Below are 144,179 nucleotides of genomic sequence, written 5' to 3'. Positions count from 1 at the left end.
CTTCTAGAATGGTGGAAAGGTAGGAGCTGAATGTATACATTCTGCTTCTAGAATGGTGGAAAGGTAGGAGCTGAATGTATACATTCCGCTTCTAGAATGGTGGAAAGGTAGGAGCTGAATGTATACATTCCGCTTCTAGAATGGTGGAAAGGTAGGAGCTGAATGTATACATTCTGCTTCTAGAATGGTGGAAAGGTAGGAGCTGAATGGATACATTCTGCTTCTAGAATGGTGGAAAGGTAGGAGCTGAATGTACACATTCTGCTTCTAGAATGGTGGAAAGGTAGGAGCTGAATGTATACATTCCGCTTCTAGAATGGTGGAAAGGTAGGAGCTGAATGTATACATTCCGCTTCTAGAATGGTGGAAAGGTAGGAGCTGAATGTATACATTCCGCTTCTAGAATGGTGGAAAGGTAGGAGCTGAATGTATACATTCCGCTTCTAGAATGGTGGAAAGGTAGGAGCTGAATGTATACATTCTGCTTCTAGAATGGTGGAAAGGTAGGAGCTGAATGTATACATTCTGCTTCTAGAATTGTGGAAAGGTAGGAGCTGAATGTATACATTCCGCTTCTAGAATGAACAAAGCTGTGGTTCTGTTCATGAAAAGAGCAAATTTGTTTTTTTTTAGGCTTAACTGCTAGTGGAATTTTTGTAAGGGGTGTGTTGGTGCCAATTTCGCCTCTTTCTACCGCTTTGACCAGGTGGTAGTGGCAAATTTGCCCCCATTTATTACGGAGGATCAAATCAGGAAAGTGCTGAGTCGTTTTGGTAAGTATGCTAGCGGTTTTTGTGTCAACAGGTACTCAGGCAGATGCCGTTAATCACATTGTTTCGTTCCGGAGGCCAAGTGTTTATGTTTCTGAATAACAATGAGCAACAGCTAAATGTGCATTTTAAAGTGAGGAATGGGGAGGGGCTCTATGCAGGGTTTGCCAGCACAGATGTTTTGAGTGTGGGGATTTGGGGCATAAGCATGCCCACATAAAGGCCGTAGAGAAGGTGAGGGCACAAGCTCCAGTGGGGGAAATCAAGGTCAACGTGCAGGGGGTAATGAGATGCAGACAGCAGAGGCTGGGCCTAGTCATGCCAGGGATGGTAGTGTAGATGAGGCTGGGCCTAGTCAGGCTAGAGATGGTGGGGTAGCGGAGGCTGGGCCTAGTCATGTTATGGATGGTGGGGTAGCTGAGGCTGGGCCTAGTCATGTTATGGATGGTGGTGTAGATGAGGCTGGGCCTAGTCATGTTATGGATGGTGGTGTAGATGAGGCTGGGTCTATTCATGCTATGGATGGTGGTGTAGATGAGGCTGGGTCTATTCATGCTATGGATGGTGGTGTAGATGAGGCTGGGTCTAGTCATGCTATGGATGGTGGTGTAGATGAGGATGGGTCTCGTCATGTTATGGATGGGGGGGTAGATGAGGCTGGGTCGATTCATGCTATGGATGGTGGTGTAGATGAGGCTGGGTCTAGTCAGGCTATGGATGGTGGTGTAGATGAGGCTGGGCCTAGTCATGCTATGGATGGTGGGGTAGCTGAGGCTGGGTCTAGTCATGCTATGGATGGTGGTGTAGATGAGGCTGGGTCTAGTCATGCTATGGATGGTGGGGTAGCTGAGGCTGGGTCTAGTCATGCTATGGATGGTGGTGTAGCTGAGGCTGGGTCTAGTCATGCTATAGATGGTGGGGTAGCTTAGGCTGGGTCTAGTCATGTTATGGATGGTGGGGTAGCTGAGGCTGGGTCTAGTCATGCTATGGAGGGTGGTGTAGATGAGTCTCTTCAGGTTATGGAGGGTGGTGTAGATGAGTCTAGTCATGCTATGGAGGGTGGTGTAGATGAGGAACCTTTGCCAGGTGCTGGGGGGGAGGCCCTGACCAGAGAGGAAGGGCAGGTGGTCAGGGTGGGAGATAGAGATGAGGAGGAAAGTGAGTCTGAGGAAGAGAATGAGGAGTTATTTTTTTCAGACTTCTCTTCAATGGGTCCGTTGAGGGAACGGACAAGATTCCTGAATGAGACCAAGGGGGAAAACGTTAATCTTGAGGCTTTTTTTCTAATCTGAGAAAGTTTGTAAAAACATTACAACATGCTATGAAAAATGAGGGGCATGGTGTCCTCTCACCCAGGAAACGGTTAAGGAAGTGGGTCACAACAGTGCGAAAGGGTTGAACTTAGATGAATAGTTCCTTTCTGGCAATTGGGCTTTTTGAGCTTTGCTATTGGTCTCTTTCTTTGCTGGCTTTTCTCCCACTTCTTATGGAGACTCTTTGGGAAGACTCACTCAATATAAATGGAGACTTCTTATGGAGACTCTTCAGGTAGACTCACTCAATATAAATGGAGACTTCTTATGGAGACTCTTCAGGTAGACTCACTCAATATAAATGGAGACTTCTTATGGAGACTCTTCAGGTAGACTCACTCAATATAAATGGAGACTTCTTATGGAGACTCTTCTGGTAGACTCACTCAATATAAATGGAGACTTCTTATGGAGACTCTTCAGGTAGACCCACTCAATATAAATGGAGACTTCTTATGGAGACTCTTCTGGTAGACTCACTCAATATAAATGGAGACTTCTTATGGAGACTCTTTGGGAAGACTCACTCAATATAAATGGAGACTTCTTATGGAGACTCTTCTGGTAGTCTCACTCAATATAAATGGAGACTTCTTATGGAGACTCTTCAGGTAGACCCACTCAATATAAATGGAGACTTCTTATGGAGACTCTTCTGGTAGACTCACTCAATATAAATGGAGACTTCTTATGGAGACTCTTCAGGTAGACCCACTCAATATAAATGGAGACTTCTTATGGAGACTCTTTGGGTAGACTCACTCAATATAAATGGAGACTTCTTATGGAGACTCTTTGGGAAGACTCACTCAATATAAATGGAGACTTCTTATGGAGACTCTTTGGGTAGACCCACTCAATATAAATGGAGACTTCTTATGGAGACTCTTTGGGTAGACTCACTCAATATAAATGGAGACTTCTTATGGAGACTCTTTGGGAAGACTCACTCAATATAAATGGAGACTTCTTATGGAGACTCTTTGGGTAGACTCACTCAATATAAATGGAGACTTCTTATGGAGACTCTTTGGGAAGACTCACTCAATATAAATGGAGACTTCTTATGGAGACTCTTTGGGTAGACCCACTCAATATAAATGGAGACTTCTTATGGAGACTCTTTGGGTAGACTCACTCAATATAAATGGAGACTTCTTATGGAGAGACTCTTTGGGAAGACTCACTCAATATAAATGGAGACTTCTTATGGAGACTCTTCGGGTAGACTCACTCAATATAAATGGAGACTTATGGAGACTCTTTGGGAAGACTCACTCAATATAAATGGAGACTTATGGAGACTCTTTGGGTAGACTCACTCAATATAAATGGAGACTTCTTATGGAGACTCTTCGGGTAGACTCACTCAATATAAATGGAGACTTCTTATGGAGACTCTTCGGGTAGACTCACTCAATATAAATGGAGACTTCTTATGGAGACTCTTCGTGTAGACTCACTCAGTATAAATGGAGACTTCTTATGGAGACTCTTCGGGTAGACTCACTCAGTATAAATGGAGACTTCTTATGGAGACTCTTCGGGTAGACCCGCTCAATATAAATGGAGACTTCTTATGGAGACTCTTCAGGTAGACTCACTCAATATAAATGGAGACTTCTTATGGAGACTCTTCGGGTAGACTCACTCAGAGTCTAGAGATGCGGGGAAGAGGAGTGTGTTGGGTGATTAAAACAAAACAAAAGTACAGGTGTTGTTTCTGCAGGAGATTCATAATGATGTGTTGAATGAAGTCGATTGGGGGCTCTGGTGGAAAGGGGCAAGTGTGTTGAGCCATGGGACAAATTTTAGTGCAGGGGTAGCAGTCCTTTTTGTACCGGGTCTGTCTGTAAAGATTTGGTAAGGTAGCTGAGGCTGGACCTAGTCATGCTACACACCTCCTCAAAGGAGGTGTGTAGGGGTCGGCTGCTTGTTGCAAAAGCAAAAAGTAACAACAAGGGTTTTGTCTTTATGAATCAAATTTGATTTGTCACATACACTTTCCACCTGGCTACCCATACCCCAGTCAACTGCACTGTACCCCCACAGCAACTCGCCCAAACCTTCCCCATTTCTCCTTCTCCCAAATCCAGTCAGCTGATATTCTGAAAGAGCTGCAAAATCTGGACCCCTACAAATCAGCTGGGCTAGACCATCTGGACCCTTCCTAAAATGATCTGCCGAAATTGTTGCAACCCCTATTACGAGCCTGTTCAACCTCTCTTTTGTGTTGTCTGAGATTCCCAAAGATTGGAAAGTAGCTGCGGTCATCCCCCTCTTCAAAGGGGGGGGGGGACTCTAGACCCAATCTGCTACAGACCTATATCTATCCTACCCTGCCTTTCTAAGGTCTTCGAAAGCCAAGTCAACAAACAGATTACCGACCACTTCGAATCCCACCTCACCTTCTCGGCTTAGCAATCTGGTTTCAGAGCTGGTCTTGGGTGCACCTCAGCCACGCTCAATGTCCTAAACGATATCTTAACCGCCATCGATAAGAAACATTACTGTGCAGCCGTATTCATTGACCTGGCCAAGGCTTTCAACTGTCAATCACCACATCCTCATCGGCAGACTCGATAGCCTTGGTTTCTCAAATGATTGCCTAGCCTGGTTCACCAACTACTTCCCTGATAGAGTTCAGTGTGTCAAATCGGAGGGCCTGTTGTCTGGGCCTCTGGCAGTCTCTATGGGGGTGCCACAGGGTTGAATTCTTGGGCTGACCCTCTTCTCTGTATACATCAATGATGCCGCTCTTGCTGCTGGTGAGTCTCTGATCCACCTCTAAGCAGATGACACCATTCTGTATACTTCTGGCCCTTCTTTGGACACTGTGTTAATAACAACCCTCCAGATGAGTTTCAATGCCATACAACTCTCCTTCAGTCATCTACAAGACCCTGCTCGGTAAAGTCCCCCCTTATCTCAGCTTGTTGGTTACCATAGCAGCACCCACCTGTAGCACGCGCTCCAGCAGGTATATCTCTCTGGTCACCCCCAAAACCAATTCTTCCTTTGGCCACCTCTCCTTCCAGTTCTCTGCCAATGACTGGAACGAACTACAAAAATCACTGAAACTGGAAACATTTATCTCCCTCACTAGATTTAAGCACCAGCTGTCAGAGCAACTCACAGATTACTGCACCTGTACATAGCCCATCTATAATTTAGCCCAAATAACTACCTCTTTCCCTACTGTATTTATTCATTTATTTATTTTGCTCCTTTGCACCACATTATTTTTATTTCTACTTTGCACATTCTTCCATTGCAAATCTACCATTCCAGTGTTTTACTTGCTATATTGTATTTACTTTGCCACCATGGCCTTTTTTTGCCTTTACCTCCCTTCTCACCTCATTTGCTCACATCGTATATAGACTTGTTTATACTGTATTATTGACTGTATGTTTGTTTTACTCCACGTGTAACTCTGTGTTGTTGTATGTGTTGAACTGCTTTGCTTTATCTTGGCCAGGTCGCAATATTAAATGAGAACTTGTTCTCAACTTGCCTACCTGGTTAAATAAAGGTGAAATAATTGAAATAAATAAATAAAATAATAGACACACATGGTTAGCAGATGTTAATGCGAGTGTAGTAAAATGCTTGTGCTCTAGTTCTGACCATGCAGTAATAACCAACAAGTAATCTAACCTAACATTTTCACAACAACTACCTTATTCACACAAGTGTAAAGGAATGAATACGAATATGTACATAAAAATATATGAATGAGCGATGGCCATATGGGATAGGCAAGATGCTGTAGATGGTATAGAGTACAGTATATACATATGAGATGAGTAATGTAGGGTATGTCAACATTATATAAAGTGGCATTGTTTAAAGTGGCTAGTGATACATTTATTACATACATGTTTAATTATTAAAGTGGCTAGAGATTGAGTCAGTATGTTGTCAGCAGCCACTCAATGTTAGTGATGGCTGTTTAACAGTCTGATGGCCTTGAGATAGAAGCTGTTTTTCAGTCTCTCGGTCCCCGCTTTGATGCACCTGCACTGACCTCACCTTCTGGATGATAGCGGGGTGAACAGGCAGTGGCTTGGGTGGTTGTTGTAAATGCGCCTAACACAAGGAGAGAGAGAGGGGTTCTATTTGAGAGTCTTAGACAGGAACTCTCACAGGTAGCGCCTGAGGAGACGCTGGTGGTCGGAGGGGACTGGAACTCTCACAGGTAGTGCCTGAGGAGACGCTGGTGGTCGGAGGGGACTGGAACTGTACATTTTACAAAAGACAGACATGGGGAAGAGCCTCATTCAGTGTCAGTGGGAGTGTTAAGGGACATCATTAATCAGTTCGACCTTGTGGATGTTTGGAGAACTAAACATCCCAACCCAAGACAGTATACATGGGTGAAGGTTTTTGGGGTTAGGGTGAGTGCAGCCCGACTTGTTCTGTTTTACATGTCCAGGAATCAGAGCAATAGGCAGTTGGGCGCTATCATTCTCCCGGTGGGGTTTTCGGATCACCACATAACAATGGCTCGGCTGTCTATTTCACCAGGGCCCCGGCAGGCATCCTATTGGACGTTCAATATAAAGCTCTTACAAGATGCCACTTTTTGCTCAGGTTTCCAGACCTGTTGGGAAAGGTGGGGGCAGCGGAGAGAGTTGTATCTGAGTCAATGATGGGATGTGGGGAAAGTCCAAATTTGGCTCTTCTGTAAACAGTATATACATCTCTCTACAGCCCTCTGCAACCTCTGCATTAAGGTAAGGAACATTAGGAGCCTGGGGGAGTTTGAAGGGGTGGTAGGTACAGCCCTCTGCAACCTCTGCATTAAGGTTAGGAACATTAGGAGCCTGGGGGAGTTTGAAGGGGTGGGAGGTACAGCCCTCTGCAACCTCTGCATTAAGGTAAGGAACATTAGGAGCCTGGGGGAGTTTGAGGGGGTGGGAGGTACAGCCCTCTACAACCTCTGCATTAAGGTTAGGAGCATTAGAAGCCTGGGGGAGTTTGAGGGGGTGGGAGGTAAAGCCCTCTACAACCTCTGCATTAAGGTAAGGAACATTAGGAGCCTGGGGGAGTTTGAGGGGGTGGGAGGTACAGCCCTCTACAACCTCTGCATTAAGGTTAGGAGCATTAGAAGCCTGGGGGAGTTTGAGGGGGTGGGAGGTAAAGCCCTCTACAACCTCTGCATTAAGGTTAGGAGCATTAGAAGCCTGGGGGAGTTTGAGGGGGTGGGAGGTAAAGCCCTCTACAACCTCTGCATTAAGGTAAGGAACATTAGGAGCCTGGGGGAGTTTGAAGGGGTGGGAGGTACAGCCCTCTGCAACCTCTGCATTAAGGTTAGGAGCATTAGAAGCCTAACAGGAGTGAAGGCACATCAGTGGCAGGTGGTATGTGGGGAGGAGAGTATGGTGGGTTTTAGATGGAGGGGGCTCTACAAACCCCCAGTACCAAAGAGGTCAGGGGACCTCCAGTGGAGGGTTCTTCATGGAGCCCTGGCCACTAACAGCTGGTTGGTACGGGTTGAACCGGGAGTCGGCATGGGTGTCCTTTCTGTGTAATGAAAGAAACTGTGATTCATGTGTTTTCTGTATGCACCAGGTTAATGCCTTTAATGTCTCTGTTGGAATGTCTGTGTGAGAGGTTGGGGGTGGTTTTTAATGTTGGGATGTTTATAATGGGATAGAGGTATTTGATTAATAAGGAGAAGGCCAAATGTGTTTTGTTGAATTTTCTGTTTGCTCAGGCGAAGTTGTCTATTTGTCTAACAAGGTGGAACAGGGTCAAAGGTGGGGGGATAACAGACCCTTTACTATTTAATGGGATGGTCTCTGCGCGCCTTAGGGTGGAATTTGAGTTCTATAGAATGATAAAGTGTGGAGATGTTTCAGGAGATATGGTGTGTTCGGGGGCTGTCTGTATATCTGGAGATGATGTTTGGGATAAATGGTTGTAGAAGTGGTGACGGTGGTGTGTTGTTTTGGGTATTGTGATGTTGGTTTGTACGTGGTAGATGGAAAGGTGAGCATGGTACATGTACAGGATATACTTTGGTGTTTTATTTTTAAAGGGGGAGGGGTTAAAGGAAATGTGAAAGTTTCAGAAAAAAAAGAGTCTCTCTCTCACTCGCTTTTCTCTCTTTCTCTCTCTTTTTATAGTGCTCTCTAATTATTCTCTCTCTCTTTTCTCTCTTTCTCTCTTTTTATAGTGCTCTCTAATTATTCTCTCTCGCTTTTCTCTCTTTCTCTCTTTTTATAGTGCTCTCTAATTATTCTCTCTCTCTTTTCTCTCTTTCCCTCTTTTTATAGTGCTCTCTAATTATTCTCTCTCTCTTTTCTCTCTTTCTCTCTTTTTATAGTGCTCTCTAATTATTCTCTCTCTCTTTTCTCTCTTTCTCTCTTTTTATAGTGCTCTCTAATTATTCTCTCTCTCTTTTCTCTTTTCTCTTTCTCTCTCTCCTCTCTCTCTTCTCTCTTTTCTCTCTTTATCTCTCTTTTTATAGTGCTCTCTAATTATTCTCTCTCTCTTTTCTCTTTCTCTCTCTCCTATCTCTCCTCTCTCTTTTCTCTCTTTCTCTCTCTTTTTATAGTGCTCTCTAATTATTCTCTCTCTTTTCTCTTTCTCTCTCTCCTCTCTCTCCTCTATTTTCTCTCTCTTTTCCCTCTCTCTTTTTATAGTGCTCTCTAATTATTCTCTCTCTCTTTTCTCTCTTTCTCTCTCTTTTTATAGTGCTCTCTAATTATTCTCTCTCTCTTTTCTTTTTCTCTCTCTCCTCTCTCTCCCTTCTCTCTCTTCTCTCTTTCTTTCCCTCTCTATAGTGCTCTCTAATTATTCTCTCTAACTTTTCTCTTTTTCTCTCTCCTCTCTCTCCCTTCTCTCTCTCCTCTCTCTCCCTTCTCTCTCCCTTCTCTCTTTCTCTCTCTCTCTATAGTGCTCTCTCTCTCTCTAGTTCTCTATCTCGTTGTCTGTCTAGCTATTTATTTTTTCCTTACGTTCTTTCTCTACTGAGGAGAGATGAATTAATTGTGTAATTGATGTCTAACCATCTTTTCTCTGTGACAATTAGGGACCCCCTGGTCTCCCAGGTCTGAAGGGTGACCCCGGCACCAAGGGTGAAAAGGTGAGCCTGCCTCAATTTCCCGTCCCAAAGCATTTATTGATTTGATTTCTCCGAATCGAGAAGGGGTTGGGAGTTTAACCTGTCGTGGGTTGGAGACGATGGCCTTGAGCGTGGCTGGGATTGGACCTCCACTCATCTGAACCCTTTAACCAGCTTCTCTAGAAAGGTCAAACTAAATATTTCGATAGAGCAATACGTTTAAATTCAAATTATTCGACACAACTTGTGTTTGGAACTAAAAGTGACTCCAATTACGCAGTAAACTAAAAGTGACATTTGGAGAAATCTGGAAGCCAGTTGGAATTGAATAGGGCCGTACCACATTGCCGGCTCCATTTGATGCAGAGCGTTAGATCTGCCAGTGAATTTAAAGTCAGTAATGAAGCGCAGGACACTGCTGTTATGGCCAGCCACAAATGTTGAGAGCAGGATTGGAAGGGATTGGTTTAGAAGGACACAAGCTCTTCATTTTCATTTGTGTGGCCATTTTCCATGTTTCAGATCAATGGGACTGAAGAGGGCTCTCATATTTTCCAGACATTGTTGTTGTGGATATTGTCCTCAGTTGCGTTTAGAGAAATTCTGGGCAAGTATTTTGTCAGACGGGGAAAAAAAAAGAGTAATTTATGTGAAAATGATTTCAGATGTGTAGAATGAGTGTTCCGATTTGGTATTTTACTTGATGGAATGGTAACAGCTATAGCAGGGTTGTACTGGTGCCAGGCATGGTATTGTTTTCAACGTGTTTTTACTGTGTCATGTGTCTCAATGGTCCCAGTCCTTACTACTCTTGTTTGTTTGTGTCCTACAGGGTCATCCAGGTCTGATCGGTCTGATTGGACCCCCTGGCGAGCAGGGAGAGAAGGGAGACAGAGGCCTGCCTGGACCCCAGGGTTCTCACGGAGGCAAGGGCGACGGTGTAAGTGATTAATGACCTCATCACCTTGCCATTCGTCAATCAGGAAACAAAATGCCATTGGTCTGATTGTCTCTATGTTAGGCTTGAAAAACAGAAGAATGCTGTTCTCCATCTATATGTCTCTATGTTAGTGTTGAAAAACAGCATAATGGGGGTCTCCATCTTTCTGTCTCTATGTTAGGGTCGAAAAACAGAATAATGGGGGTCTCCGTTTTTCTGTCTCTATGTTAGGGTCGAAAAACAGAATAATGGGGGTCTCCATCTATCTGTCTCTATGTTAGTGTTGAAAAACAGAATAATGGGGGTCTCCATCTATATGTCTCTATGTTAGTGTTGAAAAACAGAATAATGGGGGTCTCCATCTTTCTGTCTCTATGTTAGGGTCGAAAAACAGAATAATGGGGGTCTCCATCTATCTAGCTGTATTACTCATGAAAATACAAGCAACTTTTCAGGGCTCATGAAAACGTTGCAAAAGGTTGCTAATGTTTCCCTTGCAATCTACCACTCGTTATCTCACTGTAGTCCACTGTCATCCCACTGTCGTCTTACTGATGTCTGGTCTCTTCTCCCCAGGGTATCAGTGGAGCTTCAGGTCCTCTCGGTCCCCCGTTTTCTCTGTTTAATTTAGAGTATAGTCTCGTAGTTAACATGTCCACGTAATGATACAACATAGTCATCTCCTCTTTACTGATCACGCCATCTTCGTTGTCTCTTCCAGGGCCCTGGAGGTCCTAAAGGAGCTAAGGGTTCATCGGTAAGTTCTGTTCAACAACTCTTTTTTATCAACTGAGAGTACTGTGACATGGGTAATATGCTAATGCTATGCTAATTCTGGCCATTTTGTTTATCTAGACAAGGAAGCCGTTAACTGTGAATGCTGTTTGCTCATTTTGTAGGGATGCCATTGGAGTGTATATGGTATATTTGCAGGTAGTGTATTGCAGTGGTGAATTTGAATAGCACTGAGAACAAGACCTCATTGCGGTTATACCTAACATTAACAGACCTCATTGAGGTTACGCCTAACATTAACAGATCTCAGTGAGGTTATACCTAACATTAACAGGCCTCAGTGAGGTTACGCCTAACATTAACAGGCCTCATTGAGGTTACACCTAACATTAACAGACCTCATTGAGGTTATACCTAACATTAACAGGCCTCAGTGAGGTTAAAGCTAACATTAACAGACCTCATTGAGGTTACGCCTAACATTAACAGATCTCAGTGAGGTTACGCCTAACATTAACAGGCCTCAGTGAGGTTAAACCTGACATTAACAGACCTCATTGAGGTTACACCTAACATTAACAGACCTCATTGAGGTTACACCGAACATTAACAGACCTCAGTGAGGTTAAACCTGACATTAACAGACCTCAGTGAGGTTAAACCTGACATTAACAGACCTCAGTGAGGTTATACCGAACATTAACAGACCTCATTGAGGTTACACCTAACATTAACAGACCTCATTGAGGTTAAACCTGACATTAACAGACCTCAGTGAGGTTAAACCTGACATTAACAGACCTCAGTGAGGTTATACCGAACATTAACAGACCTCATTGAGGTTACACCGAACATTAACAGACCTCATTGAGGTTACACCTAACATTAACAGACCTCATTGAGGTTACACCTAACATTAACAGACCTCATTGAGGTTACACCGAACATTAACAGACCTCATTGAGGTTATACCTAACATTAACAGACCTCATTGAGGTTACACCTAACATTAACAGGCCTCATTGAGGAACTTTTGAGGTTTGTTTTTGCCAAACTTTATACAGAGAAATGTCAGGTCATTCTTTGACCTTTTTTAAGGTTTATTTTTCATTTATTTTTTAAAACTTGTATTTACTCAGGGAACCCATTGAGACCAAGGTCTCATTTACTCCCAACTATGAATAATTCAGATGTATCATAGTTAGACAGAAAGTCAGACAATTTTCTAAGAGCAATTGAGAGGGCCACAGGATGACGACAAACTCCCACTGACGTTAGTTGGGCATTATTACCCAAGGCCCAGATTTATGACTAGACATTCACAGAGGTGGTAATTCATGCAGTAACATTCACATTTTTCTTCATGAATATGGTGACACCCTCACCTCTGTCAGATCTGCAGTATTACACATTATATTCATTCAGACACACCAGTGTCTGCCACAGACTTGTTTAACCAAGTCTCAGTAATTATCAAAATGTCCGTTTTAGTTTGAGAAGTCAGAACTACAATAATATCCATTTTCTTAATCAAACTTCTGACATTTTACATGAATCAGTCCATGGCCACAGCTGTGGGATTTCAGATCAGACGGCGTCTCCAACACAAACATGCTATGATCAGTAGGTAACCCTCTATATGAAATAGCCATGGGGTTGTCTTGAAATGATACGGTATACTGTAAATACAAGATCACTTACACCTGTACCATTTGGTCTATGGCTGGAACGAGGACGTGGATGAATACGAGACGCAAGGAGGGTTACCTGTTTTGGCCAAGGACTGATATCATATCACTTAGTACCTTTTTAAATGTTTCCACTGGATGTTAGAAGATCTGTTGTTGCTAAACATATGAACATATTATTTTTTTATATCTGTCAGATGTCATAGAACAATTAAACGATTTAGTGACATTTTGTAGTTTTTAGTTTTCAGTTGTCGGTGGAACCTTAGAACGAGAGAGAACTAGAGATTCGGGTATTTTATTGTGTCATTGGGTTTTGTTCCACAGGCGGGTACTGGATAGATCCTAACCAGGGATGTTCAGGGGACTCGTTCTCTGTCCACTGTAACTTCACAGCTGGAGGAGAGACCTGCATCTTCCCAGATAAGAAGTTCAGTGGAGTGAGTGGCGTTTCATTTCCCCCAAGAGGACGACACACACACAAACACACACACACACACACACACACACACACACACACACACACACACACACACACACACACACACACACACACACACACACACACACACACACACACACACACACACACACACAGACACCTGCTCATGCTATGAAGTTAAGCATAGAGTCAAGCCATAGTCTTCTTCAATTCTAGATAATGTTCTGATAGGATCATTCGTACATGTACACATTACCTCAATTACCTCAACCAACCCGTGCCCCCGCACATTGACTCTGTACCGGTACCCCCTGTATATAGCCTCCACATTGACTCTGTACCGGTACCCCCTGTATATAGCCTCCACATTGACTCTGTACCGGTACCCCCTGTATATAGTCTCCACATTGACTCTGTACCGGTACCCCCTGTATATAGCCTCCACATTGACTCTGTACCGGTACCCCCTGTATATAGCCTCCACATTGACTCTGTACCGGTACCCCCCTGTATATAGCCTCCACATTGTACCGGTACACCCTGTATATAGCCTCCACATTGACTCTGTACCGGTACCCCCCTGTATATAGCCTCCACATTGTACCGGTACACCCTGTATATAGCCTCCACATTGACTCTGTACCGGTACCCCCTGTATATAGCCTCCACATTGACTCTGTACCGGTACCCCCCTGTATATAGCCTCCACATTGACTCTGTACCGGTACACCCTGTATATAGACTCCACATTGACTCTGTACCGGTACACCCTGTATATAGCCTCCACATTGACTCTCTACCGGTACCCCCTGTATATAGCCTCCACATTGACTCTGTACCGGTACCCCCTGTATATAGCCTCCACATTGACTCTGTACCGGTACCCCCTGTATATAGCCTCCACATTGTACCGGTACCCCCTGTATATAGCCTCCACATTGACTCTGTACCGGTACCCCCTGTATATAGCCTCCACATTGACTCTGTACCGGTACACCCTGTATATAGACTCCACATTGACTCTGTACCGGTACACCCTGTATATAGCCTCCACATTGACTCTCTACCGGTACCCCCTGTATATAGCCTCCACATTGACTCTGTACCGGTACCCCCTGTATATAGCCTCCACATTGACTCTGTACCGGTACCCCCTGTATATAGCCTCCACATTGACTCTGTACCGGTACCCCCTGTATATAGCCTCCACATTGACTCTGTACCGGTACCCCCTGTATATAGCCTCCACATTGACTCTGTACCGGTACCCCCTGTATATAGACTCCACATTGACTCTGTACCGGTACACCCTGTATATAGCCTCCACATTGACTCTGTACCGGTACACCCTGTATATAGCCTCCACATTGACTCTGTACCGGTACCCCCTGTATATAGCCTCCACATTGACTCTGTACCGGTACCCCCTGTATATAGCCTCCACATTGACTCTGTACCGGTACCCCCTGTATATAGCCTCCACATTGTACCGGTACACCCTGTATATAGCCTCCACATTGACTCTGTACCGGTACCCCCCTGTATATAGCCTCCACATTGTACCGGTACACCCTGTATATAGCCTCCACATTGACTCTGTACCGGTACCCCCCTGTATATAGCCTCCACATTGTACCGGTACACCCTGTATATAGCCTCCACATTGACTCTGTACCGGTACCCCCCTGTATATAGCCTCCACATTGACTCTGTACCGGTACCCCCTGTATATAGCCTCCACATTGACTCTGTACCGGTACCCCCTGTATATAGCCTCCACATTGACTCTGTACCGGTACCCCCTGTATATAGTCTCCACATTGACTCTGTACCGGTACCCCCTGTATATAGTCTCCACATTGACTCTGTACCGGTACCCCCTGTATATAGCCTCCACATTGACTCTGTACCGGTACCCCCTGTATATAGCCTCCACATTGACTCTGTACCGGTACCCCCTGTATATAGTCTCCACATTGACTCTGTACCGGTACCCCCTGTATTTAGCCTCGCTACTGTTATTTTACTGCTCTTTTATTATTTGTTACTTAAAACAAAAAAAATGCTCATCTATTTTTTACTTCACACATTTTTCTTCTTAACTTCTTAAAGCATTTTTGGTTCAGGGCTTGTAAGTAAAGCATTTCACTGTACGGTCTGTTGTATTCGATGCATGTGACAAATACAGTTTGATTTGATTCGTGCTAGTGAGGGTTATGGGACTGCGAGATTCATGTTTGGGGATGTTTGATGGGTTCACCGCTCGGTCATTTACATTAAAACCTAACCTGTTTTGGTGATAGGCAGTGTAGCCTAGTGGTTAGAGCATTAGACTAGTAACCAAAAGGTTGCAAGTTCAAATCCCCGAGTTGACAAGGTACAAAATCGTTCTGCCCCTGAACAGGCAGTTAACCCACTGTTCCTAGGCCGTCATTGAAAATAAGAATTTGTTCTTAACTGACTTGCCTAGTTAAATAAAGGTAAAAAAAAAAAATAGTGGATTTGACATTTACATTACAACCTAACTTGTTTTGGTGATAGTGGATTTGACATTTACATTAAAACCTAACTTGTTTTGGTGATAGTGAATCTGACATTTACATTAAAACCTAACTTGTTTTGGTGATAGTGGATTTGACATTTACATTAAAACCTAACTTGTTTTGGTGATTGTGAATTTGACATTTACATTAAAACCTAACTTGTTTTGGAGATAGCCTTGTGGATTTGACATTTACATTAAAACCTAACTTGTTTTGGTGATAGTGAATCTGACATTTACATTAAAACCTAACTTGTTTTGGTGATAGTGAATCTGACATTTACATTAAAACCTAACTTGTTTTGGAGATAGCCTTGTGGATTTGCCATTTACATTCATACTGTATCTCTGTGAAATGAAATGCAAAGTCATGAAGAAAAATGGATGCGTTGAACTAAAGGGTTGGAATTGACATTGGTAATTGTCAAGACAATCAATATAGACAAACTGTATGAGCAGATAAAAACTGATATACACATTTTTTTATTGAATTACTATACATACTGTAGTGATTGTCCTATATGTTAAGATCTGAGGGAAGGGGTATCTAGCTGTATATTACACAACTTTTGATGGAACAAAACTAAACCTAATTCCAGGAACCAAGTGTTCTTCTAAGTACCGAAGCGTTTCATTTGTTTGGCTCCGTAGGTCAGAATATCTTCATGGCCCAAAGAACTTCCAGGGTCGTGGTTCAGTGAATTTGAGCATGGTGCAATAGTAAGTACTTCCCTCAACTCAACATTTTCATCTTCCACTGTTCTCTTCTTAAAAGAAATGTCTCCTCTTCACAATACTAAACTAAAATTATTTATCAGGCTCCCACTTGGCCATCTCTCTGCCTTCTGTGTGTCAGTACAGAGGTTCTTCAGAAGTAGCATTTGAGATAGAAGACAGAGAGAGAGAGAGAGAAAATTGTCTCTGGAAGTGACCCCCACTTTTCTAGCCACCAAGGAATCCAGACCTCTCATATAAGACCTCTCACCAGCCCCCCCCCCCCCCCCATACAGTCTGGGATTGACGAAGGATGAGGAGGAAAATATGATTTTCTATTGCTTTGAGACTCAGTTTGGCCCATTGCCTGAGAGAGAGATCGTATAACTGACACTGACAGCATGTTGTTGAAGAAGAGTATCAGAGGGAACCTTTGATTCAGCAAACAAATGAAAAGAAGGGTGCTCAACAACAATGACAAAAAAAAATCTAAAAACTTCCAAAAGGACTAATTCGAGCCAGAAGTGGAGGAGGAAGGAGTCAGCTTGACTTCCTGTACAATGGAGTAAATTGAGTTAAAATAAAAAATAAAAAATGTATTTTATTTTTTTAGTGTTCCAACTCCTTTCTGCCTTGAATGAGTATTTTTGGAGAAAAAAATTGTTAGCCTTTCTCATGTTTTATAAGAACTCTTGGGATAAAACACTTCTAAGCAGTATATTATGTCCAATCCCATGTTTCATTTCTAACCTCTCAATCTATTTTCTGTTTTCTCTCACACCCTCCTCCAATGAACAGTTTTCATACGTTGACGCAGCCGGTAACACAGTAAGTGATGTTCAGATGACCTTCCTGAAACTACTGACTGCCTCTGCCAGGCAGAGCTTCACCTACAGCTGCCACCAGTCTGTGGTGTGGCACGACGAGACCACCGACAGCTACGACAAGGCGCTGCGATTCCTGGGATCCAACGATGAGGAGATGTCCTACGACAGTAACCCTTATGTCAGGGCCCTCGTAGACGGATGCGCGGTAAGGGCTGCCCATCGATACTGCCTGTCTGTAATAGTGATTGTTCAAGTACATTTGGGAAAGTCTCGCAAGTATGTAAAATGTTCCCATTGGTTGTTTTGTTGGACTTGTTTTATATCTCCAATGAGGTTGTGTCTGACGGCTGAAAGCACAATGTTTAATAGTTTTTTCCCCCCATTCTCTCTGTCCAGTCGAGGAAGGGCTACGGCAAGACTGTGATGGAGATTAATACTCCCAAGATCGATCAGGTTCCCATCATTGATGTCATGTTGAATGACTTTGGAGATGCCAGCCAGAAGTTTGGATTTGAAGTGGGTCCAGTCTGCTTCCTTGGCTAACTGCTTCCCTGGCTAACTGCTTCTCTGGCTAACTGCTTCCCTGGCTAACTGCTTCCCTGGCTAACTGCTTCCCTGGCTCACATTTAAAAAAACACTTGGCGGGGTCAGCAAAAAGGTCAAGACATTTTGGATATAAACAACCAGCCCCCCAACCCAGACCAGCAACCCAGCCCAGCAACCAAACCCCCCAACCCAGCCCCCTAAACCAGACCAGCAACCCAGCCCAGCAACCAAACCCCCAACCCAGACCAGCAACCAAACCCCCCAACCCAGACCAGCAACCAAACCCCCCAACCCAGCCCCCCAACCCAACCCAGACCAGCAACCCAGCCCCCCAACCCAGATCAGCAACCAAACCCCCCAACCCAGCCCCACCACCCAGACCAGCAACCAAGCCCAGCAACCAACCCCCCAACCCAGACCAGCAACCCAGCCCAGCAACCAAACCCCCCAACCCAGCCCCCCAACCCAGACCAGCAACCAAACCCCCTAACCCAGCCCCCCAACCCAGACCAGCAACCAAACCCCCCAACCCAGAACAGCAACCAAACTTACCTGTTTCCATACCACCTAACCCCAGTACCCAGCCCCCTCACCTGTTTCCATACCACCTAGCCTGGGTACCCAACCCCCTCACCTGTTTCCATACCACCTAACCCCAGTACCCCGCCCCCTAACCTGTTTCCATAGAATAAGAGTGAAGACATCAAAACTATGAAATTACACATATGGAATGATGTAGCAAACAAAAGAGTGTTAAACAAATCAAAATCTATTTTATATTTGAGATTCTACAAAGTGGCCACCCGTTGTCTTGATGGCAGCTTTGCACACTCTTGGCATTCTCTCAACCAGCTTCACCTGGAATGTTTTTCCAACAGTCTTGAAGGGAGTTCCCACATATGCTGAGCACTTGGCGGCTGCTTTTCTTTCACTCTGCAGTCCAACTCATCCCAAACCATCTCAATTGGGTTGAGGATATATGATTGTGCAAGTCAGGTCATCTGATGCAGCACTCCATCACTCTCCCTGGTCAAAGAGCCATTACACAGCCTGGAGTGTAATTTGGTGTGTGTTTTTTGGGTCATTGTCCTGTTGAAAATGTAATCATAGTCCCACTAAGTGCAAATCAGATGGGATGGCGTATCGCTGCAGAATGATGTGGTAGCCATGCTGGTTAAGTTTTCCTTGAATTCTAAAGAAATCACTGACAGTGTCACCAACAAAGCACCTCCACACATTCACACCTCCTCCTCCATGCTTCATGGTGGGAACCACACATGCGGATCACACATACGGAGATCATTCATTCACCTACTCTCAGTTTCATCGTAGCGCTTGATGGTTTTTGCGACTGCCCTTTTCTGGATTAGCTGACCTTCATGTCTTAAAGTAATGATGGACTGTCGTTTCTCTTTGCTTATTTGAGCTGTTCTTGCCATAATATGGACTTGGTCTTTTACCATATAGGACTATCTTCTGTATACCACCCCTACCTTGTCACAACACAATTGATTGGCTCAAACACATTAAGAAGGAAAGAAATTCCACAAATGAACTTTTAACAAGGCACACCTAATGACACTTGTTGAGAGAATGCCAAGAGTGTGCAAAGCTGTCATCAAGGCAAAGCGTGGCTTCTTTGAAGAATATAAAATATATTTAGATTTGTTTAACACTTTTTTGCTTACTACATGATTCCATATGTGTTATTTCATAGTTTTTATATCTTCACTATTTTTCTACAATGTAGAAATTAGTAGAAAATAAAGAAGAACCCTTAAATGAGTAGGTGTTCTACAACTTTTGACTGGTACTGTGTGTGTAAAGACAGACTGACAGAATTCAATAATTATGATATTTTGTCGATGAATATATCCTGTGTTAACTGTTACCAGTTAAGTTATATATAATGTATATATATACCATCCTAAGATGTATGTTATTTGCAGGTTTAAGTTTTGAGACCATAGGTAAATTGACTAAGACTCACCAGCTCACATATAGCAACATATTCCACTAATGTTCTGATACTGTGCTTGTATTAAGCAAACAATGCATTCGTTCTACTTTTTATTTAAGTCTATTTGCGGTTTTCATTTTGTTTTCATTTTGTTCTAATTTTTTCATCTTTAAAAAAAAAATGGGGGAGGGGGTCGTATACCTTAAAATGTTGTTGATAATCATTAAGATCCGAGGATGCTATCCCCTGAATATACCTTGGTTAAACATTTAAGTTGATATATTTTGGGGTTGGGAATTGAAGATAAATCCTTATGGGTTAGAGATCCTCTGTTCAGATCCTTCTGAGATGCAAGACCTTTAGCTGACCCATATTTTTAACTAAAATTAGAAAATGTTTTAATGTGCTTTTTATGGTCATTTAAATATTAAAACTGGATTTTAAACAACATTGAACGAAATTTCTCTATTGCTTGTTTTATGTTTTCTTTTCTAAAAGAGAGAGGACAGGAATGTGGCATCAATGTACGACCGAGCTACGATTTGTCACACCAGATAATGTAAATTTGTTTTTTCCATTATACTGAATGTTACAGGAAAAGGTACTGTTTGGTGTAGCACTGACAATATTTGATCATAAAATATCAGTTTCCAGGGGGTACGTTTGAATATAGGAAATTCTCGGTTCTTTAAATAAATGTAAAAAATTGCTCCATGAAGTAATCCAAAAATGTGAAGAGGCGACGGGATGCTGGCCTTCTAGGCAGAGTTACAAAGAAAAATCCATATCACAGACTGGCCAAAAAAAAGATAAAGATGGGCAAAAGAACATAGACACTGGACAGAGGAACTCTGCCTAGAAGGCCAGCATCCCGGAGTCGCTTCTTCACTGTAGACGTTGAGACTGGGGTTTTGCGCGTACTATTTAATGAACCTGCCGGTTGAGGACTTGTGAGGCATCTGTTTTCTCAAACTAGACACTCTAATGTACTTTTCCTCTTGCTCAGTTGTGCACCGGGGCCTCCCTCTCCTCTTTCTATTCTGGTTAGGGCCAGTTTGCGCTCTTCTGTGAAGGGAGTAGTACACCGCATTCTACCAGATCTTCAGTTTCTTGGCAATTTCTCGCATGGAATAGACTTAATCTTTCAGAACAATAATAGACTGAGGAGTTTTAGAAGAAAGATCTTTGTTTTGGGCCATTTTGAGCCTGTAATCAAACCCACAAATGCTGATGCTCCAGATACTCAACTAGTCTAAAGAAGGCCAGGTTTATGCTTCTTTAATCAGGACAACAGTTTTCAGCTGTTCTAACATCATTGCAAAAGGTTTTTCTAATGATCAATTAGCCTTTTAAAATGATAAACTTGGATTAGCTAACACAACGTGCCATTGGAACACAGGAGTGATGGTTACTGATAATGGGACTCTGTAAACCTATGTAGATATTCCATTAAAAATCAGCTATTTCCAGCTACGACAGTAATTTACAACATTAACAATGTCTACACTGTATTTCTGATCAATTTGATGTTATTTTAGTGGACAAAAAAAATGTGCTTTTCTCTCAAAAACAAGGATATTTCTAAGTGACCCCAAACTTTTGAACGGTAGTGTTGATGTATTTAATTGACTAGGCAAGTCAGTTAAGAACAAATTCTTATTTACAATGACAGCATACCCCGGCCAAACCCGGAAGACACTGGACAAATTGTGCGCCGCCCTATGTGACTCCCAATCACGGCCAGTTGTGATACAGCCTGGAATCAAACCAGGGTCTGTAGTGACGCCTCTGGCACTGAGATGCAATGCCTTAGACCGCTGCACCACTTGGGAGCTGTATTTAATTTGTTGCTGTGAATACAGGATATCTCGTAAGTGTCAGGATTTGGCCAGGGTTGTTCCGGGTTTTGGTCACTAGATGCCCCCATTGTGCTTTTTGACCTTATGTTTTTTCCCTTGTTCCCCATTATTATTTGCACCTGTGCCTCGTTTCCCCTGATTGTATTTAAACCCTTAGTTTCCCTCAGTTCTGTGCTCTGTGTTTGTATGTTAGCACCCAGCCCTAGTGTTCTGTGTATTCTTGTCGTTTCCGGTGGATGCTCTTGTGGAATTCTGTTTTTGTTTTTGAGTATCTCTTGAGGCTTTTTTGTGCTATTCCTACCACCTTTTGGATTTGCCATTTTTGTATTTAAGGACTTCTCCTTTTTACTTTATTAAATACACCGTCTTAAGTACTGCTGTGTCTGCCTCATCTTCTGGGTTCTGCTGACTATTCGTGGCTCAGTTGGTTAAGTGACTGTTTCTCACTCCGGAGACCCAGGTTCGTAACCGGGTCCTGACAGTAAGTATGTTAATCAGCCTTTCCAATATCTTCATTTGATCATCGAAGAAAATTGATGGACACAAGGATGCGACTCCACTTAGAAATTAACGTCTGGGTCGCACTTTTGTTCTCTTTCTGTGGTTTTCTGTAACAGTTCAAAGGACGTCTTTCTGTGGCTGCCTGTATGAGTTTTTAAAGGACGTCTTTCTGTGACTGCCTGTATGAGTTTTTAAAGGACGTCTTTCTGTGACTGCCTGTATGAGTTTTTAAAGGACGTGTTTCTGTAGCTGCCTGTATGAGTTTTTAAAGGACGTGCTTTCTGTAGCTGCCTGTATGAGTTTTTAAAGGACGTCTTTCTGTAGCTGCCTGTATGAGGTTTTAAAGGACGTCTTTCCGTGGCTGCCTGTATGAGGTTTTAAAGGACGTTTTTCTGTGACTGCCTGTATGAGGTTTTAAAGGACGTCTTTCCGTGGCTGCCTGTATGAGTTCAACAGGATTTGGATGCCATTTAAGTACAGAGAAGTACTTAAGAATTGGACACATTATTTTTAATATTGATTATATGATGAATAAGATATAGCTATCGTAAATGTTACATGTGGATAATCTAAATAGATTATTTTGACTGAAGAATTATAAGTAGACTGCACTATAATAAAATAGAAGCAATCATTCCAGTCGGATAACAAGTTTAGCTTGTTTAGTAGTAACTGCACTGTGTTTTCATAGCTAGTGGGCTCAGATTGTGTTTTTTTATTCAGACGACATCGTTCTGTGATTTTTTTCTGTCTCCCTGAATGAGTTAAAACCAATCGGATTTAAAAAACGGATGAAAACGTTTTCTCTTAAACTGGTTTCCTTTCTTCAACAATGGGCTTTTGGACATCAAACAACATTAAAGGCGCTGCATGGTCAATCCGACGTCTGCATTGGCCGTGCAGTATTTACGGTGATACGGCCTCTGCAGAAGTCAGGGCATTCATACTTCTTGCGCTTCCCAGAGCTGTTGTCAAGGTAGTGAGTTTGTGTTAATACAGGACCTTCCGCTGCTACCTAACGTCCACCAACCATGTCAATGTGGAGATGTACGAGGCCCTGTGCATTGTTTCAGATTTTGAGAGGTGTACGGTAATGTGATACGGAGCTAAATTTGGCTTCTGCGTGTGGATGCCGCAATGGCTTCACACCATCCATACGTTGCCTCCCACCACATTTTAGGATCGAGCATAAAATGTCTCTTAAGCCAATCATGGACAAAACTGATGGAGTGGAGATTTAACTCTCAAAAACAAAAACAAATTGACGACAAAATGATCTGACAACAAATTAATCTTTGTGATTTCTGTCATCGACTTAAAAACGACAGTCAGATGTATTTTTTCTCTCATAAAAATAGGAACAGAAAAAGTTTTTTACCACAAAGAGACTGGAGAATCACATAATTGAGAATCACATAACTGACAAGTCCTTCCAGAAGTAACAAAGGATTTCTTCTTCTTAGAGCTGTGTCTTTGTAGCCAGAACCAAAGGGAATGCACATCGAAGGGAGATACTAAAAACCAGGACGTGTTCTCTCTCTCTCTCCGCTCCATCGCGGAGAGTAAACTCTCTTCCATACCACTTATTTTATGAAAGAATGTGTTTGTCAGAAACATATGGGGTCTGCCAAGCATCTTGGCACACACAAAGCCCTGTAGTGAACAACAGACAGTGAAGCTGAAGCAATCTAACTTTTTTCAGAGCTTATAAAACCGAGTCTGAAGTTCTAAGAGGAACTAAAACGACAGATGGGACACTGTACTGAATGAGTCCCAGAACATAACGTATGACTGAAGAATAATATTGGTGTTTTCTCAGAGCCTATATATGGGATTCAAAATAAAAGTGTATTGGTTGCGTACACAGTTAACAGGTGTTATAGCGGTGCAGAGAAATGCTATGTTACTAGCTCCTAACAATGCAGTCAATTGTCAAAAAATTATCATGTAAAGAAAAATACAAAAAATAAAAGGCAAGAAATCAAGGACGGCAGGACAAATCCAATTAACCACCCCAAAACCCTGTAGCAGTATCAAACCGCCATCTATACATATGTACACTGGTGGAATTTACACAAGATAAACGAAGAACGATATGCACAGCGGTAGATATATTACAGTGAACTATGTTAAAAATCCAGAATATATTTTAATATACGGTGTTTATAAACCGTGTAACTAAATTACAATGTACAGTAGTAGAAATATTAGAATAATCTAGTTTGGGGATATAGTATTTAAATACACTGTTACATGGGAGCGATCCATGGATCAATGTGTCTTTAACATGGGACAGCGGTCTGATTGTAATAGAAGCTGTTCAACAGTCTGATGGTAATAGAAGCTGTTCAACAGTCTGATGGTAATAGAAGCTGTTCAACAGTATGATGGTAATAGAAGCTGTTCAACAGTCTGATGGTAATAGAAGCTGTCCAACAGTCTGATGGTGATAGAAGCTGTTCAACAGTCTGATGGTAATAGAAGCTGTTCAACAGTCTGATGGTAATAGAAGCTGTCCAACAGTCTGATGGTGATAGAAGCTGTTCAACAGTCTGATGGTAATAGAAGCTGTTCAACAGTCTGATGGTAATAGCAGCTGTTCAACAGACTGATGGTAATAGAAGCTGTTCAACAGTCTGATGGTAATAGAAGCTGTTCAACAGTCTGATGGTGATAGAAGCTGTTCAACAGTCTGATGGTGATAGAAGCTGTTCAACAGTCTGATGGTGATAGAAGCTGTTCAACAGTCTGATGGTGATAGAAGCTGTTCAACAGTCTGATGGTGATAGAAGCTGTTCAACAGTCTGATGGTGATAGAAGCTGTTCAACAGTCTGATGGTGATAGAAGCTGTTCAACAGTCTGATGGTGATAGAAGCTGTTCAACAGTCTGATGGTCTGGTGATAGAAGCTGTTCAACAGTCTGATGGTAATAGAAGCTGTTCAACAGTCTGATGGTGATAGAAGCTGTTCAACAGTCTGATGGTGATAGAAGCTGTTCAACAGTCTGATGGTAATAGAAGCTGTTCAACAGTCTGATGGTAATAGAAGCTGTTCAACAGTCTGATGGTGATAGAAGCTGTTCAACAGTCTGATGGTCTGGTGATAGAAGCTGTTCAACAGTCTGATGGTAATAGAAGCTGTTCAACAGTCTGATGGTGATAGAAGCTGTTCAACAGTCTGATGGTCTGGTAATAGAAGCTGTTCAACAGTCTGATGGTAATAGAAGCTGTTCAACAGTCTGATGGTGATAGAAGCTGTTCAACAGTCTGATGGTAATAGAAGCTGTTCAACAGTCTGATGGTAATAGAAGCTGTCCAACAGTCTGATGGTGATAGAAGCTGTTCAACAGTCTGATGGTAATTGAAGCTGTTCAACAGTCTGATGGTAATAGAAGCTGTTCAACAGTCTGATGGTAATAGAAGCTGTTCAACAGTCTGATGGTCTGGTAATAGAAGCTGTTCAACAGTCTGATGGTGATAGAAGCTGTTCAACAGTCAGACGGTAATAGAAGTTGTGTATGAATGATTTTAGCCACTCCTATAAAAATGATAGATTTTCAGATACTCAACAAGAAGGTCAGATTGAATTATTACTGAAACAGGACCCAAGTGGTAAATATAATGATCCAGAGCATTAAACAAATTGGAGATCCCTTACGCTTCAGTGTTTTGATGGAAATGTGTTGTAAAATGCAATTAATTAATGTTGAATATTATTCATACTAATCAGACAGGTTTTTATTACGACGCATTAGAGATAATAAAAGACAAGTACTGGAAACAATAGAACACTATGAAATATCTGTGAAACCAGGAATGGTTTAGCTGACTTTGAAAAGGCTTTTGATAACATACGACTGGAATTTATATATACTGTACATTTCTGGAATGTTTACATTTTGGAGAATCTCTTATAAAATGGGTTAAATTTCTGTATATTAACACTAGGTGTAAAATGGTAAATAACCACTACTTCTCAGAAAGTCAAGAGGAGTAAAACAAGGTTGTCCACTATTGGCATATCTATTTATTATGGTCATCGAAATGTTAGCTATTAAAATCAGATCCAACAATAATATCAAGGAGCTAGAAATCCAGGGCTGAAAAACAAAGGTGTCATTGTATACTGACTCATGTTTTCTTTTAAATCCACAATTAGGATCCCTTCACAGCCTCATAAAGGATCTAGATACTTTTCCTAACCTCTCTGGATTACAATCAAGTGATGATACGTGTACTATATTATGTATTGGATCACAGGAAAATATAGCTTTTACGTACATTACCGTGTAGTTTACCAATAAAATGGTCTAGCAGGGATGTGTACATACTCAGTATTAATATCCCGAAAGAAAGAAATGATCTCAGTGAAATATATTTTCTATAGAAAGTTAGCAAAAATAGATAAGATTTTGCTACCATGGAAAGTCAAATACCTGTCTATTTGTATTCATATCCCAGTTTACCTATTTGCTTATGGCCTTGCCTACACCTAGCGACCTGTTTTTCAATTATATGAGCAAAAAATATTACATTTGAATTGGAACGGCAAGGACAAAATTAAACGGGCCTATTTATATATTGGATATTATTTTGGAGGGCAGAAATAATTAAATATTGAAGCATTAGACCTCTCAATAAAGGCTTCGGTCATAGAAAGTGATACGTAAATCCAAACTGGTTCTCTAGCAGATTAGTAAGAAAGTCTCACCCCATGTTCAAGAATGGCCTTTTTCCCTTTTTTCAGATTACAACCTCTCACTTTTGGTTATTTGAAAATGAAATAATCTCCAAAATATTGCAATTTTTAAAACAAGCCATAGAAAGTTGTTTGCAATTTCAGGTTAATCCACCAGAAAAGAATGAACAAATAGCATAAGAAATATTATGGTTAAACTCAAATATACTAATTGATAAAAAAATAGACATTATTTTTTGAAAAATAATCTTTGTAAATCATATCATAAATAGGACTGGTGAAGTTATGTCACACATGCAACTCACCAAAAAATGTATGGAAATATCTGCTCTACCCAAATTTTCAACCAACTAATTGCAGCATTACCACAAAAACTGGAAGAGGCATGTGGAAGGGGGAATATGTCTGTCGGCCCTGCAATAAAGACCAAAATTGGTTAAATAGAAAAGTATACCAGTTTCATTTAAGGACCACAAAATGGAGAGCTGTGCCATATAGATTGCTAAAAAATGTGAAGAAATGTCCGATGTACCGATTCCACGGCACATGGTTTATGAACTGATACGCCAAATGACGCCGGACTCAAAACCTTGAATTCTTGCAACCAATAATGTTAAATACAGTTGAAGTCGGAAGTTGACATACACTTATGTTGGAGTCATTTAAACTTTTTCAACCACTCAACAAATTTCTTGTCAACAAACTATAGTTTTGGCAAGTCGGTTAGAACATCTAATTTTTTCCAACAATTGTTAACAGACAGATTATTTCACTTATAATTCACTGTATCACAATTCCAGTGGGTCAGAAGTTTACATACACTAACTTGACTGTGCTTTTAAACAGCTTGGAAAATTCCAGAAAATGATGTCATGGCTTTAGAAGCTTCTGATAGGCTAATTTACATCATTTGAGTCAATTGGAGGTGTACTTGTGGATGTATTTCAAGGAGTACCTTCAAACTCAGGGCCTCTTTGTTTGACATCATGGGAAAATAAAAGAAAATCAGCCAAGATGTCAGACAAAAAATATTGTAGACCTCCACAAGTCTGGTTCATCCTTGGGAGCAATTTCCAAATGCTTGAAGGTACTTCGTTCATCTGTACAAACAATAGTACGCAAGTATAAACACCATAGGACCACGCAGCTGTACTACCGCTCAGGAAGGAGACGCTTTCTGTCTCCTAGAGATGAACGGACTTTGGTGCGAAAAGTTCAAATCAATTCCAGGACAACAGCAAAGGACCTTGTGAAGGAGCTGGAGGAAACCGGTACAAAAGTGTCTATAGTAAAACGAGTCCTATATCGACATAACCCGAAAGGCCGCTCAGCAAGGAGGAAGCCACTGCTCCAAAACCGCCAGAAAAAAAGGCAGACTACAGTTTGCAACTGCACATGGGGACAAAGATCATATGTTTTGGAGAAACGTCCTCTGGTCTGATGAAACAAAAATAGAACTGTTTGGCCATAATGACCATTGTTATGTTTGGAGAAAAAAGGGGGAGGCTTGCAAACCATCTCAACAGTGAAGCATGAGGGTGGCAGCATCATGTTGTGGGGGTGCTTTGCTGCAGGAGGGACTGGTGCACTTCACAAAATAGATGGCATCATGAGGAAAGAAGATGCTGTGGATAAATTGAAGCAACATCTCAAGACATCAGTCAAGAAGTTAAAGCTTGGTCGCAAATGGGTCTTCCAAATGGACAATGACCCCAAGCATACTTCCAAAGTTGTGGCAAAATGGCTTATGGGCAACAGAGTCAAGGTATTGGAGTGGCCATCACAAAGCCCTGACCTCAATAGACAATTTGAGGGCAGAACTGAAAAAGCGTGTGCGAGCAAGGAGGCCTGCAAACCTGACTCAGTTTCACCAGTTCTGTCAGGAGGAATGAGCCAAAATTCACCCAACTTATTGTGGGAAGCTTGTGGAAGGCTACCCGAAAAGTTTGACCCAAGTTAAACAATTTAAAAGCAATGCTATCAAATACTAATTGAGTCTATGTAAACTTCTGACCTACTGAGAATGTGATGAATGAAATAAAAGCTGAAATAAATAATTCTAACTACTATTATTCTGACATTTCAGATTCTTAAAATAAAATGGTGACCTAAATGACCTAAAACAGGGAATTTTTACTCGGATTAAATGTCAGGAATTGTGAAAAACTGAGTTTAAATGTATTTGGCTTCGGTGTATGTAAACTTCTGACTTCAACTGTATATGGGGTATACAACCAACTCAGTTCTGCAGATTTTGCTGCAAAGAGACAGAATCATTAGATCATTTGTTTTTGTACTGTCCGTATTGTAGCTCGTTTTTGGTCACAGGTCCAGGAATGACTGAGGGATTGCAACATTTACCAGGAGCTAACTCAGTGTCTAGGAGTGGAAGGTAGGAATCAGGTGCAGAGAGCAGAGGGTTCACGGAGAAATGCACTTTATTCCGGCACAAAATGGTCATGCCCAAAAACACAGGGCGGAAAACACCGACCAACCCAAAACACAGAGCGGAAAACACCGACCAACCCAAAACACAGGGCGGAAAACACCGACCAAAACAAAACACAGGGCGGAAAACACCGACCAACCCAAAACACAGGGCGGAAAACACGGGAAAACACCGGAAAACACAACCCCAAAAAACACAGGGCGGAAAACACCGACCAACCCAAAAACCCAACCCAAAACACAGGGCGGAAAACACCGACCAACCCAAAACACAGGGCGGAAAACACCGACCAACCCAAAACACAGGGCGGAAAACACCGACCAACCCAAAACACAGGGCGGAAAACACCGACCAACCCAAAACACAGGGTAACACGGTCCGGAGCACAATAACACCTCCGATTCAAAACGTGAACACAAAATAATCCCGCACAAAGAAGTGCGGGTTTCACAAGCCAACGTAGGTAAGCAAATCAAGAAAACACAAATAGGAACAGGTGCAACTCATAAGACTAAACTAACAGAAGAGGGAAAAGGGATCGCTGGTGGCTAGTAGACTGGTGACGACGACCGGGAGGCCCCGGTGCACAACAGCAAGAGGACAACTACATTAGAGTGTCTAGTTTGAGAAACAGATGCCTCACAAGTCCTCAACTGGCAGCTTTATTAAAAATATAGTACAAAACACCAGTCTCAACGTCAACAGTGAAGAGGCGACTCCGGGATACTGGCCTTCTAGGCAGAGTTCCTCTGTCCGGTGTTCTATGTTCTTTTGCCCATCTTAATCTTTTAATTGTATTGGCCAGTCTGAGATATGGCTTTTTCTTTGCCACTTTTTCTTTGGGCAGGCTTGATACATAAATGCAATGGTTCATTGGCTCAGTCTAAAACTTTGCACATACACTGCTGCCATCTAGAGGCCAAAATCTAAATTGCTCCTGGACTGGAACAACACATTATCGCCTTTCTCTTGCATTTCAAATATGGTGGTACAAAAAAAATCATATTTTTTTTCTTTGTATTATCTTTTTCCAGATTTAATGTGTAATATTAACCTACATGTATTTAACATTTCCACAAACTTCAAAGTGTTTCCTTTCAAATTGTATCAAGAATATACATATCCTTACTTCAGGTCCTGAGCTACAGGCAGTAAGATTTTTGGGTGAAATTTGAAAAAAAGGGTTGGATCCTTAAGTTAATGCCTTTAAGCCAATCAGTTGTGTTGTGACAATGTAAAGGTGATATACAGAAGATAGCACTATTTGCTCAAAGACCAAGTCCATATTAGGGCAAGAACAGCTCAATTAAGCAAAGAGAAACGACAGACCGTCGTGACTTTAAGACTTGAAGATCAGTTATTCCGGAACATATCACAAAAACCATCAAGTGCTATGATGAAACTGGCTCTCATGAGGACCGCCACAGGAAAGGAAGATCCAGAGTTACCTCTGCTGCAGGGGATAAGTTCATTAGAGTTACCAGCCTCAGATTGCAGCCCAAATAAATGCTGCACAGAGTTCAAATAACGGACACATCTCAACATCAACTGTTCAGAGAACACTGCATGAATCAGGCCTTCATGGTCGAATTGCTGCAAAGAAACCACTAAGAAGAATAGACTTGCTTGGGCCAAGAAACATGAGCAATGGACATTAGACTGGTGGAAATCTGTCCTTTGCTCTGATGAGTCCATGTCTTTGTGAGATGCAGGTGAACAGCTGATCTCCGCATGTGTGGTTCCCACCGTGAAGCATGGAGAAGGAGGGTAAATGTGTGGGGGTGCTTTGCTGGTGATACTGTCAGTGATGTATTTCAAATTCAAGGAACACAACCAGTATAGCTACCACATCATTCTGCAGAAATACGCCATCCCATCATGTATGATGTGTATATATATATATTATTATGCAGACAATAACATTGGCGATAGCTACAATATCTGCAATAAATATACTGGAGCTAGGCATGAACATGGTCCCTGTCTTGTCATAGTTGGTGTGTTTATAAGTAGACTACAACTTCTACTGTAGTTCTCTATCAAATCAAATCAAATGTGATTTGTCACATGCTCCAGATACAACAGGTGTAGACATTACCATGAAATGTTTACTTATATGCCCTTAACCAACAATGCAGTTCAAGAAATAGACTTTAGAAAATATTTACCAAATAAACTAGAGTAAAACAAAAATCAAATCAAATCAAGAAAATTACATAACGAGGTTAAGTACAGGGGGAACCGGTACAGAGTCAATGTGCGGGGCTACAGGTTAGTCGAGGTCATTTGTAAAGTGACTATGTATAGATAATAAACAGCGAGTGGCAGCATTGTAAAAACAAAGGTGGGGGGGGTGTCAATGTACAGTGCCTTGCGAAAGTATTCGGCCCCCTTGAACTTTGCGACCTTTTGCCACATTTCAGGCTTCAAACATAAAGATATAAAACTGTATTTTTTTGTGAAGAATCAACAACAAGTGGGACACAATCATGAAGTGGAATGACATTTATTGGATATTTCAAACTTTTTTAACAAATCAAAAACTGAAAAATTGGGCGTGAGACTGTAAATAGTCCGGGTGGCCATTTGTTCAGCAGTCCTATGGGGATAGAAGCTGTTAAGGAGACGTTTGGTCCTAGACTTGGCGCTCCGTTACTGCTTGCCGTGCGGGAGCAGAGAGAACAGTCTATGACTTGGGTGACTGGAGGCTTTGACAATGTTTTGGCCCTTCCTCTGACACCGCCTAGTATATATGTCCTGGGTGTCAGGAAGCTTGGCCCCGGTGAAGTACTGGGCCGTACACACTACCCTCTGTAGCGCCTTATGGTCAGATTCTGATCCGTTGCCATACCAGGCGGTGATGCAACCGGTCAGGATGCTCTCGATGGTGCAGCTGTAACTTTTTGAGTATCTGGTGACCCATTCCAAATCTTTTCAATCTCCTGAAGGGGAAAAGGTGTTGTCGTGCCCTCTTCACGACTGTCTTGATGTGTTTGGACGATGATAGTTCGTTGGAGATGTGGACACCAAGGATCTTGAAACTCTCAACCTTACTCCACTTGGTGTGTTTCGACAATGATAGTTCGTTGGTGATGTGGACACCAAGGAACTTGAAACTCTCCACCTTACTCCACTTCTGTATTATGGTGGCTTAGTTGATTGTTAATGTTACTACCCTTAGAATGGAGATCTGAGAGCAGGAGGATAGTTATCTGAAATATGGTGTAAAAGGGAAGCACATGAGAATGTTTCAACTTTATTTTTCAACGGCCTTGGAACAGTGGGTTAACTGCCTGTTCAGGGGCAGAACTACAGATTTGTACCTTGTCAGCTCGGGGTTTGTGAACTTGCAACTCTTTCGGTTGCTAATCCAACACTCTAACCACTAGGCTGCTGCCCTGGTATTTTATATTATAATATGCTGCCCTGGTATTTTATATTATAATATTTCACCCCACATTATAAACTCAGAACTCATGATTGTGTCCCACTTGTTGTTGATTCTTCACAAAAAAAACAGTTTTATATCTTTATGTCTGAAGCCTGAAATGTGGCAAAAGGTCGCAAAGTTCAAGGGGGCCGAATACTTTTGCAAGGCACTGTATACAATGTACATGTATACAATAGAAGAAAATATACTATTAATACCTATAATAAATACCACAGTTCTACACAGGGAATTCTTGTTTATGGTGTGGTGTTCGTAGTCACTTCGCTAGATTATTGTTATGGACCTTTCTCTTGTCTTGAATTGCTGGAACGGTCTCAACAACACACTCAGGCAAGGTGATTAGGTGTCCTGTGCCTAGTTTTTTACTCATGTCAAACAAACTTTCCAAATAATCTGTAAGCCACCAAGCAGTATCTGTCTGTTTTATTTTACTTGGCATGTCAGTGAAGAACAAATTCTTATTTTCAATGACAGCCTAGGGACAGTGGGTTAACTGCCTTGTTCAGGGGCAGAACGACATGTTTTTACCTTGTGAGCTCAGTGTTTCAATCTTGAAACCTTCTGGTTACTAGTCCAACACTCTATCCACTAGGCTACCTGCCACCGCTGTAAGAGAATAACAAAACACTAATAGCCTTTCAATCGTTGTGTACGTTCTCTATTCCTACTGTAGCAGCACAAAGCAGAATATTACAGATATCAATCAATGAATCACATTTATTTATAAAGCACTTTTTACATCAGCAGATGTCACAAAGTGCTTATACAGAAACCCAGCCTAAAACCTTTAACAGCAAGCAATGCAGGTGTAGAAGCACAGTGGCTTCGAAAAACTCCCTAGAAAGGCAGGAACCTAAGAAGAAACCTAGAGAGGAACCAGGCTCTGAGGGATCGCCAGTCCTCTTCTGGCTGTGCTGATCCTAGATGACCAGCAGGGTCAAATAATAATCACAGTGGTTGTCGAGGGTGCAACAGGTCAGCACCTCATGAGTAAATGTCAGTTGACTTTTCATAGCCAAACATTTAGAGTGATCGAGACAGCAGGTTAGAGAGAGAGAGAATTAGAGGGTGCATACTCAAGTTTACACAGGACACCAGATAAGACAGGAGAATTACACCAGATAGGACAGAGTAACCCGAGCCCCCCGGCACATAGACTGTTGTAGCATAGAATACCGGAGGCTGAGACTACCTGTATTTCCTGGTGGTACAGATGCTGTTTTTTAATTTTACCTTTATTTAACCAGGCAAATCAGTTAAGAACAAATTCTTATTTTCAATGACGGCCTGGGAACAGTGGGTTAACTGCCTGTTCAGGGGCAGAACGACAGATTTGTACCTTGTCAGCTCGGGGGTTTGAACTCGCAACCTTCCGGTTACTAGTCCAACACTCTAACCACTAGGCTACCCTGCCGCTGTATCATCCTTTCCTACGTGGCCGAGCGATTGTGTCTTGCAGCTATCCTCACCATCAGGCGATGAATATCTCCTGAATATTAAGAGTACAGCAACTGCAATGAGAATACATAATGTTACTTAGCTTTTTTAGGGGGGGGGGGATGTCCTGCAGATCAATGTCCAGATAAAGTGTCTGTGGTGAAACAGTTGAATTTAAAAAGTTGTGGACAAACCTAAGACGCTGGTTTACTGGTTAAATACAGAGTTTTATTAAAACGTTATCAAGAGTAAAAAGCAAAAAAACAAGTTTGGGAGGTAGCCAAGTAGCAAACAAACAGTACAGCAGTATGGAGACAACGTGGAAGTGCTTTGCGACACCAGTCATGTGATCAGATGAAACACATGGCAGGCATGTTACAAGAACATCAGGAAATGTACACAAGGGTCTCTAAACTATAAGATATATTACAACAACATGAGACACGTTAGCTAGCTAGCTACAGCACACAGGTATAGTTACTCCAAGGCTAATATGAGAAATCTCACAGACACACGTTAGCTAGCTAGCTACAACACAGAGTTAAAGACCAATATGAGTCGTAAAGTCAGTCATTCCTTTACTCTTCGTCATCATCATCATCAAAACATTTACCCACTCTTGCTCCTAGTCCTATTGAGATGCACTGAGGCTAGTTAGCTAACATTAGCTAGCTAGCTATAACATTAGGCTACAGTATATTTTGGGTACAGCAAACACAGCTAGCTAGCTAACGTTACAGTAGCTAACCAGCTATAACATTAGGCTACAGTATATTTTGGGTATAGCAAACACAGCTAGCTCGCTATAACATTAGGCTACAGTATATTTTGTGTATAGCAAACACAGCTAGCTAGTTCAGCTTGGCCTGTAGTGGCACTAGCATGCCCTGTTATAGCAGAATCGATCATGAAATTATACTGAAATCAACTACACTCCGTCGTGTGAAAAGAGCTGAGCTATATTGCTAGCTAGCTGGCAACAGCGAAACAATTTACTCATTTTTCATTTGCCCTCCTGATCCAACTGGTCTAGGCTGCCGCTGGAGGTTCTGAAGAATGTCTCCAACACAACTCTATCCATATGTGGTTGAAACTTTGATGGTCTTTCTGGTTAGGTCAGGGTGTGACATGGGTTATGCATGTGTTTTTGCACTGTTTAGGGGTTTTGTAGGTTTATGGAGTTGTTTACCATCTAGGTGTTTATGCATGTCTATGGTTGCCTAGATTGGTCCTCAATTAGAGGCAGATGTTTATCGCTATCTCTGATTGGGAACTATATTTAGGCAGCCATCCTCTTTGGGTATTTTGTGGGTTATTGTCTATGTGATGTTGCATGTTTGCACACAGTATTGATAGCGGTCACGTTCGACTTATTATTTTGTTTAGTGTTAGTTGTGTTCTTTCATCTACATTAAAAGAATGTATTCACATCACGCTGTACTTTGGTCTCCTCACTACGACGATCGTGACAGTTAAGATACTAACAGCTTACAGACGGTAGGTAATTAAGGTCACAGTTATTAAAACTTAGGACACTAAAGAGGCCTTTCAACTGACAGTGAGAAACACCAAAAAAAAGATGCACAGGGTCCCTGAAAGCAGACCATGCGATTATCTGAGGACAGCACCCCGCATACAAACACATGAAAATAAAAACCAGGCAGGTGGCAACACAAAAGTCAGAAATAATTATATAATAAATGCCTTAACTTTGAAGATCTTCTTCTGTTGGCACTCCAAAATGTCCCAGAAACAGTGTCCTTTTGTTCGATAATGTCCCTCTTTACATCCCCAAAATGTCAATTTATTTGTTCATTTATTACGCCGGTTTCAACTCGCCCAACATGACTACAAAGTATCTAATAAGTTACCCGTAACTTGGTCCAAACATTTCAAACAACATTCCTAATCCAACCTAAGGTATCCTAAAATGTAAATAATCGATCAAATTTATGACAAAATATACTGTGTTCAATATGAAAACAAGATGAAGCGTGTTCCAGTTCACACGCACCAAACCGTAGAGTCCACTTGGTTTGACACAAAGAAAGAGCCCTACTTCCTCATTTCTCAAAAGAAAAACATCAACCAATTTCTAAAGACTGTTGACTTCTAGTGGAAGCAATAGGAACTGCAACCAGGTTCCTATTAAATAGGGCTTTCAATAGAAAACTAATGGGAAATACTATGACCTCAATTTTTATGCCCTGAATGGTTTGTCCTCGGGGTTTCACCTGCCATATCAGTTCTGTTATACTCACAGACATTATGTTAACAGTTTTAGAAACTTTTGTGTGTTTCCTATCCAAATCTACTAATTATATGCATATCCTAGTAGCAGGCAGTTTACTCTGGGCACACTTTTCATCCGGATGTGAAAATACTGCCCCCTATCCCTAAGAAGTTGAAAACATACGCAGCTGACAGTCAGAGGAAGTTTCTTCTTTTGCTGAGTTTATATATATCTCTTTTTTTGTTTTCTTGAAAAAGGCAGCTCCAAAATGTAGGTGTTTCAGCCTAGCTCAGTTTTTTTTACCTTTATTTAACCACCAGGCAGGCTAGTTGAGATCAACTCTCATTTACAACTGTGACCTGGCCAAGATAAAGGAAAGCAGTGCGACACAAACAGCACAGAGTTACACATGGAATTAACAAACATACAGTCAATAATACAATAGAAAAAGTCTATTTATAGTGTTTGAAATGAGGTAGGAGAAGGGAGGTAAGGCAATAAATAGGCCATAGAGGCGAAATAATTACAATATAGCAATTAAACACAGGAGTGACAGATGTGCAGAATATGAGTGTGCAAGTAGAGATACTGGGGTGCAAAGGAGCAAAATAAATAAAACAAGTAACAGTATGGGGATGAGGTATTTGGATGGGCTATTTACAGATGGGCTATGTACAGGTGCAAAGATATGTGATCTGCTCTGACAGCTAGTGCTTAAAGATAGTGAGGGAGTCTCCAGCTTCAGTGATTTTTCCAAATCGTTCCAGTCATTGGCAGCAGAGAACTGGATGGAAAGGCAGCCAAAGGAGGAATTGGCTTTGGGGGTGACCATTGAAATATACCTGCTGGAGCGCGTGCTATGGGTGGGTGCTGCTATGGTGACCAGTGAGCTGAGATAAGGCGGGGCTTTAGCTAGCAAAGACTTATAGATGACCTGGAGCCAGTGAGTTTGGCGACAAATATGAAGCGAGTGCCAGCCAACGAGAGCATACAGGTCGCAGTGGTGAGTAGAATATGGTGCTTTGGTGACAAAACGGATGGCACTGAAAGAATGCATCCAATTTGCTGAGTAGAGTGTTGGAGGCTATTTTTGTAAATGACATCGCCGAAGTCAAGGACCGGTAGGATAGTCAGTTTTACGAGGGTATGTTTGGCTGCCCACGGCCCATGTTCTGAATTCGATCGCAGCACAGTAAAAAAAAGGGAAAAATATAACAAATAGTTATATTGACTACATCTGTCCTAGCTCGCTCATTAATGTCTTAATCGAAATAACAGATTGCCTCTTATCCTCTTGTCGTCCCATTATGCCATAGTTTGTACATCTCAATTGTCATCGGAAACCACATTTGTTTAAGCAAGTCAGCCATACCAGATATGTTTTTTAAAAGGCAGGTTGAATTAACCGTTTCACTGCCAGACAAGGCTCCAATGATAGCCAGGTGTAGCAGTGGTAAGGTGTTGAGACTCTGCTGTTGGGGTTTATGTATCTATGTAAAACCAGCAGCGTTCAAGACATTTTTGGACTCACCTTGCTTATCTTCTTGATACTACCCATCCCGTATCCGGGATCGTGAATACAGCCTCAGGCTCATTACCATAACGCAACGTTAACGATTTCTGAAAATCGCAAATGAAATGAAACTAATATGCCTGCTCTCAAGCTTAGCCTTTTCTTAACAACACTGTCATCTCAAATTTTCAAAATATGCTTTTGAACCATAGCAAATCAAGCATTTGTGTAAGAGTATTGCTAGCTAGCTTAGCATTTAGCGTAGCATTTAGCATGCAACATTTTCACAAAAACCAGAAAACCAAATAAATGAAATCATTTACCTTTGAAGAACTTCGGATATTTTCAATGAGGAGACTCTCAGTTACATAGCAAATGTCCAGTTTTTCCTGAAAGAATCTTTGTGTAGGAGAAATCGCTCCATTTTGTACTTCACATTTGGCTACCGAAACAAACCGAAAATTCAGTCACCAAAACGTCAAACTTTTTCCAAATTAACTCCATAATATCGACCGAAACATGGCAAACGTTGTTTAGAATCAATCCTCAAGGTGTTTTTTCACATATCTCTTCATTGATATGCCTTTCGTGGAAGCCTGCTTTCGTCTCAGAATCCCATGGAAAAATAAAAGCAGCTAAAAATGACGCACCAGAGGACACCGGGCGGACACCTGGCAAATGTCGTCTCTTAATGTCAATCTTCCAATGATATGCCTACAAATACGTCACAATGCTGCAGACACCTTGGGGAAACGATAGATAAGGCAGGCTCATTCCTGTCGCATTGACAGCCATATAAGGAGACAATGAAAAACAGAGCCTCAAAAATACTGCTCATTTCCTGGTTGCAGTTTCGTCTTGGTTTTGCTTGTAGCTCCTGTTCTGGGGCACTCACAGACAATATCTTTGCAGTTCTGGAAACCTCGGAGTGTTTTCTTTCCAAAGCTATCAATTATATGCATAGTTGAGCATCTTTATGTGACCAAATATTGCGCTTAAAGGGGGCACGTCTTTTTATCCAAAAATGAAATAGCACCCCCATAGATTTAACAGGCTATCCAGTTTTATCCAGGCTGTAGCACAACCGTCCGTGATTGGGAGTCCCATGTGGCGACGCACAATTGGTCCAGCATTGTCCGGGTTTGGCCGGTGTAGGCCGTCATTGTAAATAAGAATTTGTTCTTAACTGACTTTCCAAGTTAAATAAAGGTTAAATAAATTATTTATTTTTTAAATGTAGGCCCTAACAGTTTGTGGGCACCGTTAGTCACAGTTATAGTGCGATTAATGTATTGTTTAGTGCTGTGTTGTGTAGTTGTAATGTCTACTTCCAACTGGCACTCTAAAACACCTAGATCCCCTTGTCACGCCCTGACCTTAGAGATCCTTTTTATGTCTCTATTTGTTTTGGTCAGGGTGTGATTTGGGGTGGGTATTCTATGTTCTACTATTTTGTATTTCTATGTTTTGGGTAGGGTTCTCAATCAGGGACAGCTGTCTATCGTTGTCTCTGATTGAGAACCATACTTTGGTACCCTTTTCCCCCACCTGTCTTTGTGGGAAGTTGACTTTGTTTATGGCACATAGCCTTTATCTTCACGGTTTGTTTTGTAGTGTTTATTGTTGTTCTAATAAAAAGAATATGTACGCTCACCACGCTGCGCCTTGGGCCTCTTCTTTCAACGGCCGTGACACCCCTGAACACAGCCCACTCTCCAGATCCCAATCACCTGAATTCTGATCACCTGTTCATACACCTGTATGTCATTATCACACACTATTTAGTTCAGTTCTTTGCACCCCATCATTGTGAGGTATTGTTTGCTTTTGTGACACACTTCTATTCGGAGCTCTGTTTTTCCCGTGATTTAATCCTCCCGTGTATGATAGTTTTTCCCTGCCTTCACTAACGACGACTTTTGCATATTCCCTGCATGTACTTTAGCCTATCGGATTTCCTGTTATCAACCTATTGCTTGATCTCCTGGACTACGTTACTAGCCTTTTCCCTGCCTGTACTGTGCCCCCAACCGATTGTGTTTTTTGATCTGCGTTGTTGCCGCTATACCATCTCTTGACCGAAAATAACTTCTAGAACTGCGATTACTCACCACGGACAAGCAGAATCCTTTTTCTTCTTTCTCAACTCTGACCCGAGGTGGAGGATATACGGCTCCCTTGGGAACTGGCCCCGACCCCAGTGAACTGCGTGAAGAGGAGGTGGAGAAAGAGAGGCCGGAGGGCAGGCTGCCTTCTGAGGAGTAGGAGGCGATCGAACAAACCCCCACTCCCCTCAATTTTGCTAGCAAACATTCTTTGGACAATAAAATGGATGAGTTATTCGGAAGATTAAACTACCAACGGGACATTTAAAAACTGTAACATCTTATGCTTCACGGAGTTCTGGCAGAACGATGACAATATCAACATACAGCTGGCTGGTTATACAATGCACCGGCAGGACAGAACAGCGGCGTCTGGTAAGACAAGGGGCGGCGGTCTATGTATTTTTGTAAACAACAGCTGGTGCACGATATTTAAGGAAGTCTCGAGCTGTTGCTCACCTGAGGTAGAGTTTCTCATGATAAACTTCAGACCACATTACCTACCGAGAGAGTTTATCTATATTCTTTGTAGCTGTTTACATACCACCACAGTCAGAGGCTGGCACTAAGACAGCATTATATGAGCTGTATTCTGCCATAAGCAAACAAAAAAACTCACCCAGAGGTGGCGCTCCTAGTAGCCAGGGACTTTTATGCAGGGAAACTTTTTGTAATGGATTTCTTCCATTGACGGTGAGGCGGACCAAAGCGCAGCGTGGTTATTTTGATTCATGTTTTAATAAATCACTTCACATGAACAAACTAACAAAAACAAGAAATGTGACAACCCCAAACAGTCCTATCGGGAGACTCCGGCAGCAGCGCCGGACAGGCGGGAGACTCCGGCAGCAGCGCCGGACAGGCGGGAGACTCCGGCAGCAGCGCCGGACAGGCGGGAGACTCCGGCAGCAGCGCCGGACAGGCGGGAGACTCCGGCAGCAGCGCCGGACAGGCGGGAGACTCCGGCAGCAAAGAGGAGACAGAGAGACAGCCTGGTGCGTGGAGCTGCCACAGGAACCACCAGGCTGGAGAGACCTTCAGGAGGCTTGGTGTTAGGAGGAGGCACCTGAAGGACCGGGCTGTGGGGGAGCACTGGAGCTCTGGTGCGCAGCCTTGGCACCACTACCCAGGCTGGACAACTACTCTAGCCCGGAACCTCCAGAGTGCAGGCACAGGTTGAACCGGACTGTGGGTAAGCACGGGAGATCTAGTGCTTACTACGCGCACCTCTCCCTTAGGCTCCACTTCCACATTTGCCCGGTACGAGCGGAGCGCAGGCAGAGGACGCACTGCACCCTCCCAGCGCCCCGGAGACACAGTGCGCAGAGCCGGCGCAGGATACCCTGGACCAAAACTGCGTACCGGCGACCAGACCCGCTGAGCAGGCACCATACGCCCTGGCTCGATGCCCGCACTCGCATGACACTCTCGGGGGGCTGCCCTATAGCGCACCGGGCTATGGACACGTACTGGCGACACCGTGCGCCTGACCAGTAACGCGCTGCTTATAATAAGCATGAGAAGTGAGCTCAGGTCTGCTACTTGGCTTAGCTCCACACCTCGTGTGCCCCCGCCCCAAATTTTTTTGGGGCTGCCTCTCGTACCTGTCGCACTGCCGTGCTGGCTTCGCCAACCTCATTCTCCTGTAACCTTTCTTGCACTGCTCCATCGAATCCCAGGCGGGCTCCGGCACTCTCCCTGGGTCGACCGCCCACCTGTCTATCTCCTCCCAAGTTGTGTAGTCCAGATTCTGCTCCCATGTCCCGAAATCCTGACCTCGCTGTTGCTGTTCCTGCTGCTGCTGCTGCCTCTGTACCTTCTCCTACTGCTGCTTTTGCTGCAGCTGCTGTTTACCACGCCGCTTGGTCCTGTTGTGGGGGGTGATTCTGTAATAGACTTCTTCCATTGACGGAGAGGCGGACCAAAGCGCAGCGTGGTTATTTTGATTCATGTTTTAATAAATCACTTCTCATGAACAAACTAACAAAAACAAGAAATGTGAAAACCCCCAAACAGTCCTATCTGGTGCAGACACAGAGACAGGAATAATCACCCACAAACACACAGTGAAACCCAGGCTACCTAAGTATGATTCTCAATCAGAGACAACTAATGACACCTGCCTCTGATTGAGAACCATACTAGGCCGAAACATAGAAATACCCAAATCATAGAAAAACAAACATAGACTGCCCACCCCAACTCACGCCCTGACCATACTAAATAAAGACAAAACAAAGGAAATAAAGGTCAGAACGTGACAATTTTACCATATCAGCATGTTAAATGTGCAACCAGAGGGAAAAGAACTATGGACCACCTTAACTTCACACATAGTGATGCATACAAAGCTCTCCCTCGCCCTCCATTTGGCAAATCTGACTATAATTCTATCCTCCTGATTCCTCCTTACATGCAAAAATTAAAGCAGGAAGCACCAGTGACAAGATCAATAAAAAAGTGGTCAGATGAAGCAGATGCTAAAATACAGAACTGTTTTGCACAGACTGGAATATGTTCCGGGATTCCTCCAATGGCATTGAGGAGTAAACCACATCTGCCATTGGCTTCATCAATAAGTACATTGATGATGTTGTCCCCACAGTGACCATACGTACATCCCCGCAGTGACTCTAAGCACATACCCCAACCAGAAGCCATGGATTATAGGCATCATCTGCACTGAGCTAAAGGCTAGAGATGGTGCTTTCAAGGAGCAGGACTCTAACACAGAAGCTTTAAAGGAATCCCGCTATGCCCTCTGACGAACCATCAAACAGGCACAGCATCAATACAGGACTAAGATCGAGTCATACTACACCGTCGTCTCTGACGCTCGTCGGATGTGGCAGAGCCTGCAAACCATTACAGATTACAAAGAGGAGCACAGCCGAGAGCTGCCCAGTGACACGAGCCTACCGGACGAGCTAAACTACTTCTATGCTCGCTTCGAGGCAAATAACACTGAAACATGCATGAGAGCACCAGCTGTACCGGAAGACTCTGTGTTCACGCTCTCTGCAGCCGATGTGAGTAAGACCTTTAGATGGGTCAACATTCACAAGGCCGCAGGCTCAGATGGATTATCAGGACGTGTACTGCAAGCATGCGCTGACCAAACTAGTAAGATCCTTCACTGACATTTTCTCCCTGTACAAGTCTGTAATACCAACATGTTTTAAGCAGACTGCCAGAGTGCCTGTGACCAAGAAAACTAAGGTAACCTGCCTAAAAGACTACCGACCTGTAGAACTCACGTCTGTAGCCATGAAGTGCTTTGAAAGGCTGATCATGGCTCAACACCATTATCCCAGAAACCCTAGACCCACTCAAATTTGCATACCGCCCCAACAGATCCACAGATGATGCAGTCTCTATTGCACTCCACAATGCCCTTTCCCACCTGGACAAAAGGGACACATACTGTATGTAGGAATGCTATTCATAGACTACAGCTCAGCGTTCAACACCATAGTGCCCTCAAATCTCATCAATTAAGCTAAGGATCCTGGGACTAAACACCTCCCTCTGCAACTGGATCCTGGACTTACTGACGGGCCGCCCCCAGTTGGTAAAGTTAGGTAACAACACATTCGCCATGCTGATCCTCAACACAAGGTCCCTTCAGGGGTGTGTGCTCAGCCCCCTCCTGTACTCCCTGTTCACTCATGACTACACGGCCAGGCACGACTCCAACACCATCATTAAATTTGCCGATGACACAACAGCCTGATCACCGACGACAACGGTTCAATCCCAGCTCTGGTAAACTGAGATGGAGAATCTCTGACAGCTTCAGTACAAAGAAAGATGAAAGGGAAATGAAAGAGAGAAAAAAAGCATCTGTCTGGTTGCCAGTTTTAAGTAAGGTCAGTGTTACCATACTAACCTAGCAGCGGAGTTTGCTATTCCTGAGGTACTTCATATTGATCATGTTCTTTTTTTTGTTTCTCTCTGATGTGTCACTGTACTTTACCTCAATGAGGTGTGTTAGAATTTTGGACATGTCCTGGTCGATGCTTCTAATTACCTCACTGTGTGTGTGTGTGTGTGTGTGTGTGTGTGTGTGTGTGTGTGTGTGTGTGTGTGTGTGTGTGTGTGTGTGTGTGTGTGTGTGTGTGTGTGTGTATAGGTGTTTGTGTATAGGTGTGTGTGTGCATACGCTTGCCAGGGTGTGTGTCTGAGGGGGATAGGTGCTGACAGCTGACACACGGACACAGTTCCACAGCTCAGAAGATCATCCCATCTCCTTATAACTCAGATGTTCCTACTGTATTCTCTGCCTTCATGCCTCTTCTTCACTAATGTCCTCTATTAAGTTCAACGTTGAGTAGCCCTTCTTTTCCTTTAGGTTAGCTAAGGACAGAAAGCAAAAGCTCAGTCAAGTAGTCAAGGTTTCAGAGACAGTACAGCCCTCTGTGATGAATTCAACTAAACATCCGTTATTCAGAACTGCAGATTCTACCCGGCTGATTAGAAGCATCTTCAGTGGTTGTCGTGGCAGCACGATCAAACAGAAAGGCTAAAAACAGTCCACCATGCTGTTTGTGGGTGTAACGTAGCTAGATGGTCATCAGGCGTGTGTTCTGTTGCACTTATCCTGACATTTCAAAGTTGTGAGGCATACTTCCACCATTTTGTTCTCACACGGTTGTTCAACCGCTTTAGGGCACATGTAACTACGGCGATTATAAAAGATTCAATGAAGATATTGACATTCTTCTGACGGGCATCCTCCTCCAACACAAACACCACATAAAGGACATGAAGTCCCGTTCCATCCCAGTCAGTGTTTGTCTTTCGGACTCCTTGGAATCGGACTTCAAGGGGAACTTTAAACAAGACGGGCAAGGTGATCAGAGAGGCAGGCGAAGTGATGCTGAACAAGCCCCGGGGCACACGCCAAGGTTGCACACGCCAAGGTTGCACACGCCAAGGTTACACACGCCAAGGTTTCCCCCTTTGCCCATCAGCAACCTGAGAGACTGTCAACACAGCCGCTCCACTGGGACCGCTAACAAAGCTTCCAGATGCCATCGCTTCAAAGCCACACTCTCATTTGAATAAGTTCAATCTGCCCTGCTGCTCCCCCCCCCCCACACACACACACTCATTATGTGAGGTAAAGCGTGTATCCACCATCATATCTGAGCCATATCTTGATGAATCACACTCAGGACAGACAACACGCTCCCTGACCTCCATATTAATGACTCCTAGCACATCTCCAGAGAGAGGGAGGGAGACCAGGGAAAAGGAGAGAACGAGGGAGCCAGTGCGCTCTTTGAAACTGCAGGTGAAGGACAAGTGTGGTGACTGTGCTTACAGTGACCAACCAAGGTTATAGCTATATGGAGAGAGGAGAACAGAGTATATAGATAGTGTACAGTAGAAACATGGAAGCAACAACAGCTGAGATAAATGAATGGGAGAACTGAGGAATTGTGAACACACCATAGAACTGTAAGGGCAGGAGAGGACAGAGTAATTAGTTTGAACTTGTTTTGAACTTGAGAGATAATTGTATATATTGATATTTAATTACAAATATCAGCATTGAATGCCACATTTCTTTTACACATGTTATATTATTCCATTTTCCATGATTCCTTTCTGTCTGCCAAGGAAAAGCAACTAATAGCTAGAATAATATTTTTGCAATATAATGTTTTTCTCAAAATAAGCATCTATTTTTGTTCTTTGGAGCCAAATTGCTAGTGCATGTGGCTATGTAAGAGCAGAGGGGATCTTAAAGGGTCTCAAGCCTGTTGCCGACCATGTCCGTCTCCGAACCGCTTGGAATTTATTCTATTAATGATTCATTCCATAAATTGGTGTGTTTAGATGGGTTGGCAATTACCAGTGAGTATGTGTGTGTTTGTGTGCGTGTGTGTGTGACTGTGTGTGTGTCTGTGTGTGTGTGTGTCTGTGTGTTTGTTTGTGTGCGTGTGTGTGTGAGAGAGAGAGAGAGAGAGAGAGAGAGAGAGACAGAAAGACAGACTTTTACAGACATTAGCGTACCACCTACTGTAGTATTTTTAAGTTATCATAGTCTATAGCTCAGAAATTTAAAAAATGGTCCTTTATGTGAAAATACATCATGATGACAACTAGGACAAATGTTAAAATGTCTGATCCCCCATCCACAAGCATGAAATAAATCACAGTGATATTACAGAAATTCACTTCTACACTCAGTTGACTGTCTTCTTGCTTAACCATAACGCACTAGATTGAGTCGTACAGGATCTTCACATTAAAACAGGCGTGTGGTAATCAGATGTGCAGTGACATCTTGCTAGCTACCTGAGGAATTAGACCGTCTTCATCAGGAGAACCACCCTGTAGACGGAGGACATATTTTAATACGATGACTTGCTGCTCAGACTTGTTGTTGCACTCATCCGGTGTTGGAAAAACTACCCAGTTGTCTTTTTTAATTTACATTTTTTTTAAATCTTTATTTAACTAGGCAAGTCAGTACCCAATCTTTATTTAACTAGGCAAGTCAGTACCCAATCTTTATTTAACTAGGCAAGTCAGTACCCAATCTTTATTTAACTAGGCAAGTCAGTACCCAATCTTTATTTAACTAGGCAAGTCAATACCCAATGTCATGCTTGAGTAAAAGTAAAGATACCTTATTAGAAAATTACTCAAGTAAAAGTGAGTCACCCAGTAAAATACCACTTGAGTAAAATTATGTAAATAATGTACAGTGGTGGAAAAGTACTCAATTGTCATACTGGAGTAAAAGTACAAATACATACATCACATTCCTGATATTAAGTACAACAGATGCAACACATGTTAGTTTTTTAAAATATATTTTTAGCGACTGTCAGGGGCACACTCCCACACACGAACGTGATTTACAAATGAAGTATTTGTGTTTAGTAAGTCGGCCAGATCAGAGGCAGTAGGAATGGACCATATTGCTGTCCCGCATCAGCATTCAAAATGTAACAAGTATTTTTGGTTGACAGGGAAAGTACATATTTCCATTAGGAATGTAGTGGGAAAAAAAGTAAAAGTTGTCAAAAAATATATGAATAGTAAAGTACAGATACCCCAAAAGACTAGTACTTTAAAGTATATTCACTTACACTGAAGACATCAAACCACTTTTTTAAAAACATTATGTTTTTTGTTTTTTAATGGTGAATAGAGCTAGCAGGCTCAAAGTGCAATAAAGTGAAGTATCTTAGATGGGGAAGAGACTTTCACAAATAACATGTGGTTCCCAAATGGAACCCTATTCCATGTAAAGTGTATACATTTTGCCAAGGGCTCATAGGTTCCATTTGGGACGTGTCTGCTGTTGTGTCTGTGCAGGAAGTGGTAGACAAAACAGTCAAAAAGAAGGTTGAGTAGTCGACGGTTCTCAGAATAGCTGCACATTTATTCAATAAAGCTAGTAGATATTTCACAATCGGAATGAATTGAAAACATGAAAAGGACTGCAAGGCTGTGAACGCCTCAGCAGTAAATAATAATAATAATAGTAATAATAATGTATTAAGTGATTTTCATTATTCAGAATCATCTCAAAGAAGTGTTGAATCAAAAGAAAAACCCAAAAGACAAAATATAAATTTAGTCAGGGCAACTGACACAAAAAACATAGCTGACGCTACAAGGGACAAGGACACCAAGGAGCACAGCTATACACCAAGGAGCACAGCTATACACCAAGGAGCACAGCTATACACCACGGAGCACAGCTATACACCACAGAGCACAGCTATACACCACAGAGCACAGCTATACACCAAGGAGCACAGCTATACACCAAGGAGCACAACTATACACCAAGGAGCACAGCGATCAACAGAAAGGACCTTTGCCTTCAGGTGGTCCAAGAGATTCCAGGACATGGGTGATGTGATGGTGTTTCTGCAATCACATCAGGATCTTGGCAGTGCTATTCTGGATGTACCGGAGCTTATGAAGACTCCTGCCAGAGATCCAGGTGAAGAGTGTGTTGTAGTAGTTCAGCATTGAGGAGATAAAGGCATGGTCAAGCTTCTCTGTATCAGACTGAGTGAGGGTGGGACACAGTTTGGCAATGTTCTTGAGGTGATAGAATTATGCTTTACACAGTTGTTTGATGTTGCTGTCCGGGAGGAATAGAACTTTACAGCCAGATTGGAAACTGAGGGGGAGAGAGGGATGTTCTGTCATGCAATAGTGAGGCGTGTTATTGTTAAGTGCTGGACCTGGTGGTGGGTACAAACAAGTAGGTCCTCGGTTTTACTGCTGTTCAGTTGAAGAACATTTTTGTTGCTTCATCCATGCCATCTCCTCACGGCAAGTGTTCAGACAGCCACATGCATCAAAGGGACTTGAGACCGTTATTTACCTACGGCTGGGTGGAATGAGATGGCTCAACCGAGGGGAAGCGTGTACTGGATGAATAGGATGGGTCCAGGAACAGATCCTTGTGGGACACCGCAGGTGATGTGGTGGGTCCGGAACCTGGACCCACCTGGTGACACATACTCAGCCTTAGAGGTAGGAATGGAATCAACTTAGAGCCGGTCCAGACAGTCCATTGGTAACCCGGAGGCGTTACAGGAGGATGGGGTGGTTGACAGCATCAAACACTGGACTCAAGTCCAGAAAGACAGGAGGAGACCAGCCGGAAACCTGACTGAAACTTTTAAAATAAATTGTTTAGATTGAGATGGTCCCAGGAACTGTACAGCAAACACTTTTTCCAACACCTTGGAGAGGAAGGCGGGGGTTGGATATTGGCCTGTAATTGACCAACACTTCTGGGTCTAGGGTGGGTTTCTTCAGAATGTTAAGATTAATTGGCCATTACAAAGTATGTGAGTGTAAACGGGCTAATCTGACATTTTAGTGACATGTTTAAGGTCTACTTTAAACCCTGTGTGGATGGTTGGCAGAAGTGTCTGGTCTCTCTCCTGCAGAAAAGGCTTTTTGTGAAGAGGAATTGACGTGCACACACAGAGGAACTTTGTACTAATTAAAAACACCACAGGTGCAGCTTATCACAGAAAGCTATGTTTGCATTGTGGTGTGTGTAGAGCATAGAGAGAAGAAGGGAAGGAGAGAGACAGCGAGAAAACAAAAGGAGGAAGAGTCAGTGTCCCTTACTAAGCTGTGGTGAAGGGCAGTCTCATTGGGGGACTTCCAGCAGTACTGTTTACAGTAGCCTAGATGGGTGTTATGGTACTGTTCAGTATCATAGTGTTGAGAGAGGGCTGGCCGGTGGACAATAGACATATGCCATAAGATAAGTAATGACACCTCATACGGCTCATATCCTTCTGCCATGTGTAACTGGACATTCAGCAAAACCCAGTCTGGTCGCCATTTTGGAGGAGATGTGAAGACTCGTCGCCATTTTGGAGGAGATGTGAAGACTCGTCGCCATTTTGGAGGAGATGTGAAGACTCGTCGCCATTTTGGAGGAGATGTGAAGACTCGTCGCCATTTTGGAGGAGATGTGAAGACTCGTCGCCATTTTGGAGGAGATGTGAAGTCTGGTCGCCATTTTGGAGGAGATGTGAAGACTCGTTGCCATTTTGGAGGAGATGTGAAGACTCGTCGCCATTTTGGAGGAGATGTGAAGACTCGTCGCCATTTTGGAGGAGATGTGAAGTCTGGTCGCCATTTTGAAGGAGATGTGGAGCCTGCCATGTGTGGTGTCCATCCAGGAGATGTGGAGCCTGCCATGTGTGGTGTCCATCCAGATGATGTGGAGCCTGCCATGTGTGGTGTCCATCCAGGAGATGTGGAGCCCCTGCCAGCTATGCCATTTCTTCCATCCACAGTCCAGAACAAATCACCACTTTAAAAGTCTAATATAAGCAGAGACAAGACTACAGCACTGGCAGCCAAAGACAGACAGAGAAAAGACAAAGAGAGACAAAGACAGAGGGAAATAAAATGTTTTTAGAAGAGTAAATAGTATTATATTGAAGAGAGTGGAGCAGAGCTAGTCTGGGATGATGAAGCTGGTGGTCTGTCATCAATATGTTTCAAGGATAGATGAACCTGGTGGTCTATCATCGATATGTTTCAAGGATAGATGAACCTGGTGGTCTATCATCGAAATGTTTCAAGGATAGATGAACCTGGTGGTCTGTCATCGATATGTTTCAAGGATAGATGAACCTGGTGGTCTATCATCGAAATGTTTCAAGGAGAGATGAACCTGGTGATCTGTCATCGATCAACTGATACCTAGTCAGTTGAATGCCTTCAACTGAGTCACAATCACAGTGCAGGTTTTTAACAAATTGTCTGTCTTGACCTTTTAATGTCTCCTGCTGTGCATGGTAAACCTCTCAAAGCACAAAGCAGTCTGTAATTAGTGGCTGGCTAGATACACATGCTCCCACGCTATAAGTCTGAAAGTACTTTTGTAGCAAGATGTTATATGTGAGCTATCAGTTGATGTTGCTGAGCAACCAAAGTCAGGGGAGAGGGGAGAGAGAAAGAGAGGGGAGAGAGAAAGAGAGTGGAGAGAGAGTGGAGAGAGAGATAGAGAGAGAAAGCAGAGAGGGAGTTGAGAGAGGGGAAAGAGGGTGGAGAGAGAAAGGGGAGCGGAGAGAGAGGGGAGCGGAGAGAGAGGGGAGTGGAGGAGAGAGAGAGGGGACAGGGAGAGAGAGGAGAGGGGGAGAGAGAGACGGGAGAGAGAGGGAGAGACCAAGTGGCTGAACTATGGTGTCGAACACCTGGCGTGCCCTGAAACTGCTGTCAGAGGACCAACTAAGGTCCCCCAGCCACATCATAATACACACAGTCACAAACTAACTGAGAGCCCAGCAGGAAAGTGTGGACACAGCACTCATGGGGATGCTTGAAAAAGCCTCTTCCACTTTCCCCAACCACAAATGGTTATCTCCACACTGCAACCACAGAAAATACTTTCACCCTGCCACCATACAGCAGGTGAATGCAAGTATTTCCCTGGACTGTGCCTTAAAACCAAATGTTTGGGGCCTCCCGAGTGGCGCAGCGCTGCACCGCAGTGCCTTAGGCGTCGCAGGCATCACCACAGATCTGGGTTCGATCCCGGGCTGTGTAGTAGCCCGGCCGCGACTGGAAGACCCATGAGGCGGTGCACAATTGGCCCAGCATTAATTTGGGTTAGGGCAGGGTTTGCCAGCCGGGATGTTGCATCGTTCTCTACCGACTCCTGTGGCGGGCCGGGTACATGCTTCCACAGTCTCCAGTTGGAGATGTTGTTACCTACCCTCACCACCTGGGGGCGGCCCGTCAGGAAGTCCAGTCTCCAGTTGGACGGTGTTTCCTACGACATATTGGAGTGGCTGGCTTCCGGGTTAAGTGAGCAGTGTGTCAAGAAGCAGTGCGGCTTGGCAGGGTCATGTTTCGGAGGAAGCATGGCTTTCGACGTTTGCCTCTCCCGAGTCCGTACGGGAGTTGCAGCGATGGGACAAGACTGTAACTACCAATTGGATATCACAAAATTGGGGAGAAAAAGGTGTAAAAATTACACAGAAATAAATAGCTATATATATGTGTGTGTGTTTACCTGGCCACCTACTCTACCCTGGACTTGAACAGCCTTTGCAACCAGGCCCACCTCAACAAGGCAGCAGTCCCCACCTTTTCCAGGACCCTGAAGGACATCACTCTGAAATGTAGCCCCAGCACCTCACACAGGAGCAACAGAGAAACTGACACCCCGCACCGACAGGCTAGACACCCTCCCAGAACTGTGGGACCACACCCCTGCACCAAGAGGATCCACACCAAGAGGACCTACACCCATAACACAGCACCACCAGCCACCCCCCTAGCCCCAAACCAGTCGACCACTCCCCAAACAAACCCTAGCCACACCCAGATCCTATGCCCCTTCTGACCCCACCGCCTGTCATTGTCATCGTCCCTGCAGCACAGACCTCAACATGACAACCACACATAAGCAACAGGCCCAACCCCCACGAATACACCCAGCCAAGCCCCATCCTGCGACCTAAGAGGAATGTAATCAGATGCTCAACATGCTCTGCTGACACCTACTGTGATGGTCTGGGCCTAAACCACACAAAAACAACACTAGACACTACGGAACACAAAGCTTTTACTATTTCATCCTAGAATATACAAGGTCTGAGGTCATCTGCCTTTGGCCTAAAGAGCAGGAACCCAGACTTTATCAAATAAATTGGAAATACAAACATTGTCATCCTACAAGAAACATAGTATAGAGGAGATGGTGGTCATTCACATAATTATTGTTATTAAGCGTAAAAAGGAGTTGGTGAACATGACTCACTCTGGTGTGTGTTCAACTGTGGAGAACACATTGCTAGAAAAACACAGTTGGGATTCAACCAAGGTGCTGTCTTTCAGATTGTGTGAGAAGAGGACAGAAGCAGAGAAACGGACACAGAGTGTGGTGTGCAGAATGAAAGTGGACATTTCCAGAAGGGAGAGATCAAGAGAAAGAGAGGATGAAAGAGAATCAAGAGAGAGAAAGGTGATAAGAAGGAAAATAAATGGATCTCTCTCTGTCATTTCCATCTGGTAACCCTAACCCTATACATCACTCAGTCTGGTAACCCTATACATCACTCAGTCTGGTAACCCTATACAACACTCAGTCTGGTACAACTCCTAGTAACCCATCACTCAGTCTGGTAACCCTATACATCACTCAGTCTCAGGTAACCCTATACATCACTCAGTCTGGTAACCCTATACATCACTCAGTCTGGTAACCCTATACATCACTCAGTCTGGTAACCCTATACATCACTCAGTCTGGTAACCCTATACATCACTCAGTCTCAGTCTGGTAACCCTCATACATCACTCAGTCTGGTAACCCTATACATCACTCAGTCTGGTAACCCTATACATCACTCAGTCTGGTAACCCTATACATCACTCAGTCTGGTAACCCTATACATCACTCAGTCTGGTAACCCTAACATCACTCAGTCTGGTAACCCTATACAACACTCAGTCTGGTAACCCTATACATACACTCAGTCTGGTAACCCTATACATCACTCAGTCTGGTAACCCTATACATCACTCAGTCTGGTAACCCTATACATCACTCAGTCTGGTAACCAGTCTATACAACACTCAGTCTGGTAACCCTATACATCACAGTCTGGTAACCCTATACATCACTCAGTCTGGTAACCCTATACATCACTCAGTCTGGTAACCCTATACAACCAGTCTGGTAACCCTATACATCACTCAGTCTGGTAACCCTATACATCACTCAGTCTAGTAACCCTATAATCCCTCATACATCACTCAGTCTGGTAACCCACTATACATCACTCAGTCTGGTAACCCTATACATCACTCAGTCTGGTAACCCTATACCCTATATCACTCAGTCTGGTAACCCTATACATCACTCAGTCTGGTAACCCTATACATCACTCAGTCTGGTAACCCTATATCACATGGTAACTCAGTCTCTGGTAACCCTATACATCACTCAGTCTGGTAACCCTATACATCACTCAGTCTGGTAACCCTATACATCACTCAGTCTGGTAACCCTATACATCACTCAGTCTGGTAACCCTATACATCACTCAGTCTGGTAACCCTATACATCACTCAGTCTGGTAACCCTATACATCACTCAGTCTGGTAACCCTCATACATCACTCAGTCTGGTAACCCTATACATCACTCAGTCAGTAACCCTATACATCACTCAGTCTGGTAACCCTATACATCACTCAGTCTGGTAACCCTATACATCACTCAGTCTGGTAACCCTATACATCACTCAGTCTGGTAACCCTATACATCACTCAGTCTGGTAACCCTATACATCACTCAGTCTGGTAACCCTATCACTCAGTCTGGTAACCCTATACATCACTCAGTCTGGTAACCCTATACATCACTCAGTCTGGTAACCCTATACAACCAGTCTAACCCTATACATCACTCAGTCTGGTAACCCTATACATCACTCAGTCTGGTAACCCTATACATCACTCAGTCTGGTAACCCTATACATCACTCAGTCTGGTAACCAGTCTGGTAACCCTATACATCACTCAGTCTGGTAACCCTATACATCACTCAGTCTGGTAACCCTATACATCACTCAGTCTGGTAACTCAGTCTGGTAACCCTATACATCACTCAGTCTGGTAACCCTATACATCACTCAGTCTGGTAACCCTATACATCACTCAGTCTGGTAACCCTATAACACTCAGTCTGGTAACTATACAACACTCAGTCACTCAGGTAACCCTAACCCTAACCCTATACATCACTCAGTCTGGTAACCCTATACATCACTCAGTCTGGTAACCCTATACATCACTCAGTCTGGTAACCCTATACATCACTCAGTCTGGTAACCCTATACATCACTCAGTCTGGTAACCCTAACCCTATACATCACTCAGTCTGGTAACCCTATACATCACTCAGTCTGGTAACCCTATACATCACTCAGTCTGGTAACCCTATACAACACTCAGTCTAACCCTAACCCTATACATCACTCAGTCTAGTAACCCTATACATCACTCAGTCTGGTAACCCTATACATCACTCAGTCTGGTAACCCTATACATCACTCAGTCTAGTAACCCTATACATCACTCAGTCTGGTAACCCTAACATCCTCATAACATACATCACTCAGTCTGGTAACCCTATATCACTCACATCACTCAGTCTGTAACCCTATACAACTCAGTCTATAACATCACTCAGTCTGGTAACCCTATACATCACTCAGTCTGGTAACCCTATACATCACTCAGTCTGGTAACCCTATACATCACTCAGTCTGGTAACATCACTCATATCACTCAGTCTGGTAACCCTAACCCTATACATCACTCAGTCTGGTAACCCTATACATCACTCAGTCTGGTAACCCTATACATCACTCAGTCAGTCACTCAGGTAATCACCCTGGTAACCCTATACATCACTCAGTCTGGTAACCTGGTAACCCTATACATCACTCAGTCTGGTAACCCTATACATCACTCAGTCTGGTAACCCTATACATCACTCAGTCTGGTAACCCTATACATCACTCAGTCTGGTAACCCTATACATCACTCAGTCATCTATACATCAGTCTGGTAACCCTATACATCACTCAGTCTGGTAACCAGTCTGGTATACATCACTCAGTCTGGTAACCCTATACATCACTCAGTCTGGTAACCCTATACATCACTCAGTCTGGTAACCCTATACATCACTCAGTCTGGTAACCCTATACATCACTCAGTCTGGTAACAGTCCTATACATCACTCAGTCTGGTAACCCTATACATCACTCAGTCTGGTAACCCTATACATCACTCAGTCTGGTAACCCTATACATCACTCAGTCTGGTAACCCTATACATCACTCAGTCTGGGTAACCCTATACATCACTCAGTCTGGTAACCCTATACATCACTCAGTCTGGTAACCCTATACATCACTCAGTCTCAGGTAACCCTATACATCACTCAGTCTGGTAACCCTATACATCACTCAGTCTGGTAACCCTATACATCACTCAGTCTGGTAACCCTATACATCACTCAGTCTGGTAACCCTATACATCACTCAGTCTGGTAACCCTATACTCACTCAGTCCCTATACATCACTCAGTCTGTAACCCTATACATCACTCAGTCTGGTAACCCTATACATCACTCAGTCTGGTAACCCTATACATCACTCAGTCTGGTAACCCTATACAACACTCAGTCTGGTAACCCTATACATCACTCAGTCTGGTAACCCTATACATCACATCACATCAGTCTGGTAACCCTATACATCTGGTAACTACATCACTCAGTCTGGTAACCCTATACATCACTCAGTCTGGTAACCCTATACATCACTCAGTCTGGTAACCCTATACATCACTCAGTCTCAGGTAACCCTATACATCACTCAGTCTGGTAACCCTATACATCACTCAGTCTGGTAACCCTATACATCACTCAGTCTGGTAACCCTATACATCACTCAGTCTGGTAACCCTATACATCACTCAGTCTGGTAACCCTATACATCACTCAGTCTGGTAACCCTATACATCACTCAGTCTGGTAACCCTATACATCACTCAGTCTGGTAACCCTATACATCACTCAGTCTGGTAACCCTATACATCACTCAGTCTGGTAACCCTATACATCACTCAGTCTGGTAACCCTATACATCACTCAGTCTGGTAACCCTATACAACACTCAGTCTGGTAACCCTATACATCACTCAGTCTGGTAACCCTATACATCACTCAGTCTGGTAACCCTATACATCACTCAGTCTGGTAACCACTCAGTCTGGTAACCCTATACATCACTCAGTCTGGTAACCCTATACATCACTCAGTCTGGTAACCCTATACATCACTCAGTCTGGTAACCCTATACATCACTCAGTCTGGTAACCCTATACAACACTCAGTCTGGTAACCCTATACATCACTCAGTCTGGTAACCCTATCACTCAGTCTGGTAACCCACATCACTCAGTCTGGTAACATCACTCAGTCTGGTACATCACTCAGTCTGGTAACCCTATACATCACTCAGTCTAGTAACCCTATACATCACTCAGTCTAGTAACCCTATACATCACTCAGTCTGGTAACCCTATACAACACTCAGTCTGGTAACCCTATACATCACTCAGTCTGGTAACCCTATACAACACTCAGTCTGGTAACCCATCATCAGTCTGGTAACATCACTCAGTCTAGTAACCCTATACATCACTCAGTAACCCTATACATCACTCAGTCTAGTAACCCTATACATCACTCAGTCTGGTAACCCTATACATCACTCATAACCCATACAGTCTGGTAACCCTATACTCAGTCTGGTAACCCTATACATCACTCAGTCTGGTAACCCTATACATCACTCAGTCTGGTAACCCTATACATCACTCAGTCTGGTAACCCTATACATCACTCAGTCTAGTAACCCTATACATCACTCAGTCTGGTAACTATACATCCTCAGTCTGGTAACCCTATACATCACTCAGTCTGGTAACCCTATACAACACTCAGTCTGGTAACCCTATACATCACTCAGTCTGGTAACCCTATACATCACTCAGTCTGGTAACCCTATACATCACTCAGTCTAGTAACCCTATACATCACTCAGTCTGGTAACCCTATACATCACTCAGTCTGGTAACCCTATACATCACTCAGTCTGGTAACCCATCACTCAGTCTGGTAACCCTATACATCACTCAGTCTGGTAACCCTATACATCAGTCAGTCTACATCACTCAGTCTAACCCTATACATCACTCAGTCAGTCAGTCTGGTAACCCTATACATCACTCAGTCTGGTAACCCTATACATCACTCAGTCTGGTAACCCTATACATCACTCATCACTCAGTCTGGTAACCCTAACCCTATACATCTGTCTGGTAACCCTATACATCACTCAGTCTGGTAACCCTATACATCACTCAGTCTGGTAACCCTATACATCACTCAGTCTGGTAACCCTATACATCACATCACTCAGTCTGGTAACCCTATACATCACTCAGTCTGGTAACCCTATACATCACCAGTCTGGTAACCCTATACATCACTCAGTCTGGTAACCCTATACATCACTCAGTCTGGTAACTCAGTCTGGTAACCCTATACATCACTCAGTCTGGTAACCCTATACATCACTCAGTCTGGTAACCCTATACATCACTCAGTCTGGTAACCCTATACAACACTCAGTCTGGTAACCCTATACACATCACTGGTAACCCAGTCAGTCTGGTAACCCTATACATCACTCATCTATACATCACTCAGTCTGGTAACCCTATACATCACTCAGTCTAACCCTATACATCACCAGTCTGGTAACCCTATACAACACTCAGTCTGGTAACCTATACATCACTCAGTCTGGTAACCCTATACATCACTCAGTCTGGTAACCCTATACATCACTCAGTCTGGTAACCCTATACATCACTCAGTCTGGTAACCCTATACATCACTCAGTCTGGTAACCCTATACATCACTCAGTAACCCTATACATCACTCAGTCTGGTAACCCTATACATCACTCAGTCTGGTAACCCTATACATCACAACACTCAGTCTGGTAACCCTATACATCACTCAGTCTGGTATACATCACTCAGTCTGGTAACCCTAACCCTATACATCACTCAGTCTGGTAACCCTATACAACACTCAGTCTGGTAACCCTATACATCACTCAGTCTGGTAACCCTATACATCACTCAGTCTGGTAACCCTATACATCACTCAGTCTGGTAACCCTATACATCACTCAGTCTGGTAACCCTATACAACACTCAGTCTGGTAACCCTATACATCACTCAGTCTGGTAACCCTATACATCACTCAGTCTGGTAACCCTAACCCTATACATCACTCAGTCTGGTAACCCTATACATCACTCAGTCTGGTAACCCTATACATCACTCAGTCTGGTAACATCACTCAGTCTGGTAACATCACATCACTCAGTCTGGTAACCCTATACATCACTCAGTCTGGTAACCCTATACATCACTCAGTCTGGTAACCCTATACATCACTCAGTCTGGTAACCCTATACATCACTCAGTCTGGTAACCCTATACATCACTCAGTCTAGTAACCCTATACATCACTCAGTCTGGTAACCCATCAGTCTGGTAACCCTGGTAACCCTATACATCACTCAGTCTGGTAACCCTATACATCACTCAGTCTGGTAACCCTATACATCACCAGTCTGGTAACCCTATACATCACTCAGTCTGGTAACCTATACATCATCAGTCATCACTCAGTCTGGTAACCCTATACATCACTCAGTCTGGTAACCCTATACATCACTCAGTCTGGTAACCCTATACATCACTCAGTCTGGTAACCCTATACATCACTCAGTCTGGTAACCCTATACATCACTCAGTCTAGTAACCCTATACATCACTCAGTCTGGTAACCCTATACATCACTCAGTCTGGTAACCCTATACATCACTCAGTCTGGTAACCCTATACATCACTCAGTCTGGTAACCCTATACATCACTCAGTCTGGTAACCCTATACATCACTCAGTCTGGTAACCCTAACATCACTCAGTCTAGTAACCCATACATCACTCAGTCTGGTAACCCATAACCCTGGTAATACATCACTCAGTCTGGTAACCCTATACATCACTCAGTCTGGTAACCCCTATACATCACTCAGTCTGGTAACCCTATACATCACTCAGTCTGGTAACCCTATACATCACTCAGTCTGGTAACCCTATACAACACTCAGTCTGGTAACCCTATACATCACTCAGTCAGTCTCAGTCTGGTAACCCTATACATCACTCAGTCTGGTAACCCTATACAACACTCAGTCTGGTAACCCTATACATCACTCAGTCTGGTAACCCTATACATCACTCAGTCTGGTAACCCTATACATCACTCAGTCTGGTAACCCTATACATCACTCAGTCTGGTAACCCTATAACTCAGTCTATACATCACTCAGTCTGGTAACCCTATACATCACTCAGTCTGGTAACCCTATACAACCAGTCTATACATCACTCAGTCTGGTAACCCTATACATCACTCAGTCTGGTAACCCTATACATCACTCAGTCTGGTAACCCTATACAACTCAGTCTGGTAACCCTATACATCACTCAGTCTGGTAACCCTATACATCACTCAGTCTGGTAACCCTATACATCACTCAGTCTGGTAACCCTATACATCACTCAGTCTGGTAACCCTAACATCACTCAGTCTGGTAAATACAACACTCAGTCTGGTAACCCTATACATCACTCAGTCTGGTAACCCTATACATCACTCAGTCTGGTAACCCTATACATCACTCAGTCTGGTAACCCTATACAACACTCAGTCTGGTAACCCTATACATCACTCAGTCTAGTAACCCTATACAACACTCAGTCTGGTAACCCTATACAACACATCACTATACATCACTCAGTCTGGTAACCCTATACATCACTCAGTCTGGTAACCCTATACATCACTCAGTCTGGTAACCCTATACATCACTCAGTCTGGTAACCCTAACCCTATACATCACTCAGTCTGGTAACCCTATACATCACTCAGTCTGGTAACCCTATACATCACTCAGTCTGGTAACCCTATACATCACTCAGTCTGGTAACCCTATACATCACTCAGTCTGGTAACCCTATACATCACTCAGTCTGTAACCCTAACCCTCAGTCTATACATCACTCAGTCTGGTAACCCTATACATCACTCAGTCTGGTAACCCTATACATCACTCAGTCTGGTAACCCTATACATCACTCAGTCTGGTAACCCTATACATCACTCAGTCTGGTAACCCTATACATCACTCAGTCTGGTAACCCTATACATCACTCAGTCTGGTAACCCTAACCCTATACATCACTCAGTCTGGTAACCCTATACATCACTCAGTCTGGTAACCCTAACCCTATACATCACTCAGTCTGGTAACCCTATACATCACTCAGTCTGGTAACCCTAACCTTATACATCCAGTCTGGTAACCCTATACATAAGTCTGGTAACCCTATACATCACTCAGTCTGGTAACCCTATACATCACTCAGTCTGGTAACCTATACATCACTCTACCCTAACCTACACATCACTCAGTCTGGTAACCCTATACATCACTCAGTCTGGTAACCCTATACATCACTCAGTCTGGTAACCCTATACAACACTCAGTCTGGTAACCCTATACAACACTCAGTCTAGTAACCCTAACCCTATACATCACTCAGTCTGGTAACCCTATACATCACTCAGTCTAGTAACCCTAACCCTATACATCACTCAGTCTGGTAACCCTAAACTGTGACATGAGGTCTAATCCTGTTATTGTAGATGAGGTTTAACCCTGGTATTGTAGATGAGGTCTATGATACTGTAGATGAGGTTTAACCCTGGTACTGTAGATGAGGTCTATGATACTGTAGATGAGGTTTAACCCTGGTATTGTAGATGAGGTCTATGATACTGTAGATGAGGTTTAACCCTGGTATTGTAGATGAGGTCTATGATACTGTAGATGAGGGTTAACCCTGGTATTGTAGATGAGGTCTATGATACTGTAGATGAGGGTTAACCCTGGTACTGTAGATGAGGTCTATGATACTGTAGATGAGGTTTAACCGGTAGGCACCAAGAAGTCATCACAATATCATTTCTGTCATTATACTGTCAATCCCACTTCTGGCAGCAATGCAGCAAATTTCACATTGTAAAAATTGTAATGCTAAGAAATGAGTATTTACCACGTCATATTTCATAGGTTTCGTGCATTCCCATATGGTGTATTACTGTACATCCCGTACAGTTTTTCATGCACCTTTATTCGTCAACAACTAAAGCGCATTTTATGTATAAATGTAAATATGTACAAGTGGTGTCTTGATCGGGTAATTAAAGCTCTAAATCCTATCCTTTCACAGTGGGAGGTGTGACTGTTGTCTGTTGTCTTTTCTCTCGGCACTGCGTGAGGAGTGTCAGGTCTTGGAACTGATCGATATCAACAAACATTTCTCTCCAACACACACAACACATGATGCCACATCTGTTGTGTGACTCCCATGCAGTCTCGTAGGTCTGCCTCGTCCCCTGGCAGAAACTTTTATCTATGGTGTCAGTTTTAATGAGACCGAGCATCACTTTCTGTATTGGCTTCACGCCAGAGTCCGCGGAGCTGTGGGTGGGAATGATCGTGGATCTATCCGTTTTCTTCTGTTGGAGCGCTCGGAACAGTGGCGGGCACAGCCTACACCGGCAGCGACGCTGACGCAGTCCCGCAATAAGCGAGAAAAGTGTAACTGCCTCAAAACAGACAGAATGCGTGTTCTGTTGAGTGTCCTGTACCCGGTGCTTTCAATCACGGTCTTCGGATTATATCCGTCAATGGTGAGTTTCCACTCCTAATTTCTTACAATTCAATGCGAGATCTCTGCATGTATCCGTGTCTTTGCTTCAGGATCTGCGATTTTGTGCCTAAATTCACCTTTATTAACATAGCCTCAAATGGAATGGGTCTCTTCAATTAGCCTATACACATTGCATGTTATGATATTTGTTTTCGTTTGGCGTTGCCTGCAATAACTGTATCTGAAAATATTCAAAATAATATGAACAATTCACAATATCAGTGAGGCAAGACAATTATTGTTTTTAGAGTGACTGAGAATATTGTAATAACTCGCATTTGATTCTCCTGAATATTCGGAGAGAACAGTAGACTCAGCAGCAGAATCAAGCAGTGGATCCCGTTCGGACGTTCAGCCTCGACACATGCACTGGAGACCGCAAACTTTAATGTCATGAAAATGCTTATTGCAGGATCCCACATAAATCTCACGAATTGATTGATGTTTTCATTATGTAGGCTACATCTTTAACGCAGTCAAAGACCACAACTTCTGTTTTTAGCTTTTCTTAAATTCCTCAACCGGCACTCCTAGTGTATCATCCCGTTCCCAGAGGATTTTGTCAGTGAACGAATACTGGCACTGACAAGTGGAGTCTATGGAAGCTGTGTTCATATTTTCTGTCGCATATAAACCTCTTCGGGGAAGTATTCAAGACTTGGAATTTAGGTGAACTAGTGACAGTTGGTTTTATCCCCTTCACGGATCGTCTCTGTTGAAACTATGAGCGAATAAGAAACTCAACTTGGTGCTGTCTGATTGAGGACGACTGGGCGGAGTGGTGTGGAACGCTGTCGAGCTTGTTCAAAACTCAGTGGTGCTGAAACCATTCAATCAACGACAAGGGGCGAAGGCGGTGTGCAGTCTCCTGCTTCTTGAGTTCGGTTTCATGTCGATTCCCGATCTCAGCTAATTGCTATTCTGATATCAATATGTTCACAAGGGCCAATTTCATTTTAGACTGAGACACATCTATGTATTACTCCAAACATATATGTATGTAATGTTGCCATTCCCATTACATAGCTTGTAATATTGATAACCTTATACAAGTTAACTTTTTTATTGGTTAATTAGGCTACTTGTGTAAGTTTTACTCAATCAAACCTTTTTCGGAAATATACCACCAGATATGGGCCTAGATATTAATTTTAAAAACTGTCACAATTTTCAGTACTTCGGTCAATTTACAGTACCTTGATCTATTTACAGTACTTTGATCAATTTACAGTACCTTGATCAATTTACAGTACCCTGGTCAATTTACAGTACCTTGATGAATTTACAGTATTTTGGTCAATTTACAGTACTTTGGTCAATTTACAGTACCTTGATCAATTTACAGTACTTTGGTCAATTTACAGTACCTTGATCAATTTACAGTACCTTGATCAATTTACAGTACCTTGATCAATTTACAGTACCTTGATCAATTTACAGTACTTTGGTCATTTTACAGTACCTTGATCAACTTACAGTACCTTGATCAATTTACAGTACCTTGATCAATTTACAGTACCTTGATAAATTTACAGTACCATGATCAATTTGCAGTACTTTGGTAATTTGATCACCACATTGTGACAGTCAGACCATTGTCAATCAAACCTCAAGCATCTTTAAACAACCCAGTGTAATTTGATGATCACCAACAGTCAGCTGTGTGAATAGATCCCTGAAGACAACACCGACAGAGAATGATATGTAAGCCCTACATGCAGTGAGCTCCAAAAGTATTGGGACAGTGACAAGTGTTGTTGTTGTTTTTGGCTCTGTACTCCAGAACTTTGGATTTGAAATGATACAATGACTATGAGGTTAAAGTGCTGACTGTCAGCTTTAATTTGATGGTATTTTCATCCATAGAGTGAACCTTTTAGAAATTACAGCACGTTTTGTACATAGACTCCCCATTTTAGGGGACCAAAAGTTGGAATGAATTCACTTATGTGTATTAAAGTAGTCAAAGGCGTAGTATTTGGTCCCATAGTCCTAGTACACAATGATTACATCAAGCTTGCGACTCTACACACTTGTTGGATGCATTTGCTGTTTGTTTTGCTTGTGTTTGAGATTATTTGGTGCCTAACAGAAATTAAGGGTAATTCAGGTATTGTGTCATTTTAGAGTCACTTTTATTGTGTAAATCACAATAGAATATGTTTCTAAACACGTCTACATTAATGTGGATGCTACCATGATTACGGATAATCCTGAATGAATCGAGAACAATGATGAGTGAGAAAGTTAGATGCACAAAAAAAAGATATTGTGGAGATGATATTTGTGCATCTGTGTCTTTCTCACTCATCATTGTTCACCATTCATTCAGGACTATACGTAACCATGGTAGCATTCACATGAATGTAGATGTGTTTAGAAACATAATATATTCTTATTTACAATAAAGGTGACACAATACATTATTTACCATTCATTTCTATTGGGCACAAAATTATTTGAAACATCACCAAAACAAACAGCAAATGCTTACAATAAGTCTGTAGAGTCAAAAGCTTGATGTAATTGTTGTGTTTTTAGGAAGGGGGGGGGGCTAACATATAGAGTTGTTTAAAGATGGTCATACCGTGGATCATTTGATTTTGAATTTTACATTTCATTTGATTCTTGTATTTTATAAAATATTGAATTTGGCCTTCACTACTATAGCCTACTAAGCTAAAGTATGGATGGTCATACCATGGATCATTTAGCTATTTGATTTTATTATTTGAAAAAATATTGAATTTGGCCTTCACTACGATAGATAGCTCATAGAAACACATTGAATAACACGGTCATAAATTGTAAGGGTTGCGGAACAGGTGGCAGTGAAGTCAGATGCAGGAGAGCAGAGAAAGGTAATAGTTAGAGCAGTTTAATTACCAAACCCACAGCAATACTGTCACACCCTGGTCTATATGTATTATGTTTATCTTCATTTATTGGGTCAGGCCAGGGTGTGACATGGGTTTATTTGTGGTGTGTTTCGTCTTGGGGTTGTGTGGGGTGTATAGCATAGTCTATGGCTGCCTGAGGCGGTTCTCAATCAGAGTCAGGTGATTATCGTTGTCTCTGATTGGGAACCATATTTAGGTAGCCATATTCTTTGAGTGTTTTCGTGGGTGATTGTTCCTGTCTCTGTGTTTAGTTTCACCAGACAGGCTGTATAGTTTCTTCACGTTTCCGTCTGTTGTTTTTGTTCATGTTCAGTTATTTCACGTCTAGTCTACTTTCATTTAATAAACATGAGTAACCATCACGCTGCATTTTGGTCCGCTCCTCCTTCAACAGAAGAAAGCCGTTACAAATACAAAAATAACCTACATGGGTACATAGCATACAAGCACTTACAAACAAACAATTCCACACAAGGACATGGGGGAAACAGAGGGTTAACTACACAATAATTAATGATGGAAATGGAAACCAGGTGTAAGAAAACAAGACAAAACAAATGGAAAGGGAAAAGTGGATTGAAGATGGCTGGAAGACCTGTGATGCCAACCGCCAAACACCGCCCGAACAAGGAGAGGAAACGACTACGGTGGCACCCCTCCAGCAGCGTGCCGACACCGGCCTCGGGGACAACCCGGAGGGCGAGGTGCAGGGCGATCCGGATGGTGACGGTGGAACTTCCGCAGCATTGAAGGGTCCAACATGTCCTCCACCAGATCCCAGCATCTCTCCTCTGGACCATACCCCTCCCAGTCCATGAGGTACTGAAAACCCCTCGCCCGACGTCTTGAATCCAGTATGGATCGAACGGAGTACGCCGGGGCCCCTCGATGTCCAGAGGAGGCGGAGGAACCTCCCGCACCTCAGACTCCTGGAGCGGTCCAGCCACCACCAACCTGAGGAGAGACACATAGAACGAGGGGTTAATACGGTAATCTGGGGGAAGTTGTAATCTGTAAGTCACCTCGTTCTGTCTCCTCAGGACTTTAAATCGTCCCACAAACCATGGACCCAGCTTCCGGCAGGGCAGGTGGAGGGGCAGGTTTCGGGTCGAGAGCCAGACCCGGTCCCCCGGTACGAACACCGGAGCCTCACTGCGGTGACTGTCTGCGCCGGCTTTCTGGCGCAGCATGGCACTCAGAAGGTGAACATGGACGGCGTCCCATGTTTCCTCTGTGCGCCGGAACGAGTCGTCCACCACAGGAGCCTCGGTCTGACTCTGATGCCAAGGAGCCAGAACCGGCTGATACCCCAGTACGCACTGGAAGGGGGAGAGGTTAGTGGAGGAGTGGCGGAGCGAGTTCTGGGCCATCTCTGCCCAGGGCACGAACGCCGCCCACTCCCCCGGCCGGTCCTGGCAATAAGACCTCAGAAACCTACCCACATCCTGTGCGCTCCTCGTCCCCTGCCGCAGGTGGAAAAGACGTTCACCCGCCGCTCTACCCTCGGGCGGGTGGTTGATGACTGCCCGGAAATGACGGGTGAACTCCTCAAAGTGGTCCAGCACCGCATCTCCTTCCACCCACATGGCGCTGGCCCACTCCAGGGCTTTCCCCGAGAGGCATAAGACGAGGGTGGACACCCTCTCACGGTCCGAACGAGCAGGGTGGACGGTTGCCAGGTATAAATCCAACTGCAGCAGGAAACCCTGGCAGCGGGCAGCCGTCACATCATCCGCGGGGGAGTCGAATCCCACTGGAACCGGGTGCAGGGGCAGTGAGTAGTGGAGGCCCCTGTTGTGCTGGGGGAGGCGATGGAGAAACTCCCATGCGGTCCATGATTTGGACAAAGCGGTCCATGGCTAAGCCGAGATGGTAGATCAAGGCCTCTTGCTCCAGGACACGCTCCTCGACCCCTATACCAGGGGCACCTGCTCCTGCTGACTCCATATGGGTGGTGTGGAATTCTGTAAGGGTTGCGGAACAGGTGGCAGTGAAGTCAGACGCAGGAGACCAGAGAAAGGTAATAGCCAGAGCAATTTAATTACCAAACCCACGGCAATACAAAAATAACCTACATGGGTACAAACCCCAATGCGCACCAGTAACATAACGTACAAGCACTTATGAACAAACAATTCAGCACAAGGACATGGGGAAACAGAGGGTTAACCTCTCTAGGGTAGGGGAGATGCTCAAATCCCACCAGGCCAACATCGTTGTATTAAACATTCTTGTAAATACATGTATCTTACATAATTTAAAAGATGAATGTCTTATTAGTATTGTCAGATTTCAAAAAGGTTTACTGCAAAAGCAAACCATGCGATTTTCTGAGGACAGCGCCCCACACACACACACATATTACTAGCATTTTCCAACCAAGCATTTGCGTCAAGAAAGTCAGAAATAACAATAAAATAAATCGCTTACCATTGAAGATCTTCCTCTGGTGTCAATGCCAAGTGTCCTGACTACACAGTGAATGTTTATTTTGTTTGATAAAATACATTTTTATAGCCGAACACGAAACATTTGTAAACCGGTTGCGTCATAATTTCCGTCTCATTCAACTTTGGACGAAGCGTTCGTGGTAATTACACACACTAAACAAATGTTTATCCAGTCATGGTTGGTTTCATTGCAATCCTCTGGTTGTTACTAACACAACCCGGGACATATTGACCGAAACAAACCGATTTCAAGACACGAATCAATGACCTCATTGTGCACCAATGGTAGGACTGGTCTATCGTTGATTGACTGTATTTTGGCCCAATGACCACTGGTCATCTTGAAATCTAGCTTGGAAGATAGCCAATGAGCTGAAGTAAACGGCAATATGTAATGGTTATACGTTCGAAGACCAGTATTTGTCATAAACTCTGGCGTAAAAGAGGTTCCTTCACTATTGCAAATCCTACTTGACGGAGCCACGAGTGTTACGCATAGCAGTACATATTGAACAGCATTTTCAACAAGTTTATATATTTCAATTATGGCGAATAAATCAGGAAAAGCTAAAACAAAGTCTAGGTTTACAGATTTAACCCAAATTATAGAGGAAATGGATCGAGACAGCGAGACAGAGTGTCTTCGGGATGAATCTTTCAGCGAAGCTAGTTTGACTAGTTTTGACTCCCAGGCAGAAATAATGGTTCTGCACGGCAAGGATGCCATGGTGGATTGGTAAGTTCTAATGCTCATGTCATTGTTTGAAATTAATATGAAATATTATTCATTTGAGATTTTTTTTTTTTTTTATTTTTTTTTCTAATTTTATTTGCATTAAATAAAAATATAATCTGTAATGAAACGTGTAAAGAACACATTGGCAATACTATGTGTGTGTGATAGATTTTTAAAATTCATTTGACGTGTGTGTGTGATAGATTTTTAAAATTCATTTTACATAAACTTCACCATAGTGATTATATTCCCTGTACTCTATATATCTCTGTTGATACAGGGTTCATATGTGAAAGTATTGTTACTGATTTTTTTTTTTTAAATTTTTTTTTTTTCACAGTGGCAGTGATTCTGATTATGAGCCGCCAATGCCTAGGTGTCCATCTCCCTCTGAAGCTGGTTCATCCAGCCGGACCCCCGCTGTCTCCGGCTCCACACCTACCTGGCCATCTAGAGATGTGAAGTCAGTGACAAAGAAGATGAGGTGGGGAAGAGAGAAACATGCAGACAGAGGGCCAGAGGGTCATTGGCACTCTGTGTTAGATGATGTGGAACCAAATCCACCAGTTTTTAGACCCAAAAGGCAGCCAGGACCTCCACTAGACGACTGCAAAGTACAGCCCCCTTCAACTTTTTCAACTGTTTTTCACCTCGTCAGTTGTTGATTCCCTGGTGTCGAACACCAATAAGTACGGGGCTAAGAAGCAGGCAGGAAAGAAAGAGGCATGGAAGACCATTTCCATGTCAGATATTTTCTGCTACTTTTCAATAGTCAGTTACATGGGACTGGTGAAGTTGAAAACTCTAAGGGACTACTGGAAAACAGCTCTCAATCAACTGCCTTTCCCCATGACTGTCATGTCTTGTAAAATGTTTCTGACGGGCGCTTCACATCAGTGACCCAGAAGTTGATGAAGGAGAATGACAAGAAGAGAGGCACACCAAGGTTTGATAGGCTCTGTAAAATAAAACCTCTCTACCCCGCATCGTTGATGCCTGCAAGACCTATTTTCAGCCCACCCAGACCGTCCATCGATGAGAGGATTTCAAAGACCAGAATCAGCCTCAAACCTGTAACAAACCAACCAATTGGGGTTACAATGATTCCAATTTTTTTGTTTATGAGGGGACAAACAGTTTTTATTGAGTTATGATTCCGTTTTGGAGTTATTGGATTTTCAACTGCTGGGGAAAGGCTACAAACTGTTGGTGGACAACTCTACACAAGCCCTACCCTGTTTACAGAGCTGAGGAAGCGGGAGGTGTCGGCTTGTGGCACCATTCGTACCAACAGTGTGGGATTTCCAAAGACCAAGGTGAACGACATGCCTAAGTGGGCTGAGCAAGGGACCATGCAATGGATCCGTGAAGATGGCCGGCTGTTTGTGAAGTGGATGGATACCAGAGAGGTGGTCATGTGCTCCAGTCTCCACAAGTCCTTCAGTGGAGATCACGTCGTCAGGCGTGTGAAGGACCGTGCCGGGGCATGGACCACAAAAAATGTCCCCATTCCAGCAGCTGTGAAGGACTACAACAAGAGCATGGGAGGTGTGGACCTGTAAGATGCGCTGATAGGATACTACAATGTTCTTCACAAGACCATGAAAAGAAAAATGTTTTGTATCATTTCATTGACATTGCTGTGGTGAATGCCTTCATCCTCCAGAAGGAAATGGCCAAGAGCTGTGGACAAACCCCCATCTCACAGCTATCCTTCAGGGAGCTGCTCATCCAGGAACTTGCTAGCTACAGCAAGTCCACTGCAGCACCTTCTATCCCCTCTACCTCTGTCCCTTCTGCTCCAACCAGTGGTGTTCATCTGCCCAGATTCATCTCTGCAGGCATGAATGTGCCTCAGGGCAAAAAGGGCACAGTAGGGAGACGTCATTGTGCCCTTTGACACAGGAAATGCCCCATCACCAGCACCACCTGTTCAGTAAGCCTCTGCTTTACAGCAGAAAGAGACTGCTATGGGCCATGGCACCAGCAGCACAATATTGCGTAGAGGACTGAGGGTCTTCACAATATTGTAAATAGAAAATGTGTAAATAGTTACCCTTGTTATTTGATTGTTTATTATTATTTATTTATTTAATATATTTTTTTCTTCATATATATATATATAGGATTTATATATATATATTTCCTTCAAATGTATATCGGCCACTTGGGTACATTACATTTTTTGGGGGGGTGTTAGAATAGGATTTATGTATTTTGTATATAGTTATTTCCTTCAAAATGTACCGATTCGGCCACTTGGGTACATTTGGGTACATTTATGTGTGGGACACCTGGGTGACTTTATGCTCAATGTCATGTTGCTCGCTCATTTTTTGAAGTTATGTCTAATCCTTTGCTCAGCTATTGTTGCCGTCCTATGTTCTTCATTCAAACCATCTTCATTCAAACCATCCCCAGCATCCTATCTGTATGTTTGGCTGTTCTTGGTCATTTGAAAGATGATGCAGCAACAATAAAAAACAGAAAACACATGTTTATTTCCTTGTATTTTCTTCTACCAGATCTATTGTGTTATATTCTCCTACAATTCAATTCACATTTCCACAAAATTCAGTGTTTCCTTTCAAATGATATCAAGAATATGCATATCCTTGCCTCTGGGCCTGAGCTACAGGCAGTTAGATTAGGGTATGTCTTCAGGCGGAAATTGAGAAGAAGGGGGGGGATGACCCCAAAGAGGTTAAAAACACAACAATTAATGATGGAAATGGAAAACAGGTGTGTAAGAAAACAAGACAAAACAAATGGAAAATGAAAAGTGGATCGAGGAGGTATAGTTTTATGGACACATATTGAACCCTTTTATTGTTTTGTTGTTCCATTTGTTTGTATGGGTTACCTTCAGATGAGCAAAACGGAGAACATCGTTGTGTGTGTGAGAGTCTCCTCTTTGACCAGAGTGATCATATTAGTTTTACAGGCCAAGTCGTTCGGAGGATATAGATGTTTTTGTGAGAAGACCGGGTTTTCGGGATGTCTCATGTTCTGACAAACACCATTGTAGCTTTGCCACCTTGCACCACAGAAGCAAAATGCTGACATGGAGGACGAGGTGTATTGAGACATTTATTTACATTCATGTATTGAGGTGTATTGAGACCGCTCATGGAATAAAACCAGATATCTCTTAAACTGGCGGATTTTGATGGGGATTTTTTATTAATAAGTTACTTAATAAATTGATGCACGGGTGTATTAACTCTTAGGATTTAATTTAACAACGTGAATTTGTCCCGATACTTTTGGTCCCCTAAAATGGAGGGACTATGTACAAAAATTGCTGTCATTTCTAAACGGTTCACCCGATATGGATGAAAATACCCTCAAATTAAAGCTGACAGTCTGCTCTTTAACCTCACAGTTGTATCATTTCAAATCTAAAGTGCTGGAGTACAGAGTCAAAACAACAACACATGTGGCACTGTCCCAATACTTTTGGAGATCACTGTACACTGAACATACAAAACATTAAGGACACCTGCTCTCTCCATGACATAGACTGACCAGGTGAAATGTATTATCCCTCATTGATGTCACTTGTTAAATCTTTTCAATCAGTGTAGATGAAGGGGAGGAGACAGGTTAAAGAAGGATTTTTAAGCCTTGAGACAATTGAGACATGGATGGTGTATGTGTGCCATTCAGAGGGTAAAGACAAAATATGCTTTTGAATGGGGTATGGTAGTTGGTGCAAGGTGTGCCGGTTTGCGTCAAGAACTGCAACACTGCTGAGTTTTCGCACTCAACAGTTTCCAGTGTGTATCAAGAATGGTCCACCACACAAAGGACATCCAACCAACTTGACAAAACTGTGGGGAGCATTGGGTTCAACATGACCCAGCATCCCTGTGGAACGCTTTTGACACCTTGCAGAGCCCTCGACAAATAGAGGGGTGCAACTCAATATAGTCACACACACACACACACACACACACACACACACACACACACACACACACACACACACACACACACACACACACACACACACACACACACACACACACACACACACACACACAGCGGTCAGTGTTAATTGATCTGTAAAATGTGAGAGAATACAGCTTATAGTATGTAGGGTTAAGGCTCAATGAGATGAAAATGGTACATTAAAGCCCTAGAAAAGATCAAACCATTGTGATTTGTCCCGTGAATGTATCTCTTGGTTTCGTCTATTATACCACATTGTGAGAAAAAAACATTATTTGATGTTGAATATGAATGTGAAACTCAAGGGACAGAGGGACAGAGACAATTGCCAACAGCTGGTGATATTTTCCACTATAAATTGATTCTCTTCAAATCCCTCGCAGCTATTTTCGCTAATGTGAAATATTAATCATTCAGTTCAGGAGATTTGGCAAATACTTTCGTTCAATATGAGATGACGAGACTGTCGAACAGAGGTCAGGACGTGAGAGACAAAAGTCCTTGACATGCAGATCTCTTTCTCTCTCTCTCTCTTTCTCTCATGTATCTCTCTGTCTCTCTCTCGCTCTGTCTCTCTCGCTCTGTCTCTCTCTCTCTCTCTCACTCTCTCTCTCTCTCTCTCTCTCTCTCTCTTTCTCTCATGTATCTCTCTCTCTCTGTCTCTCTCTCTTTCTCTCATGTATCTCTTTCTCTCATGTATCTCTGTCTCTCTCTCTTTCTCTCATGTATCTCTGTCTCCCTGTCTCTCTCTCTTTCTCTCATGTATCTCTCTCTCTCTCGCTCTGTCTCTCTCTCTCTCTCCATCTCTCTCTCTCCCTCCCCTATCTCTCTGTGAGTCAGCATGACTGCTTTACAATTCCTTGTGAATAAAAAAATCACAAGCCTAATGATGTGACAACAAAAACAAAACAACAACACTGACGTCAGTGCAAAAACAATTTGTTATAATACATGTTGGTTTTCACTGGATCCTTCTCTTCAAAGCTCCGGGTATTGGATCGGAAATAGACAAAATAGTGCATTATTTTGTTACAGTGGGCCCAGCAAACCAAAATTGGTTTTGTAAACATTCTCAGAACATTCGTTAGGTTGCAGCAAATGTTCTCATAACACAAAAACTATCAAGCCATGCTGATGATTATAGAATGTTTGCATAAAACATTCGCTTGATGTTGCAAGGCAGTTCCAAGAAAACATTTAATCTGTTCTTTAAAGGTTCCCAGAATGTTTCATTAGGTTGTGGGAACAGTCTGGTGAAAACATTATGGTGACATCACAAAAGATATGTTACCAAAAAACTTGCATACTGTAGCTCTAAATCTCGGACGATACGAAAGAGAGGTTGAACAGGCTGCCAAATAGGGGTTGCAACAATGGCGGCGGATAGTTTTAGAAAGAGAGGGTCCAGATTGTTTAGCCCAGCTGATTTGTACGGGTCCAGTTTTTGCAGCTCTTTCAGAACATCAGCTGTCTGGATTTGGGTGAAGGAGAAGCTGGAGAGGCTTGGGCGAGTAGCTGCACTGGGGGGATGTTGGCTGGGGTTGGAGTAGCCAGGAGGAAGGCATGGCCAGCCGTTGAGAAATGCTTATTGAAATTTTTCGAGTATCATAGATTTATCAGTGGTGACCGTGTTATCTAGCCTCAGTGCAATGGGCAGCTGGGAGGAGGTGCTCTTGTTCTCCATGGACTTTGCAGTGTCCCAAAACGTTTTGGAGTTAGAGCTACTGGATGCAAATCTCTGCTTGAAAAAGCTAGCCTTTGCTTTCCTGACTGACTGCGTGTATTGGTTCCTGACTTCCCTGAACAGTTGCATATCGTGGGGACTATTCAATGCTATTGCAGTCCGCCACAGATGTTTTTGTGCTGGTCAAGGGCAGTCAGGTCTGGAGTGAACCAAGGGCTGACGGGATGAGGTCAATATCCTTCCAGGATACCCGGGCCAGGTCGATTAGAAAGGCCTGCTCACAGAAGTGTTTTAGGGAGCGTTTGACAGTGATGAGGGGTGGTCGTTTGACTGCGGATACAGGCAATGAGGCAGTGATCGCTGAGATCCTGATTGAAAACAGCGGAGGTGTATTTGGAGGGCAAGTTGGTTAGGATAATGTCTATGAGGGTGCCTATGTTAACGGATATGGGGTTGTACCTGGTGGGTTCCTTGATGATTTGTGTGAGATTGAGGGCATCTAGCTCAAATTGTAGGACTGCCGGGGTGATAAGCATATCCCAGGTTAGGTCACCTAACAGAATGAACTCTGAAGCTAGATGGGGGGCGATCAATTCACAAATGTTGTCCAGGACACAGCTGGGAGCTGAGGGGGGTCGATAGCAGGCGGCAACAGTGAGAGACTTATTTCTGGAGAGGTTTTTTTTTTAAATTAGAAGTTCAAACTGTTTGGGTATAGACCTGGAAAGTATGACATTACTTTGCAGGCTCTCTCTGCAGTAGATTGCAACTCCTCCCCCTTTGGCAGATCTATCTTGACAGAAAATGTTGTAGTTGGGTATGGAAATCTCAGAATTGTTGGTGGCCTTCCTAAGCCAGGATTCAGACACGGCAAGGACATCAGGGTTGGCAGAGTGTGCTAAAGCAGTGAGTAAAACAAACTTAGGGAGGAGGCTTCAGATGTTGACATGCATGAATCCAAGGTTTTTTCGATCACAGAAGTCAACAAATGAGAGTGCCTCGGGACACGCGGGGCCTGGGTTTACCTCCACATCACCCGAGGAGGAGTAGGATTAGGGTACGGCTAAAGGCTATCAAAACTGGTCGCCTAGAGCGTTGGGGACAAAGAATAAGAGGAGCAGATTTTTGGGCGTGGTAGAATAGATTCAGGACATAATGTGCAGACAGGGGTATGGTGGGGTGCGGGTACAGTGGGGGCAAGCCCAGGCACTGAGTGATGATAAGAGAGGTTGTATCTCAGGATAAGCTGGTTATAATGGGTGAGGTCACCGCATGTTTGGGAGGTGGGACAAAGGAGTTATCAGAGGTATAATGAGTGGAACTTGGGGCTCCGCAGTAAACTAAAACAATGATAAATAACCTAAACAACAATATAAAAGGCATATTGACATATGAGAGAGACATACAGCGAGGCATAAAGTAATCACAGGTGTTGATTTGGAGAGCTAGCTAAGACAACAGCAGCTAATCAACTAAAACAACAACAGGTAAAATGGTGATGAATGGGCAGAGTGTCAGTTAACTAACACAGAGACTGAGTTCATGCCTGGGGCCGGCATATAAACAAACAAAATAATAATAATAAATAAATAAAAACAAATAAATCTATAAACAGAATTGAGTACCGTGATTAATGGACAATCCAGCGGGTATCAGCTATGTAGACAAGTGATCATAGGGTCCAGGGGGCAGCAATAGATGGAACATGGAGGCCGCGGAGTAGTCGTTACTACGCTAGCACGCGGCGTTTAAAGTTAGTAACCCGGGGCTAGTAGAAGCATCTGGTCCGCCGGTTGAAGGCACAGCGGATGGAGTATTTGTCGGCAGACCTGTCGTGGTGGTGCGGCGGGGCGCCGTATTGACTAAGGATCCAAGCCAGGTGTCGAAAGAGGTATTGTAGTAATTTAGTTTTCTATCCGGGAGATGTGCCTGGCTCACGGCTAACTGGTGCTAGCTTCGGGGCAGAGGCGTTAGCCACTATACCTACTCGGTAGCAGCAGTTATCCTGTGCCAAGGTCCAGAGCTTTCGGCAAGGATCCGGTGGAGTAGTGTGTTCTAGCCGTGTTTGGGTGGAGTCCAGGTGAACAACTGAGTAGGCTTGGAGGTGGGCCTCAGGGATAGCTTCGGTACTGGGTAACTCGGTGGGTGCTAGCTAGCTGTGCAGATGTTAAAGGCCGCTAGCAGTGGCTAACAATGACTAAATAGCTTGTAGCTAAGGTTCAAAACAATATGGCTGTAATCCGGGCCTTATTGTCAAAAGAAATCCGTAACACAGCCACCTGGTACATCCAGGCAGTCAATGACTCAGTGTTCCAAAACTGTTCACCTATTTCTACTTCAAGCAAGGACAATATTATTATTTTTTGTTTTTGTGTCTTTTTATGCTTCACTTGCAGCATATAATCGATTTTATCTCCAATTTCCACCCCCCAAAAGGTGACATATCAGATTGAAACATAGCTATATGCTCTGCAGGTTATTGTTTGGCTGGGTGCTAATCTGAAACATGGCCTTTAAAAGTTGAACAGCGTTCTGTCATGCTGACCGCAGCCCAGTTAAACGCAATCGAGCAACGCGCCGTGGAATTGATCAACCAATGATGGTTAGATACCATCCACATACACTACCATTCAAAAGTTTGGGGTCACTTAGAAATGTCCTTGGTTTTGAAAGAAAAGCACATTTCTGTCCAGTAAAATAGCATCAAATTGATCATAAATACAGTGTAGACATTGTTAGTGTTGTAAATGACTATTGTAGCTGGAAACGGCTGATTTTTAATGGAATATCTACATAGGCGTACAGAGGCCCATTATCAGCAACCATCACTCCTGTGTTCCAATAGCACGTTATGTTAGCTAAATCAAGTTCATCATTTTAAAAGTGTAATTGATCATTAGAAAACCCTTTTGCAATTATGTTAGCACAGCTGAAAACTGTTGTCCTGATTAAAGAAGCAATAAAACTGTCCTTCTTTCGACTAATTGAGTATCTGGAGCATCTGCATTTGTTTGTTCGATTACAGGCTCAAAATGGCCCGAAACAAGGACCTTTCTTCTGAAACTCGTCAGTCTATTTTTGTTCTGAGAAATGAAGGCTATTCCTTGTGAGAAATTGCCAAGAAACTGAATGTCTCGTACAATGCTGTGTACTACTCCCTTCACAGAATAGTGCAAACTGGCTCTAACCAGAATAGAAAGTGGAGTGGGAGACCCCGGAGCACAACTGAGCAAGAGGACAAGTACATTACAGTGTCTAGTTTGAGAAAAAGATGCCTCACAAGTCCTCAACTGGCAGCTTCATTAAATAGTACCCGCAAAACACCAGTCTCAACGTCAACAGTTAAGAGGCAACTTCGAGATGCTGGTCTTTTAGGCAGAGTTGCAAAGAAAAAGCCATATCTCAGATTTGCCAATAAAAATGGAAAATTAAAATGGAAAAAGAACACAGACCCTGGACAGAGGAACTCTGCCTAGAAAGCCAGCATAACGGAGTTGCCTCTTCACTGTTGACGTTAAGACTAGTGTTTTGCGGGTACTATTTAATGAAGCTGCCAGACATGTGAGGCTGGGTGGCAGGTAACCACTAGGCTACCTGCCACCCCAATTATATAGAGCCATTATTTCAAGGAACTCCCTTCCTTCTTATATTGCTCAAAAACAGATGAAGCAACACCTTATGGCACAACGCCTCTCCTCTATTTGACTTAGGATATTCTGTGTGTATGTATTGATTTAAGTGGGCTGTGTGTGATGTTTTTAAATGTTTTGAAGTTCTCTCATTGAGCGGTTCTTGTCTATTAATGTTCTGTATTATGTGATGTTTCATGTTCTGTGTGAACAGGAAAAGTATCTGCAGCTGTTGCAACATTATGAAATACCCGAGCATAATAATAATCTGGATGGATGGATCTGGTCTGAACATACTGCCTATGGTAGTATGATTTACTGTGTCTGGAATTATTAGCTAACATCGCTAACATCGCCCATAGGGAGGTACAGCTGATTATTCTTAGAGCTAACATCACCCATAGGGAGGTACAGCTGATTATTCTTAGAGCTAACATCACCCATAGGGAGGTACAGCTGATTATTCTTAGAGCTAACATCACCCATAGGGAGATAAAGCTGATTATGCTTAGAGCTAACATCACCCATAGGGAGATAAAGCTGATTATTCTTAGAACTAACATCACCCATAGGGAGATAAAGCTGATTATTCTTAGAGCAAACATCACCCATAGGGAGATAAAGCTGATTATTCTTAGAGCTAACATCACCCATAGGGAGATAAAGCTAATAATGCTTAGAGCTAACATCACCCTGCTGAATTTATTATGGATTTATTATGGATAAATGAATAAACAATATCCCCATTTTAAATAGAATTGTATCTAGGTAAACTTATACTTTGTTTTATAAGTGATTAACAATATGAGTTTATAAGAAGGGATTGTGTGACACGGACAAGGAGTAATAAAAAGTTAATGAACACCATTCCAACTAGGCAGAAACAAATGGGTTGGGGACTGTGTAAACTCATAAGGTCATTAGCCTATGGTTGACCCAACTGAAACTTAGCTCTGGGGTTTTTAGATAAGGAAGTGAGTGCATAACTAGGTTTTCTGTTAATTATAACTGTCAGTTCAGTGGTGATCGATAATGTTGAGGGGTCAAAAGTTATCTGGGAGTGTGTTAGTAAGTTAGAATGAACTTTTCCCCTTACTTTGTCCCGGTCGAGAGGAGGGGATTCTGTTAAAGCAGTGAAATGACGTCATGATCTGTATATAAACTGCAGTACGTGTTTAAGTGGGAGCGCGCTCCGAGAATAAATTATATTACCTATTATTTAAAGACTGGTCTGCGTCTATTTTATGCAAACAAGAAATCTTACAAATTCTCATAAAATAGATTAAGGGCTTTCAATTGATGAAAGCACATTGGCATAATTAAATTATATTAACACACCCATAGGGAGATAAAGCAGATTTTTCTAAGAGCTAACATCACACATAGGGAGGTACAGCTGATTATTATGAGAGCTAACGTCACCCATAGGGAGGTAAAGCTGATTATTCTTCGAGCTAACATCACCCATAGGGAGTTAAAGCTGATTATTCTTAGAGCTAACATCACCCATAGGGAGGGAAAGCTGATTATTCTTAGAGCTAACATCACCCATAGGGAAATAAAGCTGATTATTCTTAGAGCTAGCATCACCCATAGGGAGGGAAAGCTGATTATTCTTAGAGCTAACATCACCCATAGGGAGGGAAAGCTGATCATTCTTAGAGCTAGCATCACCCATAGGGAGGGAAAGCTGATAATATCTAAAGAAAGTTTAATGTCAATAATAATACATCAATGGACTGGTGTCTTTATCGAGTTATTTGCATGACAAATATGGATAGCTGTAGTGGGAGACACTGAGAGAAAACTGCATTTCTTTGATCACCTGCATTGCTTAATGTTAGCCTGTAGCTTAGTGGTTAGAGAGTTGGGGCCAGTAACTGAAAGGTAACTGAAAGGTTGCAGGATTGAATCCCCGAGCTGACAACATAAAAATCTGTCATTCTGCCCTTGAATAAGGCAGTTAACAAACTGTTTCCCGGTAGGCCGTCATTGTAAATAAGAATTTGTTCTTGACTGACTTGCCTAGTTAAATAAAGGTTCAATTTTAAAACATTTTTAGTGTATGCTTTCTTGGATTTTGGGACTATGAAAAGACCCCTGGTGGGATGTCTGGTGGGGTAAGTTTGTGTGTGTGTCAGAGCTGTGTGTAAATTGACTATGGAAACAATGTGGAATTTTTAGCACATTAATGTTTCTTATTAAAAGAAGATGTGATCTAGTCAGTCTCTCCTCAACTCTTCGCCAAAGAGACTGGCAGCATTTATATTTATATTAACCCTTTGATTACAATGAAGTCAAGGTATGCTACTCTGTTCTGGGCCAGCTGCAGCTTAACTAGGTCTTTTCTAGCAGCACTTGACCACATGGCTGGACATTAATCAAGATAAGGCCAAACTACATCCTGCAGGACTTGCTCTGTGGAGTGTGGTGTAAAAAAGCAGAGCATCTCTTTATTATGGACCTTTCCCCATCTTTACAACCATTAAATCTACATGTTTAGACCATGACAGTTTACAATCTAAGGTAACACCTAATAATTTCGTCTCCTCAACTAGATCAACAGCCGCACCATTCATTACCAGATTCAGCTGAGGTCTAGAGTTTATTCAATGATTTGTACCAAATATAATGTTCTTAGTTTTAGAGATGTTCAGGATATCTATATATCTATCCCTCTCCTCTCATCCATCCCTCCTTCCTCTTCTTAGTTACAGTAATTGTGGCCCTGAGCGGTGATGCAGACAGCCCCATAACAGACAAATATCATTCCACAGCACCCTGGGAAATGTGTTTGTGAGTGTGTGTTTGAGACAGTCCCCATATTAGACAAATATCATTCCACAATATCATTCCACACACTCAAAAACACCAATGTGTTTTTGAGTGTGTGATGCAGACAGTCCCCATATTAGACACACATTACAGCACAGCATGCAGGCCCCATAATAACAGAGGAGAATGGTTTAGAAGTTTGGTTTAACTAGACTTCCCCTGTGCAGTTCCAACAAGCAAACTCGTTATGCGCCTATGTAACATAGACACAGGGAGTCAGGAAGCAGGTGCAGTTAGTGAGTTTAATAATAACAAAACATGGAACGATAACAAAACGAGAGAAGCATCTGACATGGTGTCATGACTCTCCTGTGAGGATCCAAAGATCAGGTTACAATGGATCAACGACCACAAGAGCCCTCTCACCCGCAGAGGGGATTAGGTATAATGTGTGGGTTTTATGACCCCGCACGCCAATCGTAAATTGTATGCAGCAGGGAACTATTTTTGTTCTTCAGGAGTGGTGATTGGAATGTTGCTTTGTTACAGAGACATTTTGCCACCCAAAACTCTATCGTCCAGAAGTGAACACTGGGACAATATTTCAAAACATCTGGATGTGGGGAATGATGAGGGATGGTCTATGTAACATTAATGTCTATTTTGTGATGTCATACATTTTTTTATAAACATGTTATAACGAAAATATTGTAACTTGAAGAGCTTTCCCACTGTGTCTGTCAGATTTACATCCTTTACGTTGTGTAGGAATGTGATTTTAGTTTTCTAACGAGATCATAGTTTTGATGATACGTTGCTCATTAAGTAGCCAATGAGGTCAGAGAGCTTGTCAGCATGATGAAACCACCCTTTTCAACCAGAGTGCTTAAAAGGACTGGGTAAGAATTAACATACCATACCAGAAGAAGTGAGACTTTGGTCCACACGTTGAAATGATTACAAACTCTGAAACCCTCAACCTCAACACTAGATGAGAAGATAACCTCACCTACAAGACCAGCAAAGCGTGGAGCGTTAGCTACATGTGGGAAATGGTTGAAAAGTTGAACCAACACGGTGTGAAGAAGATAAACTCACCAGACTATACCTGAAAATGAACAGGCTGCAGCTGTCCGTATAAAATGGGTTCAGACTCTGACTATCCACACGAGCTAAGAACAAGTTCTGAACAAAGCTCATTGGAGAACTGGACAACTAAAAAGAAGGACATTATGACATCTGGTGGACTATCAGAGTATGTACAAGTGGCCGCGGAAAGGCCAACAAAACCCTCTTTCAAGAGGGTTTGATTTCAACAGAGATAGAGGACTAACGACGGCATTCAAACACGTATATACATTAATTGCTTCTTAGTCCAAAACGGGTGGAGGTTTGTGTGCAAGGTATATGATTAATGTGAAGACAGTCCTAGAATGTACCCACGATAATTATCCCTTTTTCGCTCTCTCTTTTCCCCCACCCCCTTCTCCATCTCTGTGTAATAAGCCACCGTACTGTATATTGTCAGTCCACTAGGGACTTTTGCTCATGTAAGTGTGTATGTGTATTCTGTGTTATTATTTAGTTAGTTAGTAAATAAATAATTAAATCAATTTGTGCAGTACTGAATGATGAGCAAAAGTTAGTTATTGCGGATTCAAGAGTGTTACAACTGTTCAGAATGAGTCTGATATGAGGTAATGATTAATAAGTGACTTATCGATATATAACATATCTTCTAGAGTTGATTTCATGAGATTGAGGCTCGTTTTAACAACTTCTTCCCGTGGTGCCCCAAATTCCTATTGATTTAATTGTTACATGATGAATTTAATTGGTTAACATTTAAACATAGTAAGTGGAATAAATAGCAGTCATACTGGAAATATTCCCCTCCAGTGTTGCATGCTGAGTAAAGATCAGTTTAGGGTGAATTATACAATTTCTAGATCTAGGACATGTGAACCAGCCTATGAAGGAAATTTGAGAAATATATTTGTTTGGCCAAAGCGAAGTTATTATCTTTCTGTCTCCCGTGTTTCAGTACTCACCACGGAGAGTACTTTCTTATGTTACCGGGTGTTCCGGTAGATTGGGTTGAACGTGAGACGTCATTAGTAAACCCGTTCCTGAATTGAAAGGAACCTGTGTTTGGAAGTTAACATTTCCTGTTAACAGTAGCTCTGGGAGAGCAGCCATTTCCCTGTGATTTCATCTTTCAGGGCGAAACCGTGTGCCTTTGTCAATGGACGTTCTGCATGGTGGGAATCCCTTTCAGGGTGAAACCGTGTGCCTTTGTCAATGGACGTTCTGCATGGTGGGAATCCCTTTCAGGGCGAAACCGTGTGCCTTTGTCTATGGACGTTCTGCATGGTGGGAATCCCATTCAGGGCGAAACCGTGTGCCTTTGTCAATGGACGTTCTGCATGGTGGGAATCCCTTTCAGGGTGAAACCGTGTGCCTTTGTCAATGGACGTTCTGCATGGTGGGAATCCCTTTCAGGGCGAAACCGTGTGCCTTTGTCAATGGACGTTCTGCATGGTGGGAATCCCTTTCAGGGCGAAACCGTGTGCCTTTGTCTATGGACGTTCTGCATGGTGGGAATCCTTGTGAGATCAGTTTTCAGGGTTAAGAGACCACTTATGGTGAAGAATCGCCAATATATATATATATATATTAAAGACAACGACTTCTCACATTTGTAACAACGGGTTACACTTTATGATATCCAACCAATCTCAACTGATTGGTGTCTCATTCAATGTAACAGGGGAGTTAAATTGCCAAACAAACATTTTACCAGGTTGATCTATGGATAAAGACCAAATGAAATTGTTCCAACCAATGAAACATTTTAGAATTTTGCACATTATCCTAGATAAAGTGATGCTAACAGGTTAATTCAAGTTTAATTCCCAGATATAGTATACAGGTATGATTTAATCATTCACATCGATTAATCAATACAATTTGCTTTTGCAAGCTCATTGAAGCCCAAATTGCATCAGTACTGATCCAATATTGACATAAGTTCCACTTTCGCGGGAATCCCGTGTGTTTCGCTGGCTGGCTGCCCTTCATGTTTTGTTTCTACAGCTGAGCCAGCTGGTCATGGTATTGACGAAGTAGGTGTCCTTGTTCACCGACCATCTGGGAGATGATCAACTGCTGCCTCCATTTGTTGAGGTAGTATTCTGTAACGCAGATGCAGGGAGTCAGGTAGTAGGTGTCCTTGTTCACCGACCATCTGGGAGATGATCAACTGCTGCCTCCATTTGTTTTTGTCTGTAACGCAGATGCAGGGAGTCAGGAAGCAGGTGTTCTTAGTGAGTTTAATTATAACAAACATGGAACGATAACAAAACAAGAGAAGCGTTTGACATGATGAAATTTAAATCAAATTTTATTGGTCTCATACACATATTTAGCAGATGTTATTGCGGGTGTAGCGAAAGGCATGTGTTCCTAGCTCCAACAGCTCCAACAGTGCAGGAGTATCTAAAACAATTCACAATAATGCACACAAATCGAAAAGTAAAATAATGGAATTAAGAAATATGAAATATTAGATTGAGCAATGTCGTAGTGACATTGACTAAAATACTGTAGAATAGAATACAGTATATACAGTATATGTAGAATAGAATACAGTATATACAACTGTATAAACAATTGAAGTCGGAAGTTTACATACACCTTAGCCAAATACATTTAAAATCAGTTTTTCACAATTCCTGACATTTAATCCTAGTACAAATTCCCATTCATAGGTAAATTAGGATCACCACTGCATTTTAAGAATGTAAAATGTCAGAATAATAGTAGAGTAGATTTATTTCAGCTTTTATTTATTTCATCATGTTCCCAGTGGGTCAGAAGTTTAAATACACTCAATTAGTATTTGGTAGCATTGCCTTTAAATTGTTTAACTTGGGTCAAACGTTTCACAAGCCTTCCTCAAGCTTCCCACAATAAGTTGGGTGACTTTTGGCCCATTCCTCCTGACAGAACTGGTGTAACTGAGTCAGGTTTGTGCTCGCACATGCTTTTTCAGTTCTGCCCACACATTTTCCATAGGATTGAGGTCAGGGCTTTGTGATGGCCACTCCAATACCTTGAATTTGTTGTCCTTAAGCCATTTTGCCACAACTTTGGAAGTATTCTTGGGGTCATTGACTCATTTGCGATCAAGCTTTAACTTCCTGACTGATGTCTTGAGATGTTGCTTCGATATATCCACATAATTTTCCTTCCTCATGAAGCCATCTATTTTGTGAAGTGCACCAGTCTCTCCTGCAGCAAAGCACCCCCACAACATGATGCTGCCACCCCCGTGCTTCACTGTTGGGATGGTGTTCTTCGGCTTGCAAGCTTCCCCCTTTTTCCTCCAAACATAACGATGGTCATTATGGCCAAACAGTTCTATTTTCGTTTCATCAGATCAGAGGACATTTCTCCATGTGCAGTTGCAAACCGTAGTCCGTATTTTTTATGGCGGTTTTGGAGCAGTGGCTTCTTTCTTGCTGAGTGGCCAATGAGATTAAGTCGATATGGGACTCGTTTTACTGTGGATATAGATACTTTTGTACTTGTTTCCTCCAGCATCTTCACAAGGTCCTTTGCTTTTGTTCTGGGAATGATTTTCACTTTTCGCACCAAAGTACATTCATCTCTAGGAGACAGAATGCGTCTCCTTCCTGAGCAGTATGACCGTTGTGTGGTCCCATGGTGTTTATACTTGCATACTATTGTTTGCACAGATGAACGTGATACCTTCAGGCATTTGGAAATTGCTCCCAAGGATGAACCAGACTTGTGTTCTACAAAATAAATTCTGAGGTCTTGGCTGATTTCTTTTGATTTTCCAATGATGTCAAGCAAAGAGGCACTGAGTTTGACGGCAGGCCTTGAAATACATCCACAAGTACACCTCCATTTGACTCAAAACTCCCATAATTTGCAAATAAATTAATTAAAAATCCTACAATGTGATTTTCTGGATTTTTTTTTTCATTTTGTCTGTCATAGTTGAAGTGTACCTATGATGGAAATGACAGGCCTCATCTTTTTAAGTGTGAGAACTTGCACAATTGGTGGCTGACTAAACTTTTTTGCCCCACTGTGTGTGTGTGTGTGTGTGTGTGTGTGTGTGTGTGTGTGTGTGTGTGTGTGTGTGTGTGTGTGTGTATGTATATATATACATATATATATATATATATATACACATATATATATATACATGTATATATATACATATATATATACATGTATATATATACACATACATACATACATACATACATACATACATACATACATACATACATACATACATACATACATACATACATACATACATACATACATACATACATACATACATACATACATACATATATACATACATATATGAGAGAGAGAGAGAAAGAGAGAAATTGATTTATTTCCAGGAGTGGTACATCCCTGCCTTCTCTGACCTTGTGAATAATTCCGCAGCACACTACTGTCACACATTCTTCTACAGTCATCCTCTTTTTTACTCCACATCACTATCTTTCACTTTCCTCTCTCTGTCCATCTCTTTCTCTCCATCTCTGTCTACCTCTCGCTCCATCTCTGTCTATCTATCTCTGTTGTTCCCCGTGCTACGTTAGGTGTTGTTGTTATTGTTGGTGTTGCTGTTATGTTTGGAGGTCACCACTTGTTAAGTTGAACCGCTGCTGACTAAAATGTCTGTCTCTATCTAGTTACGAAGCTCTGTGCAGTCACGCACACACACTCAAATTTACCCACTCACACACAAGTCAACTGCGACTTCATCTTATCCACCATTAGAGCAGAAATGTTAACTCGTTTAAGGAGCATGATCATAAATTCCAGGACAGACTTGTGCATTCCACTTTAGTTGCTCCCATAGCTTTTATAGAGACAGTTTGATCAATTGATGTAATGAATAGTTATGTCCATTTTTGGTGGCTTGTTTGTTCAGCATCCTTTATTCTGACATGGCTAGTTTAGACCAGGCTGACATCTTTATGTATTGATCATTTGTCATACAGGTGTGTGTGTGTAGAGTGTGTGTGTGCGTGTGCGTGTGCGTGTGCGTGTGCGTGTGCGTGTGTGTGTGTGTGTGTGTGTGTGTGTGTGTGCTAGCGTGTGTGTAGAGTGTGTGTGCTAGCGTGTGTGTGTTAGCGTGTGTGTAGAGTGCGTGTGCTAGCGTGTGTGTGTGTGTGTGTGTGTGTGTGTGTGTGTGTGTATGTCTGTACATTTGTGGTGTGTCTCTTCACAGTCCCCGCTGTTCTATAAGGTGTATTTTTACCTGTTTTTTTTATCTGACTCTGCTGCTTGCATCAGTTACCTGATGTGAAATAAAGTTCAAAGTAGTCACTGTACTGTGCTCTTCCAATAGTCTGTTCTAGACTTGGGGATTGTGAAGAGACCTCTGGTGGCGTGTCTTGTGGGGCATGCATGAGTGTCCGAGCTGTGTGCTTGTAGTTTAAACAGACAGCTCGGTGGATTCAGCTTGTCACCACTTTATACAGACACAAGCAGTGATGAAGTCAATCTCTCCTAGAATTTTGAGCCATAACAATTTATGGAACACTGTGAAGAGACACAGACAAATGTACAGACACAAGCACTAGCACATGTACTCTACACACATACATTGTAATATTGTTGTATGGTGGTATTATACATTTGGTATTGTAGATATGTAGTGGTGTAATAATCTTATATGATGTACTGTTTTATCTTTTGATTTACTCAAAAGCATGTAGTTAGTAAAGATTGAACAAAGTAAGGGGCCTAAACAGCTGCCCTGGGGAATTCCTGACTCTTTCTGGATTATGTTGGAGAGGCTTCCATTAAAGAACAGCCTCTGCGTTCTGTTAGACAGGCAACTCTTTATCTACAATATAGCAGGGGTTGTAAAGCTATAAAGTCTAACAAAACAGCCCTCACAATATTTTTATCATAAATTTCTCTCAGCCTATCATGTGTGTAAGTGCTGTGCTTGTTCAATGTCCTTCCCTATAAGTTTGTTGTCAATTTGTTTACTCTAAAATAGCATTGTATCTGGTCAAACACAATTTTTCCCAAAAGTTTACTAAGGGTTGGTAACAGGCTGAGTGGTCAGCCATTTGAGCCAGTAAAGGTGGCTTTACTATTCTTGGGTAGCGGAATGACTTTTGCTTCCCTCCAGGCCTGACAGCACACATTTTCTAGTAAGCTTAAATTGAAGACATGGCAAATAGGAGCCAATATCATCTGCTATTATCCTCAGTATTTTTCCATCCAGGTTGTCAGACCCCAGTGGCTTGTCATTGCTGATCGACAACAATACATTGTTCACCTCTTCCACACTCACTTTACGGAATTCAAAAGTGCAATTATTGCGTTTGTTGCTGGCATATCATGCCTAGGTTTTCTAATCTTGCCCATTTAAAAAATAATTAAAGTAGTTAGCAATATCAGTGGGTTTTGTGATGAATGAGCCATCATTTCAATGAAAGATGGAGCTGAGTTTGTCTTTTTTTCCCCAAAATTTAATTTAAGGTCCTCCAAAGATTTTTACTATCATTCTTTATATCATTTGTTATAGTTTCATAGTATAGACCAGCAAATATTCTTTACATCATCAACATAAGAATCACTACAAACTTCTTGTATGACCTCTTATACACTATATTAGGCCCAGCCTTTGGAACTTTGGTTTTCCTATATATGGCTACTATATTCACTAAATCCAATTGACTTCGATACTGCTTTAAAGCAAATATCTGCAACATTAGTAAAGATACGATCAAAGCATGTTGATGATTTCAGTTCCTGTGCTGTTTGTAACTACCCTGGTAGGTTGACTGATAACCTGAACCAAGTTGCAGGCACTAGTTTACAGTTTGAAGCTTTTTCTTGAGTGGGGCAGCTTGATGAAATCCAGTCAGTATTTAAATCACCCAGAAAATATACCTTTCTGTTGAAATCACATACATTATCAAGCATTTCACACATATTATCCAGATACTGACTGTTAGCACTTGGTCTATAGCAGCTTCCCACCAGAATGGGCTTTAGGTGAGGCAGATGAACCTGGAGCCATATTACTTTAACAGTATTTAACATGAGATCCTCAAAGCTTTACAGGAATGTGGTTCTGAATATAGACTGCAACAGCTCCCCCATTGGCATTTCTGTCTTTTGGGTAAATGTTTTAACAATGTATTGCCACCACTGTATCATCAAATGTATTGTCTGAGTTTCAGAAATACTTAGAATATGAATGTCATATGTTGCAAGCAAGTTACTGACTTCATGAACCTTGTTTCTTAGGCTACATATGTTAAGGGCTATTTTTTATAACGTTTCTGTGTTGCCTGATTGTTTTTAGTGCTTTGCTGAGAAGCTTATCAGAAGTAGACATGCTCATGTTATTTATATTGGAGCTGATAGTGCAGGCTGAGCTGCATAAAGTGGATTTCCTCCTAGTGCTCATTACCTCAGTGTTAACACTATAACTCTGGTACATAGGCACATGATTACTGCAGACAACAGCTTTAGGATCAACAGAGGTATTCAGGGCAGATAGGGGGATATACATTAAGTTACTTACATTGTGTCAGCCAACTCCCCTGCAATAACGCAATTTTGATGCAACATTATGACAACTCAGCATCACAAAGATATGGATTAACTGAGCTGGGCTTTGGCATCGCTGTCTCAACGCAGCCTTGAAACGCGTGGTCAGAGTGGAGGAGGAGCCAATATCTTCTGTTTCCAGAATGTGTCAAAGTTATCTATAAAAGTGTTTCCAACAGACCTACAGTAATCTTTTAGCCATGTGTGTGATGCCAGTAGGTGGCTGAATCTTTCACAGCTTACCGGAACTTTCCCGCTGCGCAACGTACCGGACCTGAGATGATTGGCTTGCTTTTTGGAATCTTTCAGTTCTTTAAAAACAGTTTTCAGGCGTTACGAGGTAGCCCTCCTGATGTCGTGTGCATTTATTTTTGTGAGTGTGTGTTTTGCTTTAATCATTCGTCTCTTCAGACAACTTCAACCCCACTATGAACTGTCTGTTAGTTTGTTTCTACTCTGGGAGGTAAGTTGTTGACGTTAGCTCTGCTACAGGACGTGTCTTGCATAATATAGCCCAGTTCAAACTGTACATCAAAGTAACACTGTTAGGACACAGTTTATAAAAGGTCCACGCACAAAAAAATTAAAAAAATTAAAATAGGACTTGCAACATTGAGAATTCTAGGGCATTTTCTGTCTCACACAATCGCTCTCTGCAGTCAATACACAGTACACTATGGTTCCAGATCTCTGTAAGTTATATAGAGGAGGATCTGATACAAGACTACATTGGTTTCACACAGAGATACACTCCAATGGATGGTCATTAATCATTCTCACAAAATAGCTTTCACTAGAGCCATGGAGCCACCCCTGCTGCAGCCCCGGTGGACCAGCACCAGTTTAAGTCCCTGCACAAGCATCTGGGGTTGTCTATTTCACATCCGCATCTCTCTCTCCTCTCTCTCTCCCCTTTCTCTCTCCTCTCTGCCACCCCTCTCCCCTCTCTCTCCCCTTTCTCTCTCCTCTCCTCTACTCCCTCTCTCCCCTCTCTCTCCTCTCTCTCTCTCCTCTCCTCTACTCCCTCTCCCTTCTCTCCTCTCACAATCTCTCCCCTCTCTCCCTCTCCTCTCCCCTGTCTCACAATCTCTCTCTCTCTCTCTCTCTCTCTCTCTCTCTCTCTCACCATCTCTCCCCCACTATCTCTATCTCTGAAGTGACAGACCGATGATTAATGTTTTAATGGGATGGTTTTCTGAGAGCTGCGCGTTTAAAGAAATGGAGAAAAATAAGACAGACATGTCAATGTGTTTCCCTGTATTCCTTTAAAAAAATATGTCTATTGATGCACCAGCACCTTAGGCAGCGATTACAGCCTCGAGTCTTCTTGGGAATGACGCTACAAGCTTGGCAAACCAGTAATTGGGGATGGAGTAGCATAGCCATTTTCAGTTCTCTTCAGAGATGTTTGATCGGGTTTAAGGCTTTTTTCTGCCCACTCTTACCGTAAAGCCCAGCTCTGTGGAGTGCACGGCTGAAAGTGGTCCTATGCACAGATACTCCAATCTCCACTGTGGAGCTTTGCAGCTCCTTCAGGGTTATCTTTGGTCTCTTTCTTGCCTTTGATTAAGGCCTCCCTGCCCGGTCGTTGAGTTTTGGTGGGCGGCCTTCTCTTGGCAGGTTTGTTGTGGTGCCATATTCTTTCCATTTTTTATTAATGGATTTAATGATGCTCAGTGGGATGTTAAAAGTTTCTGATATTTTTTTATAACCCAACCCTGATCTGTACTTCTCTACAACTTTGTCCCTGACATGTTTGGAGAGCTCTTTGGTCTTCATGGTGCCCCTTGCTTAGTGGTGTTGCAGACTCTGGGGCCTTCCAGAACAGGTGTGCAGTATATATACTGAGATAATGTGACAGATCATGTGACACTTAGATTGCACACAGGTGGACTTTATTTAACTAATTCTGTGACTTCTGAAGGTGATTGGTTGCACCAGGTCTTATTTAGGGGCTTCATAGTAAAGGGGGTGAATACATACACACACCACTTTTCAGATTTGTATTTTTTGAATATTTTGAAACAAGCAAATTTTTTTCATTTCACTTCACCAGTTTAGACTATTTTATGTCTGTCCATTACATGAAATCCAAATAAAATTATATTTAAATTACAGGTTGTAATGCAACAAAATAGGAAAAACACCAAAGGGACATGAATACTTTTGCAAGGCACGGTATACTATCACTTTCTATCACTAGCTATATGATTATCTAGCTACCAGCTCACACTGAAAAATGTTGTCTGTCATCCAACGTCATTTATCCAGATTACTGATTCCCTTCACTGATATTTTCTTGTTTGTGTGTGTGTGTGTGTGTGTGTGTGTGTGTGTGTGTGTGTGTGTGTGTGTGTGTGTGTGTGTGTGTGTGTGTGTGTGTGTGTGTGTGTGTGTGTGTGTGTGTGTGTGTGTGTAGACCATTGGGCCTAAGGAGGGCTGGCAGGTGTACAGCTCAGCTCAGGATACTGACGGGCGGTGTATCTGCACGGTGGTGGCTCCTGAACAGAACCTCTGCTCCAGAGACGCCAAGGGAAGACAGCTCCGCCAGCTACTGGAGAAGGTCACACACAAAGCAATACAGACACATACAGTACATACTCTCTCTATCAGGGCAGATTCCAGGGCCCTGTGTCTGCTAGGGGGCCCCCAACCCCCCAAATGAAATAAGTATATCCTGTATTTTAATTTTTGTAACTCAGTCAGGGTCTCAATTTACTGTTGAGCGTTAGGTGCAATTTCAACATTTTGGTGTGCGTCAGCAGTTCTTCCCTGATAGTCAGTCAGTTAGCCCCCATGTCAGCTCAGGCAGATCACACGAGATTGACTTCGGAATTGGTCTGTCCAGCCACTAGTGGCAACAGTGTGTGCTCTTACCATCAAGTACAGTAGGCTTGGGTTTTGCTAGTGTCTTGTAGACTGGAAAAATGGGTGTAATTCCATTCAAAGGTAATCCCATGACTCAAATAGAATAACATTTGATTTGTCAATTGTGCCAAATACAACACCTTACTGTGAAATCCTTACTTACTTACTTACAAGCCCTTAACCAACAATTCAGAAAAACTATTTTAAGTAAGAAAATATTTGGTAAATATTTTTTTCCATTTTTTTTTTTTACAAAAAGCAAGAAATAAAAGTTACACAATCAATGAACAACAATGAGGCTATATACATGTACAGGGGGTTTTGGTACCGCGTCAATGTGCATAGATAATAAACAGCGAGTAGCAGCAATGCAAAAAAGGGGGTCAATGAAAATTGTCCGGGTAGCCATTTGATTAACTTTTTAGCAGTTTAATAATGGCTTTGGGGTAGAAGCTGTTAAGGAGCATTTTGGACCTATAATTGGTGCTCTGGTACCACTTGCAGGAAGCTTGTGGATGGCAGGAAGCTTGTGCCCAGTGATGTACTGGGCCATACGTACTACCCTCGGATGCCGAGCAGTTCCCATACCAAGTGGCGATGCAACCAGTCAAGATGCTCTCGATGGTGCAGCTGTAGAACGTTTTGAGTATCTGAGGATCTTTTTGAGGATCCATGCCAAATCTTTTTAGTCTCCTGAGGGGGAATAGGCATTGACATGCCCTCGCCACGACTGTATTGGTGTGTTTGGCCCATGATGGTATGTTAGTGTGGAAGCCAATAAACTTGAAGCTCTCGACCCACTACACTACAGCCCGCTCGATGTTAATGGGGGCGTTCTCCTGTAGTCCCCGATGAGCTCTTTTGTCTTGATTACATTGAGAGAGAGGTTGTTGTCCTGGTTCCACACTGACAGGTCTCTGACCTCCTCCCTGTAGGCTGTCTCATCGTTATCGGAAATCATGCCTACCACCGTTCTGTCATTGGCAAAACTTAATGATGGTGTTGAAGTCATTTGTGGGTGAAGAGGGAGTACTGGAGGGGACTAAGCACACACCCCTGAGGAGCCCCCGTGTTGAGGATCAACGTGGCAGATGTGTTGTTGCCTACCCTTACCACCTGGTGGCGGCCCGTCAGGAAGTCCAGGATCCAGTTGCAAAGGGAGGTGTTTAGTACCAGGGTCCTTAGCTTAGTGATGACCTGTAGTAGTCAAAGATCAGCATTCTTATGTAGGTGTTCCTTTTGACCAGGTGGGAAAGGACAGTGTGGAGTGCAATCGAGATGGGGCAGTATGCGAATTGTAGTGAGTCTAGGGTTTCTGGGATGATGGTGTTGATGTGAGCCATGACCAGACTTTCAAAGCACTTCATGGTTCTAGATGTGAGTGCCTTGGGACGTTAGTCATTTAGGCAGGTTTTCTTGGCGCACAGGGACTGTGGTGGCTTTCTTGAAACATGTATATTTTACAGAGTTGGTCAGGGAGAGGTTGACATGTCAGTGAAGACACTTGCCAGTTGGTCAGCACATGCTCAGAGTACACGTCCTGGTAATCCGTCTGGCCCTTTGGCCTTGTGAGTGTTGACCTGTTTAAAGGTCTTACTCAAATTGGCTATGACAAGCGTGATCACACAGTCGTCCGGAATAGCTGGTGCTCTCATGCATGTTTCAGTGTTGCTTGCCTCAAAGAGAGCATAGAGGGTATTTAGTTAATCTGGTAGGCTCTGGGCAGCTCAGGGCTGGGTTTCCCTGTGTAATCAACTCAACACCTACCAGAGAATCAAGACAATACCTACCATAGAATCAACACAACATCTACCATTGAATCAAATCAAATCAAATCAAATGTATTTATATAGCCCTTCGTACATCAGCTGATATCTCAAAGTGCTGTACAGAAACCCAGCCTAAAACCACAAACAGCAAGCAATGCAGGTGTAGAAGCATGGTGGTTAGGAAAAACTCCCTAGAAAGGCCAAAACCTAGGAAGAAACCTAGAGAGGAACCAGGCTATGTGGGGTGGCCAGTCCTCTTCTGGCTGTGCCGGGTAGAGATTATAATAGAACATGGCCAAGATGTTCAAATGTTCATAAATGACCAGCATGGTCGAATAATAATAAGGCAGAAAAGTTGAAACTGGAGCAGCAGCACGGCCAGGTGGACTGGGGACAGCAAGGAGTCATCATGTCAGGTAGTCCTGGGGCATGGTCCTAGGGCTCAGGTCCTCCGAGAGAGAGAAAGAAAGAGAATTAGAGAGAGCATATGTGGGATGGCCAGTCCTCTTCCGGCTGTGCCGGGTGGAGATTATAACAGAACATGTATGGTCCTAGGGCTCAGGTCCTCCGAGAGAGAGAAGGAGAGAATTAGAGAACGCACACTTAGATTCACACAGGACAACGAATTGGACAGGAGAAGTACTCCAGATATAACAAACTGACCCCAGCCCCCCGACACATAAACTACTGCAGCATAAATACCGGAGGCTGAGACAGGAGGGGTTAGGAGACACTGTGGCCCCATCCGAGGACACCCCCGGACAGGGCCAAACAGGAAGGATATAACCCCACCCACTTTGCCAAAGCACAGCCCCCACACCACTAGAGGAATATCTTCAACCACCAACTTACCATCCTGAGACAAAGCTGAGTATAGCCCGCAAAGATCTCCGCCATGGCACAACCCAAGGGGGGGGCGCCAATCCAGACAGGATGACCACATCAGTGAATCAACCCACTCAGGTGACACACCCCTTCCAGGGACGGCATGAGAGAGCCCCAGTAAGCCAGTGACTCAGCCCCTGTAATAGGGATAGAGGCAGAGAATCCCAGTGGAAAGAGGGGAACAAGCCAGGCAGAGACAGCAAGGGTGGTTCGTTGCTCCAGAGCCTTTCCGTTCACCTTCCCACTCCTGGGCCAGACTACACTCAATCATATGACCCACTGAAGAGATGAGTCTTCAGTAAAGACTTAAAGGTTGAGACCGAGTTTGCGTCTCTGACATGGGTAGGCAGACCGTTCCATAAAAATGGAGCTCTATAGGAGAAAGCCCTGCCTCCAGCTGTTTGCTTAGAAATTCTAGGGACAATTAGGAGGCCTGCGTCTTGTGACCGTAGCGTACTTGGAGGTATGTACGGCAGGACCAAATCAGAGAGATAGGTAGGAGCAAGCCCATGTAATGCTTTGTAGGTTAGCAGTAAAACCTTGAAATCAGCCCTTGCTTTGACAGGAAGCCAGTGTAGGGAGGCTAGCACTGGAGTAATATGATAAAAAATGTTGGTTCTAGTCAGGATTCTAGCAGCCGTATCTAGCACTAACTGAAGTTTATTTAGTGCTTTATCCGGGTAGCCGGAAAGTAGAGCATTGCAGTAGCCTAACCTAGAAGTGACAAAAGCGTGGATTAATTTTTCTGCATCATTTTTGGACAGAAAGTTTCTGATTTTTGCAATGTTACGTAGATAGAAAAAAGCTGTCCTTGAAATGGTCTTGATATGTTCTTCAAAAGAGAGATCAGGGTCCAGAGTAACGCCGAGGTCCTTCACAGTTTTATTTGAGACGACTGTACAACCATTAAGATGAATTGTCAGATTCAACAGAAGATCTCTTTGTTTCTTGGGACCTAGAACAAGCATCTCTGTTTTGTCCGAGTTTAAAAGTAGAAAGTTTGCAGCCATCCACTTCCTTATGTCTGAAACACATGCTTCTAGCAAGGGCAATTTTGGGGCTTCACCATGTTTAATTGAAATGTATAGCAGTGTGTCATCCGCATAGCAGTGAAAGTTAACATTATGTTTTCGAATAACATTCCCAAGAGGTAAAATATATAGTGAAAACAATAGTGGTCCTAAAACGGAACCTTGAGGAACACCGAAATTTACAGTTGATTTGTCAGAGGACAAACCATTCACAGAGACAAACTGATATCTTTCCGACAGATAAGATCTAAACCAGGCCAGAACTTGTCCGTGTAGACCAATTTGGGTTTCCAATCTCTCCAAAAGAATGTGATCCATGGTATCAAAAGCAGCACTAAGGTCTAGGAGCACGAGGACAGATGCAGAGCCTCGGTCCGATGCCATTAAAATGTAATTTACCACCTTCACAAGTGCCGTCTCAGTGCTATGATGCGGTCTAAAACCAGACTGAAGCATTTCGTATACATTGTTTGTCTTCAGGAAGGCAGTGAGTTGCTGCGCAACAGCCTTTTCTAAGATTTTTGAGAGGAATGGAAGATTCGATATAGGCCGATAGTTTTTTATATTTTCTGGGTCAAGGTTTGGCTTTTTCAAGAGAGGCTTTATTACTGCCACTTTTAGTGAGTTTGGTACACATCCGGTGGATAGAGAGCTGTTTATTATGTTCAACATAGGAGGGCCAAGCACAGGAAGCAGCTCTTTCAGTAGTTTAGTTGGAATAGGGTCCAGTATGCAGCTTGAAGGTTTAGAGGCCATGATTATTTTCATTGTTGTGTCAAGAGATATAGTACTAAAACACTTGAGCGTCTCTCTTGATCCTAGGTCCAGGCAGAGTTGTGCAGACTCAGGACAACTGAGCTTTGAAGGAATCTGCAGATTTAAAGAGGAGTCTGTAATTTGCTTTCTAATAATCATAATTTTTCCTCAAAGAAGTTCATGAATTTATCACTGCTAAAGTGAAAGTCATCCTCTCTTGGGGAATGCTGCTTTTTAGTTAGCTTTGGACAGTATCAAAAAGGAATTTCGGATTGTTCTTATTTTCCTCAATTAAGTTAGAAAAATAGGATGATCGAGCAGCAGTAAGGGTTCTTCGATACGGCACGGTACTGTCTTTCCAAGCTAGACGGAAGACTTCCAGTTTGGTGTGGCGCCATTTCCGTTCCAATTTTCTGGAAGCTTGCTTCAGAGCTCGGGTATTTTCTGTGTACCAGGGAGCTAGTTTCTTATGAGAAATGTTTTTAGTTTTTAGGGGTGCAACTGCATCTAGGGTATTGCGCAAGGTTAAATTGAGTTCCTCAGTTAGGTGGTTAACTGATTTTTGTCCTCTGGCATCATTGGGTAGACAGAGGGAATCTGGAAGGACATCAAGGAATCTTTGTGTTGTCAAATCAAATCAAATCAAATTTTATTTGTCACATACACATGGTTAGCAGATGTTAATGCGAGTGTAGCGAAATGCTTGTGCTTCTAGTTCCGACAATGCAGTAATAACCAACAAGTAATCTAACTAACAATTCCTAATCTACTGTCTAATACACAGTGTAAGGGGATAAAGAATATGTACATAAGGATATATGAATGAGTGATGGTACAGAGCAGCATAGGCAAGATACAGTAGATGGTATCGAGTACAGTATATACATGTGAGATGAGTATGTAAACAAAGTGGCATAGTTAAAGTGGCTAGTGATACATGTATTACATAAGGATGCAGTCGATGATATAGTGTACAGTATATACGTATGCATATGAGATGAATAATGTAGGGTAAGTAACATTATATAAGGTAGCATTGTTTAAAGTGGCTAGTGATATATTTACATCATTTCCCATCAATTCCCATTATTAAAGTGGCTGGAGTTGAGTCAGTGTCAGTGTGTAGGCAGCAGCCACTCAATGTTAGTGGTGGCTGTTTAACGGTCTGATGGCCTTGAGATAGAAGCTGTTTTTCAGTCTCTCGGTCCCAGCTTTGATGCACCTGTACTGACCTCGCCTTCTGGATGATAGCGGGGTGAACAGGCAGTGGCTCGGGTGGTAGATGTCCTATATGATCTTTATGGCCTTCCTGTAACATCGGGTGTCCTGGAGGGCAGGTAGTTTGCCCCCGATGATGCATTGTGCAGACCTCACTACCCTCTGGAGAGCCTTACGGTTGAGGGCGGAGCAGTTGCCGTACCAGGCGGTGATACAGCCCGCCAGGATGCTCTCGATTGTGCATCTGTAGAAGTTTGTGAGTGCTTTTGGTGACAAGCCGAATTTCTTCAGCCTCCTGAGGTTGAAGAGGCGCTGCTGCGCCTTCTTCACGATGCTGTCTGTGTGAGTGGACCAATTCAGTTTGTCTGTGATGTGTATGCCGAGGAACTTAAAACTTGCTACTCTCTCCACTACTGTTCCATCGATGTGGATAGGGGGGTGTTCCCTCTGCTGTTTCCTGAAGTCCACAATCATCTCCTTAGTTTTGTTGACGTTGAGTGTGAGGTTATTTTCCTGACACCACACTCCGAGGGCCCTCACCTCCTCCCTGTAGGCCGTCTCGTCGTTGTTGGTAATCAAGCCTACCACTGTTGTGTCGTCCGCAAACTTGATGATTGAGTTGGAGGCGTGCGTGGCCACGCAGTCGTGGGTGAACAGGGAGTACAGGAGAGGGCTCAGAACGCACCCTTGTGGGGCCCCAGTGTTGAGGATCAGCGGGGAGGAGATGTTGTTACCTACCCTCACCACCTGGGGCGGCCCGTCAGGAAGTCCAGTACCCAGTTGCACAGGGCGGGGTCGAGACCCAGGGTCTCGAGCTTGATGACGAGCTTGGAGGGTACTATGGTGTTGAATGCCGAGCTGTAGTCGATGAACAGCATTCTCACATAGGTATTCCTCTTGTCCAGATGGGTTAGGGCAGTGTGCAGTGTGGTTGAGATTGCATCGTCTGTGGACCTATTTGAGCGGTAAGCAAATTGGAGTGGGTCTAGGGTGTCAGGTAGGGTGGAGGTGATATGGTCCTTGACTAGTCTCTCAAAGCACTTCATGATGACGGAAGTGAGTGCTACGGGGCGGTAGTCGTTTAGCTCAGTTACCTTAGCTTTCTTGGGAACAGGAAGGATGGTGGCCATCTTGAAGCATGTGGGAACAGCAGACTGGTATAGGGATTGATTGAATATGTCCGTAAACACACCAGCCAGCTGGTCTGCGCATGCTCTGAGGGCGCGGCTGGGGATGCCGTCTGGGCCTGCAGCCTTGCGAGGGTTAACACGTTTAAATGTTTTACTCACCTCGGCTGCAGTGAAGGAGAGACCGCATTTTTCCTTTGCAGGCAGTGTCAGTGGCACTGTATTGTCCTCAAAGCGGGCAAAAGTTATTTAGTCTGCCTGGGAGCAAGACATCCTGGTCCGTGACTGGGCTGGATTTCTTCCTGTAGTCCGTGATTGACTGTAGACCCTGCCACATGCCTCTTGTGTCTGAGCCGTTGAATTGGGATTCTACTTTGTCTCTGTACTGACGCTTAGCTTGTTTGATAGCCTTATGGAGGGAATAGCTGCATTGTTTGTATTCAGTCATGTTACCAGACACCTTGCCCTGATTGAAAACAGTGGTTTGCGCTTTCAGTTTCACACGAATTCTAATATATAAAAATATAAAATAATATATCCCATTTAGCAGACGCTTTTGTCCAAAGCGACTTACAAGTCGGCTGGGGCCACTACTTTTACATATGGGTGGCCCCAGCGGGAATCGAACCCACGACGCTTGGCGTTGCAAGCGCCATGCTCTACCGACTGAGCCACAATTCTGCCATCAATCCAAGGTTTCTGGTTAGGGAATGTTTTAATCGTTGCTATGGGAATGACATCTTCAACACACGTTCTAATGAACTCGCACACCGAATCAGCATATTCGTCAATGTTGTTATTTGACCTAATACGAAACATGTCCCAGTCCACGTGATGGAAGCAGTCTACGATTGTGGAGTCAGCTTGGTCGGACCAGCGTTGGACAGACCTCAGCGTGGGAGCTTCTTTTTTTAGCATTTGTCTGTAGGCAGGTATCAGCAAAATGGAGTCGTGGTCAGCTTTTCCGAAAGGGGGCGGGGCAGGGCCTTATATGCGTCGCGGAAGTTAGAGTAACAGTGATCCAAGGTTTTTCCGCCCCTGGTTGCGCAATCGATATGCTGATAAAATTTAGGGAGTCTTGTTTTCAGATTAGCCTTGTTAAAATCCCCAACAACGATGAATGCAGCCTCCGGATAAATGGTTTCCAGTTTGCAAAGAGTTAAATAAAGTTCGTTCAGAGCCATCGATGTGTCTGCTTGGGGGGGGATATATACGGCTGTGATTATAATCGAAGAGAATTCTCTTGGTAGGTAATGCGGTCTACATTTGATTGTGAGGAATTCTAAATCAGGTGAACAGAAGGATTTGAGTTCCTGTATGTTTCTTTCATCGCACCATGCCTCATTAGCCTTAAGGCATACACCCCCACCCCTCTTCTTACCAGAAAGGTGTTTGTTTCTGTCGGCGCAGAGAAACCCGTTGGCTGCACCGCATCGGATAGCGTCTCTCCAGTGAGCCATGTTTCCGTGAAGCACAGAATGTTACAGTCTCTGATGTCCCTCTGGAATGCTACCCTTGCTCGGATTTCATCAACCTTGTTGTCAAGAGACTGGACATTGGCAAGAAGAATGCTAGGAAGTGGGGCACGATGTGCCCGTCTCCGTAGTCTGACCAGAAGACCGCCACGTTTCCCACTTTTTCGGAGTCGTTTTTTGGGGTCGCTGCATGCGATCCATTCCGTTGTCCTGTTTGTAAGGCAGAACACAGGATCCGCGTCGCGAAAAACATATTCTTGGTCGTACTGATGGTGAGTTGACGCTGATCTTATGAATTTATAGCACGACTTTTGATGTTCCTTGGTTGGGGTCTGAGCAGATTATTTGTTGCAATGGCAAACGTAATAAAATGGTGGTCCGATAGTCCAGGATTATGAGGAAAAACATTTAGATCCACAACATTTATTCCATGGGACAAAACTAGGTCCAGCGTATGACTGTGACAGTGAGTGGGTCCAGAGACATGTTGGACAAAACCCACTGAGTCGATGATGGCTCCGAAAGCCTTTTGGAGTGGGTCTGTGGACTTTTCCATGTGAATATTAAAGTCACCAAAGATTAGAATGTTATCTGCTATGACTACAAGTTCCGATAGGAATTCAGGGAACTCAGTGAGGAACGCTGTATATGGCCCAGGAGGCCTGTAAACAGTAGCTATAAAAAGTGATTGAGTAGGCTGCATAGATTTCATGACTAGAAGCTCAAAAGACGAAAACGTCATTTTTTTTTTGTAAATTGAAATTTGCTATCGTAAATGTTAGCAACACCTCCGCCTTTGCGGGATGCACGGGGGATATGGTCACTAGTGTAGCCAGGAGGTGAGGCCTCATTTAACACAGTAAATTCATCAGGCTTAAGCCATGTTTCAGTCAAGACAATCAAGACAGCACCTACCATAGAATCAACACAACACCTATCATATAATCAAGACAACACATACCATAGAATGAAGACAACACATACTATAGAATCAATACAACACATACCATAGAATCAACACAACACCTATCATAGAATCTCGACAACACATACCATAGAATCAAGACAACACCTACCATAGAATCAAGACAACACCTACCACAGAATGAAGACAACACCTACCATAGAATGAAGACAGCACCTACCATAGAATCAACACAACACCTACCATAGAATCAACACAACACCTCCCATAGAATCAACACAACACCTATCATATAATCAAGACAACACATACCATAGAATGAAGACAACACATACTATAGAATCAACACAACACCTACCATAGAATCAACACAACACCTCCCATAGAATCAACACAACACCTATCATATAATCAAGACAACACATACCATAGAATGAAGACAACACATATTATAGAATCAACACAACACCTATCATAGAATCAACACAACACCTATCATAGAATCAAGACAACACCTACCATAGAATCAAGACAACACCTACCACAGAATGAAGACAACACCTACCACAGAATGAAGACAACACCTACCATAGAATGAAGACAACACCTACCATAGAATCAACACAAACCTACCATAGAATCAACACAACACCTGCCATATAATCAACACAACACCTACCATATTGAATGTGCTTCTGTTTGCTGTAGTCCAGAACATATTGGAGGCAGTTGTATTCTCTGGTCCAGGTGCAGAACATGTCCCAGTCCATTGAGGTGTTGAACCTGAGGACCCAGAGGGACTTCCAGTACGTCATGAAGATGGAGAATCAGATGAAAGGGCTCCAGACCACGCTCAGACAGATAGAAGACGACAGGAAGACCATTATAACCAGGAACTTCCAGGTACAGAACATTACAGCACCTAGTATACATTAAAGTACAGAACATTACACCACTAGGATACATTCAAGTACAGAACATTACAGCACTACTATACATTAAAGTACAGAACATTACACCACTAGGATACATTAAAGTACAGAACATTACACCACTAGGATACATTCAAGTACAGAACATTACACCACTAGTATACATTAAAGTACAGAACATTACACCACTAGGATACATTCAAGTACAGAACATTACAGCACTACTATACATTAAAGTACAGAACATTACACCACTAGGATACATTAAAGTACAGAACATTACACCACTAGGATACATTCAAGTACAGAACATTACACCACTAGGATACATTAAAGTACAGAACATTACACCACTAGGATACATTAAAGTACAGAACATTACACCACTAGGATACATTCAAGTACAGAACATTACAGCACTACTATACATTAAAGTACAGAACATTACACCACTAGGATACATTAAAGTACAGAACATTACACCACTAGGATACATTCAAGTACAGAACATTACACCACTAGGATACATTAAAGTACAGAACATTACACCACTAGGATACATTAAAGTACAGAACATTACAGCACTAGTATACATTAAAGTACAGAACATTACAGCAGTAGTATACATTAAAGTACAGAACATTACAGCACTAGGATACATTAAAGTACAGAACATTACAGCACTAGTATACATTAAAGTACAGAACATTACAGCAGTAGTATACATTAAAGTACAGAACATTACACCACTAGGATACATTAAAGTACAGAACATTACACCACTAGGATACATTAAAGTACAGAACATTACACCACTAGGATACATTAAAGTACAGAACATTACACCACTAGGATACATTAAAGTACAGAACATTACAGCACTAGTATACATTAAAGTACAGAACATTACAGCAGTAGTATACATTAAAGTACAGAACATTACACCACTAGGATACATTAAAGTACAGAACATTACACCACTAGGATACATTAAAGTACAGAACATTACACCACTAGGATACATTAAAGTACAGAACATTACACCACTAGGATACATTAAAGTACAGAACATTACACCACTAGGATACATTAAAGTACAGAACATTACACCACTAGGATACATTCAAGTACAGAACATTGTTTATAAATAGGCCCAGGTGATTTTCTTGACCACGTCACCTGAGCAGACAGGCCTCCTCTTCTTCTACAATTATGGCCTCTTCTCTTCTCTCTTCTATTCTACCTTTATGTTCTCTTCTCTCTTCTATTCTACCTTTATGGCCTCTTCTCTTCACTCTTCTCCTTCTACCATTATTTCCTCTTCTCTTCTATCATTAAGGCGTAGTCTCTTTTCTCTCTCATCTACCATTATGGCCTCTTCTCTTTTCTCTTCTCCTTCTACATTATGGCCTCTTCTCTTCTACATCATGGCCTCTTCTCTTCTACATTATGGCCAAGTCTCTTTTCTCTTCTGTCATTATGGCCGCTTCCCTTCACTCTTCTCCTTATACCATTATGACCTCTTCTATCGTCTCCTTCTACCATTATGGACACTTCTCTTATACCATTATGGCCTCTTCTACCATTATGGCCTCTTCTCTCTTCTACCATTATGGCACATTCTCTTCTACCATTATGGCCTCTTCTCTTCTCTCCTCCCCTTCTACCATTATGGCCTCTTCTCTTCTCTCCTCCCCTTCTACCATTATGACCTCTTCTCTCCTCTCCTTCTACCATTATGGCCTCTTCTATCGTCTCCTTCTACCATTATGGATACTTCTCTTATACCATTATGGCCTCTTCTCTCTTCGCCCATTATGGCACATTCTCTTCTACCATTATGGCCTCTTCTCTTCTCTCCTTCTCTTCTACCATTATGACCTCTTCTCTCCTCTCCTTCTACCATTATGGCCTCTTCTACCATTATGGCCTCTTCTCTTCTACCATTATGGCCTCTTCTCTTCTACCATTATGGCCTCTTCTCTTCTCTCCTCCCTTTCTACCATTATGGCCTCTTTTCTTCTCTCCTCCCCTTCTACCATTATGGCCTCTTCTCTTCTCTCCTCTCTTCTACCATGATTGCCTCTTCTCTTCTACCATTATGGTCTCTTCTCTCCACTTCTGCCATTATGGCCTCTACTTTTCTACCATTATGGCCTCTTCACTCTTCACTCTTCTCTTCTACCATTATGGCCTCTTCTCTCCTCTCCTTCTACTGTCATTATAGCCTCTTCTCTTGTCTCTTCTACCATTATGGACTCTTCTACCATTATTGCCTCTTCTCTCTTCTACCATTATGGCCTCTTCTCTTCTACCATTATGGCCAAGTCTCTCTTCTCCTCTCTTCTACCATTATGACCACTTCTCTTCTACCATTATGGCATCTTCTCTCTTCTACCATTATGGCCTCTTCTCTTCTACCATTATGGCCAAGTCTCTTTTCTCTTCTCTTCTACCATTGTGGACTCTTCTCTCTTCTCTTCTCTTCTACCATTATGACCACTTCTCTTCTACCAATATGACCTCTTCTTTCTTCTACCATTATGGCCTCTTCTCTTCTACCATTACGGCCTCTTCTCTCCTCTCCTTCTACCATTATGGCCTCTTCTATTCTACCATTATGGCCTCTTCTACCATTCTGACCTAGGCTCTTCTCTCCTCTCCTTCTACCATTATGGCCTATTGTCTTCTACCATTATGGCCTCTTCTCTTCTACCATTATGGCCTCTTTTCTTCTACCATTATGGCCAAGTCTATCTTCTCATCTCTTTTACCATTATGGACTCTTCTCTCATCTCTTCTAACATTATTGCCTCTTATCTTTTCTCTTCTCTTCTGCCATTATGGCTTCCTCTCTTCTACCATTATGGACTTCTCTTCTCTCTTATCTTCTTCCATTATGGCTTCCTCTCTTCCATTCTACCATTATGTCCTCTTCTCTCTTATCTTCTACCATTATGGACTTCTCTTCTCTCTTCTCTTCTTCCATTATGTCCTCTTCTCTCTTATCTTATACCATTATGGACTTCTCTTCTCTCTTCTCTTCTTCCATTATGTCCTCTTCTCTCTTATCTTCTACCATTATGGACTTCTCTTTCTCTTCTCTTCTTCCATTATGTCCTCTTCTCTCTTATCTTATACCATTATGGACTTCTCTTCTCTCTTCCATTCTTCCATTATGTCCTCTTCACTCTTATCTTTTACCATTATGGCCTCTTCTCTTCCATTCTACCATTATGTCTGCCTCTGTCACTAACACTGTCACTGTGCCTGTTTCGGTCATGGTCACTGTCTCTGTGCCTTTCTCTGTCCTTGTTACTGTCTCTGTCTCTTTTACTGTCTCTGTCTTTATGCCTCTCTCTGTCTCTGTTACGTTGTGTCTGTCTCTGTGCATGTCTTTGTCTCATGCCTATGTCTGTCTGTGGGCCTGTCTCTGTCTGTGTGCCTGTCTCTGTCTCTGTGCCCGCCTTTGTGCCCGTCTCTCTCTCTCTGTGCCCGCCTCTGTGCCTGTCTCTGTCTCTGTGCCTGTTTCTGTGTCTGTCTCTGTGTCTGTGTCTGTCTCTGTCTCTGTGCCCATCTCTGTGCCCGTCTCTGTGTCTGTCTCTGTGCCTGTCTCTGTCTCTGTGCCTGTTTCTGTCTCTGTGCCTGTTTCTGTGTCTGTCTCTGTCTCTGTGCCCGACTCTGTGGAACCAGTCTCTGTGCCTGTCTCTGTGTCTGTCTCTGTGCCTGTATCTGTGCCTCTCTCTGTTTCTGTCTTTGTGTCTGTTTCTGTGTCTGTCTCTGTGTCTGTCTCTGTGCCCGTCTCTGTGCCTGTCTCTGTCTCTGTGCCTGTTTCTGTTTCTGTGTCTGTGTCTGTCTCTGTCTCAGTAAGTAGAACCCGACTCTGTGCCCGTAGAACCAGATCTGTGTCTGTCTCTGTGCATGTCTCTGTGTCTGTCTCTGTGCCTGTATCTGTGCCTCTCTGTTTCTGTCTTTGTGTCTGTCTATGTCTCTGTGTCCATCTGTTGTCTGCTTCAGGAGCTGAAGAACAAGATGGATGAGCTGCAGCCTCTGATCCCTGTGTTGGAGCAGTACAAGACAGACGAACCAGCTCATCTCCTCCTTTAAAGAGGAGATCAGGAACCTGTCTATGGTGCTCACAGCTATTCAGGAGGAGATGGGGCATAACCCACTGATGAACCAGAGCTCTACCAGAGGGTCCTCAGACTGGACAGCAGGCTGCACAACTGCATGGGCAAACTCAGTGAGTAGAACCAGATCAATATCCACCTCGTGGGCAAACTTAGTGAGTAGAACCAGATCAATATCGACTGCGTGGGCAAAACCCAGTGAGTAGAACCAGATCAATATCGACCTGCGTGGGCAAACCCACTGAGTAGAACCAGATCAATATCGACTCGTGGGCAAAACAGTGAGTAGAACCAGATCAATATCGACTGTGTGGGCATAACCCAGTGAGTAGAACCAGATCAATATCGACTGCGTGGGCAAAACCCACTGAGTAGAACCAGATCAATATCGACTGCGTGGGCAAAACCCAGTGAGTAGAACCAGATCAATATCGACTGTGTGGGCATAACCCAGTGAGTAGAACCAGATCAATATCGACTGCGTGGGCAAAACCCAGTGAGTAGAACCAGATCAATATCGACTGTGTGGGCATAACCCAGTGAGTAGAACCAGATCAATATCGACTGCGTGGGCAAAACCCAGTGAGTAGAACCAGATCAATATCGACTGCGTGGGCATAACCCAGTGAGTAGAACCAGATCAATATCGACTGCATGGGCATAACCCAGTGAGTAGAACCAGATCAATATCCACCTCGTGGGCATAACCCAGTGAGTAGAACCAGATCAATATCGACTGCGTGTTCATAACCCAGTGAGTAGAACCAGATCAATATCGACTGCATGGGCATAACCCAGTGAGTAGAACCAGATCAATATCCACCTTGTGGGCAAACCCAGTGAGTAGAACCAGATCAATATCCACCTCGTGGGCAAACCCAGTGAGTAGAACCAGATCAATATCGACTGCGTGGGTATAACCCAGTGAGTAGAACCAGATCAATACAATATCGACAAAACCCGTGAGTAGAACCAGATCAATATCGAAACCCAGTGAGTAGAATCAGATCAATATCAACTGCGTGGGCTAAACCCAGTGAGTAGAACCAGATCAATATCGACTGCGTGGGCAATACCCAGTGAGTAGAACCAGATCAATATCCACTCGTGGGCAAAACCCAGTGAGTAGAACCAGATCAATATCGACTGCGTGGGCAAAACCCAGTGAGTAGAACCAGATCAATATCGACTGCGTGGGCATAACCCAGTGAGTAGAACCAGATCAATATCCACCTGCGTGGGCAAACCCAGTGAGTAGAACCAGATCAATATCGACTGCATGGGCATAACCCAGTGAGTAGAACCAGATCAATATCCACCTCGTGGGCATAACCCAGTGAGTAGAACCAGATCAATATCCACCTCGTGGGCATAACCCAGTGAGTAGAACCAGATCAATATCGACTGCGTGTTCATAACCCAGTGAGTAGAACCAGATCAATATCGACTGCGTGGGCAAAACCCAGTGAGTAGAACCAGATCAATATCCACCTCGTGGGCAAAACCCAGTGAGTAATCAGATCAATATCGACTGCGTGGGCAAAACCCAGTGAGTAGAACCAGATCAATATCACCTCGTGGGCAAAACCCATTGTGTAGAACCAGATCAATATCCACCTCGTGGGCAAAACCCAGTAATTAATCAGTTGTAAATGCTCATATAAAACTCTGCGATACCACGTGGGAACCACAAAGCAGTATTTGCCAAACAGCTTGCACATGCAGTCAATACCTATGGCCAATTAATTGAGTCCGGTATGACCGTCTGAGTTCGAGAGCTTTAGTGTGTGCTTGTCTCCGCCAAGCCTGATTTTAAGAAGTACGGTGTTGTTCTGTAAAACTTTCACAGTGGCGCAGGCATGACATTGTCTTGAGAAATGTAGTATGAAGTGGAGGAAAAAACAGTATGTCTAATCGCTGCATTTCTTCATTTAACAGCATGTGGGAAATTAATGAAAATCACTGGACCTGTAACAATAAAGACATCTGGCACCCGGTTTGGAGCATGGATGACTGACCCACAGGCCTCTCATAGGAACAACAGGGTGAGTTATGGGAGGTGGGAGGTGACAGGTCTGTCTGCGGGTGTGTCTCACTCTGGGTGTTAAACAACATCTCTGTTTTGTTTCCGGACTACTAAGGAAGGATTTATAACAATAATCAAAGACTGTCATTACCTAATATCATGGGGTTGGTTAGGGGTTTCTGAGAATATTCAATAGCTTTTTTTTCATTTATTTGGGTTTCTGAGATGCTTTGGAATATTCGGGTATTAGATTTATAATGCTTTGTGAAGTGGTTTTTGATGCTTTGTGAAGTGGCTCGGGTATTAGATTTATAATTTATTTCAGGTATTAGATTTATAATGCCTTATTAGAAGAGGTTCAGGTATTAGATTTATAATGCCTTCAGGTATTAGATTTATGATGCCTTGTGTTCAGGTATTAGATTTATAATGCCAGGTATTAGATTTATAATTGTGAAGTGGTTCAGGTATTAGATTTATAATGATTTATTGCCTTGTGAAGTGGTTCAGGTATTAGATTTATAATGCCTTGGGGAGTCGTTCAGGTATTAGATTTTATAATGCCTTAGATTTATAATGCCTTGTGAAGTGGTTCAGGTATTAGATTTATAATGCCTTGGGGAGTGGTTCAGGTATTAGATTTATAATGCCTTGTGATTTATAAGTGGTTCAGGTATTAGATTTATAATGCCTTCAGGGGGAGATTTATAATGCCGTTCAGGTATTAGATTTATAATGCCTTGGGAAGTCATTCAGGTATTAGATTTATAATGCCTTGGGGAGTCGTTCAGGTATTAGATTTATAATGCCTTGGGGAGTCGTTCAGGTATTAGATTTATAATGCCTTGGGGAGTCGTTCAGGTATTAGAGATTTATAATGCTTTAATGCCTTGTTCAGGTATTAGATTTATAATGCCTTGTGAAGTGGTTCAGGTATTAGATTTATAATGACTTTGTGTAAGATTTATAATGACTTGTGAAGTTCGGGTACCTTGCCTTGCAAAAGTATTTATCCCCCTTGCCATTTTTCTTATTTTGTTGCATTTCAACCTGTCATTTAAATTTATTTTTATTTGGATTTCATGTAATGGACATACACAAAATAGTCCATATTGGGGAAGTGAAATGAAAAAAATGACTTGTTTAAAAATACATTTGAAAAGTGGTGTGTGCATGTGTATTCACCCCCTTTGCTATGAAGCCCCTAAATAAGATCTGGTGCAACCAATTACCTTCAGAAGTCACATAAATAGTTAAATAAAGTCCACCTGTGTGCAATCTAAGGTTCACATGATCTTTACATGATCTATTCTGAAAGGTATACTGCAACACCACTAGCAAGGGGCACCACCTGGCATTCTGAAAGGCACCCAAGCAGGGGGCACCACCAAGCAACACCACTAAGCAAGGGGCACCAGGGGCACCCAAGCAAGGGGCACCACTAAGCAAGTGGCACCACCAAGCAAGGGGCACCACCAAGCAAGGGGCACCACTAAGCAAGGGGCACCACCAAGCAAGGGGCACCACCAAGCAAGGGGCACCACCAAGCAAGGGGCACCACCAAGCAAGGGGCACCACCAAGCACCACCAAGGGGCACCACCAAGCAAGGGGCACCACCAAGCAAGGGGCACCACCAAGCAAGGGGCACCACCAAGCAAGGGGCACCACCAAGCAAGGGGCACCACCAAGCAAAGGGCACCACCAAGCAAGTGGCACCATGAAGACCATAAAAAAATATCCAACACTTTGAACAGCCCATAGAGCACCATTAAATCCATTATAAAAAAATGGAAAGAATATGGCACCACAACAAACCTGCCAAGAGAAGGCCGCCCACCAAAACTCACGGACCAGGCAATGAGGGCATTAATCAGAGAGGCAACAAAGAAACCAAAGATAATCCTGAAGGAGCTGCAAATTATCTGTCCATAGAACCACTTTAAGCTGTACACTCCACAGAGCTGGGCTTTGTGGAAGAGTGGCCAGAAAAAAGCCATTGCTTAAAGAAAAAATAAGCAAACATATTTGGTGTAAAAAATACATGTGGGAGTCTCCCCAAACATACAGAAGAAGGTACTCTGGTCAGATTAAACTAAAATGTATCTTTTTGGCCATCAAGTAAAACGCTATGTCTGGCGCAAACCCAACACCTCTCATCACCGCGAGAACACCATCCCCACAATGAAGTATGGTGGTGGCAGTCTGCCAGAGATTTGAGACTGGGACGGAGGTTCACATTCCAGCAGGACAATGACCCTAAGCATACTGCTAAAGCAACACCCGAGTGGATTAAGGGAAATTTAAATGTCTTGGAATGGCCTAGTCAAAGCACAGACCTCAATCCAATTGAGAATCTGTGGAATGACTTAAAGATTGCTGTACACCAGCGGAACCCATCCAACTTGAAGGAGCTGGAGCAGTTTTCCCTGAAGAATGGACCAAAATCCCAGTGGCTAGATGTGCCAAGCTTATAGAGACATACCCAAGAGACTTGAAGCTTTAATTGTTGCAAAAGGTGTCTCTACAAAGTATTGACTTTGGGGGGGGGGTTGTGAATTGTTATATACCCTCAATGTTTGTTTCACAAATAAAATATGTTTTATCTTCAAAGTGGTAGGTATGTTTTGTACATCAAATGATACAACCCCCCCAAACTATTTTAATTCCATGTTGTAAGGCAACAAAATAGGAAAAATGCCAAGGGGGGATGAATACTTTCGCAAGCCACTGTATATTCATAAGAGAGATGGAGAAAAAAGTTACCTTTCAGTAAAGATATTTAAATGTATGTTGCATGTTAACTCAGTCAGTGTTCAGTTTAAATACACATCAGCTTGTGGTTTCCACTAATTCCTGCTATTCATCTTTCTTTGACATAGGTCTGGTACATGGACAGCTACACCAACAGTAAGATTGTACGTGAGTACAAGACCATGGACGACTTTGTAGCTAACGTGGTGTCTCGAACCTACAACCTCCCATTTAAATGGGAGGGAACCGGTCACGTGGCGTACAATGGGTCCCTGTATTACAACAAGTACCAGAGCAACATCATCGTCAAGTACAGTTTTGAGACGGGTCGGGTGTTGGCTCAGCGGGCTCTGGAGTACGCCGGCTTCCACAACACCTACCCCTACTCCTGGGGAGGATACTCCGACATCGATGTCATGGCCGACGAACTGGGCATGTGGGTGGTGTACGCAACCAATCAGAACGCGGGAAATATCGTCATCGCTCAGATGGACCCGGACACCCTGGAAGTCCAGAAGACGTGGAACACGGAATATTCCAGACGGAACGCGGGGGAGTCCTTTATGATCTGCGGAACACTCTACATCACCAACTCTCACCTGACAGGTGCTAAGGTCTACTACGCGTACTCCACCAAGACCTCCAGCTATGAGTACACAGACATCCCTTTCCACAACCAGTACTTTCACATCTCCATGCTGGCCTATAACTCCAGGGAGAGGCACCTCTATGGCTGGAACAATGGACACCAGGTGCTGTTCAATGTCACTCTGTTCCACGTCATCAAAACCCAAGACGACTCCTAGGGGACACGGGAGATGAAATGTCACAAGTCCCTCATATGGACACCGTAGAAATGACAACAGCAACTTTCCAAGGCAAAGCGCCATCATTTGTGATATAAAAAAGGACCTTGTTGCTTTACAACCTTGTTCATGTTTTTCCTCACCTCCTCCCTAAAGTGAACTGCTCTGTCATTATGTTGCCATTACTTGAAGAAATTGCCCTTTTTTGTATTTTCTGGACCAGAACACTTGAGGTGACTTGAACACGGACAGAATGTCATAGATTCTATTTATCCTCTCTTCTTCTTTTTTCTTTTCCCATCGCTGCTGAAATAGGAGTTAACTGTATGGCCTTATCTACTGCTGTCTTTACGTTCTCTATGATCCACAGACTCTTGATAGATATGTGCATGAATGTCTGACATTTTGTCTGCTGTAATATACGATGATACAGTGTATTTTCAATGTTTCTGTTCTCACAGTGTTTGTAGTGACGTCTATTTAAAGTATTTAAACCTAGTTTGAGGTCCTCTCCAGAGTATTTGCTGCCATGTTACCTGAACAGTCTGATTATGGAAAACATTGTGGTAACAATTGTATGTCTCTATGCGAAAGCTAAGTAAATATTTTGTTTGTTATAAAATACTGTATCAAAAGTGTATCAGTTTTTTTATTTGTGTTTCAAAGGCATTACCTCTTATAGCACAAAACTGAAACCCACCCAATGCAGCACCAAAGTAATTCAATGCTTTTATCTTTACATTTACATTACATTTACATTTAAGTCATTTAGCAGACGCTCTTCTCCAGAGCGACTTACAAATTGGTGAATTCACCTTCTGACATCCAGTGGAACAGCCACTTTACAATAGTGCATCTAAATCATTTAAGGGGGGGTGAGAAGGATTACTTATCCTATCCTAGGTATTCCTTGAAGAGGTGGGGTTTCAGGTGTCTCCGGAAGGTGGTGATTGACTCCGCTGTCCTGGCGTCGTGAGGGAGTTTGTTCCACCATTGGGGGTCCAGAGCAGCGAACAGTTTTGACTGGGCTGAGCGGGAACTGTACTTCCTCAGTGGTAGGGAGGCGAGCAGGCCAGAGGTGGATGAACGCAGTGCCCTTGTTTGGGTGTAGGGCCTGATCAGAGCCTGGAGGTACTGCGGTGCCGTTCCCCTCACAGCTCCGTAGGCAAGCACCATGGTCTTGTAGCGGATGCGAGCTTCAACTGGAAGCCAGTGGAGAGAGCGGAGGAGCGGGGTGACGTGAGAGAACTTGGGAAGGTTGAACACCAGACGGGCTGCGGCGTTCTGGATGAGTTGTAGGGGTTTAATGGCACAGGCAGGGAGCCCAGCCAACAGCGAGTTGCAGTAATCCAGACGGGAGATGACAAGTGCCTGGATTAGGACCTGCGCCGCTTCCTGTGTGAGGCAGGGTCGTACTCTGCGGATGTTGTAGAGCATGAACCTACAGGAACGGGCCACCACCATGATGTTAGTTGAGAACGACAGGGTGTTGTCCAGGATCACGCCAAGGTTCTTAGCGCTCTGGGAGGAGGACACAATGGAGTTGTCAACCGTGATGGCGAGATCATGGAACGGGCAGTCCTTCCCCGGGAGGAAGAGCAGCTCCGTCTTGCCGAGGTTCAGCTTGAGGTGGTGATCCGTCATCCACACTGATATGTCTGCCAGACATGCAGAGATGCGATTCGCCACCTGGTCATCAGAAGGGGGAAAGGAGAAGATTAATTGTGTGTCGTCTGCATAGCAATGATAGGAGAGACCATGTGAGGTTATGACAGAGCCAAGTGACTTGGTGTATAGCGAAAATAGGAGAGGGCCTAGAACAGAGCCCTGGGGGACACCAGTGGTGAGAGCGCGTGGCGAGGAGACAGATTCTCGCCACGCCACCTGGTAGGAGCGACCTGTCAGGTAGGACGCAATCCAAGCGTGGGCCGCGCCGGAGATGCCCAACTCGGAGAGGGTGGAGAGGAGGATCTGATGGTTCACAGTATCGAAGGCAGCCGATAGGTCTAGAAGGATGAGAGCATCTTGGTATGAAAATGCTGCGTCTTGATATACACTAGGTGCACTAAAAATTAACAACTGCTCGTTCCAAGACACAGACTGACCAGGTGAATCCAGGTGAAATCTATGATCCCGTATTGATGTCACTTGTTTAAACCACCTTCAATCAGTGTAGATGAAGGGGAGGAGACAGGTTAAAGAAGGATTCAAGCATTGAGACAATTGAGACATGGATTGTGTACCTGTGCCATTAAGAGAGTGAATGGGCAAGACAGAAAATGTAAGTGCCTTTGAATGGATCATGGTAGTAGGTGACAGGCACACCGGTTTGTGTCAAGAACTGCAACGCTTCTGGGTGCACATTGTTGTCACGCTCAACATGTTCTGCCTGCATCTTGATGTCTGTTTAACCTGTAGTCTGCCTGCATCTTGATGTCTGTTTAACCTGTAGTCTGCTTGCATCTTGATGTCTGTTTAACCTGTAGTCTGCTTGCATCTTGATGTCTGTTTAACCTGTAGTCTGCCTGCATCTTGATGTCTGTTTAACCTGTAGTCTGCCTGCATCTTGATGTCTGTTTAACCTGTAGTCTGCCTGCATCTTGATGTCTGTTTAACCTGTAGTCTGCCTGCATCTTGATGTCTGTTTAACATGTAGTCTGCCTGATAATGCAACTCTGAAATAGAGAAATATTTTACAGACAGAGTAAAATATAAAAATTCAACATCTTCCTGCCAAGATAAAACAAAAAAAAACAGCTCGGTTGAAGGGAATCCTATTATAAAAGCCCCGTTTATGAATGATGATGATGATGATGATGGATTGGAACTTTCATTTATCCATTTTAAATATTTTTTGTCTGATGGTTGAGTGCTGTCCTTTGGCATTCCAATCAGGAACAAGGCAGAGAAGAGCTGGGTGGGTTCAGATTGCTCACTCCATCACCCCCCAGTCCCCATATACTCATATTGTAGCTCAGTTTCTGTCACCAACACTGACAGTATATGGTAACTATCTATTTTATAAACACGCAAGCACATACACACTCTCTCGCCATCACACACACACACAGACACACATCATTTCTGATAAAATCACCAATCTGTCTGGTTTTACAGTAGCAGGCCGTGAGACATAGTAAATCATTGACCATCTCTCTCCCTCCCCTCCTCTTCAAAAAACAACTACACCTCTCAATTCAATTCAAGGGCTTTATTGGCATGGGAAACATGTGTTAACATTGCCAAAGCAAGTGAGGTAGATAATATATAAAGTGAATATATAAAGTGAAATAAACAATAAAAATTAACAGTAAACATTACACATACAGAAGTTTCAAAACAATAAAGACATTACAAATGTCATATTATATATATATATATATATACAGTGTTTTAACAATGTACAAACAATGTACAAATGGTTAAAGGACACAAGATAAAATAAATAGGCATAAATATGGGTTGTATTTACAATGGTGTTTGTTCTTCACTGGTAGCCCTTTTCTCATGGCAACAGGTCACAAATCTTGCTGCTCTGATGGCACACTGTGGAATTTCACCCAGTAGATACGGGAGTTTATCAAAATTGGATTTGTTTTCGAATTCTTTGTGGATCTGTGTAATCTGAGGGAAATATGTCTCTCTAATATGGTCATACGTTGGGCAGGAGGTTAGGAAGTGCAGCTCAGTTTCCACCTCATTTTGTGGGCAGTGTGCACATAGCCTGTCTTCTCTTGAGAGCCATGTCTGCCTACGGTGGCCTTTCTCAATAGCAAGGCTATGCTCACTGAGTCTGTACATAGTCAAAGCTTTCCTTAATTTTGGGTCAGTGACAGTGGTCAGGTATTCTGCCGCTGTGTACTCTCTGTGTAGGGCCAAATAGCATTCTAGTTTGCTCTGTTTTTTTGTTAATTCTTTCCAATGTGTCAAGTAATTATCTTTTTGTTTTCTCATGATTTGGTTGAGTCTAATTGTGCTGCTGTCCTGGGGCTCTCCCTCCCCACCTACTCTTCTTTAAAAAAAAGTACACCTCTCTCCCTCCTATTCTCTTAAAAAAACTACTACACCTCCCTACCTCTCCTCCTCTTCTCTTAAAAAACAACACCTCTCTCCCTCCCCTTTTCTCTTAAAACAACACCTCTCTCCCTCCCCTCTTCTCTTAAAACAACACCTCTCTCCCTCCCCTCCTCTTCTCTTAAAACAACACCTCTCTCCCTCCTCTTCTCTTAAAATAACACCTCTCTCCCTCCCCTCCTCTTCTCTTAAAACAACACCTCTCTCCCTCCCCTCCTCTTCTCTTAAAATAACACCTCTCTCCCTCCCCTCCTCTTCTCTTAAAATAACACCTCTCTCCCTCCCCTCCTCTTCTCTTAAAATAACACCTCTCTCCCTCTTATCTTAAAAAACAACACCTCTCTCCCTCCACTTCTCTTAGGCACTTTGCCATTGTTATTTTTCTAACACTATCATGAATCCAAATTGATTTCCCATCTAGAGGCCTCGGCTACAAATGTCCCCAGTGTGATCATCTCCCCTCCCTGCTGTTCCCCCTCTACGCTGTCCCCCCCCCTGCTGTCCTCCTTCCTGCCAATCCCCTTCCCCACTTTCCCCCCTCCCCGGTGTTCCCCCTCTGCGCTGTTCCCCCTCCCCGCTGTTCCCCCTCTGCGCTGTTCCCCCTCCCCGGTGTTCCCCCCCGCTGTCGCCCCCCGGTGTTCCCCCTCTGCGCTGTTCCCCCTCCCCGGTGTTCCCCCTCTGCGCTGTCCGCCTCCCCGGTGTTCCCCCTCTGCGCTGTCCGCCTCCCCGCTGTTCCCCCTCTGCGCTGTCCCCCTCCCCGCTGTTCCTCCCCTCTGTCCCCCTCCCCTGCTGTTCCCCCTCTTCCCTGTCCCCCCTCTGCGCTGTCCCCCCGCTGTTCCCCTTCTGCGCTGTCCCCCTCCCCGCTGTTCCCCCTCTGCGCTGTCCCCCCTCCCCGCTGTTCCCCCTCTGTGCTGTCCCCGCTCCCCACTGTTCCCCCTCTTCCCTGTCCCCCTCTGCGCTGTCCCCCTCCCCGCTGTTCCCCCTCTGTGCTGTCCCCGCTCCCACTGTTCCCCCTCTGCGCTGTCCCCCCTCCCCGCTGTTCCCCCTCTGCGCTGTCCCCCTCCCTGCTGTCCTCCTTCCTGCCAATCCCCTTACCCACTGTTCCCCCTCTGCGCTGTCCCCCCTCCCCACTTTCCCCCTCCCCACTGTCCCCTCTCATATCGCCCCCATCGAAAAATAAAAAATCCATCAGACATCAGCAGTCCTGTATTAAATCAGAAAGAGCTCTTCCAGAGAAGTTGATTAGCATTGATTGTCCCACACTTTCCTCTCTCCACATGTGTCTGCCTTGATGGGAGGGAGGGAGGGAGGGAGGGAGGGAGGGAGGGAGGGAGGGAGGGAGGGAGGGAGGGAGGAGGGAGGGAGGGAGGGGGAGGGAGGGAGGGAGGGGGAGGGGAGGGAGGGGGAGGGAGGGAGGGAGGGACGCTGTAAGGAGGGGGACAGTAACACTTCATGGGTTCACAGCAATAGGATCATAACACTTCACTGGGTGCTATATCTCAAACTGGGTGCTGTAAGTTTGACTGATCATGTCTTATCAAAACACAGTAACAAACCTGTAACACTTCACTGGGTTCTATATCAACACACAGTAGAACACTTCACTGGGTGCTATATCAACACACAGTACAACACTTCACTGGGTGCTATATCAACACACAGTACAACACTTCACTGGGTGCTATATACAGTACACTTCACTGGGTGCTATATCATACACAGTAGAACACTTCACTGGGTGCTATATCAACACACAACACTTCACTGGGTGCTATATCAACACACAGTACAACACTTCACTGGGTGCTATGTCAACACACAGTAGAACACTTCACTGGGTGCTATATCAACACACTGTACAACACTTCACTGGGTGCTATATCAACACACAGTACAACACTTCACTGGGTGCTATATCAACACACAGTAGAACACTTCACTGGGTGCTATATCAATACACAGTAGAACACTTCACTGGGTGCTATATCAATCACTGGGTGCTATATCAATACACAGTAGAACACTTCACTGGGTGCTATATCAACACACAGTACAACACTTCACTGGGTGCTATATCAATACACAGTAGAACACTAGAACACTTCACTGGGTGCTATATCAATACACAGTAGAACACTTCACTGGGTGCTATATCAACACACAGTAGAACACTTCACTGGGTGCTATATCAACACACAGTACAACACTTCACTGGGTGCTATATCAATACACAGTAGAACACTTCACTGGGTGCTATATCAACACACTGGGTGTATCAAACACTTCACTGGGTGCTATATCAACACACAGTACAACACTTCACTGGGTGCTATATCACACACACAGTACAACACTTCACTGGGTGCTATATCAACACACAGTAGAACACTTCACTGGGTGCTATATCAACACACTGTACAACACTTCACTGGGTGCTATGTCAATCAATACACAGTAGAACACTTCACTGGGTGCTATATCAATACACAGTAGAACACTACACTGGGTGCTATATCAATACACAGTAGAACACTTCACTGGGTGCTATATCAACACACAGTAGAACACTTCACTGGGTGCTATATCAATAAACAGTAGAACACTTCACTGGGTGCTATATCAACACACATTACAACACTTCACTGGGTGCTATATCAATACACAGTAGAACACTTATCAATCACACAGTAGAACACTTCACTGGGTGCTATATCAACACACAGTAGAACACTTCACTGGGTGCTATATCAACACACAGTAGAACACTTCACTGGGTGCTATATCAACACACAGTAGAACACTTCACTGGGTGCTATATATCAACACTACAGTACAGTAGAACACTTCACTGGGTGCTATATCAACACACAGTAGAACACTTCACTGGGTGCTATATCAACACACAGTACAACACTTCACTGGGTGCTATATCAACACACAGTACAACACTTCACTGGGTGCTATATCAACACATAGTACAACACTTCACTGGGTGCTATATCAACACACAGTACAACACTTCACTGGGTGCTATATCACACAGTAGAACACTTCACTGGGTGCTATATCAACACACAGTAGAACACTTCACTGGGTGCTATATCAACACACAGTAGAACACTTCACTGGGTGCTATATCAATACACAGTAGAACACTACACTGGGTGCTATATCAATACACAGTAGAACACTTCACTGGGTGCTATATCAACACACAGTAGAACACTTCACTGGGTGCTATATCAATACACAGTAGAACACTTCACTGGGTGCTATATCAATACACAGTAGAACACTTCACTGGATGCTATATCAACACACAGTACAACACTTCACTGGGTGCTATATCAATACACAGTAGAACACTTCACTGGGTGCTATATCAACACACAGTACAACACTTCACTGGGTGCTATATCAACACACAGTACAACACTTCACTGGGTGCTATATCAACACACAGTACAACACTTCACTGGGTGCTATATCAACACACAGTACAACACTTCACTGGGTGCTATGTCAACACACAGTAGAACACTTCACTGGGTGCTATATCAATACATAGTAGAACACTTCACTGGGTGCTATATCAATACACAGTAGAACACTTCACTGGGTGCTATATCAACACACAGTAGAACACTTCACTGGGTGCTATATCAATACACAGTAGAACACTACACTGGGTGCTATATCAATACACAGTAGAACACTTCACTGGGTGCTATATCTATACACAGTAGAATACTTCACTGGGTGCTATATCAACACACAGTAGAACACTTCACTGGGTGCTATATCAACACACAGTACAACACTTCACTGGGTGCTATATCAACACACAGTACAACACTGGGTGCTATATCTTCACTGGGTGCTATATCAACACACAGTACAACACTTCACTGGGTGCTATGTCAACACACAGTAGAACACTTCACTGGGTGCTATATCAATACATAGTAGAACACTTCACTGGGTGCTATATCAATACACAGTAGAACACTTCACTGGGTGCTATATCAACACACAGTAGAACACTTCACTGGGTGCTATATCAATACACAGTAGAACACTACACTGGGTGCTATATCAATACACAGTAGAACACTTCACTGGGTGCTATATCAATACACAGTAGAACACTTCACTGGGTGCTATATCAACACACAGTAGAACACTTCACTGGGTGCTATATCAATACACAGTAGAACACTTCACTGGGTGCTATATCAACACACAGTAGAACACTTCACTGGGTGCTATATCAACACACAGTAGAACACTTCACTGGGTGCTATATCAACACACAGTACAACACTTCACTGGGTGCTATGTCAACACACAGTAGAACACTTCACTGGGTGCTATATCAATACAACACTTCACTGGGTGCTATATCAATAGTAGAACACTTCACTGGGTGCTATATCAATACACAGTAGAACACTACACTGGGTGCTATATCAATACACAGTAGAACACTTCACTGGGTGCTATATCAACACACAGTAGAAACACTTCACTAGGTGCTATATCAATCAAGTAGAACACACAGTAGAACACTTCACTGGGTGCTATATCAACACACAGTAGAACACTTCACTGGGTGCTATATCAATACACAGTAGAACACTTCACTGGGTGCTATATCAATACACAGTAGAACACTTCACTGGGTGCTATATCAATACACTGGGTAGAACACTTCACTGGGTGCTATATCAATACACAGTAGAACACTTCACTGGGTGCTATATCAACACACAGTAGAACACTTCACTGGGTGCTATATCAATGTCACACAGTAGTAGAACACTAGTAGAACACTGGGTGCTATAACAATACACAGTAGAACACTTCACTGGGTGCTTATCAATACACAGAACACTTCAGAACACTACACTGGGTGCTATATCAACACACAGTAGAACACTTCACTGGGTGCTTTTTCAATACACAGTAGAACACTTCACTGGGTGCTTTTTCAATACACAGTAGAACACTTCACTGGGTGCTATATCAACACACAGTAGAACACTTCTCTGGGTGCTATATCAACACACAGTAGAACACTTCTCTGGGTGCTATATCAACACACAGTAGAACACTTCTCTGGGTGCTATATCAACACACAGTAGAACACTTCTCTGGGTGCTATATCAATCACTTCTCCAGGTGCACGACAAATCACCTGGATCACTTCTCCAGGTGAATGAATATATATATATATATATATATATATATATATGCAAATACACAGACACAGACACACACACAAACACACACACACACAGGTATTGCAGTGACAAACGAGGCCAAGCGTTGATGAATATAGGCTTGGGCTCATCAGTATGGAAATGGCATGTCAACTGTATCTTTTATTTATTTTCTCCTACATGGAAAAATACGTAGTAGTCTAGAGTGGGGCCTTCATTATGACCCTGCATGTTCTCCCTCTCAGGGCCTTAGAAAGACCTCTTCTCAGCCAGATTGGACCAACCGAAAGATGCTGGGTGTGTAGAGAATTTTGTGTAGAATATCAATTCGTAATTTATCGGTTATTACCCCCCCCCCCACCCCTCCCACCTCCCCGAATGCTTTCTTGCTGTTCCATTCCAGCTAAATTCAGTTCTCAGATTTACACCTGGGGTATTAACTGTGTGGTATCTGTCAATAGTCACACGCGATTCATCATTCACCTTCAGAAGTTCTGATTCCACATTAGTGAGAGGGGCTCCAAACACTTCACACATTATCTACCACAATCTACCCACTAAAGTTTGATGATAGGTAGCTTTAAAGGACTTTTTCTGAAGCCCCAAAAATATTTTCCACTTGATTTTATTCTTCTCTGTACGGTGTGCCTCACATTCAGTAGCTTCAGGGCCTCTGCCTCACAAAGGGCTTCAAAAGTAGGAGTGTTATTGCTATTGGGGGAATATTGTGATTTTATGAGTCTGTAATTGTATTAAGTCAGGAAAGGACAGAGGATATTGTGTGGCAATGGTGGATGTGGTGGTGGAGGGGTTAGTTGTGGAGGCGCTAGTGGTGGAGGTGATGGAGGTGGTGATGGAGGAGATGGTGGTGGTGGTGTAGGTGATGGTGGAGGTGGTGGTGGAGGTGGTGGAGGTGGTGGAGGTGGTGGAGTTGGTGGAGGTGATGGAGGTGATGTTGGAGGTGATGGGGGGTGGTGGAGGTGATGGACGTGGTGGTGGTGGTGATGGAGGGTTGGTGGTGGTGGAGGTGATGGGGGGTGGTGGTGGTGGTGATGGAGGAGGTGATGGGGGGTGGTGGAGGTGGTGGAGTGGGTGGAGGTGATGGGGGGTGGTGGAGGTGAAGGGGTGGTGGTGGAGGTGAAGGGGTGGTGGTGGAGGTGATGGTGGTGGTGGAGGTGATGGACGTGGTGGTGGTGGAGGTGATGGAGGGGTGGTGGTGGTGGAGGTGATGGGGGTGGTGGTGGTGGTGGAGGAGGTGATGGGGGGTGGTGGAGTGGGTGGAGGTGATGGAGGTGGTGGTGGAGGTGATGGGGGTGGTGGAGGTGAAGGGGTGGTGGTGGAGGTGATTGTGGTGGTGGAGGTGATGGAGGGGTGTTTGGTGGGGGAGGTGATGGAGGATGGTGGAGGTGGTGGAGGTGATGGGGGGGTGGAGGTGATGGAGGTGATGGAGGGGTGGAGGTGGTGGAGGTGATGGGGGATGGTGGAGGTGGTGGAGGTGGTGGAGGTAATGGGGTGGTGGAGGTAATGGGGGCGGTGGAGGTGATGGGGTGGTGGAGGTGATGGGGGTGGTGGAGGTGGTGGGGGGGGGGTTAGGGTGGTGGTGGTGAGGTTTCTCCTCTTTGATGACCAACTAACCATTCCCTGATCTCAAGAGAATCAATACAGTAAGAAGAATCTAGAGATTTCTTTGATTAAGGATATTCACATTTTGAATCCTCTCTTTATCCCCAAAGCCCTAATGTAATACACATTTTATTACTGTCACCCAGCACTGACACTCTGAGAGAGACACCCACAAATGTCCCTCCTTTTCAAACTGCAACAACACCATTAACAGTCTGGGTGATTTAGTCTGGGTGATTTGATATCAATTTGTAATACCTCTGTTTTATCCTAAATGCCTCCCGTTTCCCGTTCGTGATAACCTAAGAGTCTCAGGGTTACAGAACATGTATGTTGATTTCAGAGGAGTCAGCAAGAATAAGTGCATTCCATGTGTGCGTCTGTGTCATTAGACACCATTAGACACCATTAGACACCATTAGACACCATTAGACACCATTAGACATGCACCTGTCTGAGGAGTGGACATGACTGTTTTTTTTTTAACCATTGCTGTGGCTCTAAAGTTTCCAATCCCTAATGTGAAACCAAGCTAAAAAATTAGTGCCAGGTAAAAAGAGAACTGTGGCTAAATGCCAGAGGGGATGAGTCATTATGTCACGATCGTCGTAATGAGTAGACCAAGGCGCAGAGTGAATAGAGTTCCACATATTTTTAATAAACTGAAACTCACCAAAACAAAACAACAAACGAACAACACGTGACGCTACTGGTGTGCACTCAGGCAACTCAATGTAGACAAGTTCCCACAAACACAAATGAGAAAAATGGCTGCCTAAATATGATAAACAGCTGTCTCTGTTTGGGAAGCATATCAGGCCAACGTAGACATACAGAAAACCTAGATGAACCGCCCTAGTCACTATCACGCCCCAACCAACACAGAGAATAAACAGCTTACTATGGTCAGGGCGTGACACAATTAAGAGGAGTTACTATGTGTGTGACGGAAGGATGTAACCTGTATAAAGGATGTGTGCCAAGGCTGGAAAGTTAGTTGTTTTCATAAACCAGCTCGGCTTATATTACTATTGTAATAAAAGTCTATTTGAACTAACAGGCTCCGGTTATTTGAGAAATATAATTGACTGAATATTTCGACGATAGGAACAGCCAGGAAAATTCACCCTTTGCAGAGGGAGATATTACCTGAATAGACAGAGGGTCTTTTGTACTGTGTAATTACCATGTCATTTGGTAGAGTTGTCTCTGGTCTGACTTGACAGGCTGCTTGGCATAATTGAGATGGGAGCTGTTGGGACAGAGAGGGAACAGATGGGAGTGATGACATCTCACTACATATAGACATGACATGATATATCTCACTGCATATAGACATGACATATCTCAGTGCATATAGACATAACATATCTCATTGCATATAGACATGACATATCTCACTGCATATAGACATGATATATCTCAATGCATATAGACATGACATATCTCACTGCATATAGACATGACATGATATATCTCACTGCACAAAGACATGACATATCTCACTGCATATAGACATGACATGATATATCTCACTGCATATAAACATAACATATCTCACTGCATATAGACATGACATGACATATCTCACTGCATATAGACATGGCATATCTCACTGCATATAGACATGACATATCTCACTGCATATAGATATAACATATCTCACTGCATATTGACATGACATGACATATCATACTGCATATAGACATGACATATCTCACTGCATATAGACATGACATATCTCACTGCATATAGACATGACATATCTCACTGCATATAGACATAACATATCTCACTGCATATAGACATGACATGACATATCTTACTGCATATAGACATGACATGACATATCTTACTGCATATAGACATGACATATCTCACTGCATATAGACATGACATAACATATCTCACTGCATAGACATGACATGACATATCTCACTGCATATAGACATGACATGACATATCTCACTGCATATAGACATGACATATCTCACTGCATATATACATGACATATCTCGCTGCATATAGACATGACATATCTCACTGCATATAGACATGACATATCACACTGCATATAGACATAACATGACATATCTCACTGCATATAGACATGAAATATCTCACTGCATATAGACATGACATGTCTCACTGCATATAGACATGACATATCTCACTGCATATAGACATGACATGATATATCTCACTGCATATAGACATAACATATCTCACTGCATATAGACATGATATATCTCACTGCATATAGACATGACATATCTTACTGCATATAGACATGACATATCTCACTGCATATAGACATGACATATCTCACTGCATATAGGCATGGCATAACATATCTCACTGCATAGACATGACATGACATATCTCACTGCATATAGACATGACATGACATATCTCACTGCATATAGACATGATATATCTCACTGCATATAGACATGACATATCCCACTGCATATAGACATGACATGACATATCTCACTGCATATAGACATGACATGACATATCTCACTGCATATAGACATGACATATCTCACTGCATATAGACATGATATATCTCACTGCATATAGACATGACATATCTCACTGCATATAGACATGACAAGACATATCTCACTGCATATAGACATGACATATCTCACTGCATATAGACATGACATATCTCACTGCATATAGACATGATATATCTCACTGCATATAGACATGACATATCTCACTGCATATATACATGACATATCTCACTACATATAGCCTTAACATATCTCACTGCATGCACCAGGTTGAATCTTTAAAACATTAGCAAACAGTGTGTGTGTGTGTGTGTGTGTGTGTGTGTGTGTGTGTGTGTGTGTGTGTGTGTGTGTGTGTGTGTGTGTGTGTGTGTGTGACTCCACCATTAGCAGGTGAGAGAAACAAAGAGTTATCTGAACTATCGTTTCTGCCCAGGGCACAACCCAACACCCATTATAAAAGTAATTGATGATTGACCTAAAGCCGACATTCTTCTCATTGATTTGAGCAAAAACAACAGAAACAACAAAGCAGAAACACCGTTTCATGATTATTCTCCTCTGACCCCATGTTCTGTAGCTATAGTGTTCAGGCAATTGCAGCAATTCAATCACACCAGCTAACCAAAGCCAGAATAATTCAAAACGATATCAACAGCAAGGCTGCATTTCATTTAATGTTGATAAGCGGTTTGAAAATGCGCCTCTCATTACCATATCAATCGTAAGTCATTGTGTTATTTTTCTTTCTGCCTAAGATCGCCTGGGCTTGTGTTATTTGCATTCTTGGTGAAGCCTCCGTTTTAAACTGGTCTTGGCTATGGGGGTCTGGACTACTGCCTGCTGTAATATCAAGGCTTTTACTGACATTTAATGGAAAATAAGTATTTGGAATTGGAGAAATCTCAGTTCAGTAACCTATCTGATATGATGGACGAACTGAAATACCACTTTGAGGGAGAAAAAACCTCTTACAGAAAATGGCACAATTTGAGCAATAAGGACAAATGGTCTATATACCTATTAGTACTAAAGTACAGCAATATATCTCTTACATCTTAGAGGCAATTGTCTCTAAGAGAGAGTGTGTGTCTGTGGTAGAGAGAGTGTGTGTCTGTGGTAGAGAGAGTGTGTGTCTGTGTTAGTGTGTCTGTGTTACAGAGAGTGTGTCTTTGGAGGTAGAGAGAGTGTGTCTCTGTGGTAGAGAGAGTGTGTGTCTGTGGTAGAGAGAGAGTGTCTGTGTTAGAGAGAGTGTGTGTCTGTGTTAGAGAGAGTGTCTCTCTGGTGGCAGAGAGAGTGTGTCTGTGGCAGAGAGAGTGTGTCTGTGGTAGAGAGTGTGTGTCTGTGTTAGAGAGAGTGTGTGTCTGTGTTAGAGAGAGTGTCTCTCTGGTGGCAGAGAGAGTGTGTCTGTGGCAGAGAGAGTGTGTCTGTGGTAGAGAGAGTGTGTCTGTGGTAGAGAGAGTGTGTCTGTGGAAGAGAGAGTGTGTCTATGGTAGAGAGAGTGTGTATCTGTGGTAGAGAGAGTGTGCCTGTGGTAGAGAGAGTGTGTGTCTGTGTTAGAGAGAGTGTGTCTGTGTTAGAGAGAGTGTGTCTGTGTTAGAGAGAGTGTCTCTTTGGTGGTAAAGAGAGTGTGTATCTGTGGTAGAGAGAGTGTGTCTGTGGTAGAGAGAGTGTGTGTCTGTGTTAGTGTCTCTTTGGTGGTAAAGAGAGTGTGTATCTGTGGTAGAGAGAGTGTGTCTGTGGTAGAGAGAGTGTGTGTCTGTGTTTTGGTGGTAAAGAGAGTGTGTATCTGTGTTAGAGAGAGTGTGTCTGTGTAGAGAGAGTGTGTCTGTGGTAGAGAGAGTGTGTGTCTGTATTAGAGAGAGTGTGTCTGTGGTAGAGAGAGAGTGTCTCTGTGGTAGAGAGAGTGTGTCTGTGTTAGAGAGAGAGTGTGTCTGTGTTAGAGAGAGAGTGTGTCTGTGTTAGAGAGAGAGTGTGTCTGTGTTAGAGAGAGTGTGGGTCTGTGGTAGAGAGAGTGTGTATGTGGTAGAGAGAGTGTGTTTCTGTGGTAGAGAGAGTGTGTCTCTGTGGTAGAGAGAGTGTGTCTCTGTGGTAGAGAGAGTGTGTGTCTGTGGTAGAGAGAGTGTGTATGTGGTAGAGAGAGTGTGTTTCTGTGGTGTGTCTGTGGTAGAGAGTGTGTTTCTGTGTTAGAGAGAGTGTGTCTCTGTGGTAGAGAGTGTGTGTCTGTGGTAGAGAGAGTGTGTATGTGGTAGAGAGAGTGTGTTTCTGTGGTAGAGAGTGTGTGTATGTGGTAGAGAGAGTGTGTTTCTGTGGTAGAGAGAGTGTGTCTCTGTGGTAGAGAGAGTGTGTGTCTGTGGTAGAGAGAGTGTGTCTCTGTGGTAGAGAGAGTGTGTGTCTGTGGTAGAGAGAGTGTGTCTCTGTGGTAGAGAGAGTGTCTCTCTGTGGTAGAGAGTGTGTCTCTGTGGTAGAGAGAGTGTGTGTCTGTGGTAGAGAGTGTGTGTCTGTGGTAGAGAGAGTGTGTCTCTGTGGTAGAGAGAGTGTGCCTCTGTTAGAGAGAGTGTCTCTCTGAGGTAGAGAGTGTGTCTCTGTGGTAGAGAGAGTGTGCCTCTGGTAGAGAGAGTGTGTCTCTGTGTCTCTGTGGAAGAAAAGAGTGTCTCTGTGGTAGAGAGAGTGTGTTTCTGTGGTAGAGAGAGTGTGGGTCTGTGGTAGAGAGAGTGTGTATGTGTGGAAGAAAAGAGTGTTTCTGTGGTAGAGAGAGTGTGTTTCTGTGGTAGAGAGAGTGTGCCTCTGTTAGAGAGAGTGTGTCTCTGTGGTAGAGAGAGTGGTAGAGAGAGTGTGTCTCTGTGGTAGAGAGAGTGTCTGTGGTAGAGAACATTTCCATCTGTGTTATAGAGAGTGGTAGAGAGAGTGTATTTTTGGTATAGATTGTCTCTCTGTGGTAGCAAGAGTGGTAGAGAGAGTGTGTTTTTGGTAATGATTGTCTCTCTGTGGTAGCGAGAGTGCGTCTCTGTATTAGAGAGAGTGCATTATGTGAAGGTGAATGTACAGTTGAAGTCAGAAGATTACATTAATTTTAGCCAAATACATTTCAACTCAGTTTATCACAATTTCTGACATTTAATTCTAGTAAAAATTCCCTGTCTTAATTAGGATCACCACTTTTTTTAAGAATGTGAAATGTCAGAATAATAGTAGAGAGAATTATTTATTTCAGCTTTTATTTCTTTCATCACATTCCCAGTGGGTCAGAAGTTTACATACCCTCAATTAGTATTTGGGAGCATCGCCTTTAAATTGTTTAACTTGGGTCAAACGTTTTGGGTAGCCTTCCACAAGCTTCCCACAATAAGTTGGGTGACATTCCTCCTGACAGAGCTGGTGTAACTGAGTCAGGTTTACAGGCCTCCTTGCTCGCACACGCTTTTTCAGTTCTGCCCACACATTTTCTATATGATTGAGGTCAGGGCTTTGTGATGGCCACTCCAATACCTTTACTTTGTTGTCTTCAATACATGTTGCCACAACTTTGGAATTAAGCTTGGAGTCATTGTTCATTTGGAAGACTCATTTGCGATCAAGCTTTAACTTCCTGACTGATGTCTTGAGATGTTGCTTCAATATATCCACATAATTTTCTTGCCTCATGATGCCATCTATTTTGTGAAGTGCACCAGTCCCTCCTGCAGCAAAGCACCCCGACGACAACATGATGCTACCCCTGTGTTTCATAGTTGGGATGGTGTTCTTCGGTTTGCAAGCTTCCCCCTTTTTCCTCCAAACATAACGATGGTCATTATGGCCAAACAGTTCTATTTTTGTTTCATCAGATCAGAGGACATTTCTCCAAAAAGTACGATGTTTACCCCATGTGCAGTTGCAAACCGTAGTCTGGCTTTTTTATGGCGGTTTTGAAGCAGTTGCTTCCTGCTTGCTGAGCGGCCTTTCAGGTTATGTCGATATAGGACTCGTTTTACTGTGGATATAGATACTTTTGTACTTGTTTCCTCCAGCATCTTCACAAGGTCCTTTGCTTTTGTTCTGGGAATGATTTGCACTTTTCGCACCAAAGTACATTCATCTCTAGGAGACAGAATGCGTCTCCTTCCTGAGCAGTATGACCGTTGTGTGGTCCCATGGTGTTTATACTTGCACACTATTGTTTGTACAGATTGACGTGGTACCTTCAGGCATTTGGAAATTGCTCTCAAGGATGAACCAGACTTACAATTTATTTTCTGAGGTCTTGGCTGATTTCTCTTTGATTTTCCCGTGATCTCAAGCAAAGAGGCACTGAGTTTGAAGCCTTGAAAAACATAGACCTCCAATTGACTCAAATGATGTAAATTAGCCTATCAGAAGCTTCTAAAGCACATATGTCAGAGTCAAGGCCCGCGGGACATTTTCCAAGCTGTTTAAAGGCCCTGGGATGATCAATTTATTATTAAACTTCTGACCCACTGGAATTGTGATACAGTGAATTATAAGTGAAATAATCTTTCCTGTAAATGCAATTGTTGGAAGAATTAGGCTTGCTTCATTTCAATATTTATTGTCCTAACTGACATCCAAAAATATAGTTTGATACCCATCAAAAATGTACGGAAGGTGGACACTGAAACCGGGGTTTCAAACAAGGTGGGAGTCGGAGTTTATGTTCACGGAGGTAGCTGGAAAACCTGTGTGTCTTCTGTGGAGAAAGTGTGGCGGTACTGAAAGAGTATAATCTGAGAGACATTATGAAACGAAACACGCGGACAAAAACAAGAATATGGACATGGAACAAAGGCTACAAAAGGCAGAGGAATTAAAACAGGCCTCAAATCTCGACAGGCTCTGTTCAAAAAAGCCAAATCACAAGGCCAGGCTGCTGTCAAGGCCAGTTTTATTTTGGCAGAAGAGAATCGCTAAATCAGCCCGGCCACGGAGGGGGATTTCATCAAAAACTGCATGATTAAAGTTTGTGTCCCAAAGTTTGCCCAGAAAAAAGGCAACTCTTTTTAAATGTGAGTCTGAGCAGAAACACCATTGCCGAGAGAGTAGACCAGTTGTCCATCAATCTAAAAGAGCAGCTTGTGAAAAAGGGAAAAGATTTCATTGCATATTCCTTGGCTGTGGATGGCACCGACATTTCTGACATTGCCCAGTTGTCAATTGTGAGTGGACTCCAGCCTAAGCGTGACAGAGGAGTTTTTGGCTTTACGCCCTATGCATGGCACAACTACGGGGCATGATTTGTATGAAGAGGTGTCAAGATGTGTAAATGAGATGGAGCTGCCTTGGGAAAAACTCGTGGGTTTGACAACCGCTCAGAGCACCTGCGATGTGTGGACACAGGAGCGGACTGGTGGCGAAGGACGGGATCAAAGATGCAAGAGGAAAACGCGACAGGTGAGCTGACAGCTTATCATTGTATCATACACCAGGAAGCGTTGTGCGGTAAAGCCTTGAAAATGGAGCATGTAATGAGCATCATCACGCGCACAGTTAGGGCTTTATCAGAAAAGGTTTGAATCACCGCCAGTTCAAGGCAAGAGTTAGGGAGCATGGTGATTGCCTTATCACACAGAGGTGCGATGGCTAAGCCAGGGAAAGGTGCTTCAAAGATGTCAGATTTGTCTGTTCTTGGACAGCGGGAAAGACACAACAGACTCAGGGAAATGTTTCTGTGTGAAATGGCTTTTCTGTGTGACATCACGAGTCATCTGAATGCAATGAACTTGCAGCTGCAGGGTCGGGATCATGTCATCTCTGATATGTACAGTACAGTGAAGGCATTTAAAACCAAACTGACTCTGTGGGAGACGGATGCGGAAAGAGTGAGCCACTTTCCCAGCTGCCAGACCATGAAAGAGAAGCTCACCAGTGCGTTCCCGGGACAGTTGGCTGATAAAATAGGTATGCTTCCGCTGACTTTCGAGGGAGCTGACTTTGAAGCACAAAAAAGCAGGTTGGAACTGCTCGGTAACCCATTTGCTGTTGACGTGGAGCTCACCACCAAACCTCCAAAGGGAGTTGATTGACCTCCAATGCAATGATGCACTGAGGGCAAAATATGCGGCAGTGGGTGCTGGGATGAGTCCCACACAATGGAGCTGCGCATCCAGCTGTCAAACGTTGTCTATGTTTGGAGCACAGGGTATGACAACTTTTTTCTTTGATGAACCTGAACAAAACATCACACAGAAGTCGACTTACTGCTGAACACCTCCACTCAATTCTGAGGATTTCCTCAGCTCATGCCTTACCCCGAACATTGATGAACTTGTGGAAAAGATGGGACACCACCAAGTATCACCCTCAACCTCAAACAAGTGAACATTACTGGGCAATCACATATTTAGGGAGTTTTTACTCAGTTCAAGTTTAAAAGTTAAAGTTTAATATTTGTTTTCACTGCAGGGGTTACTTCTCCTTAAACAAAGTGTTGTTTTTGATTAATAGATTTTTGCACTTTAATGTATTGTATTTCAATCCAATTATATTTTAAAAGTATTTCAGTTGAGTGGATGATAGAAAATTGCTAGGAGTTTTTTTCTTTGAGTAAAGTTAGGGAGCTTTTGCTAAAATAGAAAATATAGGAGATGGTGCCTTGGGTTTCTTTCATTTAATGTTCATGTTATGGGGATTTTTATATAAAGGAAATTTGGGAGCAGGGTCTGTTGAAAATTAAAGATTAGTCAGAGCCATAAGAAAATATTGCTTTATTTATCTGATCATATTGGAATAAATTTGTTAGGTTTTCAGTAGGTTCAATTAGGTTCACTAGACTAGGGTCATTTAAAAATTTTTCAATGAACAGGGTATGAGTCTCGGCTTGTAGCTAAATTTTTATTTGGGTCCATTTGACTTTGACACCCCTGTTCTAAAGCCATGACATCATTTTCTGGAATTTTCCAAGCTGTTTAAAGGCACAGTCAACTTAGTCTATGTAAACTTCTGACCCACTGGAATTGTGATACAGTGAATTATAAGTGAAATAATCTGTCTGTAAACAATTGTTGGAAGAATTTACTTGTGTCATACACAAAGTAGATGTCTAACCGACTTGCCAAAACTATAGTTTGTTAACAAGAAATGTATGGAGTGGTTGAAAAACAAGTTTTAATGACTCAACCTAAGGAGTAAACTCAGACTTCAACTGTATGTCCTGTCAGAAGAACAACCAGGTATGGAGATTTAAATCCTCAGAGACCCGGTGGGGAGAATGAATAAACACACACTGACTGGTCATACTGCAATCTCTATACAGGACCTCTACACACCAATGTCCCTGAGAGGCCTTGGTCTAAAGCAGTGCACTATTTGGGGAATAGGGTGCCATTGGGACAAAGCAGGGTCTGTGTAGCTAAAGCAGAATCCATTGTCTTTAATGAGCAAAGTGTAGGAAGGTCAGAATAAGGATTTCTTGGTTGCCATGTCATTTAGGGGTCAAAGTCATCAAGAAAGGAAGAGGAGTCTAAGTCAATGGAGAGGTGTCAGAGTCAACAAAAGTCAGGGAGAGGGCTCAGACACAACGGGAGAGGGAGGGTCAAAGTCAACAAGAGAGGGAGAGGGATCAGAGTCAATGAGAGAGGGAGAGGGCTCAGACACAACGGGAGAGGGAGAGAGATCAGAGTCAAACAGAGAGGGAGAGGGATCAGAGTCAATGAGAGAGGGAGAGGGATCAGACACAACAGGGAGGGGAGAGATCAGAGTCAAAGAGAGAGGGAGAGGGATCAGAGTCAATGAGAGAGGGAGAGGGCTCAGACACAACGGGAGAGGGAGAGTGGTCAGAGTCAACAAGAGAGGGAGAGGGATCAGAGTCAATGAGAGAGGGGAGGGCTCAGACACAACGGGAGAGGGAGAGTGGTTAGAGTCAACAAGAGAGGGAGAGGGATCAGAGTCAATGAGAGAGGGAGCAGGGCTCAGACACAACGGGAGAGGGAGGGATCAGAGTCAGAGAGAGGGAGAGGGATCAGAGTCAATGAGAGAGGGAGAGGGATCAGACACAACGGGAGAGGGAGAGTGGTCAGAGTCAACAAAGAGAGGGAGAGGGATCAGAGTCAATGAGTCAGGGAGAGGGCTGACACAACGGGAGAGGGAGAGTGGTCAGAGTCAACAAGAGAGGAGAGGGATCAGAGTCAATGAGTCAAGGGCTGAGACACAAGGGAGAGAGGGTCAGAGTCAACAAGAGAGGGAGAGGGATCAGAGTCAATGAGAGGGAGAGGGCTCAGACACAACGAGAGAGGGAGAGGGCTCAGACACAAGCAGGGGAGAGGGAGAGTGTCAGAGTCAACAAGAGAGGGAGAGGGATCAGAGTCAATGGAGAGGGTCAGAGTCAGACACAACGGGAGGGAGAGTGGTCAGAGTCAACAGGAGAGGGATCAGAGTCAATGAGAGAGGGAGCAGGGCTCAGACACAACGGGAGAGGGAGAGTGGTCAGAGTCAACAAGTCAGGGAGAGGGATCAGAGTCAATGAGGAGAGGGGTCAGGGCTCAGACACAAGTCAGGGAGAGGGAGTGGTCAAAGTCAACAAGAGAGGAGAGGGGTCAGAGTCAATGAGTCAGGGAGCAGGGTCAGACACAACGGGAGAGGGAGAGTGGTCAGAGTCAACAAGAGAGGGAGAGGGATCAGAGTCAATGAGAGAGGGAGAGGGCTCAGACACAACGGGAGAGGGAGAGTGGTCAGAGTCAACAAGAGAGGGAGAGGGCTCAGACACAAGGGGAGAGGGAGAGGGATCAGAGTCAAAGAGAGAGGGGTCAGAGTCAATGTGAGATGTAGAATCAACAGGAGAGGGGTCAGAGTCAACGAGTCAGGGAGAAGGGCATGAATCAACAGGAGAGGGGGCAGAGTCAACCAGTCAGGGAGCAGGGCATGAGTCAACAGGAGAGGGGTCAGAGTAAACGAGTCAGGGAGCAGGGCATGAGTCAACGGGAGATGGGTCAGAGTCAATGAGTCAGGGAGCAGGGCATGAGTCAACAGGAGAGGGGGCAGAGTCAATGTGAGATGTAGAATCAACAGGAGAGGGGTCAGAGTCAACGAGTCAGGGAGCAGGGCATGAGTCAACGGGAGATGGGTCAGAGTCAATGAGTCAGGGAGCAGGGCATGAGTCAACAGGAGAGGGGGCAGAGTCAACCAGTCAGGGAGCAGGGCATGAGTCAACAGGAGAGGGGTCAGAGTAAACGAGTCAGGGAGCAGGGTAGGAGTCAATGGGAGAGGGGTCAGAGTCAACGAGTCAGGGAGCAGAGTAAGAGTCAATGGGAGAGGGGTCAGAGTCAACGAGTCAGGGAGCAGAGTAATAGTCAATGGGAGAGGGGTCAGAGTCAACGAGTCAGGGAGCAGAGTAAGAGTCAATGGGAGAGGGTCAGAGTCAACGAGTCAGGGAGCAGGGTATGAGTCAACAGGAGAGGGGTCAGAGTAAACGAGTCAGGGAGCAGAGTAAGAGTCAATGGGAGAGGGGTCAGAGTAAACAGTCAGGGAGCAGGGTATGAGTCAACAGGAGAGGGTCAGAGTAAACGAGTCAGGGAGCAGAGTAAGAGTCAATGGGAGAGGGGTCAGAGTCAACGAGTCAGGGAGCAGGGTAAGAGTCAACAGGAGAGGGGTCAGAGTCAACGAGTCAGGGAGCAGGGTAAGAGTCAACGGGAGAGGGGTCAGAGTCAACGAGAGTGGGAAGTCAGCATCAACGAAACAGGAGAGGGTTCAGAGGCAATAAGAGAGGAGAGTGGTCAGAGGCAATGAGAGAGGGAGAGAGGTCAGCATCAATGAAACAGGGAGAGTGGTCAGAGAAAATGAGAGAGGGAGAGGGGTCAGAGGCAATGAGAGAGAGAGAGGGGTCAGAGGCTGAGAGAGGGAGAGAGGTCAGTGTCAATGAAACAGGGATGGGTGTGAACAACGAAACAGGGAGAGGGGTCAGTGTCAACGAAACAGGGAGAGGGTCAGAGTCAATGAGTCAGGGAGCAGGGCATGAGTCAACGGGAGAGGGGTCAGAGTCAATGAGTCTGGGAGCAGGGCATGAGTCAACGGGAGAGGGGTCAGAGTCAATGAGTCAGGGAGCAGGGCATGAGTCAACGGGAGAGGGGTCAGAGTCAACGAGTCAGTGAGCAGGGCATGAGTCAACGGGAGAGGGGTCAGAGTCAACGAGTCAGGGAACAGGGTAGGAGTCAACGGGAAAGGGGTCAGAGTCAACGAGTCAGGGAGCAGGCTAAGAGTCAACAGGAGAGGGGTCAGAGTCAACGAGTTAGGGAGCAGGGTAGGAGTAAACAGGAGAGGGGTCAGAGTCAACTAGTCAGGGAGCAGGGTAGGAGTCAACGGGAGAGGGGTCAGAGTCAATGAGTCAGGGAGCAGGGCATGAGTCAACGGGAGAGGGGTCAGAGTCAACGGGTCAGGGAGCAGGGTAAGAGTAAACAGGAGAGGGGTCAGAGTCAAGGAGTCAGGGAGCAGGGCATGAGTCAACTGGAGAGGGGTCAGTTTCAACGAGTCATGGAGCAGGGTAGGAGTCAACGGGAGAGGGGTCAGAGTCAACAAGTCATGGAGCAGGGTAGGAGTCAACTGGAGAGGGGTCAGAGTCAACGAGTCAGGGAACAGGGTAAGAGTCAACAGGAGAGGGGTCAGTGTCATCGAGTCAGGGAGCAGGGTAGGAGTCAACAAGAGAGGGGTCAGAGTCAAGTAGTCAGGGAGCAGGGTAAGAGTCAACGGGAGAGGGGTCAGAGTCAACCAGTCTGGGAGCAGGGTAAGAGTCAAAGTGAGAGGGGTCAGGGTCAACCAGTCAGGGAGCAGGGTAAGAGTCAACGGGAGAGGGGTCAGAGTCAACAAGTCAGGGAGCAGGGCATGAGTCAACGGGAGATGGGTCAGAGTCAAGAGAGGGAGAGGGTAAGCATCAACGAAACAGGGAGAGGGGTCAGAGGCAATGAGAGAGGGAGAGGGTCAGAGGCAATGAGAGAGGAGAGGGGTCAGAGTCAACGAGTCAGGGAGCAGGGCATGAGTCAACGGGAGATGGGTCAGAGTCAACGAGAGAGGGAGAGAGGTAAGCATCAACGAAACAGGGAGAGGGGTCAGAGGCAATGAGAGAGGGAGAGGGGTCAGAGGCAATGAGAGAGGGAAAGGGGTCAGAGGCAATGAGAGCGGGAGAGAGGACAGTGTCAACAAAACAGGGATGGGTGTGAACAACGAAACAGGGAGAGGGGTCAGTGTCAACGAAACAGGGAGAGTGTCAGAGTCAATGAGTCTGGGAGCAGGGCATGAGTCAACGGGAGAGGGGTCAGAGTCAATGAGTCAGGGAGCAGGGCATGAGTCAACGGGAGAGGGGTCAGAGTCAAGGAGTCAGGGAGCAGGGCATGAGTCAACTGGAGAGGGGTCAGAGTCAACGACTCAGGGAGCAGGGTAAGAGTCAACGGGAGAGGGGTCAGTTTCAACGAGTCATGGAGCAGGGTAGGAGTCAACGGGAGAGGGGTCAGAGTCAACGAGTCAGGGAACAGGGTAAGAGTCAACAGGAGAGGGGTCAGTGTCATCGAGTCAGGGAGCAGGGTAGGAGTCAACAAGAGAGGGGTCAGAGTCAAGTAGTCAGGGAGCAGGGTAAGAGTCAACGGGAGAGGGGTCAGAGTCAACCAGTCTGGGAGCAGGGTAGAGTCAAAGAGAGAGGGGTCAGGGTCAACCAGTCAGGGAGCAGGGTAAGAGTCAACGGGAGAGGGGTCAGAGTCAACAAGTCAGGGAGCAGGGCATGAGTCAACGGGAGATGGGTCAGAGTCAACGAGAGAGGGAGAGGGTAAGCATCAACGAAACAGGGAGAGGGTCAGAGGCAATGAGAGAGGGAGAGGGTCAGAGGCAATGAGAGAGGGAGAGGGGTCAGAGGCAACGAGTCAGGGAGCAGGGCATGAGTCAACGGGAGATGGGTCAGAGTCAACCAGTCAGGGAGCAGGTAAGCATCGAAACAGGGAGAGGAGTCAGAGGCAATGAGAGAGGGAGAGGGTCAGAGGCAACCAGAGAGAGGGAGAGGGGTCAGAGGTCAACGAGTCAGGGAGCAGGGCATGAGTCAACGGGAGATGGGTCAGAGTCAACAGGAGAGGGAGAGGGGCATCAACGAAACAGGGAGAGGGGTCAGAGGCAATGAGAGAGGGAGAGGGGTCAGAGGCAATGAGAGAGGGAGAGGGGTCAGAGGCAATGAGAGAGGGAGAGGGGTCAGAGGCAATGAGAGCGGGAGAGAGGACAGTGTCAACAAAACAGGGATGGGTGTGAACAACGAAACAGGGAGAGGGGTCAGTGTCAACGAAACAGGGAGAGTGTCAGAGTCAATTAGTCAGGGAGCAGGGCATGAGTCAACTGGAGAGGGGTCAGAGTCAACCAGTCAGGGAACAGAGTAAGAGTCAACAGGTGAGGGGTCAGAGTCAATGAGTCAGGGAGCAGGGTAGGAGTCAATGGGAGAGGGGTCAGAGTCAACCAGTCAGGGAACAGAGTAAGAGTCAACAGGAGAGGGGTCAGAGTCAATGAGTCAGGGAGCAGGGTAGGAGTCAACAGGAGAGGGGTCAGAGTCAACCAGTCAGGGAACAGGTAAGAGTCAACAGGAGAGGGGTCAGAGTCAATGAGTCAGGGAGCAGGGTAGGAGTCAACAGGAGAGGGGTCAGAGTCAACGAGTCAGGGAGCAGAGTAAGAGTCAATGGGAGAGGGGGCAGAGTCAACGAGAGTGGGAAGTCAGCATCAACGAAACAGGGAGAGGGTTCAGAGGCAATAAGAGAGGGAGAGTGGTCAGAGGCAATGAGACAGGGAGAGAGGTCAGCATCAATGAAACAGGGAGAGTGGTCAGAGAAAATGAGAGAGGGAGAGGTGTCAGATGCAATGATAGAGGGAGAGCGGTCAGAGGCAATGAGAGAGAGAGAGGTGTCAGAGGCTATGAGAGCGGGAGAGTGGTCAGAGGCAATGAGAGAGGGAGAGGTGTCAGAGGCAATGATAGAGGGAGAGGGGTCAGAGGCAATGAGAGAGAGAGAGGTGTCAGAGGCAATGAGAGAGGGAGAGAGGTCGGAGGCAATGAGAGAGGGAGAGAGGTCAGCATCAATGAAACAGGGAGAGTGGTCAGAGAAAATGAGAGAGGGAGAGGTGTCAGAGGCAATGATAGAGGGAGAGCGGTCAGAGGCAATGAGAGAGAGAGAGGTGTCAGAGGCTATGAGAGAGGGAGAGTGGTCAGAGGCAATGAGAGAGTGAGAGGTGTCAGAGGCAATCAGTCAGGGAACAGAGTAAGAGTCAACAGGAGAGGGGTCAGAGTCAATGAGTCAGGGAGCAGGGTAGGAGTCAATGGGAGAGGGGTCAGAGTCAACCAGTCAGGGAACAGAGTAAGAGTCAACAGGAGAGGGGTCAGAGTCAATGAGTCAGGGAGCAGGGTAGGAGTCAACAGGAGAGGGGTCAGAGTCAACCAGTCAGGGAACAGAGTAAGAGTCAACAGGAGAGGGGTCAGAGTCAATGAGTCAGGGAGCAGGGTAGGAGTCAACAGGAGAGGGGTCAGAGTCAACGAGTCAGGGAGCAGAGTAAGAGTCAATGGGAGAGGGGGCAGAGTCAACGAGAGTGGGAAGTCAGCATCAACGAAACAGGGAGAGGGTTCAGAGGCAATAAGAGAGGGAGAGTGGTCAGAGGCAATGAGACAGGGAGAGAGGTCAGCATCAATGAAACAGGGAGAGTGGTCAGAGAAAATGAGAGAGGGAGAGGTGTCAGAGGCAATGATAGAGGGAGAGCGGTCAGAGGCAATGAGAGAGAGAGAGGTGTCAGAGGCTATGAGAGAGGGAGAGTGGTCAGAGGCAATAAGAGAGGGAGAGGTGTCAGAGGCTATGAGAGAGGGAGAGTGTCAGAGTCAATTAGTCAGGGAGCAGGGCATGAGTCAACGGGAGAGGGGTCAGAGTCAACGAGTCAGGGAGCAGGGTAGGACACAACGGGAGAGGGGTCAGAGTCAACGAGTCAGGGAACAGGGTAAGAGTCAACAGGAGAGGGGTCAGTGTCATCGAGTCAGGGAGCAGGGTAGGAGTCAACAGGAGAGGGGTCAGAGTCAACTAGTCAGGGAGCAGGGTATGAGTCAATGGGAGAGGGGTCAGAATCAACCAGTCAGGGAGCAGGGTAGGAGTCAACGTGAGAGGGTTCAGAATCAACGACTCAGGGAGCAGGGTAAGAGTCAACGGGAGAGGGGTCAGAGTCAACAAGTCAGGGAGCAGGGTAAGAGTCAACAGGAGAGTGGTCAGAGTCAACAGGAGAGGGGTCAGTGCCAACCAGTCAGGGAGCAGGGTAAGAGTCAACGAGAGAGGGGTCAGAGTCAACCAATCAGGGAGCAGGGTAAGGGTCAACGGGAGAGGGTTCAGAGTCAACCAGTCAGGGAGCAGGGTAAGAGTCAACGGGAGAGGGGTCAGAGTCAACCAGTCAGGGAGCAGGGTAAGAGTCAACAGGAGAGGGGTCAGAGTCAACCAGTCAGGGAGCAGGGTAAGAGTCAACAGGAGAGGGGTCAGAGTCAACGGGAGAAGTGTCAGAGTCAACCAGTAAGGGAGCAGGGTAAGAGTCAACGGGCGAGGGGTCAGAGTCAAAGAGTCAGGGAGCAGGGTAATAGTCAACAGGAGAGGGGTCAGAGTCAACCAGTCAGGGAGCAGGGTAAGAGTCAACGGGAGAGGGGTCAGAGTCAACCAGTCAGGGAGCAGGGTAAGAGTCAACAGGAGAGGGGTCAGAGTCAACCAGTCAGGGAGCAGGGTAAGAGTCAACGGGAGAGGGGTCAGAGTCAACCAGTCAGGGAGCAGGGTAAGAGTCAACGGGAGAGGGGTAAGAGTCAACCAGTCAGGGAGCAGGGTAAGAGTCAACGGGAGAGGGGTAAGAGTCAACCAGTCAGGGAGCAGGGTAAGAGTCAACGGGAGAGGGGTCAGAGTCAACCAGTCAGGGAGCAGGGTAGGAGTCAACGGGAGAGGGGTCAGAGTCAACCAGTCAGGGAGCAGGGTAAGAGTCAACGGGAGAGGGGTCAGAGTCAACAGGAGAAGTGTCAGAGTCAACCAGTAAGGGAGCAGGGTAAGAGTCAACGGGCGAGGGGTCAGAGTCAAAGAGTCAGGGAGCAGGGTAATAGTCAACAGGAGAGGGGTCAGAGTCAACCAGTCAGGGAGCAGGGTAAGAGTCAAAAGGAGAGGGGTCAGAGTCAACCAGTCAGGGAGCAGGGTAAGAGTCAACGGGAGAGGGGTCAGAGTCAACCAGTCAGGGAGCAGGGTAATAGTCAACAGGAGAGGGGTAAGAGTCAACGGGAGATGTGTCAGAGTCAACCAGTCAGGGAGCAGGGTAAGAGTCAACGGGCGAGGGGTCAGAGTCAACCAGTCAGGGAGCAGGGTAATAGTCAACAGGAGAGGGGTCAGAGTCAACCAGTCAGGGAGCAGGGTAATAGTCAACAGGAGAGGGGTCAGAGTCAACCAATCAGGGAGCAGGGTAAGAGTCAACGGGAGAGGGGTCAATGTCAACCAGTCAGGGAGCAGGGTAATAGTCAACAGGAGAGGGGTAAGAGTCAACTGGAGAAGTGTCAGAGTCAACCAGTCAGGGAGCAGGGTAAGAGTCAACGGGCGAGGGGTCAGAGTCAACCAGTCAGGGAGCAGGGTAATAGTCAACAGGAGAGGGTCAGAGTCAACCAGTCAGGGAGCAGGGTAAGAGTCAACAGGAGAGGGGTCAGAGTCAACCAGTCAGGGAGCAGGGTAAGAGTCAACAGGAGAGGGGTCAGAGTCAACGGGAGAAGTGTCAGAGTCAACCAGTCAGGGAGCAGGGTAAGAGTCAAAAGGAGAGGGGTCAGAGTCAACCAGTCAGGGAGCAGGGTAAGAGTCAACAGGAGAGGGGTCAGAGTCAACCAGTCAGGGAGCAGGGTAAGAGTCAACGGGAGAGGGGTCAGAATCAACCAGTCAGGGAGCAGGGTAAGAGTCAATGGGAAAGGGGTCAGAGTCAACCAGTCAGGGAGCAGGGTAAGAGTCAACGGGAGAGGGGTCAGAGTCAACGAGAGAGGGAGCAGGGTAGGAGTCAACGGGAGAGGGGTCAGAGTCAACCAGTCAGGGAGCAGGGTAAGAGTCAACGGGAGAGGGGTCAGAGTCAACAGGAGAGGGGTCAGAGTCAACAGGAGAGGGGTCAGAGTCAACAGGAGCAGGGTAATAGTCAACAGGAGAGGGGTCAGAGTCAACAGGAGAGGGGTCAGAGTCAACCAGTCAGGGAGCAGGGTAAGAGTCAACGGGAGAGGGGTCAGAGTCAACCAGAGTCAACCAGTCAGGGAGCAGGGTAAGAGTCAACGAGAGAGCGAGTGGGGTAAAGATTGAGTCACATCATTATTGTCCTTGTTTGTTGACGCTGCTTTTCTTCCGTCGACAGACTCGGTGGTACACTTGTGTGTGTTTAGTCTTCTTCACATGAACATTATGTATTCATCTTCTATTTCAATACATTGTGCCCTACAGCAAATAAATAACCCAACAACACAGCTTGAATCAGTACAATTACCATTTTAAACCCATATCCCACCCCAGGTCACCTATACAGGATATGATCCCACTGTCATTATCAATCACTATAGGACTTCACGATAGGACTTCAATAAAGGACATCACTATAGGACTCGACCATAGGACTTTACTACAGGACTTCACGATAGGACTCGACCATAGGATTTTACTATAGGACTTCACTATAGGACTCGACCATAAGACTTTACTATAGGATTCGACCATAGGACTTTACTATAGGACTTCACTATAGGACTTGACCATAGGACTTCACTAAAGGACTTTACTATAGGACTCGACCATAGGACTTCACTATAGGACTTTACTATAGGACTCGACCATAGGACTTCACTATAGGACTCGACCATAGGACTTTACTATAGGACTCGACCATAGGATTTTACTACAGGACTTCACTATAGGACTTCACTATAGGACTTCACTATAGGATTCGACCATAGGACTTTACTACAAGACTTCACTATAGGACTTCACTATAGGACTCGACCATAGGACTTCACTATAGGACTTTACTATAGGACTCGACCATAGGACTTCACAATAGGACTTTACTATAGGACTCGACCATAGGACTTCACTATAGGACTCGACCATAGGACTTTACTACAGGACTTCACTATAGGACTTCACGATAGGACTTCACTATAGGACTCGACCATAGGACTTCACTATAGGACTCGACCATAGACTTCACTATAGGACTTCACGATAGGACTTCACTATAGGACTCGACCATAGGACTTCACTATAGGACTCGACCATAGACTTTACTATAGGACTTCACTATAGGACTCGACCATAGGACTTCACTATAGGACTTCACTATAGGTCTCGACCATAGGACTTCACAATAGGACTCGACCATAGGATTTCATCATAGGGCTCAACCATAGGACTTCACTATAGGACTTCATTATAGGACTTCACTATAGGACTCGACCATAGGACTTCACAATAGGACTCGACCATAGGACTTCACTATAGGACTCAACCATAGGACTTTACTACAGGACTTCACTATAGGACTTCACTATAGGACTCGACCATAGGACTTCACTATAGGACTCGACCATAGGACTTCACTATAGGACTCGTCCATAGGACTTTACTACAGGACTTCACTATAGGACTTCACGATAGGACTTCACTATAGGACTCGACCATAGGACTTCACTATAGGACTCGACCATAGGACTTCACTATAGGACTCGACCATAGACTTTACTATAGGACTTCACTATAGGACTCGACCATAGGACTTCACTATAGGACTCGACCATAGAATTTACTATAGGACTTCACTATAGGACTTCACTATAGGACTCGACCATAGGACATTATTATAGGACTCGACCATAGGACTTCACTATAGGACTTCACTATAGGACTTCACAATAGGACTCGACCATAGGACTTCACTATACGACCTCAACATAGGACTTCACTATAGGACTTCACCATAGGACTCGACCATAGGACTTCACTATAGGACTCGACCATAGGACTTCACTATAGGTCTCAACCATAGGACTTCACTATAGGACTTCATTATAGGACTTCACTATAGGACTTCACTATAGGACTCAACCATAGGACTTCACTATAGGACTTCACTATATGACTTCACTATAGGACTCGACCATAGGACTTCATTATAGGACTCAACGATAGGACTTCACTAAAGGACTCGACCATAGGACTTCACTATTGGACTTGACAATAGGACTTCACTATAGGACTTCACTATAGGACTTCACCATAGGACTCGACCATGGGACTTCACTATAGGTCTCAACCATAGGACTTCACTATAGGACTCGACCATAGGATTTCATTATAGGACTCGACCATAGGACTTCACTATAGGACTCGACCATAGACTTCACTATAGGACTTCACGATAGGACTTCACTATAGGACTCGACCATAGGACTTCACTATAGGACTCGACCATAGACTTTACTATAGGACTTCACTATAGGACTTCACTATAGGACTCGACCATAGGACTTCACTATAGGACTTCACTATAGGTCTCGACCATAGGACTTCACAATAGGACTCGACCATAGGATTTCATCATAGGGCTCAACCATAGGACTTCACTATAGGACTTCATTATAGGACTTCACTATAGGACTCGACCATAGGACTTCACAATAGGACTCGACCATAGGACTTCACTATAGGACTCAACCATAGGACTTTACTACAGGACTTCACTATAGGACTTCACTATAGGACTCGACCATAGGACTTCACTATAGGACTCGACCATAGGACTTCACTATAGGACTCGTCCATAGGACTTTACTACAGGACTTCACTATAGGACTTCACGATAGGACTTCACTATAGGACTCGACCATAGGACTTCACTATAGGACTCGACCATAGGACTTCACTATAGGACTCGACCATAGACTTTACTATAGGACTTCACTATAGGACTCGACCATAGGACTTCACTATAGGACTTCACTATAGGACTCGACCATAGGACTTCACTATAGGACTCGACCATAGAATTTACTATAGGACTTCACTATAGGACTTCACTATAGGACTCGACCATAGGACATTATTATAGGACTCGACCATAGGACTTCACTATAGGACTTCACTATAGGACTTCACAATAGGACTCGACCATAGGACTTCACTATACGACCTCAACATAGGACTTCACTATAGGACTTCACCATAGGACTCGACCATAGGACTTCACTATAGGACTCGACCATAGGACTTCACTATAGGTCTCAACCATAGGACTTCACTATAGGACTTCATTATAGGACTTCACTATAGGACTTCACTATAGGACTCAACCATAGGACTTCACTATAGGACTTCACTATATGACTTCACTATAGGACTCGACCATAGGACTTCATTATAGGACTCAACGATAGGACTTAACTAAAGGACTCGACCATAGGACTTCACTATTGGACTTGACAATAGGACTTCACTATAGGACTTCACTATAGGACTTCACCATAGGACTCGACCATGGGACTTCACT

General features: G+C 43.9%; 1 protein-coding gene and 1 pseudogene across 1 annotated transcript in view; both read left to right on the top strand.

Annotated features, from left to right (window-relative positions):
* The window catches only part of LOC135517126 (collagen alpha-1(XI) chain-like), a 172,505-nt gene extending 154,213 nt beyond the window's left edge, over nucleotides 1–18,292 (top strand). The window contains 8 exon segments of the mRNA XM_064941154.1: nucleotides 9,126–9,179; nucleotides 9,991–10,098; nucleotides 10,820–10,855; nucleotides 10,998–11,031; nucleotides 12,849–12,961; nucleotides 16,157–16,225; nucleotides 17,018–17,251; nucleotides 17,443–18,292. Of these exon segments, the coding sequence (XP_064797226.1) occupies nucleotides 9,126–9,179; nucleotides 9,991–10,098; nucleotides 10,820–10,855; nucleotides 10,998–11,031; nucleotides 12,849–12,961; nucleotides 16,157–16,225; nucleotides 17,018–17,251; nucleotides 17,443–17,589 (795 nt within the window). The 3' untranslated portion in view covers nucleotides 17,590–18,292.
* A 43,304-nt stretch (nucleotides 18,293–61,596) lies between these two features.
* Nucleotides 61,597–111,864, top strand: LOC135517125 (noelin-3-like; annotated as a pseudogene).
* The last annotated feature ends 32,315 nt before the right edge of the window (nucleotides 111,865–144,179 follow it).

This window comes from Oncorhynchus masou, chromosome 28 (genome assembly GCF_036934945.1).
Source record: "Oncorhynchus masou masou isolate Uvic2021 chromosome 28, UVic_Omas_1.1, whole genome shotgun sequence".
Taxonomy (NCBI): Eukaryota; Metazoa; Chordata; class Actinopteri; order Salmoniformes; family Salmonidae; genus Oncorhynchus; species Oncorhynchus masou.
Note: the sequence above shows the minus strand (reverse complement) of the source record. Positions and strands in the feature narration are given on the sequence as shown.